The 141,801-nt window shown below is 45.3% G+C and overlaps 6 protein-coding genes and 2 long non-coding RNA genes across 19 annotated transcripts in view; 3 read left to right on the top strand and 5 right to left on the bottom strand.

Annotated features, from left to right (window-relative positions):
* Positions 1–71, top strand: part of LOC100704044 (olfactory receptor 52K1-like) — a 3,308-nt gene extending 3,237 nt beyond the window's left edge. The window contains exon 3 of the mRNA XM_019367198.2: positions 1–71. This exon is cut by the window's left edge and continues 902 nt beyond it. Coding sequence (XP_019222743.1) covers positions 1–71 — 71 coding nt within the window.
* Positions 72–23,764: 23,693 nt separating this feature from the next.
* LOC100704315 (olfactory receptor 52K1-like) lies at positions 23,765–26,046 on the top strand. Its single transcript, XM_019367463.2, has 2 exons — positions 23,765–24,010; positions 25,075–26,046. The coding sequence occupies exon 2, from the start codon at positions 25,111–25,113 to the stop codon at positions 26,044–26,046; it is 936 nt and encodes a 311-aa protein (XP_019223008.1). The 5' UTR covers positions 23,765–24,010; positions 25,075–25,110.
* A 29,997-nt stretch (positions 26,047–56,043) lies between these two features.
* or55e1 (odorant receptor, family 55, subfamily E, member 1) lies at positions 56,044–64,374 on the top strand. The gene is made up of 5 exons (XM_003459982.5): positions 56,044–56,065; positions 58,268–58,365; positions 58,458–58,613; positions 60,096–60,280; positions 62,123–64,374. Exon 5 carries the CDS (start codon positions 62,137–62,139, stop codon positions 63,130–63,132), a length of 996 nt encoding a protein of 331 aa, XP_003460030.1. The 5' UTR covers positions 56,044–56,065; positions 58,268–58,365; positions 58,458–58,613; positions 60,096–60,280; positions 62,123–62,136; the 3' UTR covers positions 63,133–64,374.
* On the bottom strand, positions 61,008–61,730 carry LOC112841724 (uncharacterized). Its single transcript, XR_003213687.1, has 2 exons — positions 61,521–61,730; positions 61,008–61,435 (listed from the first exon to the last, which is right to left on the bottom strand). It is a non-coding gene; the product is annotated as an uncharacterized LOC112841724 (long non-coding RNA).
* Positions 64,375–65,680: 1,306 nt separating the features above from the next.
* Positions 65,681–85,706, bottom strand: arrb1 (arrestin, beta 1). 4 transcript variants are annotated; one of them, XR_268412.4, is made up of 17 exons: positions 79,052–79,370; positions 74,906–74,936; positions 74,745–74,805; positions 74,598–74,642; positions 74,134–74,330; positions 72,956–73,015; positions 72,735–72,802; positions 72,420–72,555; positions 72,135–72,219; positions 71,971–72,043; positions 71,708–71,845; positions 71,547–71,630; positions 70,912–70,935; positions 70,718–70,788; positions 69,302–69,350; positions 67,114–67,787; positions 65,681–66,960 (listed from the first exon to the last, which is right to left on the bottom strand). XR_268412.4 is itself a non-coding variant. In XM_005465823.4 (16 exons), the coding sequence occupies exons 1-16, from the start codon at positions 85,482–85,484 to the stop codon at positions 67,676–67,678; spliced, it is 1,254 nt and encodes a 417-aa protein (XP_005465880.1). In that variant the 5' UTR covers positions 85,485–85,706; the 3' UTR covers positions 65,681–67,675. The 4 variants fall into 4 exon arrangements, 2 of the variants coding, with proteins under 2 accessions (XP_005465880.1, XP_005465879.1); XR_002056440.2 differs by having other exon boundaries at positions 65,681–67,299; positions 67,386–67,787; XM_005465823.4 differs by lacking the exon at positions 79,052–79,370 and adding an exon at positions 85,465–85,706 and having other exon boundaries at positions 65,681–67,787.
* Positions 85,707–89,135: 3,429 nt separating this feature from the next.
* atg16l2 (ATG16 autophagy related 16-like 2 (S. cerevisiae)) lies at positions 89,136–104,595 on the bottom strand. Of its 4 annotated transcripts, none has more exons than XR_002064597.2 (18): positions 104,172–104,595; positions 102,540–102,597; positions 102,126–102,201; positions 100,066–100,139; positions 99,282–99,533; positions 98,416–98,520; positions 97,477–97,566; positions 96,902–96,955; positions 96,710–96,815; positions 96,459–96,564; positions 96,301–96,371; positions 96,152–96,223; positions 95,822–95,942; positions 95,631–95,736; positions 94,983–95,135; positions 94,853–94,900; positions 90,640–90,844; positions 89,136–90,530 (listed from the first exon to the last, which is right to left on the bottom strand). XR_002064597.2 is itself a non-coding variant. In XM_019367742.2 (18 exons), the coding sequence occupies exons 1-18, from the start codon at positions 104,359–104,361 to the stop codon at positions 90,437–90,439; spliced, it is 1,827 nt and encodes a 608-aa protein (XP_019223287.1). In that variant the 5' UTR covers positions 104,362–104,595; the 3' UTR covers positions 89,136–90,436. The 4 variants fall into 4 exon arrangements, 3 of the variants coding, with proteins under 3 accessions (XP_019223287.1, XP_019223286.1, XP_005465882.1); XM_019367742.2 differs by having other exon boundaries at positions 90,743–90,844; positions 98,467–98,520; XM_019367741.2 differs by having other exon boundaries at positions 90,743–90,844; positions 104,172–104,594.
* Positions 104,596–105,409: 814 nt separating this feature from the next.
* Positions 105,410–128,308, bottom strand: wdr62 (WD repeat domain 62). 6 transcript variants are annotated; one of them, XM_019367744.2, is made up of 34 exons: positions 127,988–128,308; positions 127,337–127,428; positions 124,320–124,382; positions 124,165–124,222; positions 123,340–123,507; positions 122,671–122,808; positions 122,401–122,583; positions 121,899–122,059; positions 121,618–121,807; positions 118,914–119,045; positions 118,683–118,837; positions 118,515–118,606; positions 118,119–118,244; positions 117,951–118,021; positions 117,585–117,706; positions 116,903–116,978; positions 116,707–116,818; positions 116,556–116,619; positions 116,371–116,478; positions 116,194–116,288; positions 114,558–114,610; positions 114,241–114,465; positions 113,949–114,022; positions 113,713–113,870; positions 113,124–113,237; positions 112,938–113,049; positions 112,726–112,798; positions 112,315–112,414; positions 109,964–110,089; positions 109,395–109,674; positions 108,168–108,361; positions 107,193–107,282; positions 105,955–106,052; positions 105,410–105,757 (listed from the first exon to the last, which is right to left on the bottom strand). In XM_019367744.2, the coding sequence occupies exons 1-34, from the start codon at positions 128,090–128,092 to the stop codon at positions 105,533–105,535; spliced, it is 4,233 nt and encodes a 1,410-aa protein (XP_019223289.1). In that variant the 5' UTR covers positions 128,093–128,308; the 3' UTR covers positions 105,410–105,532. The 6 variants fall into 6 exon arrangements, with proteins under 6 accessions (XP_019223289.1, XP_019223290.1, XP_019223288.1 ...); XM_019367745.2 differs by having other exon boundaries at positions 113,949–114,024; positions 114,240–114,465; positions 121,618–121,804; XM_019367743.2 differs by having other exon boundaries at positions 112,318–112,414; positions 113,949–114,024; positions 114,240–114,465; positions 127,988–128,307.
* Positions 128,309–135,646: 7,338 nt separating this feature from the next.
* LOC109205052 (uncharacterized) overlaps positions 135,647–141,801 on the bottom strand; it is a 16,789-nt gene continuing 10,634 nt past the window's right edge. The window contains exons 2-3 of the long non-coding RNA XR_002064519.2: positions 136,383–136,448; positions 135,647–136,309 (exon numbers count right to left, since the gene is read on the bottom strand). This is a non-coding gene — a long non-coding RNA (uncharacterized LOC109205052). The remainder of the gene's footprint in view (positions 136,310–136,382; positions 136,449–141,801) is intronic.

Genomic DNA, 141,801 nt, shown 5'->3' with positions numbered 1-141,801 from the left:
TCAACCCGATCATCTACGGCATCAGAACTACCGAGATCCGACAGCACATCCTGAAAACACTGAAAATCTGAACTTTTGGTCAGCTGGTCAGTTTAACCTGGATGTGTTTCAGAGCGATTGGTATGAGCTTTAAAGTTAATCAAACAACTCGATTTTGCAATATGTGCATTTACATAGATGTTAAAGGATGAAAAACTGGAACTCCTAAACATTTTTTAAACATTTTCAAATGTATGTTTAAAATTACATTTCTTCAACTAAAAGATTGTGGCATCAACATATGAACCCATATTCGTAATTATTAATAGTAGCAAAAACCCAGACTTTAGGTGTTTACAGATATTCATTATTTACAGATATGCATAGTAACACATTCCATTTACCCCAAAGTGCCACTGCACCAAAAATTGTTCAGCAAAATGTACTTTCAATCAATATTATATACATACACAATGTCAACAATGTACATGTAATGTAGACGTAATAACGCTGTTTATTTTGGGATCAGCTACTACACAAATACACAAACACACACACACACACACACATGTAGACACATACATTTGTAAAAATTGTAAGAATAAATATTCTTTTAGACCGTTATGTAAAATGTTGATTTATAATTTATATGAGTATGCTTTCATATTTTGTAATAAAATATAACGTGCTACATATTTGTGTTTGATTTTACAAAAAATATATTTCCAAGGCTGATGCTGACAAAAAATGCCATATGGAAATTTACAATCAACATAAGACAACAGATGAATAAATAAGAAATAACTGTGAACTTTAAAAAAAAATGGACATGAATGTTCTTAGTAAATGCTCCTACTGTTCTGTACTGCATGACTCATTTTAGAGATACTGGCACACAGAATTATTTAGTACAGTTAAATAGTACACTGGTATTAAGTTTAGGATAACACCATCTATCCACAACGTTCATACACCTTTTTCAGGGTCAAATTCAAGCACTTTTTAAGCACTTTCAAGGTCCCTTTTCAAGCTTTCAGAGCACATTGCCAAAACAAGAATGTATGTTTCACTTCACATCACCTCAGTAAGACCATGTGAAAATTAAAACAAATCATCCTAGGCTGACTTAAACACCTTCGTTCCCCTTTTGATAAAACAGAAAAATGCACCACACAAAAATACTGCAAAGGAAAAGGTTGCCTTATATGCATGCCCACTTTAAAATTAAGATGTGCAAATGTGAACAAATCAACTTGTTAGAGATTTTCAATCTCCTGTTGAAAAAAAAACAACCCCACAAAATGAAATAAACTGCACCACATACCACAACCTAATACACAGGATTAGGATTCAACTTCATGTATGAATACAGGGTAACAGAATACAGTTTGCATCTAATATATACAGATGTGCTAATTAATTCAATTCAATTTAATTCAATTCAATTTTATTTATATAGTGCTAAATCACATCAACTGTCGCCTCAAGGAACTTTATATTGTAAGGTAGCCAGCTGTGGCACGCATGCCCAGGGTTGCCGAAGGGTTAACTGATGGCACGACCATAGCTGGATGGTGATTTTTCGTTTTTCTAGGCCAATGTTTTTTCTTTCTTTCTTTTTTCTTCTTGTTTTTGCATCGGTATAAACAGTGAAAGGTGGTGGATTCGCCAGATGATGGCTGATGTGTAAAAATAACTCAGTTGTTTGGTGGTGGCTATGGTGATGTTCTGGGAATCCATCCTACCTGGCAAACCATCCTACCCGTTGTTTCTGCGCATGCGCACAACACAAAATTCAGTGGCAAACCGTCCTACCTTTGTGAATATTCGCTAGAAAAATACTCTGACCGGTAAAATTCACTGCCAAACCGTCCTACCTTTGTGAATGTCACCTACAAGCATACTTAAACAGCTAAAATTTAGTGGCAAATCGTCCTACTTCTGTTCATCTGAGCTAGAAGCATGCTTTCATAGCTACATTTAAGTGGCAAATCATCCTACCTTTGTGAATAACAGCTAGACACATACTCTGACGGGTAAAATTAACTGCCTAACCATGCTACCTTTGTGAATGTTACCTACAAGCATACTTTAACGGATAAAATGAAGTGGCAAACCATCCTGCCTGTATGAATATGAGCTACAAACATACTCTGATGGGCAAAGTTAAGTGGCAAACCGTCATACCTACTTAAATTGGTGCTGGAATTACTCTGTGACAGCAGAAATGTGCATAAACTACTTACGGTAGGACGTTTTGCCAAAGTAGGATGCTTTGTCAGAACACCGGACTTCAGCTAGAATGAAAGAAAGACACAAAGCTGGAGTTATTCTTTACGCTGCACAGCTGCCTCTTCTTCTCTCATTCTCCCCCCTCCCTCTCCCGTTTCTACTTCAATCATAAAACTGATCAATGATCAGCTGATCGGCTTTTCTCTCTTGTTTGTTTGCAAAGTCGCCCACTTTGCGCCAGAAAGAGGAAACCAGCGGATGTCGCGCTAAACAACAGCAGCACGTTGAAGCTTGATCAGCTGTTGTTAGAATTTATTTAATATTAATTTCTAGTATCAGCTGATATTTGCTGGAGCCACAGCTGTAAAGCTGCTGGTCATGATATCGGTTTGGTTATCTGGTGAGAGGGAAACATGCAGATGAAACCAGGAGATGTCCTTACTGAATCATCAGAGCTGAACAGGTGATGGAGAAACAGGTTTACCTTTTAGGTGACATGAATGAGTTGAAGGGAAGTTATGAACTGTTTCTGAGAGACAAATAACACCAGGATCCTTTTCTGTGTAGCTGACAGCTGGTAACTGTGCAGGGGCGGGTCTAGCAAAGTGTTGCCAGGGGGCCAGGTAGGGGTGTTAACAGGGAAAGGGGGGCACAAAGAAATACTTTTCTTTATTATTCTCATTTAAAATGTCTCGCTTTTTTATTTTTAATTATCTGAATCTTACAACCAAAGTTTTTATCTGACAGAAAATGTATAGAAATCATACATATACCAACAAGACTGTACATCACTGTCACACCAGCGTTTGTTTTCATTCAAAGGCTCTATGGCTTTAATACCTGGTGGGCCGGTCTCTAGTCAAAATGCTCAGGCCAATTTTTTGTCCCAGTCCAGCCCTGGGCACGACATGCAGTGAATTAATCTGAGAAGGTGCATTAAAAGATAAATGGCCGGGCCAGCGGTGCACATCGCAAATTAGCTTGCATAGACACATTAGTTGTGCCGCTTCTTAATGACGGTATCTTAGCTAACAACCCCAACTACCAGATTCAACTTGTAATTGGCTAAAAATAACTTAGCCTACCGGTGAGAGGGACGTTGTTAGCTGGCAGCTTTTTCAAGGGATGTTGAAATTTTCACATTCTGACACTTCAAATGCTTCAGGAGCTGTCTGCTCAGCGCAGCATCAGCACCACGGAAATACATGGATACATCCGAAGATTTAAGACTGCTTTAATGCGCAGCTGGATTTGTCCCGCACTAACTGGCTGAGTTAATGCCAGTTAATGCGACATCGAAATGCAGCTGATTGAACTGAAAAGCTCAACTCTGTGGGGTCAAAGTTTGCAGAACGCAGCTGGAATCCACAGCTGTGCGTGTTCATGGAGCTGCATTTTCACCTGCTGGACATCACTACCTGACAAGTTTAACTGTCTTCAGAACATTGCAGAGGCCTTATTGACAGTATTTGGCTCTACATATCTGTGTGAGCAGATTTTCTCTCACATGAGTGTCCTCAGGTAGCCGTCTGAATGCTGGACACTCGGAGACCTGTGTCTCTGAGTGGGAGACCAGTGATCACATTAACATGTGTGTCCCTGTATTTAGAAACATGCCATATTGGCCCAGTTTATTTTTCTTATCATTGTTGTGAGGAGACCATAAATAGCTTTTGCATTTTCTGTTGTACAGTTCATTTGCTGTTATGGATAAAAAGAGTCTTTTTTGTTTCAAAATAGCTGATAACTATTCGCTGATAGCTGCCAACAAATATAATTCTATCAAGTTGTTCTATATAGTGTGTAACTGTTAATATAGAGCGTTATTAAATTTATTGCTAATGCAATCATATGGCACTCTGACTTCTGAGGAAATTTTAGACGGCACTCATCATCAGAAAGGTTGCCTAACCCTGCCTTATTGTAATACAGTTACTGTGTGTAGTTATACTTCATACATAATCTGCACTTATTTAAATCATACATGTGAATGCTGTCAGTAAATGATTGATTCCTATTTATTCTACTTCCTGTTGACTAGTTTTATGCAGTTTATGCAGTTTTATCTATGCAGATGACACGCAGCTCTATCTGTCCATGAAGCCAGGTAACACACACCAATTAGTTAAACTGCAGGAATGTCTTAAAGACATAAAGACCTGGATGGCCGCTAACTTTCTGCTTCTTAATTCAGATCAAACTGAGGTTATTGTACTCGGCCCTGAAAATCTTAGAAATATGGTATCTAGGCAAGGCAAGGCAAGGCAAGGCAAGTTTATTTATATAGCACAATTCAACAACAAGGTGATTCAAAGTGCTTTACAGAGACATTAAAAACAAAAACAAATAAAAAGCATGATCTAAAATTGATTAAGACAAACAAACAAACAAACAAACAACCAAAACAGTGTTTAAAATCAAAAATGAAAACAGTAGATAAAATCAGAACAGTAGATAAAATCAGAACAGTAGATAAAATCAGAGCAGTAGATAAAGTCAGTAGTTAAAATGTAAGTTTTGAAATTTAAGCTTAAAAGTGTGGATTTGGTGATTTATTCAAAAGCAGCTGAGAATAGGTGGGTCTTCAATCTGGATTTAAATAAACTGAGTGTGTCAGCTGATCTGAGGCTTTCTGGGAGTTTGTTCCAGAGATATGGAGCATAAAAGCTGAATGCAGCTTCTCCGTGTCTGGTTCTGACTCTGGGAACTGATAAGAAACCGGATCCAGATGACCTGAGGGATCTGGAAGGTTCATACTGGGTCAGGAGGTCACTGATGTATTTTGGTCCTAAACCATTCAGAGCTTTATAGACCAGCATCAGAACTTTAAAGTCTATCCTCTGACGGACAGGCAGCCAGTGTAAAGACCTCAGAGCTGGACTGATGTGGTCCACTTTTTTGGTCTTAGTGAGGACTCTAGCAGCAGAGTTCTGAATGAGCTGTAGTTGTCTGACTGATTTTTTAGGTAGACCTGTAAAGATGCTGTTACAGTAATCAAGCCTACTGAAGATGAATGCATGGACTAGTTTTTCCAGGTCCTGTTGAGACATCAGATCTTTTATCCTTGAAATATTCTTGAGGTGATAGTAAGCTGATTTTGTTATTGTCTTAATGTGTTTTTCTAAGTTTAGGTCTGCATCCATCACTACACCCAAATTTCTCGCCTGGTTTGTGGTTTTTAGGTGTATAGATTGAAGTTCTCTGGTGACCTGTAATCGTTTTTCTTTTGCACCAAAGACTATTACTTCAGTTTTATTTTTGTTTAGCTGAAGAAAATTGTGGCACAGCCAGTCATTAATTTCCTCAATGCATTTACCAAGAGCCTGTACAGGGCCTCGGTCTCCTGGTGACAATGTGATATATATCTGTGTGTCATCTGCATAGCTGTGATAGTTTATTTTGTTGTTCTTTATAATCTGTGCCAGTGGGAGCATGTAAATGTTAAACAGAAGGGGTCCCAAGATGGAACCTTGGGGAACTCCACATGTGATACTTGTCTGCTCAGATGTGAAGGTACCTATTGATACAAAGTATTTCCTGTTTTCTAAGTATGTTTTGAACCAGTTTAGTACAGTTCCTGAAAGACCTGCCCAGTTCTCCAGTCGTTTGAGTAATATGTTGTGGTCAACTGTATCAAATGCTGCACTGAGATCCAGTAGAACTAAGACTGAGATTTTTCCACTGTCTGTATTCAGACATATGTCATTAAACACTTTGGTCAGAGCGGTTTCAGTGCTGTGGTTCTGTCTAAAACCTGACTGGAAGGCATCATAGCAGTTATTCTGTGTTAAGAAGTAATTGAGCTGTTGAGAAACTGCTTTTTCAATGATCTTACTTAAAAATGGGAGGTTTGAGATCGGCCTGTAGTTGTTCATTTGTGTCTTGTCAAGATTGTCCTTTTTCAGTATAGGTTTTATTACAGCAGTTTTTAGTGGTTCTGGAAACACACCTGATATTAAAGAAAAGTTGACGATCTGTAACAGGTCTGACTCCAAAGTCTTTGTGACCTTTTTGAAAAAACTTGTTGGCAGGACATCTAAACAGCAAGAGGAGGAGTTCAGTTGACCTAAGATGTCCTCCAGGTCTTTGCTGTTAATAGGGTGAAACTGTTTGATGGTGTTTAAACAGTTTTTCGGTGGACACAGTACATTTCCTGGATCTGCTGTTGATGTATTAATTGCTTGTCTAATCTTTTGGATTTTTTCTGTGAAGAATTTGGCAAAGTCATTGCAGGCCATGGTCGAATGAAGTTCACCTGCCACTGAAACAGGAGGGTTTGTCAGCCTGTCAACTGTAGAGAATAAGACCCGAGCGTTATGACTGTTTTTGGTGATGATGTCAGAGAAGTAGGACCTCCTTGCACTCCTCAGTTGTAAATTATAATTGTGAAGTTTCTCTTTATAGATGTCATAATGAACCTGGAGGTTTGTTTTTCTCCATCTGCGCTCAGCTTTCCTACACTCTCTTTTTTCATTTTTCACCAGTGTGGAGTTTCTCCATGGAGACTTTTTCCTTCCAGAGATAACCTTCACCTTAATGGGAGCAATGGTGTCCATTACATTTAACATTTTAGCATTGAAGCTATTGACGAGGTCATTGACTGAACCTCTGGACAGGTCAGGTGTTAATGGGAAGACCTGGTTAAAGATCTCACTACTGTGTTCAGTTATACACCGTTTTGTGATCACTGCTGTTGATATATTTGTGTGGGCTGAGATTTTACTTTCAAAGAAAACACAGTAATGATCAGATAGGCCCACGTCAGATACAGTAACCTTTGAAGTGCTCAGGCCCTTGGAGATCAGTAGGTCAAGAGTGTGTCCTCTATTATGTGTGGCCTCTGTTACATGCTGAGTCAGCCCAAAGTTGCCCAGAGTGTTACTCAGGTCTTTAGTCCCTTTGTCCTGAGGGTTGTCCACATGGATATTAAAATCCCCAACAATAATTACACAGTCGAAATCAACACAGATCACAGACAGCAGTTCACTGAGGTCATTAAAAAAGTCTGTGCAGTATTTGGGAGGCCTGTAAACATTAAGAAACACAACTTTGGATGGGGCCTTCAGCTGTAATGCCACATATTCAAAAGACTGAAAACTTCCAGGAGATAGCTGCTTACATTGAAATGATTCATTAAATAAGACAGCAACCCCTCCTCCTCTCCTGCTCACCCTGGCCTCACTGATAAAACTGTAGTTAGGAGGGGTCGACTCGATGAGAACAGCTCCACTGTTACTTTGGTCCAACCAAGTTTCAGTTAAAAACATAAAATCAAGGCTGTGCTCAGTGATTAAATCATTAATTAAAAATGTTTTCCCAGCTAAAGATCTAACGTTTAATAAAGCCAACTTAAGTGTTTTAGAGGTATTATTTGCCCCCTCGTGTTTGGGAGCAGTCTGTGGCACACAAGGTATGTTTACTATATTTAAAGATCTATTAGAGTGCAGCTCTCTGTGTTTTGACCAGGCCACATGTCTCCTTCTGTCACCTAAAAGTACAGAAATTTTAAAACCTTCTAGTAAACAGGGTCCCAGCTTCTCCTGGGAAAAGTCACCACTGTCATAATCCTCGCAGCCCGGACCCTCCACACATCACACATCAGACTGCGGAGACAGAGCATGAAGGTGGTAAGGAGGAACTAAGGGGGGCGAGGCTGCGCAGTGTAACTTTGATTGCTCTGTTGAGGGCGGGGCTCGATGGCGAACCTTTGGCTGCTCTGGTGGGGGTTAATGGGGGACAAAAAGGGATTGGGCCGGGGGGTAGATCTGAGCCCAGCATTGACCCGCTCCATCATCTCCTCAGTGAATTTCAGGTGTGGGGAGGAGGGAGAAAGGGAGGGGAGGAGGGTGATGGCCTGTCAGGGGTTTGGGGGACTGGGGAAGGTCGTGGTCCCTGGTCCTGGTCGTTGGTGTTGTTGAGAGAGTTGGAGGCAAATAGGGACCCCTCTTCTTGCCTCGGATGTCTCTCCTTTCTGAGGCTCTTCCCGGGTGGGGGCAGATGGAGCTCCTCCTCAAGGTTTCTGCTGGGCTTTGTTTGTTCTTGGAGTACTGTTTGTTCCTCTTTATGAGATAACTCCTCGTTTATCTCAGCTTTGGCACCAAGCACAGATGGATGACGTATGGAATAAAACAGGTTGGAGGTGAACAGTTTCACCCCTGACTTGTTAAAATTAAATCCATTTGCTTTAAACAGATGCCTGCGTTCCCAAAAAATATTAAAGTTGTTGATAAAATGCACTGAGTGGTCAGTACATGCTGATATAAGCCATTTATTCAGTGCAAACAATCTGCTGAATCTCTCGTCTCCTCCTCTGACGGGCGGTACAGGTCCACTGATGAATACAGCTGCATTCAGAGAGTTTACAGTATTTAATAATCCAGTAAAGTCCCGTTTCAGAACCTCCGATTGTTGTTTGGACACATCGTTTGACCCTGTGTGCAGAACAATATTTGTCACAGTTGGATATTCATCTGCAATCTGAAGAATTCTCTCCTTCAGGTTGTTGACCATATCCTTAGGAAAGCAGAGGACTTTAGTGTTCTTACCGCACATCCTTTGTACATCCTTTACGGCAGAGTCACCCACAATTAGAGTTTCAGGCCTAGCCTTTAGCTTTCCCTGTGGCCTTTTACTTTTCAACAGATTTTCAGACCTTACTTCGCTACTTTTAGATGGATGGTTGTCCGATATAGATCCAGGGTCCTTTGATAGTGGAGCAAATCTGTTCTGCAGTTTCACATTCAGTTGTTTTGGAGGTTTGTTGTTAACCTTCCTATTCACGGTTGTCCAGTCCTGTTTCCTCCCGTATACAGGGGTAGAAGAGCTTCTCTGTCTCGTAGAAAGTGAAGGCCAGTCGGTTTCAGAGATTTCAGCTCACTGTGCTCTGCCTGTGATACGTCCTCCCCCTTCCAGGAGACATGATTTATGTCTTGGTTTTGCATCAGGACAGTCCAAGGGGGGATTTTCGCTTGATGATTTATAATAATGCACAGAGTCTACTTTCTTGGTCATGTTATCTGTGCTCCTTAGCTGTGTACTAGCTTGATCATCGCCATTGCTTTGAATCAAAGGCAAGGTTGTTTCATTTCCACACAGTCCATTTACCTCCACATTTACTTCTAAGCGATGAATTTTTGTCTCCAGTACTGCAATCTTCTGCAGGAGTTTGTGGTAGTCATCTGTGGAGAGGGAGGGCATCTTGTTGCTAGTTAGCCTAGCGGTTAGCACCTTTCCAGGCTATTGAGGCTGTTCGGAGTCCAGACGCTGTAATCAGGCTTCAGCTGTGTCTAGGCCACAGACACACGGAGCGCTGAGGATAAGGTAACTAAAAATGTTGCTGTTTCTGTTAAGAACACTTTAGTCCTAATGATCTATAAGTGTCCAGAAGCTCTCGCAGGTAAGCTCATACAGAAAAAAAAGGAAAAAATCAGCATAAAAATCAATAAAAATCAATAAAAGAAGCAAAGCATATGAAGAGCAAAGACAGGAAGCGTCCACACTCATAAAAGGGGGCGGTATTAAGAATCTAAGCAGATTCTTACTCTGGATGGCATTACCTTGGCCTCCAGTAATGCTGTGAGGAACCTTGGAGTCATTTTTGACCAGGACATGTCCTTCAATGCACATATTAAACAAATATGTAAGACTGCTTTCTTCCATTTGCGCAACATCTCTAAAATTAGAAATATCCTGTCTCAGAGTGACGCTGAAAAACTAGTTCATGCATTTATTACTTCCAGGCTGGACTACTGTAATTCTTTATTATCAGGATGTCCTAAAAACTCCCTGAAAAGCCTTCAGTTAATCCCAAATGCTGCAGCAAGAGTACTGACAGGGACTAGAAAGAGAGAGCATATTTCTCCTGTTTTGGCTTCCCTTCATTGGCTTCCTGTTAAATCCAGAATTGAATTCAAAATCCTGCTTCTCACATACAAGGTCTTAAATAATCAGGCCCCATCTTATCTTAATGACCTTGTAGTACCATATCACCCTATTAGAGCACTTCGCTCTCACACTGCAGGCCTACTTGTTGTTCCTAGAGTATTTAAAAGTAGAATGGGAGGCAGAGCCTTCAGTTTTCAGGCCCCTCTTCTGTGGAACCAGCTTCCAGTTTGGATTCGGGAGACAGACACTATCTCTACTTTCAAGATTAGGCTTCAAACTTTCCTTTTTGCTAAAGCATATAGTTAGGGCTGGACCAGGTGACCCTGAATCCTCCCTTAGTTATGCTGCAATAGACGTAGGCTGCCGGGGATTCCCATGATGCATTGAGTTTTTCCTTTCCAGTCACCTTTCTCACTCACTATGTGTTAATAGACCTCTCTGCATCGAATCAGACTTGTTATAAATCTCGAGCTCTCTTCCACAGCATGTCTTTATCCTGTCTTCCTTCTCTCATCCCAACTGGTCGCAGCAGATGGCCCCGCCCCTCCCTGAGCCTGGTTCTGCCGGAGGATTCTTCCTGTTAAAAGGGAGTTTTTCCTTCCCACTGTCGCCAAAGTGCTTGCTCATAGGGGGTCATATGATTGTTGGGTTTTTTTCTGTATCTATTATTGTACGATCTACTGTACAATATAAAGCACCTTGAGGCGACTGTTGTTGTGATTTGGCGCTACATAAATAAAATTGAATTGAATTGAATTGAATTGAATTGAATTGAATTGAATTGGCAGAGTGGGGAGGCAGAAAATCAAAGAAGAGGTCAGAGCATGGTGTAACGGAGAACTGGACTGCAGAGTGTGCAGAGTTTTGAGGCATTAAAGACTAAACTCACAACAGCACCAGTGCTTGCCTATACAGATTTCTCTCTGCCTTTTAGTCTAGAAGTGGATGCAAGTCATGGCGGCCTAGGGGCAGTGCTCTCCCAGGAGCAGGGAGGTAAGGTGAGGCCAATAGCCTATGCCAGTCGGGGTTTGAGGCCTACTGAGCGCAATATGCTAAATTATAGCTCAATGAAGCTGGAGTTTTTGGCACTTAAGTGGGCCATGACTGAGAAATTTAGAGAGTACTTGTTGGGCCACAAGTGTATTGTGTATACTGACAACAATCCTCTTAGTCACTTGTCTTCTGCTAAACTTGGGGCTATTGAACAGCGCTGGGCAGCTCAGCTCGCTTCGTTCGACTTCGAATTAAAGTACAGGTCAGGAAGGAGTAATAAGAATGCAGACGCTTTATCTCGCCAGCATCTGCCCAATCCTCAGGAAATTAAAGCCATAGTTCCTGGTACAGCCTTGCCTGAACGTCTTCAACAAGCCTTGCGGCTCGGACCTGCTGAGGTATCTCAAGCTGCCATTAGTTTTGCCCCATCTCACTACTCCTGATCTCCATGCCCTCCAACAGGTCGATCCGGTGATAAAGGAGATCCTGGTGTTCTGGAGACAGAAGCGGCGACCTAGCTTCGAGGAGCGGCAGCAGCTTGCTCCACCTGTTCTGGTGCTGCTATGACAATGGGATCGTCTGATTGAAAGGAATCGAGTTCTGTATCAGCAGATTCATCGCCCTGACGGTGCTGAGGTGGTACTTCAGCTTTTGCTGCCTAGTGCACTAATAGAGCAGGTGCTGACTCATGTTCATCAGGAGCACGGCCATCAAGGTGTGGAAAGGACCCTAGCACTTCTCCGCTCACAATGCTACTGGCCAGGTATGTCTGCTGAGGTAGCTCACTGGTGTCAGACATGTGAACGTTGCCAAGTTGCCAAAGACACCCAACCAAAGTTTCATGGGACATTTGTTGGCTTCTCGACCAAATGAAATCTTGGCCATTGATTACACCCTGCTTGAACCTTCCCAGAATGGGCTGGAGAGCGTCTTGGTAATGACTGTTGTTTTTAGCAAGTATACATTGGCTGTCCCCACTCGTGACCAATGTGCTGCTACAGTGGCCCAGGTTCTCGTAACTGAGTGGTTTTCAAAGTTTTGTGTACCTGCGCGTATTCATTCCGATCAAGGTCGTAACTTTGAAAGCTCCCTGATCCAGCAGCTCTGCAAGTTTTATGGTATTGAGAAGTCCTATACTACTCCTTATCATCCGTCTGGAAATGGTCAGTGCCAACGTTTTAATAGGACTTTGCACAATTTGTTGCGGACCCTGCCAGTATCTAGGAAAAGAGACTGGAATGCATGTTTGCCCCAGCTACTCTACTGTTAAGACACCACTCCTCATCAGGCTACCGGGAAACTCAATTCTTATTGATGTTTGGGCAAGAACCCAGGTTGCCAGTGGACTTTCTGTTGGGCGGAGTACCAGACCCCATCGGTGGAGATGTGCACAAGTGGATTCAGGAGCATAAAGCCCGGCTACAGATGGTACATGAAGGAGCCAAGGAACGACTGCAACTTGCTGCCGACCGCAGAAAGAGGAACCATGACAAAAATCTTAGAGAGGCACCACTGAACAACGGGCAGTTGGTGTTCCTGCGCGATTTGAGTGGAAGAGGGAGATGCAAAATCCAAGATCGATGGAAACCAGTGGTATATAGGATCCTGAAGGCACCTAAAGGAGGTGGGGCAGTATATACCATTGCACCTGCAGATGATCCTAGCAGAGTGAAACATGTTCATCGTACCTTGTTGAAGGCTGTGGTAATAGCGGCTACACCATCAAAATTGCCTGCTCGGAGCAGTGGCCCACTTGGCCCAGACGTATCATTCCCAGAACCAGAACATGATTCATCAAGTGACAGTGACCTGCTTTTCCTGAGCGTAGGAGCTCCTCAAGTAACTGTTTCACCATCTTATAGCCCAGTGGCAGTGATTCCAAGTAGCTCTGAGTTGTTGCTCCCACCAGAAGACCGGCCCTCAGCTGTTCCAGACACTTCTACAGTTAGTTCGAATGCAGCACCAACTCCATCGAGCTCTCTCCCTGTTCCATCTACGAGTTATAATACAAGTACGATGGTTGTGCGAAGAACTACCCGGTCCACAGCTGGCCAGCATTCAAACATCCATCATCTCCCAAGACCAACAGGGGAGGTGGTACAACAGGATGCAAACTCTATTTCTGAGCTTTAGGGTACATGCTGTCTCTGCATTTTTTAGGCCTTGGGATTAACCTGGGTGTCCTTGTAATCCATCGTTGGGGCGACGATGCAAGAAGGAGGGGTAGATTGTGGCAGGATGAATATTAAATGTGCTGGTTGATCCCACTTTTAGTCAGCCGCATTAGGGGACGCTAGTATAAATAGTGGCCATCTGAGCATCCCCGAATCGCGTACCTGTTATCTCCTTTCGGTCACCTGACTTTCCCTGGTGTTGCAGGTACGAGCTGCGTACATGTCGTTGTTGCCTCAGCCTGAATTTGCAGTACTTGTGTTGATTATGGTGTTCGTGTTACAGAGGTCACCCGCGGATTACCTTCCTGAAGCCTCCATCGTGGCTGGTATGTGTTTATTCGGTGCAGTGCGGACATTATTTCACTCAGTGGTAAACCAATGTTGTTTATAGGTCGTAGCTGTAGAAGCTTCCTATGAGCCACTCTGTTCATGACTCGCGTGACGCCGTTTAATTGGTACGTAACTCAGCTTTGTTACGATCTCTGCCTTTTATTGTCCTTTTATAGTAAACACTCATTATGTATTGCAGGAAGTGTGGGCCTTAGTGGGCGGCCAGTAGCTTTACAGCAGGGTCGCTACGGCTTTTCTACACTACGCTACGCTAACAGAAGAGGTGCTGCTTTGCCTTTCACCGTCTGTTTCCGTTTGCGAGGGTTTTTTCCCCTGCTGCTGCCGCCAGCCTCTTAAGAGTGGATGTCGGCGTGGACAGCGGCTACATACATGCCGGCTATGGGAGTCAGCTGGCGTGCATGTTGATTGACTTAATTATTAAATTAGAGTAGTCGGGCGTCTGCCCCAGATTTAAGGTTTTATTTAGTTTGTACAGTGGCTTGCAAAAGTATTCGGCATTACAGCCACAAACATGAATCAATGTTATTGGAATTCCAGGTGAAAGACCAATACAAAGTGGTGTACACGTGAGAAGTGGAACGAAAATCATACATGACTCCAAACATTTTTTACAAATAAATAACTGCAAAGTGGGGTGTGCGTAATTATTCAGCCCCCTGAGTCAATACTTTGTAGAACCACCTTTTGCTGCAATTCCAGCTGCCAGTCTTTTAGGGTATGTCTCTACCAGCTTTGCACATCTACAGACTGAAATTCTTGCCCATTCTTCTTTGCAAAACAGCTCCAGCTCAGTCAGATTAGATGGACAGCGTTTGTGAACAGCAGTTTTCAGATCTTGCCACAGATTCTCAATTGGATTTAGATCTGGACTTTGACTGGGCCATTCTAACACATGGATATGTTTTGTTTTAAACCGTTCCATTGTTGCCCTGGCTTTATGTTTAGGGTGGTTGTCCTGCTGGAAGGTGAACCTCCGCCCCAGTCTCAAGTCTTTTGCAGACTCCAAGAGGTTTTCTTCCAAGATTGCCCTGTATTTGGCTCCATCCATCTTCCCATCAACTCTGACCAGCTTCCCTGTCCCTGCTGAAGAGAAGCACCCCCAGAGCATGATGCTGCCACCAACATATTTGACAGTGGGGATGCAAACTGCAAACGGGACTTCTTATGGTTTTCTGTTAACAATGGCTTTCTTCTTGCCACTCTTCCATAAAGGCCAACTTTGTGCAGTGCACGACTAATAGTTGTCCTATGGACAGATTCCCCCACCTGAGCTGTAGATCTCTGCAGCTCGTCCAGAGTCACCATGGGCCTCTTGGCTGCATTTCTGATCAGCGCTCTCCTTGTTCGGCCTGTGAGTTTAGGTGGACGGCCTTGTCTTGGTAGGTTTACAGTTGTGCCATACTCCTTCCATTTCTGAATGATGGCTTGAACAGTGCTCCGTGGGATGTTCAAGGGTTGGGAAATCTTTTTTAGCCTAAGCCTGCTTTAAATTTCTCAATAACTTTATCCCTGACCTGTCTGGTGTGTACTTTGGACTTCATGGTGTTGTTGCTCCCAATATTCTCTTAGACAACCTCTGAGCCCATCACAGAGCAGCTGTATTTGTACTGACATTAGATTACACACAGGTGCACTCTATTTAGTCATTAGCACTCATCAGGCAATGTCTATGGGCAACTGACTGCACTCAGACCAAAGGGGGCTGAATAATTACGCACACCCCACTTTTCAGTTATTTATTTGTAAAAAATATTTGGAATCATGTATGATTTTCGTTCCACTTCTCACGTGTACACCACTTTGTATTGGTCTTTCACCTGGAATTCCAGTCAAATTGATTCATGTTTGTGGCTGTAATGTGACAAAATGTGGAAAAGTTCAAGGGGGCCAAATACTTTTGCAAGCCACTGTATCTCTGGCTCTCTGTTGTTTTGATTTGTAGTTTGTTTTTTTGTTACACCACTGGTAGGAGGCACTTTTTCTAGTTGCGGATCACCAGTGTGTTTCTGCAGTTGGGCTAACCCCAGCGTGTGCATATTAGTTTTTTGGGGGAATATATTATAATTTTCTTTGTTTCTTTTATTCAGATGCGGAGGGCCTGACGTGGAGGAGACTGGGGTGCCTTGGTGGTGGGATCCATTGAGTATTACACACCTGCGTTTTTAGTTTATTAGTGTGAGCGTGTGACAGTGTGCTGCAATTGTGTATTGGTGAGTTTTCTTTTCTTTTTGAATTGGTTTTGTGCGTGGCATCCCTGTCCCCCCACTGGTAAGCCTCGGCTCTGAATACTTTTTAGAATATTTGTATATTGATCCACCTGTTAATGCTTTTATATGCTGTTTTAAATAATTATTAATAAATTGTCAACCTGTTTTATCATTGAACCACATCTCTGTATTGAGTATAACGAACCTAAGTGCCTTCTTGGTGGTTATTATCATCTTGGTCCAGTATTCTCTGGGTGAAATTCCCAGGGTGGCGTTGTCTGTTAAATTGTGAAGAGTATTTATTCCATCCCCACCTCCTGCTGCCACACCTACATCACTGGACTCCGAGAGCCCTTTTTTTAATATCAGGGGTGTCACAAAACAGCCAGAGGCCGGGTACTGGAACCGAACCCAAGCACAGGGAACCCAGTGCAGAGGCAGAGAAAAAGGTTTTAACAGTGTTTATTATCGACACAAGGATTATGTTTACAGGAATGAATAACCCAGGTAAGACGGGCATGGGAACTTGGCTTGGGAGGGAGAATCAGAGAGACAGTACAGAGGAGGTAACTAGAGCTGGACTATTACAGTTTTTTCTGATTGTTTAAGCACATTTTTTGTAACTATTGGCTATTTTTGCAAAACTCTACACACAAATAAGAAAACCTGTCACCCAATTATCAAAACATTGTAGTTCTCTTGCAAAAGCGAACACAGCTAGATTAACTCTTCACACCTTCGTAAAAATGGTGTTTTCGTATCAAACAGTACACACAAGCCATCATCTACTAAGCACACAATGCGCCAACTACACACTGATGGTATGAATACAAAACACATCTGGCTTTTGCTTCTCTGTGCACAAGGTAGGCTATGTCAGTTTGAGCTCATACTTTTGTCATAGATCCGTAAGCATAGAGGGATCCAAACTTCAAGTACTGGTGTTTATTCACACACATCAAAACAAACACAAGTGTTTATTTCCAAGTATAGGATTATTTGCAATCGCCATATTGGCTGTATGGGTTTCTTGGTCTGCAGTGAACATGCTTCCTCTGCTCCCAGCATCTGGTCATCTAGCAATTCTGTAAAGTAACAATTTCAGTATTTTTACATCTATGGTATTGTTATGTTTCTCATTAGCATGGCAGTACTACAAATCTTAGTGCAAAGTGACTGTACTAACTGATTCTCATTTCAAAATGTCCTTATGATGTTTGCTACAGTGTAGCGGCTCAAGTTAGGCTGAACCCGTTGGCCAGCTTCCCTCAGGGTCACTCCATGGTTGATTACATGGTCCACTATTGTAGCTCTGATGTCATAAGCAATTCTATTTCTTACTCTTCTTACCCTTCATCTTCCCCCTCCTCGTCCTCCTCTCCCCCCTCCTCATCCTCCTCTCCCCCCTCCTCGTCCTCCTCTACCCCCTCCTCGCCTCCTCTTGCTCCTCCTTGTCCTTGTCGTCCTCTTCATTCTACTTCTTCACCTCCACGTCCTCTTCCTCGCCCTCCTCTACTTCTCACTCTTCCTGCTCCCTCCATTGTACTCCACACACACAGCTTACCTGTATTATAGTGCTTAGACTGATTGCAAAGTGAACTAATTATCTAAAAAAGTTTTCACATGTGAAAGTGTGCCAGACAGTTGGCAAAATAGTGTTAATGATAGCCATACATGTGTATAATTTTGCTAGGAGTGTGTTGGAAATTTGGTAATTGAGTGTAAGCAGTGAGTTGTGTTTACAGTTCTGCAAAGTGTGTGTTACAAAATGGCAAACTGAGTGCAAAGCAGTGTTTGTGCTTTTAGTTTTGCAAACTCAGTGAGTGGTTTTGCTATAAGTATTAATAGTTTTAGAAATTGTGCTATAAGAATCACAGTTAGGGTTTAAGCATTCAGAAAAAACTGTAAGTAGAAGTGCACTGGAAGAGAGAAGAGTGGAGTGCGCATGCTAGCCAGTAAGGAGTCCTTACTTTGCAAGTGGGAAACAGAAATGTTGAAGAAGAGGCGGCGGAGGTCCGAGTAAGTTTGGCAGTATGGAATGGCTGACCTGAGTTTCGTTGTTTCCGTGATAGTGAGATGGCAGGAGGGCAGGGAGGTGAGGCACAAGGAGATTTCTGGAGAGCAAGGAGGTGTACCAGAATCCAATGATTAGTTAGTTCAGAGCTGTGGAGTAACCGGAAGCAGCTGGAGCATAAAATAACAAGGTAAGTAACACACTTGAGAGAGAAAACATGAAACATGAGGCCTGGTTACCAAGTTAGAGTTGTTGACGAACTGGCGAGGAAGAATTGTCAGCAAGGAGCTTAAATCTCCACCCTAATTGCCTCAGTCAGCTCCAGGTGAGAGAGGCTGTTAGCCCTGCCCATGGGCAGATACCAGGACTCTTAGGCACCAAGTGGAATCTTACAGCCAATCACCCAGACCATGACAAGGGGACTGTAATCACACATCAACCAGTATGTGACATGCCCCACCAGAGACAATAAAACATTGGACTTAATGTATGCCAACACAAAAGAGGCATACAGTTCATCATCTCTCCCTCCCCTAGGAAGAGCTGATCACAACCTTATAAACCTGATGCCTCTGTACGAGCCCTTAGTGCGCAGGGAGCCACCAATCACCCACAACGTGCAGAGATGGTCAGAGGAGAGCGAGGAGGCTCTTAAGGACTGCTTTGAGTCTACTGTGTGGGAGGTGCTTTGTGACGACCATGGGGAGGATATCAACAGCCTTGTGACCTGCATTATGGGCTATATCAACTTCTGTGTAGATAACACTGTACCCACCTGTGCGGTGTTTCCCTAACAACAAACCCTGGAATACCCCAGAAATAAAAGCCGTCCTCAAGCAGAAGAGAAGGGCCTTCAAAGCCGGAGACAAGGGTGCATAGAGAGCTGAGAGGTCTAATCAGGAATGGGAAGGATAGCTACAGACAGAAGATGGAAAACCAGCTTCAGCAGCATAATGTTAGTGAAGTCAGGAGAGGCTTTAGAACCATCTCAGGCCACAAAGATCAGAACTCTCTGCCTGTGGAGGATGTGAGGTGGGCAAATGAACTGAATCACCTCTTTAATAGGTTTGATTCATGCAGGATGCAGTCTATAACATGGGCTCCAAACTCACCCACCCCCACTGCTGCTGTTCCACCTCTGACACCTCAGCCACTTCACACCTCCTCCACACACCCTGGTCACTACTTCCCACCCCCAACCACAGCATCCAGCCCACAACCAACACACGCCTCTAGCCTGTATCTCTCAACCATCCAGGTTAGGGGGGAACTGAGGAGGATCAGAACCAGGAAGGCAGCGGCTCCAGATGGCATCAGCTCAAGGGTCGTCAGGTCCTGTGCAGACCAACTTTGTGGGACGATGGAGCACATCCCCAACCTGAGCCTGAAGCTGGGGAGAGTTCCACAGCTCTGCAATACCTCATGTGTTGTACCAGTGCCAAAGGACCTCAACCGCTATAGGCCAGTGGCTCTGACATCCCACCTGATGAAGACACTGGAGTGGTTGGTCCTGGCTCAGCTTCAGTGCCTGGTGGGCTCATCACTGGACCCACTTCAGTTTGTCTACCAGCCTGGCATTGGAGCAGATGATGCCATCATCCACCTCCTACATCATTCCGTCTCTCACCAGGAGACCGCTGGGAGCACTGTGAGAATCATGTTCTTTGAGTATGTGAGGACTCAGGGCTGTGTGTCGGACAGGGTCGTCTGCAGTACGGGGGCCCCACAGGGAACGGTTCTGGCTCCGTTCCTCTTCACCATCTACACTGCAGACTTCTCCCACAACTCCACCCAGTGCTTCCTGCAGAAGTTCTCTGATGACTCTGCAATAGTCGGCCTCATCACTGATGGGGACGACAAGGAGTACAGAGGACTGACTCAAGACTTTGTGGACTGGTGCCAACAGAACTACCTCCAGATCAACACTAGTAAAATCAAATTTTCCAAATCAAAAACCCTGGATGAATAGCGAAGTGCAATCCCTCCTAAAAAGCCGCAACACTGCCTTCAAGTCAGGGGACAGGGCTGCGTATAGGGCGGCCAGGGCAGACCTGAGTAGAGGCATCAGGAAAGCTAAGGCTGCCTATAGGAGGAGGATTGAAGATCACTTTGCTGACAACGACCCCAGAAAAATGTGGCAGGGGATCAATCACATTACCAACTACAGAAGCAATAACCAGGCGACATCTAGGATTGATGCCTCACTGGCTGAGGATCTAAATCGTTTCTTCGCCCGCTTTGAGATGACCAGACCCTCAGCTGTCACACCACTTCCACCCGCCCCCAGCACCGGCACACTAACGCTTAGGGAGCATCAAGTGAGGTGTGTTCTAAGGTCAGTGAATCCCAGGAAGGCGGCAGGTCCTGATGGAATACATGGAAAGGTTCTCAGAGCATGTGCTGACGAACTGACCGGAGTCTTCACTAAAATCTTCAACCTTTCCTTGTCATTAAACACCGTCCCACCCTGCCTCAAAACCTCCACCATCATCCCCATCGCCAAGAAGACAGCTGTGGTCAGCCCAAATGATTACAGGCCTGTTGCACTTACGCCTGTAGTGATGAAGTACTTTGAGAGACTGGTCTGTCAGCACATCAGGGCCGGTCTGCCTCCCACTTTGGACCCCCACCAATTTGCCTACAGGACTAATCGATCCACCGAGGACGCTATCACCATAGCGCTCCACACTGCGCTGAGTCACCTGGAGTACAGAGGAAGTTATGTGAGAATGCTCTTTCTGGACTTCAGCTCAGCATTTAATCACATCATCCCGGAGATCCTGGTCCAGAAACTGTCTCACCTGGGACTCTCCACCCCCATCTGCCTCTGGATCAAGGACTTCCTGACAAACAGACCACAGTCTGTCAGACTCGGCCCCCACCTGTCCAGCACCATCACACTCAGCACTGGGTCTCCACAAGGATGTGTTCTGAGTCCCCTCCTGTTTACGCTCTACACATCCGACTGCTCCCCTACCCATCTCTCAAACACCATCATAAAGTTTGCGGACGACACCACTGTGGTTGGACTCATCTCAAGGGGGGATGAGTCGGACTACAGAGATGAGGTCAACAGACTGACTGAGTGGTGTTCAGTTAACAACCTCCACCTGAACACCACGAAAACTAAAGAACTCATCTTGGACTTCAGGAAGGGCAGAGCAGACCCGGCCCCACTTTACATTCACGGGAACCGTGTGGAGAGGGTACACTCCATGAGGTTTCTGGGCGTGCAGATCTCTGATGATCTCTCCTGGACTGCAAATACCACTGCGGTGGTAAAAAAGGCCCAGCAGCGTCTCCACTTTCTGAGAGTGCTCAGGAGGAACAACCTGGAGGAGACGCTGCTGGTGACATTCTACAGAGCCACCATAGAGAGCATCCTAACGTACGGCATAACAACATGGTATGCAGGGTGCTCAGCTGCAGACAGGAAAGCACTGCAGAGGGTCATCAACACAGCCCAGATCATCACTGGCTGCTCTCTGCCCAGCCTGGAGGTCATTGCAAACTCTCGGTACCTCAGCAGAGCTGGCAATATCATCAAGGACCATTCTCACCCCAGCAATCAAGTGTTTGAACTATTACCGTCAGGCCGACGGTACAGGTCACATAAAACCAGGACAAACAGATTCAGGGATAGCTTCTTTCCCAGAGCTATCACCGTTGTAAATAAGCACAAAAACGATTGAACCTGCTTAGCCACACCATACTGTCACTGTCATTATATTATGCTGCTATTCATACTGTCATACTGTCATTATATTAATGCTGCTATCCTGTAAATATCATGCTTACTTTTGTGAGTACTTACGTTTGTTTTATTGTACCTTTTATATTTTACATTTATATTTATTATTGCATTTTGCACCAAGGGAGTGGCACTCCAATTTCGTTGTACCCTGTACAATGACAATAAAGGCTATTCTATTCTAAAACCAAGGAGCTGGTGGTAGACTTCCACAGACACAACATCCTCCACTGCAACCACTAAACATCCAAGGTATAGAGATTGAGGCTGTAGATAGCTACAGGTACCTTGGTGTTCATCTGAACAATAAACTGGACTGGACTCATAACTCAGACGCCCTCTACAGGAAAGGGCAGAGCAGGCTGTACCTGCTGCGGAGACTCAGGTCGTTTGGAGTGGAGGGCCCACTCCTGAAGACCTTCTATGACTTTGTGGTGGCCTCAGCCATCTTTTACGGTGTTGTCTGCTGGGGCAGCAGCATCTCTGCTGGGGACAGGAAGAGACTGAACAGGCTGATCTGAAGGGCTAACACAAAGAGACAACCATTCGCACTCAGATTCACACCCACATTGACACTTATGGGCAATTTAGAATGACAAATTAACCTAAACCCACTAACTCCATGTCTTTGGACTGTGGGAGGAAGATGAAGTACCTGGAGAGAAACCCACACGCAACATGCAAATTCCACACAGAAAGGACCGTTTCAATATATTCATTTATTCTGTCTTTAGAGACTCGTTAGCCTAATATAGCTATTAGCTCCTAATCGAAAGAACATTAGCATAGCACTTTCCTGCTCAGTTTGTCAAAGCTGAATAATTTCTGGGTCTCTTTTAGCTCTACTCGTACTTTAATAAATGTAGCTTGTTTTAGGCAGGTCTCAAGGAATTGCAGACCTTGCTCTGTGTGTCCAAGGCCAAAACTCTAGTTACTGGTGACCCTATTCTTAGACATTTGAAGCTAGAGACGCCATGGACCATAGCTGATTATATTTCTGAGGCCCGAGCAAGTGACACTGAAGATAATTTGAAAATGCTGTCTAAGGATAAAGATAAATTTTGTTGGCAATAATGACACCTAGTAAAGTCACCCCAAAGTCAGTCCAAGCAAAAAGCCAAAACTGTATCTCAGAATCTACAGGCTCCAGTTAGCATGTTAAAGGTTATAGATCATGACAGTAAAATTAGAATCTTCTAGAATCTTCACCACAACATACTAGGACAGCTTCCGCATCACTGCAGATGCTGCACTGATCTGTCTGTTAATCTCTCCCCTTAACACCTAGAGATACTTAAACTCCTCCACTTGGGACACTAACTCTTCCCTGACCTGAAGCATTCACCCAAACCAAGGCCTCAGACTTGCAGGTGTTGATTCTCATTCCTGCTGCTTAACACTCAGCAGTAAACCACTTCACTGAGAGGTGGAGGCCACTACCTTATACAGCCAACAGAACCGCATGGTCTGCAACCAACAGAGATGTGATCCTGAAGAGATCCAAGGTGAAAACCTTCCACCACTTGGCTCCACCAGGAAATTCTGTCCATAAAAACAGTGAACAGAATCGGTGACAAACAGCAGGCAGTTTTGTAAAGAAGCTGGTGTCATTCAAAGCTTCTCACATCTAGACACAAGATGTAACAGATCTAACATGTTGCATAGCACAACTGTCAACAACACAGCTGAACGCATGTCATTGTTCCACCTACAGGGTTACTGTTGTAAACACTTGTATTTAAACTCCCACTGCAAACTGGAACAAGCACTGTTGGTGCCTGAAAGTAAACAGGAAGTAAAACTGAAAGTAAAGATCAAAACACAAAAGTCTACAAACAGGACACAAACTGCAGTGTACTGTTTGAACTTAGCATCAGTGCTTCAGCATTAGAGCATCAACACACTGATGCTCATACACACTGTATTGTTTACATTTTCACTTAGTGTGTCTGTTATTGTGTCCATGTGTTCTGTGATATTCAGTTGGTCACACCAACAGGGTTTCAAAGTGGTTGCGTCACACAGAGAGCATTAAAGTGCTGAGTCAGCTCAGCAGGGACAGGTGGATGGAGGAATGGATGGAGGTGGATCTGGGTTTGACACCATCAGCCTGCAATCAAGACACAGTCAGAAAGTAAAACCTGCTCATGTATTTCCATTCAGGGACAATTAGGTAACCTCTGACTCTTTATAAATAATGTTTCAGAAAGATCTTCATTCTTCTTTATATGCAGCAGAGAGTTCCCGTACTCTAATATTTCTACTGACTGTCCTCTCTAGAAAACTAAACCACTGAACCTGACTGAGGAACCGGCTGGTTTTTCACTGAACCCTGTGATTGATCTACGTGTGCTTTCAGTGTCGTCTTCAATGTGAACCCTGAGAACTCTGAGAGGACAGATGAGCTGCCTCGGCTTTGAGTGAGGTTTGTTTGCTGTGATCATTTGTGCTGCTCGTGTGTTTTTCACTAACAGGTGATGGTGAGCCGGTTCAAACTTTCCATGCAGTGGAAAGCACACCGTCTGGGTCTCCTGTTTATCAGATATTTGGTGCTTCCTAACTGTTGTTATTTGAATATTAAACATACTAAAGTTGACCTTTGAGTCAAAGGCGAGGTTGAAAAAGACCTACAAGAATGGTGAGAAGTGAAGAGGGGAGGGAGGGCTCCACTGACATGAAATAGCTGAGAGTCTGAACCGCAAGTAGAATTATAATGTGAAAAACACTGACTACAGAGTAAGGAAAGAGTGAGGTGGAAATCGTACAGCTGTGTAATGAAGCTTTTTCCTGCTTGATTTCATAAATCCTTTAACATTTGTAGGTTCAGCTTCCAATATTTATCTCATGGATAAAGTTTATGTACATAATTATGAATAAGAAAATAGTCCATGTGAAAATGGTGAAGGAGCTACTTGATTCAAGAAGTATCTGACACACAGAAACAGCTTTAACTTTTGTTCGTTGTAGATGGTCCTTGAGCCACATTCATGGATTTCAGAATTTTTTGGACGGTTTGACAAATATCAGTGGACACACACATAAAACATGGCACACCCTCTCTGTTTAGAAGACATCAATGTGTGTAAAGATGACTGTTGTATGTATCACACTTTCATGCAAGAGGCCTAAACAGTGACACTGGTGTTGCAGCAGTTTGTAGTTCATGGCAGCGTTGGGACTGTGGTTCCTCGGTTGTTTCTAAAGAGCTTAACGAACTTCCTCTTATCTGTGAGTGAGAGTTTCTACTTTCCCATTGCTCTGAGTATTGGTCAGTCTACTGTGTGCTGTTAAACAAATCCTTTTTAAGCTGCAAAGAGAAACTACAAGCTGTATTCTATAAAAAGTGGTTATCCTTCAGTTAGCCAACCCCAGAAGGTTGCAGTGTCAACAGAACACAGAGTCTGTGTCTGTGTCTCCATCTGTCTCTATTAATTCTTTCAATTTGTATTAAAACATTGTGAATTATTTCGATTTTCTGTCTCATTTCAGCCTGATCCAGCTAAAAACTACAAGGTTTAGGAGGAGATGGAGATGGAGGCAGTGAAGGAGAACATCTCCTCACACAAATATTTCTTCCTGGTTGGCTTTAGTGAACTCGGAGAGCTGAGGCCGTTCCTCTTCATCCCGTTCTCCGTCATGTTTGTTGTGTCACTGTTTGCTAACTCCCTGCTGGTGTACGTGATCGTTTCACAGAGAAGCCTCCACTCGCCGATGTACATCCTGATTGCCAGCATGGCATGCATTGACCTCAGCCTCCCTGTATTCTTTGTTCCCCACATGCTGCTGAGCTTCCTGTTTGACTGGAGGGGGATCTCTTTGGGTGCCTGCCTTGTTCAGATGTATTTCGTTCACTTGTTAGGAGCCTTTCAGTCCACTCTGCTGCTGTGGATGGCTCTGGATCGTTACTTTGCCATCTGCACACCACTCTACTATCAAGAACAAATGGCTTTTGAAAGATTTCTTAAATTTGTGATCCCACTTTTTATCAGAAATATGTTTGTTGTCTTGGTGGTGGTCAGTCTGGCTGGAAAATTGCCATTCTGTCTGAGAAATGTGATAAACCACTGCTTCTGTGAGCACATGGCCTTGGTGGAGTTGGCCTGTGGAAGCACCATCATTAACAGCCTGGTGGGGTTGATCTCAGTGATCTCTGTCCCTGTGACTGACTTCTTCCTCATCACTGCCTCTTACACAGTCATATTCAGCTCTGTGTTGAGCTCAGGAAAGTCAAGTGCCAAAGCTCTTCACACCTGTGTTACACACATCGTAGTCATGACTGTTAGTCTGACCATCGTACTCACAGCTTTCCTGTCATATCGAATAAGGAACGGCATCCCTTCAGCCATTAGGATTTTCTTCAGCATTATGTACCTGTTCTTTCCAAGCTGTTTCAACCCGATCATCTACGGCATCAGAACTACCGAGATCCGACAGCACATCCTCAATACACTGAAAATCTGACCTATATTTTTTTCAGAGCAAATATACATATTTCATCAACTTAGAAATGTATGTAAAGTTTCTTTATATTTATTAAACACATACTTGGAATCATGTAATAAAATATGATCCCTTATATTGTAGTATACATATTTGTAGTTCATTTTATTTTGTATGGTATGTATTTGACAATCAGATACTGAGAAGAACATTACCATGTAGATATTAACTATGACTATAATATAACAGGTGAATAAATCAGAAAAAAAAAAACGGTTTAAAGAAATGCCATGTGTCTGCATGCCTGATTTTAGAGACGCTGGCACTCAGAATGGTGTAGTACAGCGATACAGTCACTAGGTGTCAGTGTGCTGCCATCACATCTGCTATGTATCCTCCACCACTCAGATAAAACGTTACACTCAAGCAGTGTATCTACTCTGGTCAAATAAATCCCCACTTTGTACTGATGTCCAAAATTTTTCCCTTTTTATTTTCTCTCACAATCATGAAGCACCGTGAAAACTTGAACTATAAAAAGTAATTTTAATAGTACATATGACATCCATCTCAGACATATATATCTTTTAACAAAGTGCACAAGAGCTCAAAAAAATTAACCAGCATAATTTCACTGTGTACACCTTGTCGAGGAGCAGTAGAAAAGTTGTTTTATCGTTCTGTCGTAACTCTCGTGCTCACAACTTCTGGTTCCTGTGACTCATGGAGGAGGAGACTACTCCACAATCATCATCATCATTCCTTTGTAAGAAAAAAATGTATCATTGGACTCGTAAATTATCTTTTTCCACTATAAGTGTACACAAACATGAACACTAAATAAAAAGAAAAATCTGAAATCAATGTGACGATCATACTGGCTTCTGGTATTGTCTGTTGTTCTGGCAACCCACTCAATCACATTTTAGCGTCAGCTTCACTTAGTTTCTCCACCTTTCTGAGAGATATTTAGAAGATCAGGACATCCATCAGGTCTCAGAAGTCAGATCTCAGAAAAGAGCCATTAGGTTTAAGTTCTCAGGAAAAAAAGCCATCAGGTCTAAGGTCTCAGAAAAAATGCCAGTTCTCGGGTCTCAGAAAAAAAATGTCATGTCTCTAGTCTCAGAAAAAAGGCTTGAGGTCTCAGGTCTCAGAAGTAAGCCGTCAGGTCTCAGAAAAAAAAATGCAGTCAGGTCTCAGAGCACAAGCTATTACACAGAGAGAAGCTTCCTGCAGGTGGTGCTGTTTTCAGGTCCCAGCCAAATAGGTTTCCAATTATGTCATCAACGTGTGAAAGTGAAAGAACAAAGAATTCTGCCACAGCATTTGAATGTTTTTTGTTGCTTTTTTTGGTTTTTTTGTCATTTCAGTCCACACTCCACACCAGTTGGTGGCGGTAATCCACCATTTTGCTGTTTACCAACAGCCAATAAACAATATAAAGGAGAAGAATTATACCACAGTTCAGGCTCATAACGACACAAGGCAAGTTTAACTTCCCTTTTCCCTTTTGTCAGTACTTTTGCCATAGTTGTGTTATATTAAGTTGCGGTTAGGTTGTGAAAGTTACACAATGCATATCAGAGAAGGAAAGCTATTTTTGTATGATAAACTAAATCAAAGTGGCACTATTTTTGTCTGGCTAATTCATTCTAACTAGCGACAGTGGTGGTGAAGCGTGATGTAAATTTAAACTGGTTAGTAACCATTTTGTAAACGTCTCAGCAAATGGACATTGCCACTGTTGAGATATTTTTTTTGTCCCAGTATGTTGTTTTTTTGTTGTTGTTGTTTTGTTGTTGAGTATCTGACTTCAGTTGGTTTCTATGACACTTCCAAAAAACGTTTTTTTAAAAAGAGCATTAAAAAGAAACAACAAAAGTACAACTTATTTAGTAACTACTTTTCACCTCTTCCATATCAAAGAAGTGTATTTATTTGCTACACATAATATTTTCTTTGTGTGCTCTGAATAGATGCTGCTTTTAGTGTATTTACCACCTAAAATGGTTTGATAATTCACTTGTTAGTTACTTATGTTCATTGTAAGAGGTGGGTGATCAATTAGACTGTGGTTGTTACACTTAACCCTTTCAAGATATAATGATAATAACGTTGCACAACAAGGGCTTAAAACAAAGGGAAATCAGCAGTGCACTGAATTCATATGGGCATAAAATAAGGCAAGTCTGCATTTCAAAAGCATGCGTTATATGAGATACAGTTGCCATGGAAAATCTCTAAAATTACAAAAGATGCAGTTTGTCGTTAATATAATGTAAGTCTGTGTTGTGTTTTTACAGTGAGAGGCATCTGAGGAGAGTTTTGAAACTTCTAGGGTTGAAGCAAAGATGCCCCAAACGACCTTTTACTGAAATCCACAAAGCTGTGGAGGTAAACTTAAAAACATCAGTGGAAAAAATAGACATTTTTCTATTGTAGAAACAATTAATGTTATTGTCTCCGATGCAAGTGGTCTTCAGAGGAGAAAATTCCCCATTGGAATAACATCAGCCGTAGTCCAAATGACACCTGGCACATTAATGATATTCATTTTATCTTATCAATTCACTAGCAGGGACCACATCCTTGGTAACGATGGGTGATGAGGGATGAGGAAGTGTGAATAGTGCTGCGGTTTGGGGAAGGCCTTGAAGGGGACTGGCGATGGCTGTCGGGCCGGGCAGATCCCCCAAGAAGGCATCCCCTACAGGAGGGGAGACTGGGCATTACGTAGGTCTTGGAGATTGTTGTGAATGTATAACAGGTAGGCTTGTGATGACCATCGACCCAGGAGCTTGATTAAGTGGTCGGGGATTTCTTTGCGGGAGGCAGAAGTTGCGGCGCCGATGCGGAAGGAATGGCCAGAGAAGAGATTTGGAGGAATCCTGGAGGACGAGAGCACTTGACGAAAGTTTGAGAGAAACCATGTCCTGGTTGGGGCGTGGCCAGATTCGGTGATGAACAGAGGATCTGAAGGTAAGGCGTGCTGAGATTTTCTGAGGTCGAGGTAATGGGTTTGTGATTCGAAGGGACTTAAAGGTGAGTTTCTTTTGAAGTAGTATATAGGCGTGGGGCCGCCCGATTGATTGGTTTTGCTTCGTTTGAGGGAGAAAATGAGGCAGTCTTCGGAGACTGGGTGGATGTCACTCAAGCACGGGTGAAGATCCGGATGGGATTTCAAAGAAAGAGGTGAACTCGGAACAGCGTAAGAAGCCGAAGAAGGCGAGCAGGAACATGGCTTCGAGTGTGCGTGCCAGTAAGTAGTCGCTATACTTCAGCCAGAGGGTAGAGATGCAGCGATGTAGAAGATCTGAAGTTAGGGGTAAACGGTGTAGGGTCGTGGCAGGTGACTGACGCTGGAGACCTTTGATAAGTAGTGATATCTGGGATGACGTAATGGTTGGGCATGGTGAACCTGTGAGCAGTTTGGCAAAGAAATTGATGCCGCTGAGGTATGTCTTTGTGGTGGGAATTTTGATGCTCAGGAACCACAAGGAATGAGATATGAAGCTGGAAACTGTTGCGATGTCGAATGACGTGAAGGGCAAGTTGAAGTTATGATGGAATGAACAGAACGTGTTCCAAGCGGTCCAATAGGAGGACAATGTGCTTGCTGCAAGGCTATTTATAATCGCTTCTTGGGAGATGCTGATGAGTTCTGCGATGCTGGGGTTTAGATCTTGAGCGTCGTGGCTGAAAATGGAGGAACTGGGGTCGGAGCTGCCTCTGCGTGCGGCACCAAGGCTCTGAATGTCTGGAGGGAGAGACGAGACAGGGAGTCAGCAATGGAATTGAAGTGGCCTGGAATGTGTTCTGCTCTGATTAGGAACTGATGGGTGACTGATAGCCACGTGAGCCGCTGCATGAAGGGCATGATGGAAGGGGAATTGCTTCGGCCTTTGTTGATAATGTCGACTACGGCGAAGTTGTCAGACCGAATGAGGATGGATTTTTTTGACCATTCGTGGCCGCACAGTAAGGGTGCGATGACTACCGGATAGATTTCGTAAACGGCTGATGAAGGCAGGAACCGATCGTGGATATATTTACGGAACTCGGGAGGCCAAGCTGAAGAGAACCACCTTCGGCCGTAATAGCCCCCAAAGCCGGCAGAAGGGGCGGCATCTGTGAAGAGCTGAACGTCATCGGGGTGGGACAGCTGATCGTTGTAGAAGAAGGTGATGCCATTCCAGTTAACAAGCAGAACTTGCCAGAGACTCAGTTCGGCCCTGGAAGAGCTATCCAGCGTGATGGGGTCAAGGAGTGACGGTTTAGATGCAGCAAGTGAAAGCAAGTGTGAGATAAAGGAGCGGCCTTGAGGGATTATGTGTAGAGTTTAAAAGTTTAAGTGTCCCAACAGGGAGAGCAGCTGTCGTTTGGAGCAAGTGGGAGCGAGGAGATAGTTTTGGAGGAGAAGGGTGATGCGATTGAGCTTTTCGATGGGCAGGGAGGCCTGGAAAACGTTCAGCGTCGAGGGTTATCCCGAGGAACTCCAGGGATGTTGAAGGTCCCTCTGTTTTCTCTTCCGACAAAGGAACGCCGAGTTCGGAGAAGACAGACCTGAGAGTGGATAACCCGTGAGCTGGTGGTGACGTGGGAGGGGAGATGACTAGCAAGTCGTCGAGGAGGTGAACCAAAAAAGGCAGCTTATGGTCGTTAGAGAGGATCCAACATAGAGCTTCGGAGAGTGAATCGAAGAGCTTGGGGCTGCTTTTGCAACCGAAGGTCAGTCGGACGGCGAAATAATAGGCATCCCTCCACTTGACTCCGAACAGGTGCCAGAAGTCGGGGTGAATCAGCAAGACCTTAAAGGCACTTGTGATGTCGGCTTTAGAAAGCCATGCGCCTCTGGCGGCGAGTTTAATAAGAGAAATGGCATGGTTCACTGTTGAGTATTTGAGAGAGTAGTCGTCACTGGGAATGAGGCTACTTGTGCTTGGAGTGGCTGAGGACCTAGCATCCCGGTGCTGAGGTTACCTGTAGTGTTTAGCAGAGGAGGAAAAGGTGGCTGAAAACCTGGCATCCCAGTGCCGAGGTTGGTGGCAGGGTTTAGCAATGGAGGAATATGTGGCTGAGGGCCTGGCAACTCGGTGCCGAGAGAGTTTGTTGGGGCGAGCTGCGAAGGGGGGATTGGGGCACGCAGAACTGGCAACCCTGGACGAGTGTCACGCTGAGTGGGAGGAGCAGCCAAGGAGGGAGCATGCGGAGTGGTGGCGAGCTGCGGCTGTAGCTGGCTGGGTGAGGCTGAAAGGAGTGAGGAAGCGTTCTTAATGGAGACGCTAGCTTCATTTGTGCCCGGAAGAGGATTAACTCTGTTCGGCGAATGAGAGCGGGGGCGCTGAGATGTTGAGAAGAAACAGAATAATTGCAGCCTTGTTATCGGATCGACGAAAGCGGATGCCTCTCTCTTTCAGAACACGTTGGAGACGGGCGACTGCAGTCGGAGATCTTCGTGGGCAGAGAATCTTCGGGAGACCTCACCGGAGCGTGGGAACGGCAGCGCGACCTCGGAGTTGAACGCTGAGATCGATTGTGTTCCGGGAAGCTCTGCGGGGCCGGAGACGCCCCTCCGGGTGATCCGGAGTGGAGCTCTGCCGAGAACTTTTACTGGGAGAGGATTGTCCTCTAAGAGCAGATCAGAGGTGGTAGCTTTGCGGGGAAGGGGAGCGACCGGAGCCACTGTATTATTGAATGGAGCGGAGAGAGGAGTTCCGGGAAATGCGAATGGCAGACCTGACGGCTGCGCGGCGAGGATGGCTGCTGGAAGGCGCGCCAGACGGGCAGGCTGTAATAGGGCACTCCGCGGCAGCTCCACTAGGGAGATCAGTTTGCAGATCCCAAACTGACCGGGGAAAATCAGGTGGAGAAGGAGTGAGGTCTTGGTCCAATGGGCTGAGTGACAAGGAATCCATGGTAATGGGCCGAAGGGTGAGTAGGAATCAAGCTCTTAGAATTGCGAGGCGTCTGACGACGAGGGGTGTTTGCATGAAAATGAGAACAGCAGGTATTGGAGAAGGGGTTTTTTATAGCCTGAGGCCGGAGGGGGCGTGAAGGAGGAGTGGTCCCGCTCCTGAAATAAGCTTTAGATGGTACTTCTTTTGAAACATTTGTAATTTGTATTTGTTGTTTCATATAGGTGTCACGGGGTGGAAATGGACAAGTTACTGTGAGTTTTTAGTGCATGTTTTGCTGTGTTTTATTTTAATATTGTACAGTGTTTTATTTTTATGAGTTTTGCTGCATGTTTTATTGTATTTATTGGTGACTTGTCCGGAAAGAGTCCGCCCCTCCCTGATTATGAACCATATACACCTGCGAAGTTCCCGGAGGCCAATAAGAGGGCCTACCAGCCGACAAACGAAAAGGCCTGAGAGAGAAGCAGCAGTGATGGCGATCTAGAAGTGGCAGCTGACGGCCGCAAGCGGCGGTGGCGGCGCCGGAGTTGGCATCAGTGCGAGGCTGGGAGAGCTTGGCGTGAAGCGAGCCAGGAGGATACAGCGCCGATACGCAAGGACGCAGGGCGAGGTGTCCGACTGCTTCAGCAACTGGAGGCCAGATTTCGCGTCTGCGGAAACTAGAGGCGGCGAGGCGGGCCGGTGCCGATTGGCAATTACAAAGAAGCAGCGGGCAGAGTTAAGAGCTCTGCCCACTCGGGCGCACCGGGGCGCAGAACGCGAAGAAGGAGACGAGGACGCCGCCGGGTTTCCCTCCTGCACCGCTTCACTGGATTTTTAAATTTTTAGTGACTTCTATACCGTGGCGATCGTCACTGGACTTTTAATCTTGTGTTATTCATGTTTATGGTGTGTTCTCCCCTGGCCAGGGCTGTTTTAATCTATTTTACATTTTTTTTTACTGTTTAAATGTAATAAATTATATTTTATCTTTATGGTTTTTAGCCTTCTTAGAGTCCCTGGGGGGGGTGCTGGAAGGTGCCCCACCTGGAGACTCTGTTGTCCTACTGGGAGACTTCAATGCTCACGTGGGTAACAACAGCGAGACCTGGAGGGGCGTGATTGGGAGGAACGGCCTCCCTGATCTGAACCCGAGTGGTGTTTTGTTATTGGACTTCTGTGCAAATCACAGTTTGGCCATAACGAACACCTTGTTCGAACATAAGAGTGTCCATAAGTGCACGTGGCACCAGGATGCTCTAGGCCGCAGGTCGATGATCGATTTTGTAATCGTATCATCAGACCTGCGACCATATGTTCTGGACACTCGGGTAAAGAGAGGGGCTGAGCTGTCAACTGATCACCACCTGGTGGTGAGTTGGATCAGGTGGCGGGGGAGGACACTGGACAGACCCGGTGCACCTAAACGCGTAGTGAGGGTGTGCTGGGAACGTCTAGCAGAGGCCCCCAGTCCGCGAGATCTTCAACGCACACCTCCGGCAGAGCTTCAACAACATTCCGAGGGAGACTGGGGACATTGAGTCCGAATGGACCATGTTCAGCGTCTCCATTGCCGAAGCTGCTGCATTGAGCTGCGGCCGCAGGGTGGTTGGTGCCTGCCGTGGTGGTAATCCCCGAACCACATGGTGGACACCAGAGGTGAAGGGAGCCACCAGGCTGAAGAAGGAGTCCTATCGGGCTTGGTTAGCCTGTGGGACTCCAGAGGCAGCTGACAGGTATCGACAGGCCAAGCGGAATGCGGCTCGGGCAGTGGCTGAAGCAAAAACTCGGGTGTGGGAGGAGTTCGGAGAGGCCATGGAAAAAGACTTTCGGACTGCCTCGAAGAGATTCTGGCAAACCGTCAGGCGTCTCAGGAGGGGAAAGCGGTGCTCTACCTGCACTGTGTATAGTGCTGGCGGTGCGCTGCTGACGTCGACTGAGAAAATTGTCAGACGGTGGAAGGAATACTTCGAGGACATCCTTAATCCCACTGACACGTCTTCCGAGGAGGAAGCAGAGTCTGGGGATGAGGGGAATGACCCGCCAATTTCTGGGGTCGAGGTCACTGAGGCAGTTAAACAACTCCTCGGTGGCAGAGCCCCTGGTGTTGATGAGGTCCGCCCCGAGTTCCTGAAGGCTCTGGACGTTGTAGGGCTGTCCTGGTTGACACGCCTCTACAATGTTGCGTGGAGATCAGGGGCAGTACCCCTGGACTGGCAGACCGGGGTGGTGGTCCCCATCTTTAAGAAGGGAGACCGGAGGGTGTGTTCCAACTACAGGGGGATCACACTCCTCAGCCTCCCTGGGAAAGTCTATGCCAGGGTGCTGGAAAGGAGAGTTCGTCCGTTAGTCGAACCTCGGATACAGGAGGAACAATGCGGTTTTCATCCTGGTCGCGGAACACTGGACCAGCTCTTTATCCTCTCGAGGATACTTGAGGGTGCATGGGAGTTTGCCCAACCAGTCTACATGTGTTTTGTGGACTTGGAGAAGGCATTCGACCGTGTCCCTCGGGGTGTCCTGTGGGAGGTGTTGCGGGAGTATGGGGTGTCTGGCCCACTGCTACGGGCCATTCGATCCCTATACAACCGTTGTAAGAGTTTGGTTCGCATTGCCGGCAATGAGTCGGACTCGTTTCCGGTGGGTGATGGGCTCCGCCAGGGCTGCCCTTTATCACCGATTCTGTTCATAATTTTTATGGACAGGATTTCTAGGCGCAGCCAAGTGGCGGAGGGCTTTCACTTCGGTGGCCTCAGAATCTCATCTCTGCTTTTTGCGGATGATGTGGTTCTGATGGCTTCATCGGGTGGGGGCCTCCAGCTCGCACTGGAACGGTTCGCAGCCGAGTGTGAAGCAGCGGGAATGAGGATCAGCACCTCCAAATCTGAGGCCATGGGTGGAATGCCCACTCCGGGTCGGGGATGAGTTCCTGCCCCAAGTGGAGGAGTTTAAGTATCTCGGGGTCTTGTTCGCGAGTGATGGGAGAAGGGAGCCGGAGATCGACAGACGGATTGGTGCTGCGGCTGCAGTGATGCGGACGCTGCACCGGTCCGTCGTGGTGAAGAGGGAGCTGAGTGTAAAAGCGAAGCTCTCAATTTACCGGTCGATCTATGTCCCATCCCTCACCTATGGCCACGAGCTGTGGGTAGTGACCGAAAGAACGAGATCGCGGATACAAGCGGCAGAAATGAGCTTCCTCCGAAGGGTGGCTGGCCTCTCCCTTAGAGATAGGGTGAGAAGTTCGGCCATCCGGGAGGGGCTCAGAGTAGAGCTGCTGCTCCTCCACATCGAAAGGAGCCAGTTGAGGTGGTTCGGGCATCTGACAAGGATGCCCCCTGGGCGCCTCCTGGGTGAGGTGTTCCGGGCATGTCCCACCGGGAGGAGGCCCCGGGGCAGACCCAGGACGCGCTGGAGAGATTATATCTCTCGGCTGGCCTGGGAACGCCTTGGTGTTCCCCCGGATGAGCTGGAGGAGGTGGCTGGGGAGAGGGAGGTCTGGGCTCCTCTGCTTAGGCTGCTGCCCCCGCGACCCGACTTCGGATAAAGCGGATGAGGATGGATGGATGGTTTTTAAATTTTTTGTGCATTCCCTTGGCTGCCCCACTGCTCTGTCCGTTTTAGGAGGGTTTCTCTCTTTTTAATATCTGTGCAAAGAAACGCCTTCCCTCCCTCCGTTACATAGGCAATGATAAACTGAAGTTCTCTGGAATGTGGATACATTTGGGGATTGATGGGTAGGTCTGAATATGGCATTTACTGCTAAGTGATAGTATAAAGCTGCTTTAAGATAATGTTGTGAGTTAAACTGAGGCAAAAAACTAGACAAAGTGCCAAAACATGATTCAATCATATTGTAACACTTTTACCACCGGCTCGTGTAATAAAACCCACCTTATGCCTTCAGGTGAAGTCTTAACCCTGGTTAAACATTCTGTGATAAAAGATACATCTCGAAAAGTAAATATCAGTCTAGGGTATCGTATGATTCTCGCATCTAAATAATCAGTTGGAGGCTACGGGAAATACACTTGGCCTGTAAACGCTTATGTATCTGAATACTTAAATGATAAAACACCATGCAATAAAACCAACACAAGATCTCAGTTTTAGAAAATGTATTAAACATTTGCAGGAAATTCACATTCAAACCCTTTTTTTTTTTAATGAAGGAGAACGAATATAGAAAATAAAATAGAACCCCGGGGGATAGGCTTTAGTCTTTCTTTTCTCAAACTGTCTAATTTTATTTTGAGTGCACTCTTAGTCTGTTTTTGTTGGCGCGCTTTAGTTGGAGCTCTTTTTAATAACGATACCTCCGTGTATCCGTGAAGTCTTGGCCACATCCGATGAATCACTCGCTTGTTGCGGTAGCAACCGTCTCCGCTCGCAGCAGCGAGCAACGAATCTCCGGTTCCCTCGGTAGTAGCGAATCGTCCTCCGTCAACGACTCTCTCCCGAGACGACTCTCAAAACTCCTTCTGTCCGTTCAGGCGGTATCTCCTTCAGCAAGGACCATGGCGTTAGCCTAGCTCCGGCTAGCTAACGTAACCAAACTTGCACAAATGGATACGGAAAGTCCAACTCAAACGCTCCGAATAGTTACCGGAAAGTCCACAGTCTGTTGCTTTGTTGTTGCTGAACAACCTCAACATTGGCGACGGACGCAGTCCCGGAGTCTTTGCTCTGCCTACGCCATTTGCACATTACTCCTTTTTTCCTCTCTTGTTCTCGAGTCTTCTCCCAGAAGTGAAAAAAACTCAAGGTCATGAACTCACGTAACGCAGCGTAAGAAAACAATTTTTAAACCTCTTCTCTTTTTAAAGACATTCACATTCCATGAAATTATGTTTCAAAGTAACTGATTTTAAACACAACTATTTATGCATTTTCATACATTTATTTATATCAAATATTTATGCAAATTTTAGCTTCACCATGAACTGTAATTTTATCTTTAACTTATTCCCATGAAAAAACAAACAAATACCACTGATATTTATCAGTGTATTACACTCTCCCCCCACCAAATAAAAGCATGCCCTCATGACTTTGTACCTTGAAAACATAAACCATTATGGCACAACTGGTGAGTAAAACACACAACTAAGCAAAGATGGGTGTGCCTATCCACTTGTAAATACAAGAGACATATTTCACTGTAGGGGCTGCTACAACACTGGGATGACCTGGTTCATCATAAGTTAACCTTAAAGGAGCCCTCCTTAACCTCTGAGGTCTGGTCTTAATGTCAAAGTCAGGATTAGTCTCAGAGTTAAGTTCAGTGTCTTCTTCTTGCAAGAGAATGTCTTCAGTCAGTGTTTTGTCTTTGTCAATCTCTTCGTGATTCTCGCAAGTCTCTGGTAGTTCAGTTTCGGTTGTCTCAGTAGACTCAAATTCATTTACACTGTCCATTTCAGGTTCCTCCACACATTCCTGTGTTACTCCCAGCTCAACTGTTTTTGGTTGTTCAGTCAAGTCGCTTAAGGAAATATCCAAATCCAGACTGAATGGTTCCAGAGTATCATCATCCATGTTGTTTCTGAAAGGTTCAACAGTTAAATCATACCAAAGTCCATAGTCCTCATCCTCTGAGTCAATGTACTCTTTTTCAGCTTGATCACTGGGTGTAACTCCTTCTCTTTCAGAGTCTTTATCTGGCGTTTTCTGTGATAGTGTCTTTTCCTTTTCAGGCTTGTTTGTGCGTTCTTTCTGTTTTCTCCGTCGAAGAACTCTCCTTGTAGGTGTAAGATCCGTATGGGATTCAGGATCTAGACATATCCTCTTCCCAAGAGGCAGTAGGTGATTTCGATGGAGGATCTTGATTGGTCCATCACCATCTTCAGGTTTCAACCGGAACACTGGTAGGTTCGGCATCTTGCTTTCCACAACATATGGTTTTGACGCCCAGCGATCGGCCAGTTTATGCTTTCCTTGTGTCAGGAATAGAAATATTGTCCTGCTATTAGTTGCTGCTATTTTTATAATCATCATTAACATTTCAGTGTTAATAGTGATGTTGCTTTCCTAGATGCATTCAGATGTTCAAACATATTGGTATCATATTAGTCTTTATTACAGGTCCAGTAAAAAACCACTTTAAACTGTTGAGTTGAATCTATCACCCGAAGTGCTTTTGAATTTATAATTTTAATGTTTATGCAGACTGCAGGGTGAAAGAGTAACTCTGTGCTAAAAGAAGACAGGAAGTTATATGTCTTTGAAGTTACATGTTTTTGCAGGAAGTGAAACCAAAACCAGAGTTTTGATGATGCTATTATCATCTTTTATGCATTTATACGTCTGATTAAGCTTTGATTAAGTTTTAAGTAGTTGTAGTAGATTGAAATATTTGTTTTATACATTTTACATAGAAGTTAAGATCATCACAACACAGGATGGCCTTAGCCTGGTTGCCTAAGTGAGGTCAACTAAGGTGCAGAGAGCAGATGCACACTCTGTGCACGCGCAGAGACATACACACACACTGTTAGGGTGTAGGTGAGAGTTGACTGATGAAGCAGTAGATGCACGATGCGAGAGCTGAGCTGGCTTACGGGAAACCACCGGAAAGAAGATGGAAGCCAGTGTACTTTTAATTGTGCCTTAAGTTGTCGAATAGAACATTTGTGGTTTTGAAGCTGATGTATGTGATGACGCAATGAGGGGGCGTCACTAAATATACTCTGATGCATATAAAACTGTATTTTGATGTTAGGAGGATGAGATTGTGGGGCTGTCTGCTTACGGAGTCCGCTCATTCTCCCACGCGTGTCATTTCATTAAAATCATCGTCTTTACCCTTTGGACCAGTGTGGTTACTTGCATTCCTCCTGTGTTTCCTTCCCTATATTTTTGAACCTTAACATTTGGGGGCTCGTCCGAGGGGGGAAGTGAGACAGGATGGAGAAAGGTCCGAGGCGTCAGGCGCTCAGGCATTGGTCAGTGGTCTAAGTGAGTGACAAGCCGGCATATAACAAAAGGTAGGCACCACCTGTTGATCTTATGAACCAAAGTGTGTCAAATTGGGCTGTGTAAATTGAAAGTCTACTCTCTGAAACTACTGGTAGATGTCTGCTTTGATTTTGGTGAAAAGTTGAAGGTTGAAGTAATGATAATGAAATGGAAGTTTATAAGTGACAGTACTGAGTTAATGAGAATAAAGGAATGAAGAGAGTTAAGGCAGTTGGACTGCCAAGCAGTTGGACTGCTAAGTGAACTTAGAATGATAGGGAATTTGGTCATTGTGTGGGGTGAAGCCCCGTTGGTCATTTGATCTACGTGTGATGGTCAGTTCGTGGGTTCAAGTCCCTTATGTCCACAACGGGAGATCTGCCTCAATCTTAATCCTGATCCGGGTGTAGATTGTTGTTTCAAATTATTATAAATTTTTCTAGGACGACAGCGGCGTCTGTTAAGAAGCGCATTTTCTCGGAGGTAACGCTCCCTCCTGGATAAAGACGTTTATCCTTGACCTAGCGGCGACTAATGGGATAGTACGGCACGACAAGCTGGGGAAAACTGGGGAATTTCCAAAATTGCTAGAGGTTCAAGTCCTCTATTTTTGCGCTTATTGGGTATGCTGGCAAATTATGTTAGGTTTAGAAATCTGGACAGGACAGTCTGGGACTGCCCTGGTGAATTGAGCACAAAAAGTCTGGGACTGATCGGTTGGAGCCGTTATGTTATATTTTTCGAAATTTGTAGGAGCGACAAGGCCTAAAAAATCTGTGCAGTTGTAATTAAAGACGTCTGTAATATAAAATATGAGATCTATGAGTAAGATCAGTCTCTGTGTCAGTAATGCACAGCCGGATGTGCACTGATGGTGTGTGTAAATGCAAATGAGCAGCGGTGATGCGCAGAGAGGGTGGTTTCAGTTTCGAAGAGGATTGAGCTTTTTGCTAAATGCCTGTATATAAGAGGTTGGTTTTGCTTATTATGAGAGTATGAATACAGTTTGAATATATTAGTGTGGATGTATAGAAAATGATTAGAAAATGACTGAATTTCGATAGATGTATATTTCGTGAGCCATAAATGTTGGTGTGTTTTATTTTTCAGTTATGTGTGTGTGGGGAGAAGCGGGGTGTGAGGACGATGAGAGGTTTCAGTTTTCTTTTTCTTTTTTCTTTTGACTTGCTCTTTCTGATCATGGAAGGCATGTCCAAAATACTCGTATGAAAGCGTATTTTGTGTGATTTTAACTGTGTGAAGGCTGTCAGTATTTGATTTGAGTGACTCTGCATGATTTGTCTGAGTGAGTGGAAAATGGAAGTTTGAGAGAGAAAAGGCAGTGTGTGAGACGATTTATGGCGTCTGAAAGAGGTTAGAACATTTAAAAAGTGTGTATGAAATAAAGGAGTGTGAAATATATTTCGTTTGTGATGAAAAGTAGGATGTTTTAAAGTTTGAAAGTGCTTTTAATTCAAGAAATCCATGAGAGATGTTATGACAGGTTGAGTTTATTTTTTCTGATTGAAAACACATAAGTATATACACTTGGGAAGCCCAGTTAAGAGATTATTGGGTGACTGATGCTATAAAACTGACCTAAAGAATGGTCCTGTGCGTGGAGAAGTGTTAGTTGTTCTGATGTTTGAAAGAGCTCTATTTAAAAGTGTGTGTGAGAGGAAGGTGTGTGTGTGTGACTGATGATGTCAGGGGAGCACCCAGAGAAATAGACAGAGTTAAATTCTAAGAAGATGAAGCGAATGCATGTTTTAAGAAAAAGTAATAAAGTAATAAAATTATATTAATTACAGGGTTTAGAAAAGAGACAGACCGAGAGAAATAAATACAGGAACTAACAATTACATTAATGAATTGAAAATGCACGTACACAAACTGTTACATGTGAAATTATTGTTGGAAAGTTTAATAAAGAAAGCAGTTTACACTCCTTTAATTTCCAGAACCAGTGTGTCCCCTAGACCTGATAACACTCTTGCCCAGTTGGCCCCTGTAGTAGGCGGGCATGGAAGGCTGGACAGCCCATGACGGGTAAGATCCCACCTCGAAACCCTGGGACAACCTAAGGCAAGGCGCAGTCACGATTGCTTGAACCTAAGTCCCGGAGTGACCTTGGAGTCACTGGAGGAGACGGGATTTAACAGGTAAGGCCACTGGGCACAGGCGGAGGGGGAATGTCATTAACAATGACCAGTGATGAACCAGAGAGAGAAAATACACCCTGTCAAAGGAGTTTGAAACACTGCAAAAGAAACATTTATAAAAATCACACATACAAACAGAAAATGCACTAACCTTACAGAGATAAGCTCATGAAGAGTAATGCATAGATAGTGATTAAAACTTGGCTAAGAACACAAACATATGTAATTAAATCAGCCTGTTAAGTTCATAAGGGTTAAAATGGTGTGAATGTTGAAGAAAATACACTTAAAACACACTTGGATAAAATAGAGTTGTTGTGGAATAACTCAAACGAAGCTGTATGACAAGGGAGTGAGTTATGGAAAAAAACCAAAAAAAAACAAAAGAGGAGTGATTACTTAGGAGTGCTCTTGCACTGATTTATCAAAGTAAGTGATTAGTATAGAAAGAAAATGAAAATAATTCAATAATGTGATAAGGTTTAAACATGTATTCCTCTTGTTAAGTTGGCTGTTGAGCTGTGGGTTTATGCAAATTAGCTGGAGCAGAGACACTTCCTGTGTGCGTGTGAGTCGGAGGCTTTCAGTTCAGTTCAAGAGAGAGCGGTGGCTGTTGAAGAGTATTGGGAGAAATATATAATGGTAAAGTGAGGAAGGGTGACATTGTGCAAACGGTCTTTGATCTTTTGACGAGGTTTTCGGTGTGTTGAACGGGTGAAATTTAAGATTGTTTCAGATTTTGGAGGCTGTTGTTTTATTTCCAGAGAGGGTGTTTGATTAAGACATGGATATGTCTGAGAGAGGCCCCAAAAATTTTTTGTAGTAGTAAGTGCACTCAGGAAAAAACCTGTCAGGTGATTTTGTTTGGTACTTTGATGAGCTAATAATCAGCTCTTTTTTCATTTTTGTTCTAAGCAGGCCTGGAAGACAGTGAACGGACGGCGTTGACAAAATTACCAAGTACGAAAATCAGGTGGGCATTACAGAATTATAATTGATTACAATCAGAGACTGAGTGGCGGCGAGTCCCTGTCTAAAAAATGATTGCAGCGAGTCAATCCAGTCAAAAGTATAGCGAATTATTTTCCTAAAAAGGAAAACGAAATAAAACAAATGATTGAGCTCATTTTGCTGATGTGGAGCATCTGATGACGTGCGCAGAAGGCTGCAGATCAGCAAAAAATATCATGTGTGAATGCATGTGAGTGAATGCGAGTGATGGGACCAAGAGGGGAAATAAATGAAAGGACAAGTGGGAGACTTAAATCTGGGGATGCTGATTTTGGGTTGCTGATGTATGTTTGGAGAAAATTTCTTTTTACTGGGGTTAGATTATGGGATTACATTATATTGTTGGGAGAATGCAAAATGCTAAAAGGGAAACATTGTTTGATGAGACTCAAGTTACCATTAACTGAGGTAACTCATGAGTAATAACTGTTTTGTTTAAGGTTATTTTTGTCATGACACAGACTGGATCATAAAGGGGGAGAGTGAAGTACAGGTTTTGTTTCCAGGAAGTTCCAAGGATCCAGAGTTCGATGGAGCAACGAGTTGGAGAAGATTTGACATGATGATAAAATTGATTTTGTTCCTTAGACACAGGTTTTCAGGGCTGGAGCAGAATACCGGAGAGGAGAATTGCTGAGCTGTTCTGAGAAATGAAATGACTAACCTTTTTTCCTTGTAATTTGTTAAGCTTGGGTGAAGCATTTTGAATTTTTTGCCACATGAGATGTGTCAAAAAAAAGAGAGGGATTTAAGATTTAATTTGTTTAATTTGAAATGGGTTTTAGTATGATTTTATAACGAGTAGGGTTGTTTGATAATCTAGATATAGTAAAACTGAGGATTTGTTAAAAGAAAGGATTAAAATGAACTGAATTAGGTTTAGAAGATAAAATGCGGTGTTCATAAGAAGTTGTACACCAAATTTAGAGGGAAATTGTGGGAATAAAGGATATGCTTTGGGGAAAATAGTGAACATTTTATGAGTAGAAAATGTGGGATTTCTGTTTGATTTTTAGGATAAGTTGTCACAGTGACATAATGTTAGAATGTTGTTATAATGTAGGCTTTAGAAACAGATAGTAAATAGATTTATTTCTAGGGTAGAGGAGAGCTTTTATGAGGATGTTAAAAGTCTCGCTGACTTAAATGAATAATATTGGAGATTATATATGTAGAAATGATTTTTTCATACACATTGCATTTTTGTGCCTTTAACGGAGTTGTGGCTCAGAGAGTCGTCTCTTGAGGGGCACAGACTTTTGGTTAACGTCATGATTAGCCAATCTACTGTGAGAATGACCTGAGTTATTGAAGGATTGCACACGCTTACAGACGTATAGAGTTCATCCACACAGGACAGTATTGGTTTGAGGCCTAGGGCCTGAAGTTCATTTAGCTTTTAACTGAATTTGAGTTGGCCCTGTAACAAGTGACAGACAAGAGGAACCGAATAGGAGTTTTGCTTGTAACTAAACTGTGTGACAGGTAAAATATTGAGATAACACATGCAGCTCCAAAATGAGTCTTATTATATAAAATGCAGCTACAGAATAACGAACGCTTGTCGAAGTGACCGAGGTTTCTTTTTTGCTTTAAACCAGGTCCAAAGGGGGGAAAAGCTTATGTATTTTGGTTAAAACTGATAAAATATAATGACTGATAAAATATAATTAGAATGTATCATTACATTAAGAGCAGCAAAAAGGAAATAAAATGATATATTAAAACAGGTTATAACACAGGAAATGTGAGTTCTAAAATACAGTTAGAGTTCAGCTTTTAGCTATGATGAAATTTATTTATACTTAGTTGATTAAAATGGTTGTTTTTCTTTGATGCTTTAGTAGAATAAGCTGATATAATGATTTTCTTGATACATTTTCTTGTGATAGGTGACTTTAGGTGAGAGGAACTTGCAGCAGCGACAGTTATGTGCACAGGATGCTGATAATCAGATAAGGAACCAACAGGAAGCCTGCAGAGACGTGCAAGCAGTGCTTTGAGAGTTTTACAAATGCTGAGTACGGTTGAATGAGATATAAAAATAAAAGTCAAAAAACCAAATACAAAATTAGGTTCATGTTTTGAGTAATATTAGCTGGAATCAGGTTTGAATAAAGTAGGGAGAAAGTGTTTTCTATCCTTTACAGGAGGAGATTTCCACGAGAGAGGGACCAAGGAAGAACCTAACTTTACCCATGGAGTGTTCTTAGGGGGAGCTGGCATTTCTAGAGAGGGTCAGAGTAATGTTATAAGTGTGTGGTGACCCTTTTTAAGGGTCACCAAGAGAGGGAGTGTCAGGAATAGAAATATTGTCCTGCTATTAGTTGCTGCTATTTTTATAATCATCATTAACATTTCAGTGTTAATAGTGATGTTGCTTTCCTAGATGCATTCAGATGTTCAAACATATTGGTATCATATTAGTCTTTATTACAGGTCCAGTAAAAAACCACTTTAAACTGTTGAGTTGAATCTATCACCCGAAGTGCTTTTGAATTTATAATTTTAATGTTTATGCAGACTGCAGGGTGAAAGAGTAACTCTGTGCTAAAAGAAGACAGGAAGTTATATGTCTTTGAAGTTACATGTTTTTGCAGGAAGTGAAACCAAAACCAGAGTTTTGATGATGCTATTATCATCTTTTATGCATTTATACGTCTGATTAAGCTTTGATTAAGTTTTAAGTAGTTGTAGTAGATTGAAATATTTGTTTTATACATTTTACATAGAAGTTAAGATCATCACAACACAGGATGGCCTTAGCCTGGTTGCCTAAGTGAGGTCAACTAAGGTGCAGAGAGCAGATGCACACTCTGTGCACGCGCAGAGACACACACACACACTGTTAGGGTGTAGGTGAGAGTTGACTGATGAAGCAGTAGATGCACGATGCGAGAGCTGAGCTGGCTTACGGGAAACCACCGGAAAGAAGATGGAAGCCAGTGTACTTTTAATTGTGCCTTAAGTTGTCGAATAGAACATTTGTGGTTTTGAAGCTGATGTATGTGATGACGCAATGAGGGGGCGTCACTAAATATACTCTGATGCATATAAAACTGTATTTTGATGTTAGGAGGATGAGATTGTGGGGCTGTCTGCTTACGGAGTCCGCTCATTCCCCCACGCGTGTCATTTCATTAAAATCATCGTCTTTACCCTTTGGACCAGTGTGGTTACTTGCATTCCTCCTGTGTTTCCTTCCCTATATTTTTGAACCTTAACACTTGTAAGCCGAGGTTTCGTAGCAAGACTCTGTCTCCAGGTAACAACTGTGTGAACCTGATTCTTTTGTCATACCTCTGCTTATTGTTATCATTTTGCTCTGCAGCAACGGACTCTGCTAGTTCATAGGCAGCCTTTAACTCCTTCCTCATGTCAGAAACGTACTTGAGGTAAGTTTTCTGTTGTGTGCCATCACTGGAAGTCTCAAAACATAGATCCACAGGTAATCTGGCTTCACGCCCAAACATAAGAAAATAGGGAGAGAATCCTGTAGCTTCATTAGAATAGAATAGAATAGAATAGAATTCAACTTTATTGTCATTGCACATGTCACAGGTACAGGGCAACGAAATGCAGTTTGCATCCATCCAGAAAGTGCTTTAGTCGTGATATAGATATATTACAATATAAATTAGCAATAATAGAGATGTGTAAGTATATTACAGAAATGGGTCTATTATGGTATGTTATAATGTACACAGTGTGAAGTATGTTATGAATATTCTATAACTATAAGTATGTACAGGCTATGAACAGGATATAAATATGAAATAAAAACTATACAGAAATCTGAGATATACAGTTATACAGAATGTGAACTATGTAAGTTATAAACAGTTGTAGGATTAAAAATTATCGTATGTACAGAATGATTATCTACACAGAACTATACAGTAGTGGTAAAGTGCTAGTGGTTGTGGGTGTGTGTATGTTCAGTCCATGAGTTTAACGTGGGTCAGATGTCAGGAGGCAGAGTTCAGGAGTCTGACAGCTGTGGGGAAGAAGCTGTTCCGGTACCTGGTGGTCTTAGTCCGGAGGCTCCTGTAGCGCCTCCCAGAGGGCAGGAGGGTGAAGAGTCTATGTGATGGGTGACTGGGGTCTCTGATGATTTTCCCAGCCCTTTTCAGACACCGCTTCCTGTAGATGTCCTTTATGGCAAGAAGTGGTGCTCCGGCGATGCGCTGGGCAGTTTTCACGACCCTCTGCAACGCCTTCCGGTCCGAGGCAGAGCAGTTCCCGTACCAGACTGTTATACAGTTGGTCAGGATGCTCTCGATGGTGCAGCGATAGAAGTTCACCAGGATGCCTGAGGACAGGTGGTTCTTCCTCAGAGTCCTCAAGAAGAAGAGGCGCTGGTGAGCCTTCTTGACCAGCTTGGAGCAGTTGGTCGTCCAGGTGAGATCCTCGGAGATGTGGACTCCCAGGAACTTCAAGGTTCAAGGTTCAAGGTTCTTTATTTGTCACATGCATAGTTATACAAGTATAACACACAGTGAAATGTATCCTGACACGATCCTCGACATGTGCAAAACATGGGGGGGGGGGGGTAGAGGGATAACATTATAAATATATATATATAGTATATACATTGGGTGAATGTGCAGTAGAAGCAGCAGCAGGTGAATTCTGTACATTAATATGAATAGACATCTGACTATTTTACAGAATGGACACTATAAACATATTTAAAGTTAAAGGAAGTTAAAGGAATTGAGTGTCTGGAGGAGAGTCTCAGTCAATTATAGATGATGTGAGATGGCGTGTGTGTGTGTGTGTGTGGGGGGGGGGGTGTTGGTTTAGGGCCCGGATGGCTTGAGGATAGAAGCTCCTCTTGAGTCTCTCTGTCCTTGCCCGGATGATGCGGAACCTTCTACCAGATTGTAGAAGTTAGAACAGTTTGCTGCCAGGATGGGACGGGTCCTTCAGTATCTGCATTGCTCTAGTCCGGCATCTCCTGGTGTAGGTGTCCTGAAGTGGGGGGAGAGCAATCCTGCAGCAGCGTTCTGCTGTACGGATCACTCTCTGGAGAGCTTTTTGGTCCTTCACACAGCTGTTCCCGAACCACGCTGTCATGTTCTGTGTGAGGATACTCTCCACAGCGCCTGTATAGAAGATCCTGAGGATCTTTGGAGAGACCCTGAACTTCCTTAGTTGTCGGAGGTGATACAGGCGCTGCCTAGCCTTCTTGGTCTGGACCTGAATGTGGGCAGCCCATGTCAGGTCTGAGGAGATGTGGACACCAAGATATTTGAAGGACTGCACCCTCTCCACTGGAGCTCCATTGATGAAAATGGGTTTGTAGTCTCTGTGCTGACTCCTTCTGAAGTCCACCACCATGATGCCAAATTCTTCACTTCGTCCATGTAGGCCGCCTCATCGCTGTTGGAGATGGCACCCAACACCACTGTGTCGTCAGCAAACTTCACAATGGTGTTGGAGCCGTGGGTGGCCACACAGTCCGAAGTGTAGAGGGAGTAGAGCAGTGGCGAGAGGACACACCCCTGTGGTGCTCCTGTGTTGATGGTGATGCTGTCGGAGACACACCCACCCACCCTCACCACCTGAGTTCTGCCGGTGAGGAAGTCCAACACCCATTGATTGATTGATTGAATCTTTATTTTGAACATGTTAAAAAAGTACAACAACATAGAATTCAAAGAGACAAATAAACAAAGCAAAACAAAAGGAAAACGAGCAACCACAACTACAAATAACTTTCATGTTCAAAAAGGAGCAGGAAGAAGCATAAGCTTATTTAATCCCACCCCTTTTCCACTATGTAGTAATGAATAGACTACAGAAATACCTCCTTGCAATTACATTATATGTTATGTGTATTTTTTTTTTTTATTAATTTATATATAGATATATATATATATATATATATATATATATATATATATATATACATATATATCTATGTTTCTATCTATCCATACCTACGTATATACACATACACACATATACACATTTTCAATAACCCCAGTAACACCTCAAAGGATACACAACCTACAGATATATATACCCATACCAACATACCCGTGCACCCGCGCACACATGAAAATATTGGACAAGAACACCCTATCAACTCTCTACCTCCTCCCTGTACCCTGTAAAAACCATATCCTTAAACCGCTTTTTAAACTGCGCCATGCTCGGACATTGCTTCATATCTTTACTTAGTCTGTTCCACAGCTTCACTCCACACACAGAGATGCAAAAACTTTTTAATGTTGTGCGGATATAAGGATGTTTTAAAATTAATTCCCCCCTCAAATTGTATCCCCGTTCCCTTTTAGAAAACAGTTTTAGAATATTGTCAGGAAGCAGGTTATTTATTGCTTTATACATAATTTGTGCAGTGAGAAAATGAACCAGATCTGTGAATTTTAGAATTTTTGATTTTAAGAATAGTGGATTTGTATGATCTCTGTAACCAGTTTTATGGATTATCCTTATGGCCCTTTTTTGTAATATAAAGATTGATGATAGCGAACATTGGTAAGTATTGCCCCAAACCTCTGCACCGTAATGCAAATACGGTGCAATCAGGGAACAATAGAGAATGTGGAGTGATTTGTGGTCCAGAATGTGTTTTACTTTACTCAAGATTGAAACACTTCTTGAAATTTTGTTATGTATATGATTTATATGAGACTTCCAGTTTAATTTATCATCTATAATCACACCAAGAAACTTATGTTCAAGTACTCTTTCAATTTCCACACCATCTATATGAATCTGCGCTTGTGCATTTCTAAGGGAATTCCCAAATAAGATTATTTTAGTTTTACTTAGATTTAGAGATAGTTTGTTCCTGTTAAACCATTTTTTAATTTTGCACATTTCTGAAGTAACTGTATCCAGCAGTTCCTTTAGATTCCCCCCAGAACAAAAAATATTTGTGTCATCTGCAAATAATACTAGTTTTAATATATCAGATGCCTTACAAATATCATTTATATAAATAATAAATAATTTTGGACCCAGTACAGAGCCTTGTGGAACACCACAAGCAATGTCCAAGCATGATGAGGAATGGACACCCAGCTTCACAAATTGTTTCCTATCACTTAAATAATTTTTCACCCAGTGCAGTACAACCCCCCTGATCCCGTACCGTTCTAGTTTATGAATTAATATGTCATGATTGATTGTGTCGAATGCTTTCTTGAGATCCAGAAATAGTCCAGCTGCATACTGTTTCTGATCTATAGCATTTGTAATCTCCTCAATTGATTCGATTAATGCCAGAGATGTTGATCTTTTTGATCTGAATCCATACTGACTGTCAGAGAGTAATTTATATTTATCTAAGAATTTGTCTAATCGTTTATTAAACAGGTTTTCTAGGATTTTGGAGAATTGTGGTAGTAAAGAAACCGGCCTGTAATTTGTGAAGTGGTGTCTATCCCCAGTTTTATACAGCGGCACAACTTTAGCTATTTTCATTTTGTTTGGAACTTTTCCAGTCTGAAATGATAAGTTGCAAATATATGTTAGAGGTCCTACAATTCCTTCAATGACCTTCTTGATGATTATCATGTCAATATCATTACAATCAGTAGATGTTTTATATTTACACATGTGTACAGTGTCAATTATTTCTTTTTCCTCCACTGCTGTGAGGAACATTGAGTTAGGGTTCCTATCAATCAGGCTTTCACTACAGTCTACTGATGGCAGTGACTCAGGAATTTGTTCTGCCAGATTTGGTCCAATATTTACAAAATAATGATTAAGGCTGTTGACCACATCAGCACTGTTTTCCATAATATTGCCGTTGTCAATAAAATATTGAGGATAACTTTGTTGTCCAGAATTATTTTTAATGATACCGTTTAAAACATCCCATATTCCCTTCATATTATGTTTATTGTTGTTCAATGTTTTACTATAATACTCCTTTCTACATACACGTATAATATTGGTCAACTTATTTTTGTATTTTTTATATTTATTTTCAGCATCTTTTGTTCTTTGTTTTAGGAATTCCCTATAGAGTGTATTTTTCTTTTTACATGCATTTTGTAAACCCTTAGTGATCCATGGTCTATCTGAATATTTGTGCTTTCTGTTGTATTTTATTGTTGGACAGTTTTTATCGTACAATTCCATGAATATTTTTAAGAATATGCCATATGCAATATCAATATCAGTTTCTTTGTACACATTGTCCCAGTCCTGATTTAATAGATCGTTCTTAAGTGCATTCATAGTTTCTTCTGTCCTTACACGTCTGTATCTCAGTTGTTCCTCATGCTGATTTCTCTTATAATTAGTGTTATAAACTGCAAAAACTGGTAGGTGATCACTGATGTCATTAATTAATAATCCGCTCACGATGTTGTTTTCCATATTGTTGGTGAAAATATTGTCAAGTAAGGTGGCACAATGTGGTGTAATTCTGCTAGGCCTGGTTATTTTAGGATGTAAACTCAAACTGTACATAGTGTTTAGAAATTCGTTGGTCATTTTATGCTTTTTCGGATTCAACAGGTCAATATTAAAATCACCACAGATGAACATAACTTTTTGATTAGTTTTAGAGAATATTTCTTCTATGAAGTCATTAAATACTTGAATACTAGAGCCAGGTGTTCTATATATACAGCTAATTATTACATTTTTCTCTTTTTCCTTATAAATTTCAATTGTTATACATTCTAATAAATTATCAATTGCAGTTGTCATACTTTCCACCACCTTGTAATTTAGGTTTTTATCCACATACACAGCCACTCCCCCTCCACTTTTGTTCCTTCTATTTACAAAATTCACTTCATATCCCTCCAGTCCAAAGTCCATTCCTTTCTCAGCATTGATCCATGTTTCAGAAATGGCAATAATTCCAAATGGATTTGTCAACTCATTTAGATATTCCTTTATATTGTTGAAGCTGGCATACAGACTTCTGCTATTAAAATGGATTATTGATAATTTATTTTCCGTGTTGATGGTGTGTTTAAACTGTTCATCAGTGAAGTAGCAGCAGTTATTGCTGATATTGTAGAAGAAATTATTTTCCGGGTCTATATCCTTTTCTAAGTCTAGAGCATTATGGTCTGTGTATCGAAATGTTCTCAGTTCCAGATTATCATAAACAGAATTCCAATGAGTTATATTGATATTGTTGCCGGATGCAGATGAAGTTCTTTTAGACTGTGCCATGTGTTGTGTTGTGTGTCACGTCACGTGTGTATTCATACCTCCAGTGTAAGTTGAACCTCAGTATTTGTCCAGCTCCTCCATATTTCTGATGACCAACACTTTGGCTTGTTCCGGTGTTCCATTGAGTTTAATGAATACTTTACAGTTGGTGGTCCATGTATTTTGAATTTTTCCCTGTTTCTTCAAGTAACGTGCTTTCCTGGCAATGTCCGCATTTCTTTTTGTCAGATGTTCATTCATGAAGACATCGGATCCTTTCAGTTTCTTCCCTTGTTTTAACAGTGCTGTTTTGTGTTTTCTGTTTGCAAATCTCACAATGATGGCTGGTTTGTCACTGTCATTTTTTCGGGGTAGAGGATGGCAAGCCTCAATGTTGTTATAATCCACTTCCACACCTTTGGACCGTAGAAAGGTAACCACTTGAAGCTCCGTGGAGTTGACATCTTCCTCTCCTGGCCCTCCTACATTGTCAGCGGCGACCGCCCGGGCGTATGACCGGGGTTTGATGCGAAGCCCCGTGATGATGACATCGTTTATCCGGGTGTACTGCTCCAAATGCACACAGACGGCTGTTGAGTCCCAGGTCCCTCAGCTTTGTGAACAGTCTGCTGGGCACTATTGTGTTAAATGCTGAACTGTAATCCACAAACAGCATTCTCACATAGTTACCCTGTTTCTTGTCCACGAACTTGAAGCTGCTCACACGCTCCACAGCCGTCCCCTTAATGTGGATGGGTGGATGTGGGTCAGCATTCCTCCTGTAGTCCACGATGAGCTCCTTAGTCTTCTCGGTGTTAAGCAGCAGGTTGTGCAATTATAAGCATGAACCAAATGAACAATGTGCTGACTCCATTTTTTCTTTTTGTTCGGTTCCAGAGTCCCTAACATGTCCAACAATGTCCTATTAAACCTCTCGGGTTGGGGGTCTCCTTGAGGATGATAGGGCGTCGTTCTTGATTTTTTCACTCCAAGCGAACTCAAAACTTCATGGACAAGACGACTTTCAAAATCTCTGCCCTGATCACTGTGCATCCTCTGTGGCAATCCATAATGAACAAAATACTTCTCCAGCAACACTTTTGCAACTGTAGAGGCCTTCTGGTCTTTTGTTGGAAAAGCTTGAGCATAGCGAGTGTAGTGATCAGTAATGACCAGAACATTTTCTGTGTTGCTCGAATCAGGCTCAATGGACAGAAAGTCCATACAAACGAGGTCAAATGGTCCATCACTTTGCAAATGCGACAAAGGTGCAACTCTCTTGGGTAGTCTTTCTTTTTATGCACCTCTCACAAGACTTGCAATACTCTTCAATCTCTGACTTCATCCGAGGCCAGTAAAACCGATCTTTAATCAGGCCGTATGTCTTGTCGAGGCCCAAATGACCTGAGTCATCGTGCAGTGATTTCAGTACGGTGGTTCTGTACTTTTCTGGTAGTACCAGCTGAGAACAGCATGATTTACCTGGAGGAGTTACAATGCGATACATCACTCCTTTCTGCATCTTTAACCTGTCCCACTCTCTCAACAGCAAAGAGCAAGTTGGATGCTTGGTCTTGTCAACTTGGTTGCTATTGCCATTACTCAGAGCTGACCACACTTGTCCTATGCCAGGATCTTCCCGCTGAGCGGTTGACAACTCAGTAAGACTCAGAAAGGGCATATTTTTAACACTCAAAGAAGCCAGATTGCAATAAGCTTGTGGGATAGCTTGTGGAGAAGTGCCCAAAGGGTCAATGTCTCTTCCAGAGTGTGGATTTCTGTGCTTTATCACCACAGACAGTTGACACATGGCTCTCACGCCTGCTGCAGGAATGTCGTTCCACTCTGACTTGTGTATTGAACTCGGATGTGGGCGGCGAGAGAGAGCGTCGGCATCAATGTTTTGGACTCCTGATCTGTACTTGAGACTGAAGTCATATGTAGATAGGGCAGCAAGCCAACGGTGACCCGTCGCGTCTAGCTTGGCAGACGTTAGCACATATGTCAGAGGGTTGTTGTCTGTCCTCACCTCAAACTTGGTCCCATACAGATAATCATGCAGTCTGTCCACTACCGCCCACTTCAGCGCCAAAAATTCCAATTTATGGGCTGGGTAATTCTTCTCTGAAGGAGTCAAACTCCGACTGACGAAAGCCACAGGTCTCAATCCTTCACCTTGATCCTGGTACAACACTCCTCCTAGCCCTTCCCGGCTAGCGTCTACATGTAGCACATAAGGTAGCTGAGGATTCGCAAAAGCCAACACAGGAGCTTGGGTAAGTCGTCGCTTCAGCTCCTCGAAGGCTGCTTCACATTCTTCACTCCATCGACCACCAAAAGGCTCTGAGGGGTTAAGGTAAGTGCTATCCTGCTTTTCCTTTGCTTTCTTCTTTGCAGCTGGGGGGTAACCGGACAACAGTTGGTTCAATGGGTGAGCTACCTTAGAATAATCCTTCACGAAGCGCCTGTAGTACCCACAGAATCCAAGAAATGACCGTAATGCAGTCACAGTGTTGGGTCTCGGCCATGTGGTTACAGCTTCAGTCTTCTTTGGATCGGTAGATACCCCATCTTGAGATATAATGTGTCCAACATAAGTTACCGATGGCTGACAAAACTGGCATTTATCCAGTGACAACTTCAGTCCCTCGTCTCTTAAACGGTCAAGCACCTTTAGCAACCTGGTCTCATGCTCCTCAAGCGTTGCTCCAAACACAATGAGATCATCGAGATAAACCAATACCTCAAGCAAGTTCATGTCTCCAACAGTCTGTTCCATTACCCGCTGAAACGTAGCAGGAGCCCCTGTCACTCCCTGTGGCATTCTTTCAAATTGGAAGAATCCAGCCGGGCAAATGAATGCTGTCTTGTCCTTGTCGGAGTCTGCCATAGGCACTTGATAATATCCACTCCGAAGATCAAGCACACTAAACCACTTGCTTCCACTGAGACAGGCCAAAGCATCTTCAATTCTTGGCACCGTGTATTGGTCTGGGACAGTGCGGCGGTTTAGAGTCCGGAAATCCACACACATCCTTATTTTCCCATTCTTCTTCCTCACGACCACAATGGGTGAGGCATAAGGACTGCGTGACTCTGTAACAACACCAGCGTTTTTTAGCTGCAATAGATGCTGTCTCAATGCCTCCACGTCTGCAGGCGGCAGCCGGCGAGACCTCTCACGAAATGGTTTGTCCTCTGTGGTTTTGATAGTGTGCTGGGTGCTCTTACTGCATCCTACATCAAACTCATGCAGAGAGAAAACCTCACTCCGTTCCATCATTTTTGTCACCAATCTTTCCTTCCACTCCTTAGGAACTGGTGAGTCTCCAAAGTTGAAAGAAGAGGAGCTCAACTTCCCAGGTGACTCAACTTCAGACTCTTCCTTTCCAGGTGGAGATGACACAACGTCGACTGGAAACAGATGAGCTATTGGCGTCCCTCTGGTCAAGGTAATTTCCCGTGCTGACATGTTTCTGACTAGAACAGTGATTCTTTTAGCCGTCACACCAGTGGAGGTCTGCAACTCTGGTCTCACCAGGAGTCCATCGGGAAACCGTGACTCATTCGCAGGGTCATCAGGTGAGTCTACAAGGATTGTCTGAATGCTCAGCACTCCCTGAAACTTTGGTGCCCCAGTCACTTTGGCGACTCCCCCAGGCCGTATGGTGACAGGTTTGGTTTGAGTGAACCACACAGTTCCTCTCTGGTTATTGTCAGTATCAGGTGGTAGAACTGAGATCTCACTGAAAACTTTTCTGAAGACTGGGTGAATGTGCATGGATCTCACAAAGTTTTCTCCTCCCTTTTCCCTGCAGTGGCTAAGCAATCGCCTCACAGTGGGTGTGTTTGTGCCAACAAGCAGGGAAGCTTCACCTCTCACAACTGGGTCGGGACATACCAACACAAGTGCATCAATGGTCTCACTCACGCCTACGTCTGCTTCCAAAAACTCCAGCCTAAGTGACAAATAGCCATCATAAGGGTACTCGGCAGAACTAAGACCCCATATCGCCAAAGTGTCGATAGACGTCAATGGCAGGTGTGTCAAATATCTGTCGTAGAAGGATCTGTACAGCAGAGTTACTTGAGAACCAGAATCGAGTATGGCTTTAGAGTAGATGCCTTCAATCTGTACTGACACTACAGAGCTAGGGCCCACTAAGCCTGCAGGTACAGTGTCGTTCACTTTTCCATCTAAGTTGCTGCACTTGGTGGAACGTTTTACAACCACCGGGATGCCAGGCCGTTCCTCTACTGGATCCCGCGGTAGTTTCCCGATTTCTTTGTCAGTTTAATGAGGCGGTTATTGACTTTCAGTAGGTTTTCTTCACCCTCACATTCTCTCTTAAAATGTCCATCCTCCCCACATCTATAGCAAAATATTCCAGGTTTATCCTCTTGATAGCCAGACCTTTGTGGGGTAGCATTTTTTTTGTAAGGTGTCTTGGCAGGGATTTCTAGTTGTGGAATCTGGGTGTCTGGATGTGATGCAACTGTAGCAGCTTTAAGACTAAGCATCTCAGCTTTCATGACACTTATCTCTTTTTTCAGCTTTGCTACTTCAGGATCGACTTCTTGTTCAGGTGCCGACTTGGAAACAGGAGTTACAGACTGTGACATTACTGGGTTCTTAAGATCGTTTCTGCTTTGGAGCATATCCTCTTCCTCCCTTACTTCTTTTAGCAACTCACTGAAAGAAGGAGGTTCTCGCAGCTTGTGAGTCATACGAAGACAAAGTGCAATCATGTCTTGTTGCAGTGCTCCTCTCACAACCTGCTCCATCCGTAATCGATTCATGTCAGACAGTGCCACGCCTCCTTTTCTGAAAATACAGTGCAGCAGTTTATCCAGCCTCAACAGGTAAGTAGACAGTTTTTCGCCAACATTTTGGTATGTATGTCTAAATTTCACCAGAAGATCAGATGCACTCTCAGTTGTTCCAAAAGCTGTCTCCAAAACTTGCATGTAGTCATATGAAGTTGCAGTGGGCTTCTGCACTCTTAGGAATCTTACAATGTCAGCAGCTGGACCTTTCAGACTTTCCACTATCCTCTGTTTCTTTATATTGTCACTGCACTGCCACTCTTCTAGCAGATGTGTTGTCTGCTCTGCCCAGGCATCATACTCTTCCTCCCCATTGGGCGTAGGTTTCACACCAGAGAACATGCGCAGCTTACGATAGCTCTGAGAATCAACAGATGTGGTGTTACATTTATCCACTAAGGAACTGATGGCATGTATCAGAGCAGTGTTCACGTCAAGGGGTGAAGGCTGAAGTAAGCCACCAACATCAGTAAGAGTTTTACCTTCAGTCTTCAGGAATAACATTAGCTTAAATTGAAACCCGTCATTATCTGCAGGAGCAGTGAGCACATGAGCTGGCCATGGACCAGCCTCCCCAGGAAGTCCAACAACACCAGGTAAGGTTTGATTAGTCAAGTCAGTTGAAGTCTTGATCAGTACAAACTGTGTCTTAGAAGCTACGTCAAGACAACGGTCAACTATCTCGGATTTCCCAAATACTTTGACCTGACTCAAAGCTGATAGCAGAACTGCATCTGTGACATCTGGGTCCACATCACTCAAGACAACTGCATGTCCATAAACTAACTGCTTCTTTTTGCACCAGGCTTCAATTTCAACGGCTTCCATTTTTCTTTTTTTTAGCTCAAACAGTAAGAGATCTCACAACAAATGTAACCACACTTGACAATTCCCTGTTATTAGCAATGAAAATAATTACCTTAGCAATCTCAAAAAAAATTAATTCCCTCTCTTTGTTGAATAAAGGAAAACCAGGTCAGTCATAACAAAAATACATATATCCCGGACGAGCCCCCAAAAATGTAACACTTTTACCACCGGCTCGTGTAATAAAACCCACCTTATGCCTTCAGGTGAAGTCTTAACCCTAGTTAAACATTCTGTGATAAAAGATACATCTCGAAAAGTAAATATCAGTCTAGGGTATCGTATGATTCTCGCATCTAAATAATCAGTTGGAGGCTACGGGAAATACACTTGGCCTGTAAACGCTTATGTATCTGAATACTTAAATGATAAAACACCATGCAATAAAACCAACACAAGATCTCAGTTTTAGAAAATGTATTAAACATTTGCAGGAAATTCACATTCAAACCCTTTTTTTTTTTTAATGAAGGAGAACGAATATAGAAAATAAAATAGAACCCCGGGGGATAGGCTTTAGTCTTTCTTTTCTCAAACTGTCTAATTGTATTTTGAGTGCACTCTTAGTCTGTTTTTGTTGGCGCGCTTTAGTTGGAGCTCTTTTTAATAACGATACCTCCGTGTATCCGTGAAGTCTTGGCCGCATCCGATGAATCACTCGCTTCTTGCGGTAGCAACCGTCTCCGCTCGCAGCAGCGAGCAACGAATCTCCGGTTCCCTCGGTAGTAGCGAATCGTCCTCCGTCAACGACTCTCTCCCGAGACGACTCTCAAAACTCCTTCTGTCCGTTCAGGCGGTATCTCCTTCAGCAAGGACCGTGGCGTTAGCCTAGCTCCGGCTAGCTAACGTAACCAAACTTGCCTCGTGTTCACAAAGCACAAATGGATACGGAAAGTCCAACTCAAACGCTCCGAATAGTTACCGGAAAGTCCACAGTCTGTTGTTTTGTTGTTGCTGAACAACCTCAACATTGGCGACGGACGCAGTCCCGGAGTCTTTGCTCTGCCTACGCCATTTTCACATTACTCCTTTTCTCCTCTCTTGTTCTCGAGTCTTCTCCCGGAAGTGAAAAAAACTCAAGGTCATGAACTCACGTAACGTAGCGTAAGAAAATAATTTTTAAACCTCTTCTCTTTTTAAAAACATTCACATTCCATGAAATTATGTTTCAAAGTAACTGATTTTAAACACAACTATTTATGCATTTTCATACATTTATTTATATCAGATATTTATGCAAATTTTAGCTTCACCATGAACTGTAATTTTATCTTTAACTTATTCCCATGAAAAAACAAACAAATACCACTGATATTTATCAGAGTATTACAATATATATGTGTGGCCGCTTTTCTGTTTCTGTCTTTTCAGATTTTCCAGGAAGGTTCTTTGGCTAAAGGTGGGCACTTCCAACCACAAGCAAAGCTTTATGGAAAGATACTTCTATGAGACTGTTCAAGAACAGGGTGGTATGCACTGCACTAAAAAAAAAGGGGGGGGGGTGCGTTAAAAAGATTACATTTTGGTAATAACATTTTTTGTCATCACTAATTGTCATCAGTTTGTGCCTTTAGGCTGTCCTCAGATGATTCGGAGGGACAGAGGAAAGGAGAACCTTGTTGCAGGTGGCATTTCACATGCAAGATCTATAGAGAGAAGGCATGGAGGTGCTTCAGAATGGGGACATCAGTGCACAACCACGTCTGTATTTAAGCTGGTAAATGTCTATTTCTAAACTAACACTCTGACAACAAAACTGACAATGTCATGTATCTGCTGTTTGGAGAGCTGAATGTTTCAACAAAGCGGACATGGATTAAAAAATGGCTGACAACATTTGAGTAAGGGCAAATGTTTCATCCGTAAAACATATTAACAAAGAAAAACCATCATAATATAGAATTGATTTTCTCTGCTGCAGGATCAATAGTCTGGTCCAATCTGTTACCTTAAATTGTTGACATCACTCAGTGTATATGCAAAACAACTTTGCTTAACACCTAGTAACTTTAAGGAATTAAATGGTTTGACTTCTTAACGTATCTTGCAAAACTTAATAAATGTACTACTACAAAAGCAAGAAGACTGAGTGAATCATATAAATTCTAAGGAAATATATTTTTCTTATTAAGCAAATCCAAACTGTCATGTTGAAGTGATGTTAATTGTCTCTGTAACTTTGAGCTACGGTACTAAGATGTAAAAAATATAACCAAAAACAGCAGTGAACTTTAATATTCTCATTAATTTCACTAAACATAAGATGGCTTAGACGGCTTTTTTCCTGAGACCTGAGGATGTCCTAAAATGTACACCGTAGTATCAGATCAGATTACATCAAATATTGCATGTTGTTGTTTTAGTTTCTGGTAGAAAAATGTATTGATTTTTCAATGCATGCTAACATGTAAATCATTGTTTTGTTTTTTGTCTTGATAAAATCATCTTAACGCCATCAAACTCTACCCAAACTGTCTTCGGCCTTGTATTATGCTCATATGTCAACTTATTTGTTTTTCTGATCTTTGGTCTCTGCATGATCACATGAAGTTCAGGCCGGTGTTGATTAGATCTGCAGCTCTGAGAGTCCCAGCAGTGTGACAGAAAGGGCCAATTAAGCAGCCCCGATAATTAATCCCTGCGTTCTTCTCAAAGGAAGCCAAATTCTGTTGTACTGACCTCGGGACCAATTAGCTTCAAAAGGAAAATGGGAACAAATACACGGATGAAATACCTGAAGGAAGGAGCAGCAGACAAATTAGATTTCACGGTTCAAACCTCAGAGGAAACATCTGCGCTCCCCTGAATTCAATATCAGAGCAGGGAATAATATCACGCCGCAGCTTTTCATCGTAGGAGGAAAGATATAATCTTTTATATAATATTTATTTTCTTTCTGAAGAACATGTAAGTATTTATTTATTTTTGCACACGCTAGCAAACATAAAACATGATTAGGAAGCACTTAAAGTTAACTCAGTGTTTATCACACGAGAAGATCAGAATATGTATAGTAGTGAGACATTCTGCCATCTTCATCAAGGATGTAAAACAGACATTATGCTGGAGTTTAAAGAAAAAACTGAACCTGGTATTCGGTGAAAAGCATGTCAGAAGCGCGTTTGCGCAAAAATCACCAAATTCAGAGTCACGTAAACCGTCAGGTTGTCCCACGTGTCTCTGCTCGTTGTCCTAACAGACCCACAGCCTGACAAACCTCCAGAGACCGATGGGCTCAGGGACCTTTACACCACCACAAGCTGCTTTGAGCTAATCACAGCAGTGCTGTGTTTGAGGTCAGCGTTTCAGTGGGACATGAGCATTTGGCTATAAGATGACCTGAGAAAAGACTGAGTTTTTCCTGACGTTAAACCAGCGCTGCAGGTAAGAAAAGTCTCGTTTTCTCTTTCTTCTCGCTTTTGTTTGCTTCTTAAAAACAGTGTTTTGATTTAAAAAATATTTTAGTTAGAGTCCAAACACTGAGACAGTTCTCAAAGTACTCAGAGTACTCTCAATCAGTTACTTAAAAACAGAAACTAGTTTAATTTGAGGTGAAAATCTGAGTGTTTACTCTGAAATCCACACAGAATATGTAACATAGAGATGTGACAAAGAATTATTTTTATTTGCCTGATTTTCCCGTTTCTGCTGGATCCTGAAGTAAGACACATGAACCCTGCTGGTTTATCTGTAGTGACATACCTGAGTGATGGAAAACCATTAAACTTCCTTGGTTCATCTTTTAGAAATGATCAGCAGCAGAAGTTTAAAGACTTTCAGAGACTAATTATTCTGCAGGGACGACAGCAGCATAATAATCCAGATTACTTGGATGGCTTGATAGAAGTAGAAAATATGTATTCTCCATAAAGGTAACTGTCACCTTAAGGCTTTGTTGAAAAACTAACAGCTGCTAATTTCAGGGAAAAAAGGTTGAAACAGTATGATGTAGTTAATGAACTGTGAGGAAAAATATTACAATTAATATCACACAAAATTCAAATTATACATGTTTCCTGTTGCCCCACACATCTATGTACAGAAACACAGAATGCAACAATGTGCAAATCTCAGAAACCCATATTTTATTCTATTTACGTGATGGCAGCGACACGTCTGTAAAAGTAGGACAGGTCCATGTTTGCTCTGTAACATCAGTCTGTGATGGACTGATGGAGGATTCCAGCTGCTCAGCAGTCCTGGCTCTGCTTCGTCCTCATGTTGCTTTCATGATGCTCCAGATGTTGTCAGCTGGTCAGAGGTCTGGACTGCAGGCAGGCCGGTTCAGCGGCTGGACTCTGCTCCTCCTCCTCTTCAGTCTGAGGACCTCCATGTTTGGATGGGTCTGACCTCAGATCTGTTTTAAGGAGCTTTGGTCCAGAGGATGTGGTGCTGTTTCTCCATTGTGGTCACACGTGGCTTCTTCTCTGTGTGATGGAGCAGTAACCTGCACGCCGAGGTGCTCGCTGGTTTCTTGAAGTGTTCCTGAGCCCGTGCACTGATGTTTTAATGTACAGGTCACAGTTATCGGCCTCGTCCCTGTGCATGATGAGACGTTCAAAGACAATTTCGAACGGAAGAACATTATTCTGAAATTGCAGTTTTTTGCAGACCTGTCACTGACCTGTTGCCAATAATTATCAAATGTTCCTCTTGCTGTTTCTTACTTTTCTGGCCTTTCGTTGCCTCATCCTAACTTCTCTGAGACGTGTTGCTGCCATCAGAGCAGATATCAGGTATATGTCCTCTGTCTTCTATTGTGAGTAAAATACGAGTTTATGAGATTTAAAATCCTTGTATTCCGTTTACATTTTATACAGCGTTTCCAAAAGTTCCAGATGAACCAATGAACTAACTACTTAGGTCAAAATCACTTTTTTTGGTCATCATTTACCAGAAAACCTGTTTAAAAGAAAAAATAGTGCACTGTTTTACAGCTACGGTTACAGCACCGCGCTCAAATTCAGTCAACGTAAGCACAGCCGATTCTTTCACACATGTCGGTAAAGGCAGGCTCCACGGTGAGGTTCCCACCGCCAGTTTAAATTGTAATGCTTACTGCATGTACATTGCAATCTTTTCAGCAGCCTTAAAAATTTCATTGAGTATGGAAGAAGTGGAAAATTTTAGCAGGCGAGAACTACATTTGGATAAGAGAGCCGTAAGTCCCCGTGTCCATTCGGCGACGGTGGTGCTGACTGTTTCTGTGTGGCCGTCTCTGTGCAGGTGAAGCCAGAGCCATGTTGGAGGCACCGCTGAGCAGAAACTTCTCCCACAGCACATTTGTGTTACGAGGGTTTCCCTCGCTGCAGAAACACCGCCGGCTGCTGGCGCTGCCATTTAGCGCCTCCTACCTGTTGGTGCTGCTCGGAAACTCGCTGCTGGTGTACGTCATCCGCAGCGTGGAGAGTCTGCACAGCCCCATGTACCTCCTCATTTGCACGCTCTGCTTTGTTGACATGCTGGTTGTGACAACCATCATCCCCAACATGCTCCTTGGCTTTTTGTTCAACTGGAATGAGATTTCATTGGTCGGCTGCTTGACTCAAATGTTCTTCACTCATTTCATGTCCTCAGTGGAGTCAACCCTGTTGCTGGCAATGGCGCTGGACCGCTACGTCGCCATCTGCCGGCCACTGCACTACAATGAAATAATTAACTCCTCCATGCTGGTGAGGCTAGTGCTCTTCACGCTGGTGCGCAGCGTCTCCATCATGGCGACGCTCGTAGGTTTGGCAGGTTCTCTGCAGTTCTGTGGTTCCAACGTAATCCAGCACTGCTACTGCGACCACATGGCGCTGGTCAGCCTGGCATGTGACAGCACAAGCAGGAGCGGTGCAGCTGGCCTTGCTGTCATCATCTGCTTTGTAGGACTTGACATACCAATTATTTTCTTCTCTTATATGAAGATACTGAGCGTGGTCTTGCGATCAGCGGCAGCCGGTGAAGACCGCAGGAAAGCTTTTCACACCTGCAGCACTCACCTCATTGTTATGATGTGTTTTTACCTGGTGGGCAGCATCACCTTCCTCTCTCACAACCTGAACATCGCCATACCAACAGACATCAACAATTCCATGGGACTCATGTACATCCTTTTCCCAGCAACAATCAACCCTATCATCTACGGAGTACGAACCAAAGAAATCCGTAATGGCTTTCTGAGAATTTTCAAAAACAGAGCGAAGAAAATAATGACTGTGAAGGTTTCATCTGCTGGAAAAGGAAAATCATAAAGCCCCTCTTCTGTGGGGTTCGGTTTATATGAACTTTTTGAACCTTTTTTATACAAACATACTTTTTTTCTACAACTAATACCTGTAGTTTCTCTGAAGTGGAAACAGAACCTTGGAACCATCCCAGAGTTTCAGATTATAGATGGCAGCTTTGAAACTGGGTCCTGCTCATTTGCACCAAATTTTTGCTTCTTGGAGTTCCTGGGCGCTGGAAAGTCTGGGAAATCTGTTGTCCAGGTGGGGTATCTCAGTTTTTAATGTGGGCAATAATAGTGGTGGGGAGGTAGGGCTTCCTGGAGCCCAAGTGTTGTTCTGTTACTGGACTTCTGTGCTGTTGGTCTATAATGAACACTGGTTAATTTTGTCTTTTTTTACTACATGCAATGGCCAACTCACCTGTGGATTAAGGAGGATGTCAGACAGCCATGAAAAATAAAATTGTGCTGGGAGGATCTGGGATGGGCCGTAGAGTGGAGATCTTTATCTCCTGCAGAACTTTTGCAGCATTATTCTGATGGGGGCCGGGGACATCGAGTCTGAATGGACCACATTCAACACCGCCACTGCTGATGTGACTGAATGAGGCTATGGCTGTAAAGTGTTTAGGGCACGTCATGGCAGAGGCCCACCAGTAAACACTGGAAGTAAAGGGAAATGTGATGATGTAGGAGTACACCTATCAGGGATAAAGGGCTTATGGGACAGTTGGCATGTTTAGGCAGAGTACGACTGTGACATGAAAAAAGAGTGGGAGGTTTTCAGGGATGCCTACTGAGTGAAGTATTTTGGTCTCTCAGCTGGAGGAGGTGATGCTCTGGGTAGCTTTGCTTAGACTGCTGCTCTTGTGACCCAAGCGCAGATATGCAGCAGAAAAATCAAACTGTGACTGCAATGTATACGTCAGTCTGAAAACTTCCTGCAAGACATTTTGTCTGAAGTCTAACTGTTGGTGAATGCTCGGGATTCAGACATGCTGTCAAAGGCGTTTGCAGTTTGGTGAATCTCTATAAAGCTATTCTAAAAGGCAGCTCTACAAGGAACGCATTCATTCTTATTTCCTTAAAAAACATGAGCATGAGTACCGTATTTTCAGCACTATAAGTTGCACTTAAAATGCTTTAATTGTCTCAAAAATCGACAGTGCGCCTTATGTATGAATTCTGGTTGTGCTCACTGACCTTGAACTGATTTTATGTGGCACACGGCGCTCAAAAATCTGTCAAAAATGTTTTAGAACGACTTTGCTAAGCTACAAAGCCGCACCGCTTGATGGATTGTCGGAGTCTTACGGCTGCCGTAGTCAGGAGCCTCACGGAGTAATCTGGGTCCTAAACTCCGTCTTCTTCAGGTCCCAAAGTCAAACAAACACTGCGGCATCACTGAGAGTTACAAACTGTCTAAATTCTTTCATCTTTAATAAATTGATCAGCGTTGCTGCTTTAACAGGTGTAACAATTAAGTTTAACATCCAGGCATCCATGAAAACAGGATTTATTACATTTAATGGAGTTAGAAGTTAGCAGGAAGTTAGCTCGCTAGCTTCCACCTAAACATGATATGTCTCTCAACAGGTGATCCGGAAGATTTTTTTTTCATTTAAGCGCCCTTTCTCACTGTCCCTCTTCCCCTCTGTTTTTCTTTTCCTTCATCTTTCTTTCTCCCTTTCCTATCCCCCAGCCATGTCTGTCCCGTCTGTAACAACTGAAAATAAAATAAAATAAATAACAACACAAAAGGTCAATGAAATGGACCAATACAGCAAGGTCGTGATGGTCCACTTGATAAAGTAAATCTGTTGGGTATCTTTGTTGGCCTTCAGAAAACAATTCTGACGGCTAAAGAACTAAACGGGACAGGCAAAAAAAACCAAACAAAACATGTAGATATAGCATGTTCTGACTGCGAGATTTCTGAAACATTCAAACATACAGCTCTGCTATCACTTCCAACATAAATGAAGACAGGAAACTAAACAGCAGTGACGTTTGTAGGGTTACTGAAGTTGGGCTAGCTGCTATATAATGATGTGCTACGTGATCACTAGCTAACAGCTATGTTAGCATAGCATAAACACAGTGAAGCTGGAGGATGAACGCTAACTTTTTTCCACTCTATAAAAGTTAACGTGAGGGTTCCCGATGGTTAGGGACAAATGCAATTGCATGGCAGGATGCTGTAAACGGACCAAACTTCAGTCAGGAGAACAACTGAGATAATCCATCCACAATACGAGGTTAGTCATTAATATACTGCAACAACATGGGAATAGAGCAGCTGTGATAGAATACAGCATTAATGAATCAATGGTACAGAAGTGGAGGAAGAATGAGTTGAGTAAAGTTTGACTTATCTGACTGTTTTGTTTCGCTTAATGTGCCTTATGGTCCAAAAAATATGGTAGCCTTTATCTGCTCACCCTTTTTCCAGCATCCTCCTCTGTTGCACCAACCCTCTGCATGTCCTCCTTCACTACATCCATGAACCTCCTCTGAGCGCCTCGTCAGTTGAAAAGTTAGTTTTTGTTTAGTTTCATGAATCCAGACAAACGGGGACATAAACGTCCTTTTATTAAAGATCCAGTGAAATATACAAGCTTCCCTCGCGCCCCGCCAAAATGAACAATCAGACACAGCTGATGTTTTCTGTTTTTTTCTTAAACTGTATGTTACAATGAAAAAACTGGTTTCAGTCAGACTTTCAAGAAAGCAGTGACACATCTTCCCCCTCACACAGGATGTTTGAGACTGTTTTACTTTGAGTCATCAGACTTTTCAAAATAAAGGTTTACAGAATTTCTTTACCTGCTCACATCACCTGATACGACATATGGATGACACCCGTGGTTATTCAAACTTCACATCCCTGCCGATTCTTTTACAAATCATTGATGAATTTCCATGTGGATTCTCTTTCTTCAGCGCAGCCACTAGTTTTACTTTGTTTCTGTAAAATCAGCCGGCCAGTCTAAGGAGCCAGTCCAATAGGCCGAGAGACCGGACAACGACGCCCTGGCAACCTCTGGTCATTGTTCACCAGCCAACTGTGAGTGGTTGATGTAAAAGAAGGGCGCTACGCCACAAACCTCTCTGTGACTGCCTCCATCACCTGTAGTTTGCATATACGATGTTGACTCATCTGCAGACCAGAAAGACAGGGCGGTCGCCCTCAAAGTAAAAGTTGCATCTTCCATGCAAACTTCAGGCAACTGAGGCAATCTGCGACAGGCCAGAACAACCACGAGGAGGCTTTTGTTGCAGCACCATATTTCACCTAGCAACAGCCACAACCACTCACCACCCAGTCACCAGCAGTCAGTGGTTGCTAGGAGGCCTGTGTGCTGACCTCTGACCCCAACCCTGTTGTATCAGATTTTATTCAGTGAATAAAATAATATTTTCCATGTTGCTTTCGGTCTCTGAGTTTCAGTTCATTTTCAGCTTTAAACTTTATTAAATTTAAGGTAAGTGAAGATTTACCGGGTGATGAAACGTTTCAGATATTTCAGTAGAAATTGAACATTTTATGAGCTTCAGAATTAGCCTGTCACACTAACGTGATTCATAATTATCAGAATTTTGTTTGAGGAAACAAAATATATATCTCTACAGTCATAAAAGCATTCACGACGATCAGGCCACAGATCGAACGGTTGCTCTTTAAATTTCTGCCAGTTTCAGTTCAACAGAGGTAAAAGTAACAAACACTTAAAGCATGCCAATTTTATTTGTCTGACATGTGTATCATATTAAAGCGCAGTGTTTACTTTAAGGCAACATGAAGCCGTGCTGATTTTAATAGAAACGAAGCCAATGGACGACCAGCGACTGCCTGAAAGGAAGAAAATCGTTCTGATGATGACTTGGCAAATTATCAGCATGAAAACATGAAACTGTATGCTATTTAAAATAAGTTGATTATTCATGACATTAATAAATCATGCAAACTGGGCCACCGGTTTCTGTTAAATGGTCAGTGGCTCACTCTGACAGTTTGAGGTCCTCTTGGCGGGCGGGGAGGCCCAGCAGATCACTTCGGTGCCGTTTCCCATCTGCTCTGCAGCTTCAGAGACACCGACTACAGATGGTTACTCAGCAAAATCCTCCGTCGGCTGAAGTTTGGCTCCAGTGGCGGACGTTTCAAGATCAACCGAGGTTGGCAGTGTTGTTTCTAAAGACAGAACTTTAAACTAATCTCAACACAACTTTACATCTGTTTGGTCCCTAATGGAAACACTTAGAACAAAGAGATATTACAGGCATGCTACCAGCTGTCGTTAGGAGCTGCTGGGTCGGCGTTCCAGACGACTCCGTCGGAGCAAAGAGCTGCTCCGATGTCTAGGCTGCAGTATTCTAGTTTTTTTTTTTTGTTTGGTTTTTTTAAACACCTCAGCGGGACTCAGAGAGGACAGACATGAACGAGCACACAAACACGGCACCACCGAGTGTTTAAAGGGTGTCCAGACTGTGGTTTGACCTAAAGGTGACCTCCATTAGCTCCACACTACATACAGCAGCGAAACAACAGCCGCAGCGGCTCCTCCCCTCTATCTGTCCTCCAATTTGGGCGAGTCCACTGGCTCCTCGTCTTCGTCCTTGTCGTCTTTTGCGCCGATCAGCCGCTGGCGGGCGAAGTCTTCAAAGATGATGTCATCGTCGCTGAGGGAGGGAGAGTTTACGGAAGTTAAATCAGAGACGTTAACTTGGTTATATGACTTTTGGTTTGAAATAAGTAATATGGCATTTATTAAATGTTTGTTTCGTATCCGTGGATACCGGCGTTGGGAGCGGTATTTTTCTGTAACACGTCGCCGCACAACATCTTAGTTGCAATTAGTCGATATTTTACTGGTTAGCAACAAAAAGTTCTCAAACACTTTTGTGAATTCAACTTTCGTTTATGGACGTAATCACACCGAGACTCGTTTACAACGCATTTTTCGCTAAAATCAGCTGATATGAGATGGTGCCTGGTCCTGCCCAGTCGTGTTTCGAGAGTCTCTGCCTGGGACGGCTTTGTGTTCAGGTTGGTGGGCGAAGCAGCCTCAGACTGATAACTGCAGTTTGTGCCAGAGCGCAGTAACAGGTCCGGGCCTTCTCCAAATTTCATAAACATTTGTGAATATAATGAACATGAAATAAAAAGTGAAAATAAAAATGATCCAAACTCCAAACATATAAAATGAGTCCTGTGAATTTTTTTCAAACTATGTTTACATATTTTTATTTTCAAACTTGGTCTTTCGACCCACTTTTATACGACAGAGCCACATTAAACAAGACTAAAGTGGAAATGAAGGTTTTCTTCTGCTCTGACAGCGACACAAGTGTATAAATCATCCAGTCTCTTTACTGTGACCATCGATATCCTCGCATCTGTCCGTTTCATTTTGTACCAACGCGCCCATCTCCCCAGTGTCTTCATCACCACGCTGTGTTTACGAGCTGAAAGAGCAGAGGATACAGCAGCCGCGCCACTTTTAAAACAACAACTTTAACCGATGTAAGAAAGCTAACGGGCCATGACCCGGCCCTGCCGTTTAACGATGAGTTTAATAATTACAGACGAAGCTGAAGACGAGGTGGAGACGGCAGAAGACGAGTGTTTCACCGCTTTTACGTCTTCTTCTCCCTGTACAGATGTCTGAGGTAACAAAGACAGGAAGTGGAAGTGGAAATATTCGTTGGGCTGCACGGAAAGAAGAAATAAAAACACCCAAAAGCTCCATATTTTTAGGCTTTGGGAGTCGTGCAGAAACAAGTCGGAGTGGATCCTCTCCGCTTCAAACACCGAGTGAAGCTCAGTGAAGAAGAAGAGGCGGCCTCACTGTTCTGTATTTCATCTTTGCAGCTGGAGTCATTTCCTTTGTTGTTGCGTACGCATGAAATGATAATGAGTAAACTGCAGCGTCGGCTCACAGCGCTTGCGTTTGGCTCTGCTGGCAGCAGAACGAGTTTCCAGTTTAAAGCCCATTTCCTGCAGCTCCCACAGCAGCAGGCATTAAGACGCATTAAGACTGAAACTCTGGAGACGAGTCCATCACCGTTAATGCTGCAGCGGGCACAGAGGAAACCTGTCTGCTGTGAGGGTTATTGATGAGCCCCTAAACCAGAGCAGAGCCAATCAGAGTGAGGAGGAGAGGCCGCGGTGAGACGGGAAGACGGCTGCTTACTTTGTGTCAAACTCGATGAGGTTCGTGTCGACCGGAGCCTCGTCTGCAGCTGCGGAGGAGAGAGAGATCACAGTTACACACCTGTGCCGAGAGGAAAACTCTTGGTGCACACCGACTCGTTTAAAATCCACACACACACTCAGTCTGAGCCTGACACCGGTCGGGACGCGCCGACCTGTCAGACAGCCCCGTGGAGCTCCTGTGTGAGGAGCCGGCGCTCCGGCTTTGCGTCTGGAGCTCAGGTTTCCAGCTTTTCTCTGAGGGAGACCTGATGACTCCGAACAGCTCAGCTCTGGGTCTGTTCTCCACAACTAACCGCAAACAAGGAGGAAGAACTGCATCAGAGCCGTAAACACGGATTTACGTGGGTCTCCAGATGATTGGCGGAGCAGGAAGACCGAGACTGTGGGTAGGAGGGGGAGGAGCCAGATTAAAGACTCCAAATCCCAGTATCACACCAGTGCATTCAGTTACTAATAAAATATGCCTCTGACAGACGCCAGCTTCACTTAGTGCAGGAGTCACATGACACGCTGACCTCTGATGTGAGCGTGGATGGAGCCTGCAGCAGAGAGAGAGCCGTCCTCTTCCAGGTGGGTACACCTGGACAGGTGGCCAGTCTGACACAGGGCTAACACAGAGAGACAGACAACCACTCACACTCATACCTGTGGGCGGCAGCTATCTAACATAGTTATCTGTGGGAGGAAGCCAGAGTACCCGGAGAGAACCCACATAGACACGGGGAGAAAGGTCCCGCCCACACGCTGGACTCAAACTCAGGACCTTGCTGCTATGAGGCAACAGTGCTAACCACTGTTCCACCGTGCTGCCCGCAGAGAAAGATGAAAACCATGGCTCTGTGATCAGTCAGATCCAGCTAATGCAAAGAAAGCCCGGCTTTGTTAAACCTGACTCAGAGGATGTGCTGTGTCTGCTGGGCTGAACCTCCACATGTCTCCTGCATCTTTGCGACTGTCTGATCATCTCCGTATTTGCATTCGTCTTCTAAGCGTGTGTCCTGGTCACCGCTGCAGACCCTGCAGTTCTGCGTCGTCACCTCCCACTAGTGTCTCTATTTTACAGCCCTAACAGCTGCCATGTTGCTTTTGTAGAGCCTGCAGTGAGCGCTTTTAGAGGAGAAGAAGAAGAGTGCCGATTTGTCAGCTGACTCCCCGGGAAAGAGATCAGCCTTAAATACCTGAAGATGAATCCACAGCAGTATATTATCAGTATATGGGCATCATGAATACATTACACTGAACATCAAATATTAATATGCATCATTACAAATGTCTGCTTTCGAGGTCAGATGACGCTCTGACCCTTTAAACCTGCAGCTGATAAAACCATGCGTTACATCATCCTTTAACTTCCTGTGTCTGTGAACCTCAGCAGGAACAGGAAGTGTCTCACCTTCCCTGTAGAACGACTCCTCTAAAGGCTTTGGGTGCATTAACGTGAAGGGCAGCTCGACCGAGACGTCACTGAAACACAGATCATTGGTAACAACACCGACAATGCACAACTACTAAAAGCATTTATGAGCACGTCAGCACCGAGGTGTTCAATCTCAGTGTTTTCATCAATGCGAGAACATGAAAGGTTACCTCGCTGCCAGATCTCCAAGGAGCCTGAAATCAATAAAAAGAAAGAGTTTCAGCTTCAATACAAGAGCACAGAGGATTTATGATGAGTGCATCCCAACGCTGTGGACATTTTTACATAACGAAATACCGATGCAGATTTTTTTTATGGTCCATGCACAGTTTAATAGATTATCTCCAATTTGGAAATGGGAACTTCTGCCCTCTGTGGAAATCGTTTTTATCTAGTTGTGAAGCAGCAGAGAGGCCTGAACAGCAACGACTCGAGCTGAGCACCAAACACTGACGATTCTGCAGCTTTTTTAATCTTTTGGGCACCAGGTTAGCTCAGTGTGTTGATCGAGCGACCACATGATACACGGCATGAATAATAAGGCTGAAAAAGGTCATAAATAAATAAATCACATTTCTGTTTGTCACGAGCTGAGGGGTCTGATTCGTGGACGATATAACGTCAAGCTGAAACGCCACAGTCACATTCAAGGTCTGTGGGATGTCTGTGTATTCCACAGAGAGCAGAGCGTCACGCGACAGCGTGCAAAACAAAGATTAACGTCTGAGCTCAAGTTCAGCAGGCCACCAAAGGACTGCATTCAAATGAATTTTAACATGTAAAGCTCCTCTCGCACGATACTGACCCGCCACGAGACACAACCAGCTTCACTTTGACTTTGTAGGACACGATGATGCCGAGAATCTCCTTATTGGCTCCATCTCTTAACCTGCACAGCAGACAAAATATTCACACGTCACTCTGCTCGGCTGGCAGTGAAGGCGGCGTGAAGGTGGCCGGACTCACAGCGTGCTGGAGGCCAGGTTGGTGTCCTCGTGCTTCAGTTTTCCGTCCAGAGCGAGACCTCGTTTCTCGCGATTGTTGGCCAGAAACGGAGTGAGGGTGAAAACTTTGCAGAAAGTCGAACTGGGAGCCACAACGTCACTGAGGAGAGGGAAATACGGAAGCTTCAGCTGATTTCACATTAGAGAGCTCATCAGCAGCCTCACAGTTTATTGCTTACTCCAACTTTTGATTCCTTAGTGTCAAATTTCATGGATGAAACTCACTCTGACTCCTCGGTGGCCACCGGACATTTGTACTGAGCCGTGTTGAACAGGCAGATGTCGGCGTACTGTCGCACTGTGGACACAAATATCAAATATCTGCGTTTAGGAGGACATGGAGATGTGGAGACGTGGAGGCACACACAGGAAGCAGCGCCCTGATTTACCTGAGATCTTCATCTTCTTCACAGTCTTGTTGGTGTTGTTGGTGACATGAACGTTGACGCTGATTGGCTCGCCATGGTAATAGATCTGAGACACAACAGACAGATGACCTCACGGCTCACGACAACCTTTATAACACTCACCTGGTTAAATCGTATTAAGGCTTAAAATTTGCGTTATTAGGGGCGTGGCCTCCCTGCCGGCAGGTGGATGGTGACACCTGGACCTCTGCACCATGTTTGTGCTGATGGTGGTTGAACTGAGTGTATCTGTCCCTCAGGTGTTACCTCCTTGTCCAGCGAGGCCTCCAGGTGCAGCGGTTTGTCCGACATCAGGAACTGTCTGGTGGTTTCTGCCGTCGGCTGAGGGCCGGGTTTCTCTGGAGCGTACTGAACCTTCCTGATCACCAGACGCACAGAGTTCCTGCAGCAACACAACATAGCTCAGACATTTCTTTCAGAGTGGATGCGTCCCAAATCATTCTAAGTCAGTGAGGTGTTCACTGGTACGTGTGTGTGTGTGGGCACGAGCGCTTTCAGTTTCATTCATAATTCACGTCTTTGTTGTGCCGCTCGACCGGACTGCGGCTAACTCACATTTACCTTTTGTGGATCTTTTCTTCAACGTTTTCGGCACAGAAAGCTTTCACCTCAAAGTCGACTCCGCAGGCCTGAGGACACACCACAGCGAGACACGTCTTCAGATTCATTTAAATCCAGACACGTTTCCACCTGTGAAAGGAACTTCAAACCCAGAAGGTCTGCACGGCGGCACGAATCGAGCACAAAGCAAAAGAAAATGACAGCGGACGTCGTGGCTTTACCTTCCCGGTGTCCTCCGGTCCTGGCTGCAGGGTGACGGAGCACGGCAGGTTCAGAGGAATCTGAAAAGATGTGAAATATTCAAAACATCTGAAACATTTATGGCACAGGGCAGAGAGTGAGGATACTGCTGGTTTCCGCTCTGCCGTCGCTTCTCTTTGTTTTTCTGCATTTTCTGTTTTTGAACTCCGAGACCAAAAAGTTCCTCCTCTGGGTTTGTGAGACGAGAACATCTGTGAGGACGGGAAGCCCCCCCACGCTGGACACATGACTCACTGAGGCTTGATGGATGATGTTACATGATAAAGCATCATGCATGAGGCAGCTTTTTTGCTGTTTTTTTTTTCCAAACTAATTGAATCATTTATTTATTCATATCTCAACGAACAGCTTCATCTGCCATTATTTTCCATTAATGGATACATTTCCATTAAGTCCAGGATCCTGTTTAGATGGATCTTTGTCAAATTTCCATGTAATTTCTCACAAATTGTTCAGAATGATGCAAAGATGAATTAAGACTTCAAACATGGAGCCTGTCAGCTCGGCACCAATAACGCTGGAGTCGGTGCAGCACGCCGACGAAAAAAAAAAAAAGATCATTAGAAAAGTCTTAATATTAACGAGCTCCTTGGAAAGGCCACGGCACAAACATGTTCCACCTGACAACCACTGCCTGTTGGTGAAACATGTGAAGGCACGTGTCTGTTCACGCATGTTTTTACTGTCAGTTGCATGAAATCGGTATCAGTCTGGTCCAACAGTGATGACTGTGGCTGCAGGCAGGGTGTCGTGATCGCCTGTAGTTTGTATGGAAGACGCCGACTTGTCTGCAAACTCGCCATGGACTCTCCGAGCTGTAGTAATTGTTGCAGTAGTTGGAGTAATTGTAGTAGTTGCAAATTTGCCTTCAAAATAAAAGCCTTTTGAAATGTGTTGGCTGCAGCGGGAAGTTTCACCATGGCTCGGGGAGTCAATGGGGTGTTTGCAAACTGCGAGAAACCATGGCAACCAGCATCATCCTTGTAATGGAAAACACCCAGCGACAGCCAGCAACCTCAGCACCAACCGGTCGGGGAATAATCATCTCCCCTAGCGACCGGAGGCTGCCAGGAGGCTGGTGTGCCTGGATCCAGCCCCTCTGTGGAGGAATAAAAGCTAATGAACGATGCCTCCATACCTCGAAGGTGAACGGGTAGGCGTGTTCTCCCAGTTTTTTAATCAGACGTTCCTGAAGACGAGTCAGAGTCTTCTTCTCTTCGGTCATCGGAGGAAACGCCTGGATGTTTGTCACAAACAGGTCCTTCCGGAACGTCAACCCAAGGACGTCCAAATCCTCGCGACCATAACGGAACGCACACGTCAGAGTCACGAACACTGATGAGGCAAGAACAAAGACAATCAGTGATGGATTTACTGAAGCTGATTAACAGAAAACCGAAACATGTTGCACATTAATGTGAGACGCTCTCTTCCTGCTCGTTTTCAACATCACTCATAGTTTTTACGTGAGCCCAAAGTGAAGCAGCGTGCTCTGATGACACCAGCCAGTGAGGTTTCTGGGTAATCGCTCACATCCACAGCTGCAGTGATTTCTCTGAGCAGCAGCTCAGCTTTCAGCTTTCCCGCACTCAGGCTTCTCACCTTTCCTCTCCTTCAGGTACTCCGGGTCGATCAGAACGACGCCGTCTGCAAGGAGAAAACAAGAAAATGCTTTTGCTTCAAAAATCAACTTAAATTTAAATGTGAGTGAAGCTCCGGGATCGAACCACCGACTGAACAAGATCTCACCGACGGGCTCCACCCGATCCACGTGGTCCACGAAGTCTCTCTTCCCCAGGTAGACGGTGAGCTGAGGGAGGAAGAGCTGCTGTTAATCAGCCTGAAAGTGTCGCTGCTGTTTCGGGCATCAGCAAACTCTCACACCTGCACTGTGCTAAAGGAGGACTCACCTTTCCATTGGGGCTGGCTTTCTTAAACACTCTGCAGACAGAGAGAAGAGCACAGGTCACACTGTTTGTGTTTATCATACTTTTAAATAAAACTGTCCAAGAAAAGTCTGGAAACAGTGAAACAGAGCGCGCCACACTTCAGGAATAACGTTTAAATTGTTTGAATTTCTTCTGTTTTAGCAGCAGAAGTGATTTCTCACATGACCCCTGCCTGTAAAATGCTCCTGGAAGTATTAAAACTGCCCAGAAAACTCAGACTACCCAAGCTGAGCGAGTCCAGGTGTGCTGCCAGATGTTGGTGTTGATGTATTTTGGGCTTCGTGAAGCTCGTGTTGCTCCTAACCCCGCAGATGTGCTCCAGTCCTGAGCTGCGTTCACTGCTGCTGGTCCTCCGAAGGCCAGTGTTGGGGAGTAACAGAATACATGTGCCGGCATTACGTTACCGTTTAAAAAGGTGCTATCCAGAATACAGTTACTTTGTTGAAATAAAGGGATTACACAGCGGTCACTTCCTGTGTCATATGTTACGCTGTCCCCTCTCTATTTTTGGTAATTCCACGCCGGTGGAAACCCAAACAAAACACGCATTAAGAGGCTCTAATGCCTGTGTCTCACTCTCACGGCCCATGTCACCTCTACTGCAGCCGCATAAGAACGTGACGAAATATTTTTGAAAATTATTATTCAAAAAATAATTTAATATGAAATCAATAGGCAGAGTGTTACAGGCTTAGCCCTAAAGAATGTAGACATTTTAAAAGTAACCTTCCCAACACTGTCTGACACGTTGCTGGACTCCGGTTTCCATCTCTTTTCTTTTTCTGACTGAGTGAAACTGAAGGTGGCAGGAGGCGTCCTGCCTGCACCCGGCAGAGCCTCGGGAAGGCCCCGGTCTCCACACAGGACCCAAACATCACAAACATCATCTTCATTATGAGAACCCCAAAATGTTGATTCTGTTCATGTGGACGCAGCATTTTCAGCAGAGACTCAAACCTCAGTCACAGTGACACTACCCACTGAATGAACAGTGGCAGTCCAAACGTACTGTTTATAAGGTTGGAAACCTGAAAACATCCAGATGAACAGAATCAACCTTTTGGGATTTCCTTACCTGGATGACTGAGCATGCATCATCATATTCATTATTAGAAGCTACTTTGCGCCTGTTTTGTGTATCGTGTCAGAGCAGAGCGATGATGAGCACCAGGCTGTGACCAGCAGAGCTCTCATCGTGTCCACAGCTGTGCAGATTTTTGCGCTGAGAGCGAAGCAAGAAGAAAATCTGAACATGTTGAGAGAGTAAGTCTGGCTTCAGCCGGGCTGTGAGTGTCGGAGCGCTCACCGGATGGTGTCTGATGTTTGCTGGGACTCTGCACAGTCACATATTACAGAGGGTGTGCCGTCAGCAGCTTCCTCTCTGCATCTCTGTCTAATGCTGCCCGACAGCATGACCCCCCTCTCCTCCCCCCACGTTAATGTTGTCATAAATTAGCTGCTGTGGCTCCATTAGCTTTCAGCTTCCTCCTGAGTGGCTCTTCATCAATCAGCAGCATCGGGACGCCGTTTTTAGCCGGAAACCGGAGGGACTCCTGGGAGCTGCCCACTGCACGATCACCTGCTCACCACACTCTCTGCAATTAGGCCAATTAAACTTTAACACGGAGCAGCTCTGCCATCTGAAATCACAAATCAGGCTGAGCGGCTGGAGGTAAAACACCGGCTCCGTGACGGCGACAGCAGAGACGTTTATCAACCTAGGTTGCTTAAACTTGATCTCTTCTTGATTTTTAATCACAGCTGAGCGAACGTGTCGGCTTCAGACGGCCGCAGGGACAAAACACGACATCCTCACAAGCCGCTGTGCTAAACACTGGACATATAAATGCTGGTGTTTGTGTGAAATGAGAGAAAAGATGCTGAAAGCTTCGGTAACAGGAAGTGAGCGTCTGAGAGAGTGTAAACACGATTAAAGATTCATTGAAAGAGAGCAGAGCTGAATCTTCAGAGCCGAGGATGCGGTTAGAGCTTCATCGCACAGACGTGAATCAGTGCAGGGTTACAGCACGAGAGGGGCTCACATTTCATCTGAACACGAGTAACGACTTTATCACATCAAAGACGCCAAGACAGCTCAGAGACAACCGAGAAGTCAGAGCAAATATTATTACATTTTTCCTCTTTTCGCTCTCAGGGTCCAAAGCTGCTGCCACACAGTGAAGCACCTGGACAGGTACATCTGTTTAGAACCACCACTGAACCGAACAACAAGCTGAAATCAAAGACGTCACGTGTGGCAAAACACCTGATGTGGGTTCTGACGTCTTCCTGCTCTTTCCTGTTTTCACGCCACTGCTCAGGTTCACCCAAAGTGACGCCAGTCCCTCTGAGGCTCGTTCACACCTGAATAAACACACTTCCTGTGTAAGAGAGTGATGTGCGTGACTGCACACCCCAAACGCTCTGATGCATCATCATTGCTCCTTGTTGTTGGTTTTATTGTTGTTATCACTCAAACTGATGTTTGTTTTTAATCAATAATCCTGAATATTGATGAATATTGACGCGTACAGAGACATTTCTGTCACAATAAAAAACATGGATCCTTCAATGCAACCGTCTGTTGGAAGAACTTTCACAGATTCATTTGCTATTTTTCTGTATCAGGAATAAGTTTGGTACCTTTGAGATTTTCTCACACTTCTTGGTTCGCTCGAGGTTTGTGCAGGTGAAGCAGCAGCGCCGCTGATCGATCGGCCGCTCTGACACAGGGGGAACGCTAACTGCCCGATCGATGCCTGATTGTTGTGTCAGCTCTGCAGCAGCAGACGGCCGATGATTGAAGACTCCCTCGATACCCAAACTGCAGCAAAGACTCAAACCGGCATTTCTCGCCTCCTCAGATGTACGACCGCCGGGTTTCTCTAACTGGAGTGTGACCACCGAGCTGCACCTTCGTTCTGGCCCTCGACCGGCTCAGGATTAAAGTCGGACCTGGTTCTGCTGGGCTCAGGAACATGAATGAAAACCACCAGCATGAACACGTGAAGATCAGCCTCGGCCACGCACAGGAACAAGATCCAGAAAGTCCGTCGCCTCCTCTGAGCCTGAGCCGGTTTCAGATTATATCCGGAGATCACAGATGTCTCTGGGCTGCAGAGGGGAGGGACGTCCCGCGTTTATCAGTGCTTACCTCATGGCACCGGAAACACGGGAATCCAACAGAAACATCTGGCAGCCATTACAAACATCTGGAGCTTCAAACAGTTGTGAGCACAGTGTGAAAATTTAACCCACTGTGGGGAAATAAAGAGACATTTTCAGTGTCCTGACTCACACACCTGAACGATTGTGGAAATCAGTCACCGAAGACGTTTCACCAAGAACCGAAGAGGAACCAGCAGTGCGGTAACATTTTAAAGCTGCTTTGGTCTCATTTAGTCAAAATCAACCCAGACCATCTGGAGCTTTCCCACAGACACCACGGAGGAGCAGCGTTTACACGAGCAGCCAGTTCAAACAGAAACCCTTTATTACATTTTCTATTAAACATGAAACTCTGTGAAAAGCAGGCTGGAACCTGCAGCTCTCAGAGTCCCGTTACTTTCTCAGGTGATTTATTGTTTGTTCCATGTGTTAAAAACTGGGAAAAGCTCCTGGAGGCTCCGTGAATCAGCTGACTCCTCAGGTCCTCCTGCCAACTTTAGCTTTGACTTTAAAATCCCCGTAATTACTTTTAGGGCCTGGCATAGCCTGACTGCAGCATTAATCAATGAGCTGCTGATCACACTTACTGCTGACAGCTTTATTGCTACAGCACCTTCTAACATTGAGCGAAATCTAAATGCTTTATATAAAACTAAATGAGCAGATATAAAATAAAGACGATGCTGAAATCCAGCCCGTTGTTTGTTTTTTAAAGCCGGTCCTCACTGCAGTTAAAGTACTAATACCACGAAAATACACCAACCAAAAGTAAAAGAGGAAATATCCGGTAAGAGTCAAGCTGAAGGAACGCAGTGGTCACTCAAACAACCACAGGATGCAGAAGAGCATCTCTGAGGCCACAGCAGCAGCAGCAGAAGACCACACCGCTGCTGCTCAGCTCAGCACAGGAAACTCAGGCTAACGTTCACACAGACTCACAAAGCTGGACCACAGAAGGTGGAAAAACACGTCCTGGTCTGATGAGCGTCGATTTGCATCTGCGTTCAGCTGCTGCAGGTGTGACCGTCTCAGCGCTCAGATCTCCTCACACAGGCTTCCTGAACGATCCGTTCGATGCACTCAGAGCAGGGACGGGAGATTCTCATCACGGATGCAGACGGAAAATCTGCAGCAGCTGTGTGCTGATGTCACATTGATGTCATAATCATGTGGACCAAAATCCCCGAACAGAACGTGTCAGAGCAGGTACAGCAGAGCTCTGCGTGGAACAGCACCTTTTCATTTCCTCCCTCCTGATGTGTACAGCGGTCGTATGTGAATATTAAACGAGTCACAAACAAACCTGAGAGCGTGACGTGGCTCAGTCCTGTCCACTTATGCTCCACACAAACACTCAAACAGATTCTGGGACTGACGCTGCTTCCTGTGAAAAACTCCTCAGAGAGTCTCCAGAGCTGCTCTGTATGTCTGACTGATCAGCAGAGCTCGTTAATATTCTCCCGACGCGACTCATTCAGATCATTGAGCCCGAAAACACAGAAACCCACTCAGACACAAGACGACGGCAACCGCAGCGCAGAAACGCTCCGCCGCCACATTCACCATCAGAATGAACACGGCAACACGTTTCTGCACGTCTCCTTTATTAGAGCTTCGTTTTACTGCGAGTCACAAACTGAGAGAAAAGGACGTGTGTGTGTGTGTGTGTGTGTGCGTGTGCGCGCCTGTGTCAGATGACCAACAGTCAGAGAGGCAGAGGCTGAGCGTCCATCAGCAGCCGCTGTGTCGCTACGTCCTCCGTACTCAGAAAGGACTTCATGTCACAGGACGGTGACCCTTTAACGTCTCAGCCAATCCGGGCTCTGATGGCGGGTGCAGAAGTCTAAGCAGATCTTTAAGGTGGTTTAGAGGAGGACTGCTCTGAAGTGCAGGCAGATATACGCAAGCAGCTGTTTGAAGAAGACACCTGATCTCAGCCCAGACTCTCTCAGACAAATATTAAGAGATATATGCAAAAAACCACGCAGCTATGTTATACCAGCAACTGACTAAAGATGTGCAGGAACCAAAGCCGCTCCTCATCAATAAGCCAAAAAGTCCCTGTTGCATCTGAGCGTGCTCAGTTTGGCCTGAAATACAGTACAGTGCAAAGGTTTTAGGCAGGTGTGAAAAAATGCTGTAAACAAAGAATGGTTTCAGAAATATAAATGATTGTTTATTGGCCCCAGATGTATTCTGCCTTTGGGGTCAACGACCCCAAACACAAAGCCAAAGTCATTAAGAACTATCTTCAGCATGAAGAAGAACAACAAGTACTGGAAGTGATGGTACGGCTCCCACAGAGCCCTGATCTCAACATCATGGAGTGTGTCTGGGATTACAAGAAGAGACAGAAGGATGTGAGGAAGCTGACATCCACAGAAGATCTTTGCTTAGTTCTCTGAGACGTTTGGAACAACCTACCAGCCGAGTTCCTTCAAAAACTGTGTGCAAGTGGACCTAGAAGAAGGCAAAGGGTGCTCACACCAAATACTGATTTCTCTTTTGTTTATTCACTGCATTTTGTTGATGGATGAGAATAAATGATAAATGAAAACTTTTATTTTGTTTACAGCATTTTTCTTCACCTCCCTAAAACCTTTGCACAGTGCTGTAGATTAAAGAGGTGGTGCTGCCAGTGCATCATGGCAGCTCTGTCACTGAGGACACACCTGCAGGGTGAGTAGCACTGATGAGTTACAGGATGCACACTGTCCACATCCATGAAAAAAGACAAATAAGACACATAAGACGAAAGAGTGCTGCCGTCTCAGACCAGCTAAAGAAATGTGTCATCACGTCACAAGACCCTAACAGTTCCAAAAACACCCCAAAGCTAAGCTTAGCCAGCAAGTCCACAAGGAGACCCGAGGCAATCATGCGGCGCTTACACAGCTGATGGATAAAAGACCAGGACTCCATCCCTGTGGGACGCTGGCATCGATCATGAAGGGGGCAAAAAGTACCAGAACCAACATCAGAACCTGAATGATGATGTCATACCCCACCAGCTGTAAGATGAGCTAAAGAACCTCATCCAGGACTCCCGACCTCCACCCTCGGTCTGAGGAGAAACCTGCTGTTGGTACTTGCCTGGTTTCAACAGCATCACGGTAGCTAACAGGCTCAGGTGTATTACAGTACTACTCACCTGGTTTGAAGTTCTGAAGACATTCTGGCTATGAGCTAATATTTTAGAGTGGATAGGGTAACGGGTTGTTTTCAGTCTGTTATGAAAGCCTGTGTGAAAGCTTCACTGTGGTTATGTCACACCGTGATCGTGACATGCAGCAGTGATAAACCTGCACGCCACTTTCAGGTGCGTCTGCTCGTCATCGCCATTAAATGATTAACGTTTTCATCACACGCGGTTATATTTCATCCTGATGGGTTTTATAGCCAGCACTCAACTTTAACTGGACAGCTTTGCTGCGAGGAATGTGGCACGCGTGCAGGGTATTTTCCCGGCGCTGTGCTTGTGTATATGTGTTTAATTCACCTGCCAGTAGGGGGCAGAATGAGGAGTCTGTGCTACATTAGCACCAGTTTTGCAGAAGCAGTGTGGAGCAGTGGGGGAAATCACTGCACCTGCAGCGTGCTCGGTTCGTCTATTTCATCTGGTGAAGTGTTTCTGCGACACTGCTGAGGTCTGCGGGGTGGAGCGCACTCAGCTGGAAGATTTCTTCCTGCTGCTCACATAAAGCAGGAAACGGAGGCTTTGGGCCGACTTTCTGCTGCTGTCTATGCTACGAGGGTCGCCGCAGCTTTAACCTCAGACTGTGAGCAGCTTGGAAGCAGCTGAAGCTTCCTTTATTACCTCCTTTAGTAAAGGATGCATCAGAGTTTCCTTTATGAAAGGAAAGGAGATGATGGCATCCCACAATTCACAGCAACGACCCATCAGACCTTAAAGGAAAACAAACAGGCCATCATGTGACTTACTGCTGAGTTTTCCACCCGATGACGGCCATCTTTGAGCGACCACAGGTGAGCTCTCATCGTGTTACTGTGTGCACACCGTCTGTACACAGCAACCAATGAGAGCACAGCAGGTATCTGAGAGGAGCTTTTTGTAGTCCATCCGCAGGACTTTGTAGTTTCACCGCAGCAGAGCCTGCAAGCCACAGCTGATTCTCAGAGTGCCGCAGTCCTCCTCTTCAAGTCCTCGTAAACAGTCCTTCACATCTTTACTTCCCTTCCACTGAGGTCAAGGAAATGTGATTAGAGAAGATGCAGGAGGTCATTTTTTCACTATTTAACCACAAATCAAGACTCATCTGCTTTCTGCAACAAGAACTGAAGCCGCTGAACGTTTGCACTGGTCTGTGGAAACTCAGGGAGGTTCAGTTGGTTCCTGCAAGCGTGAAGCACCATGCTTCACATTTAAATTCAGTCCAAATGGGTACAGGAGCCAGTCTGTGCACCACGGTGGATTTTAAACACAGCCCCATTTTCAGGCGCACAGACTAACAAAGTTTCCAACTTTTATGATATTTTCATTGGGTGAAAGTGTTTTGCAGTCAACAGCAGGACACTGCCACATGCCACACTTCCTCATTCAGCTGCTTGCTGTTTGTGGGTCTCTGCCTTCAGCTTTAGTATTTAAGAGCAAACAAGTTCAACACTTAACCTGCTTAAATTCTCGTGGAATAACGAGGGAACAGGCCTCGCTTGCTGATCAAAGTGCTCCTTCATCAACCGTCCAAGTACGTTTGGAGAACTGTGTATAAACCCTACACAGGAACAAAATAAGAAACACGTGTGTCCTGAGTGCAACACTAAAGCCTCTGACCGGTCCTCACCGTGTACCGCCACGAGGAGCCTTCACACACGTCACTGTCTGCATTGGTGCTCGTACTTGTGAAACAGCCTCAGGGCATCAAGGGTGGTGATTTGGGAAAGCCAAGTATCCCAGAATGCATTTCACACAAAACAGCAAGCAGCAGTGGCAACAGCAGCAAAGCTGGAACCTGGAGTAAACTTTCAGAATGCTACTGTTGTTGTGCCACAAAAGTCAGTTTTAAGATATTTTGGGGGAGAATTTAGTTGTTTAGGCTTCATATGTGTGGGACTCATCACAGGTTTGAGTCGACTGATCAAAATATTACCAAACTGAAAACTCCAGGGATGTTTTTTCACCCTTTTCTTGGACGTCTCTGCGTCTCTGGGTCTGACGCACATATTGCTGCATCTCGACCTGATCGCACACCTGAAGAATGTCCTGACATATTTTAAGCCGCACACTTTGTCATTGTTTGTCTCTTGTAAGCGTTGGAGAGACGATGACTCAGTAGTCATTCCTGTTATAGTTCTCTGAAGTGCGTCACCAGGGGCGTACGCATAGTTGGTCTCTGCAGATTGGTCAGGCAGGCGTGAAGACATCCACACCAATCATCAGCTCACCATCTCATGAAGAAATTTACATCACTAGCAGATTCGCAGACACGGAAAATGTCTTGACAAGCACACATCCACATGGTGGTCCTTCCATGAAGCTACACCATTAGTATGCATGAGCTGCCTCGTTGGGGACGACTTCCCCGTGTTATGGTGTCATTGGTGGGACCCAGTCTCATTGCCCCATCTAGGAAAGGGGCTCGTCAGTGAGAGCCTAGTTTTTGAGCCTTTACCCTCGTATGAGTCCTCCATCGCCACAGGCTTTCAGCACACTGGTGGAGGATTATGGATCGGAACACCAGCTGGTCAAATTGTCTCTAGTCTCCAAAATATTTAATTTGGTCAAAGTCCCAGCAAAGTCCTGACACTGAGGAACCCTGAGTTCTCAGTCTGATACTGGGAATGCAAATGTGTGATTCTTCATCGATAAGCATCATCTGTGGGACAAATAAGCTGATGTTTTGATCCAGCTTCCTGTTAGTAGGCTCTTTCATGCTTCGCCTAACCTGAGATTGTGAAGTTCCTCTGGTGGATGTAACAAGGAGTCAAAGAGCAAGTCAGCTGACACCGACTATAATGGACTGACAAAGCTCTGGATTTTAAACCCAAACCTGCGGTTCCTCTGACGTCCAGCAGAGGCAGCAGTGAGTCCACCTCACAGACGTTACAGCGAAGAGAACCTGTTTCCAGCCTGATACACAAACTGTTCGGTCTCTGTGGATCATTTCTGCTTCATAACACTTGTACGTTCCGGGAGTCTTTTAATAACGCAGCTGGATTAAAGTTTGTATTATTAGGGGCGTGGCCTCTCTGACTAACAGGTGGATGGTGACACAGGCGGCTGTAGCTGCTAGCTGGCTGCTAGAGTTCACCTAAGCTAACTCGAGTCCCTGCACTGGACCTCCAGACGGTTGCTGTCGGAGCCTTTTGGAGCATTTTTAATGGCATTATCTGACCAATAACATGGCTGCTGTGAGGATGTTGATTCGATGTTACTGATCAGCAGGTGTTCATTAAAGCTGGTGGAGAGGTGAAACATGGGCTCAGAACCCCTGAAACCTCTTAGCACAGATCCAGAACTTGTCCTAGATCCCAGTAAATCAGTCACGAGCTCCAGCAGCCGATGCACCTGCACGCTCTCCTGACAGAAACATGAGGTGTGCTTTCTGTGGTGATACTGGAGCAATAACAGGTGTGTTAGGAGGCTGCAGGTGTGCTGGTTTATCAGCAGGAGAGAGCTGTTCACATCCTGTTTGGACTTTTGTATTTCAGTCTTTGGGTTTGGGCCGTTTCTTTCAGGAGAAGTTTGTCATTTTGATTGTGACCGTCACAAAGATGCACAGAGAGCGCCGGCCTGTCTGAACATGGTCACACCCTGACGTGTACCTGTTATCGCCACAGTCTAGGATCAAATATTTCAACTAATAAAAACTCAAAACAGCCTCTTCTGATTTGGCCTCCTGACACAAAGTTAAACATTTTCCTGTTTTTTCTCTGAATGTTTTAGTTTTGCAGCTCTGTGACTGCATTTCTCTGTCGTGCACTCAGAGTAACAGCGGCTGTAAAACACGAGCTCGCCTTTAAACCCTCTACATGACGCGTGAACGCATCAGAGCGACACACGCTTATTCTTACAGACTTTTACTACAGTATCACTACAAGTACTGGTAGTGATATTTTTCTCTGGGAATCTTGTTTCTTTCACAAAGATGGGTTTCCCTCCATGTTTCCTGTGTGTCTGACTGTCAAAATAAAAGACAGAAAAGCCACAGGCAAACACAGCAAACCTGTCAGTGCCATCGAGACGTCACACTCCTCGAGGTTCGGACATAATGTTATGTAACATTACAGCAACACACACACACACACACACACACACATCTCCTCCTAACGGATCGATCTGTGTGACACACATTTATCAGGGTGCATTACTGCACGCACCCATTAAATCTTACCTTGTTCCTTTATCTCCCATCCCGACGATGTCGACAGCAGCCGGACGGAGAGATGATGGAGGAGGATGGAGGGATGCCGTCACCGTGGAAACTGAGGGCAGGATATCTCTCTCTCTCTCGCTCTTTCTCTCTCAGGAAGCCGTTGTCATGCCATCAGAGTCTCCTCAGCAGGAGGAAAAACCTCCATCTGAGCTGCGACTGAACGAAGGACTGACTGAATCCACCACCCCGCCCCTCCTCCTCCTCTTTAACTCGCCTCCTCCTCCTTCCTTCCTTCCTCTCAGCGCCTGGCATGCTCTCCCCTCTCTCTTCTGTCAGACTCATTAGCAGTAAAACGTGTTAAACCAGGAGACACCCAGAGGACAGATTATATTTCTGTCTGACAGGAGCATCACACTGACAGCTGGACTCTGACCTCCACCCTCCTTCCATCTGTCCTTCATTAAATAAATATTTCTTTCCTCTACATTTGGACACTTTTCCAGGCTTGAATCTTTACAGCCCGAGGAGGGAAGCCGACCAGAGAGCAAAGAAAGTCACTGTCGTTCTAATTGCTTGCTATGAACATTCACTGCCAGCTGCGCATCACTGCGTTTAAATTCAGCTGTTTGCTTAATCCAACCCTCAGTACGGATTCTTAAACATGTTTACATCTCGTCATCAGTGACTCCTTACAACCAGTCGCCCCCTGCTGGACATTGAGTGCAGGTGTTTAGGCAGTGTTGTGCTCGGGTTCAGTCACATCAGTGTGAAGCAGTTCAGGTTTATCTCTCATCATGCTTTATAGATGTATGGGTACGCACCACAAGCCCCTGCGTGAGGCCCACTGTTTTTATTTGTTCACATTAATGTGGCCATCCGTCTTTAAGTAGATGAGCGCTGTTTTTCGACACTTTATATTTGCGTTCTGCAGTTCCCCCATCTGCCTCCACCCTGCCGCTCTTGGCTCGCGAGTGATGGAAGTTTTTAGTTTGTCCAGAATGGGAAGGGCATCTGTTTCAGGGGCCTCGGGATTTCATGGATCCAGCTTTCCTTGGGGTGGTTCACAACTGAGAGCATAAGCAAAGCTGTTGAATTAGCCATTGGTCGACATCCTTAGCCTCACCTGTGACTAAAGCTATGGGTACTCAGACCTAGTTTCAAAGAGCAGAGTTAACCCCAAGGTAGTATTCAACACCGTTAGTAGTATTGTTGCCCCTGCTCCACCTGCTGTCCCAATTTCATCGATTGAAGATTGTGAAAACTTTCTTTCTTTGTTGAAAAAGTCAGCAATGTGAGGAACAATATCTCTCCTTCTGTGCCTCTGTTGTCAGCTCCAACTCAACCTGGGCCTGTTATTTTAGAAAGGTTTTTACCTCTGTCCTTACCTGAGCTGGTCAAATTAGTTAATTCGATGAAAGCGTCCTCCTGCTCTCTTGATATTTTACCTGGATCTTTGTTTAAAAATGTCTTTCAGTCTATCGGTCCCTGTGTGCTTACAATTATCAATAGTTCATTGGTTTCTGGTCAGGTCCTGGTTATTGTAAGAATGCTGTCATTCACCCACTGTTAAAAAAAAACCCAAGCTTCTCTGCTTAGCACTTATAGACCAATTTCAAAACTACCATTTATCACTAAGGTTTAAGAAAACGTTGTTGCTAAGCAGCTGATAGCTGTTCTGGATGAATACAGCATTCTGGATAAATTCCAGTCTGTCTTTCGTAGAGTTCATGCTCCTGAAACTGCACTTTTTAGAGTCTCCAGTGACATCCTGATGAATTATGATGCAGGAGAATGCTCTGTCCTGCTGATGTTGGACCTGACCTCTGCCTTTGATACTATGGACCATCACATTCTGCTAGATAGGCTGAGACACTGGGTGGGTATATCAGGGTCTGCTGTGGACTGGTTCGAATCTTATTTGTATGAACGATCCTTCTCTGTGGCTCCCTCTAAGTACAGTTCCTCTTCTACTTCTCTTGCCTATGTTGTGCCACAAGGTTCTGTGTTGGGACCCTTATTGTTCTTGTTGTATTTACTCTCTCTTCAGCGCTTATTGAGCACTTTTAAGGACATTTCTTATCACTGCTATGCAGATGATATTCAGTTGTATATCTCCTTGAAGCCCCAAGATGTTTCCAAGCTACAGTTTTTGCACAGGTGCATAGACTCCATTAGAGGTCGGATGGCTGATAACTTTCTTCAACTTTATGAGGAGAAAACTGAAGTCCTTGTTTGTGCTCCCATTAAATCTTTTGCCTAGGGTTTTGGAAAATTTAGGTCCTCTTGCTTCATCTATCAACCTTGGTGTAACTTTTGACTCAGCCCTGACTTTGAGTCCCGTTGTGTCATGCTCTGAACTGGCATGACATGCTTTTGTTTCATCCCGTTTGGACTATTGTAATTCTTTGTTCATGTGTTTATGTAATGCCTCCTTGGAATCTTTGCAGGGTGCTCAGAACGCTGCTGCAAAGCTTCTGACCAAGTCCTCCAAGTACTCCTATGTCACACCCCTGCTGATCCAGCTGCACTGGCTCCTTATTAAATTCAGAGTCCACTTTAAGATTATGACTCTGACATTCAGGGCTCTGCATGGACAAGCACATCAGAGATCTTTTACATCCATACATTCCCAGCAGGTCACTGAGGTCATGTGATTCGGGCTTGCTGATTGTCCAGCACACGAGGCTGAAAACAAAGGAGACAAAGCTTTTGTAACTGTGGCCCCCAGACTGTGGAACTCTCTCCCATTGAGTTTGAGATCTGTGGACTCAGTGGTCTCTTTTAAAAAAAACAGCTTTAAACTCATCTTTTTAAACTTGCTTTTGGTTGATTTTGTCTTTATGTTTTAGCCTCTGTGATTTTTATCTTGAAAGGTGCTATATAAATAAAATTTTACTTACTTTTATATTACTCTGTTCAGGTGAAGACCCTACAATAATACAGAGAAAACCTAAAAAAAATCAGATAGACCACAAAGAGCAAGCACTCGGTCACAGTGGGAAGGAAAAAACCTCCAGCAGAACCAGGCTCAGGATCATCTACTGTGACCAGCTGGCTGTGAGGGGAGGAAGACAGGTACAAGCTGCAGAAATGAGCTTCATCTGAAGATGGCTGTGCTTAGAGAGGCTGAGGAGCGCAGTCGTTAGGGAGAGTCTCAATAGAGCCGTTAGTCCTCAAAACGGTGGTTCAGCATCTGACCAGGATGCCTGCTCGATCCCTCATAGATGAGCTTTTTCATGTCAAACAGACGGGGCGGATGACAGAGGAGTGATAGATGGAGTTTCAGCTGAAAACACCTGATTCGCTCTGTAAGATGACGGCAGCAGAAACATGAAGTACATCAGACTTGACTGACTCATCTGTTGTTGCCATGACTGATAGAAACCATCCACCTGGTCAAAATGAGAGGCTTCTGTGACAACCAGCGGAGAAAGTGGAGGAAAACGGAAGCTTGCTAACACTCGACGCGGCGTGTAGGTCAGCGCTCGGTCAGTCTGGAGGCACCAGCTGCTTTCGGTTTCCTAATCAATGACCTCAGTGTGAAGCAGCCTGCAGCGCCGAAGCTCCTCATCAGCATCATCATCATCACCTTGTCTTTTTAAACTCAGTGACATGACTTCAGACTGTGGTGAAAAAATGAACAAAGCCTTCAAGCAGAAAGGAATGAGGAGACGACAGGACGAAGGACAGATGGTTAGAGACCAGCGTTTATTAGAGCTGAGAGCAGAAACGTTACCAACATATTAAAAACATTGACAGAACGTTAGGAGAACGACATCTGAGACAAAGACACACCTGAGTGCTACTGTTACCTGAGCGGCAGCCTCTCGCTGCAGATACACAAACGCAGGACAACACAGGTGGACACGTTCTGCTCATTTCCAAATCCTCCAGAGCAGCTTCGCATCACTTACAGTACAAAATAATCACTCAGTGAATCCACGGCTGAGAGCAGAAAGACTGGAAACACTCCCACCGATCCCAGAACGGCTGGTTTAAATTCAGGACTCAGGAGCTCCCACAGAGGAGCAAACATTCGCGGGCCTGAATGAAGCGGTGACCGTTGAAAGCTTCTTCTCAGGGGTTCAAAGGTTAAGGCAGTCTGAGGGTGGTGCTCATAGATCTGAACGCTCCCTGAATCCCTGAATGTTAGCACCACCCTTTACAAACACCTTAGTGGAAACAGCTTGTTTTCTACAGTTTCTACAGTGATCCACAAAACGCACAATTTTAATAACAATTTAAAGGAAAACGGAGAAGTTTGCCTCAGTGCAGTCCTCTGAAATGCAGTTTTAGCCCCTCCCCCTTCAAAGACAACTTTTTTCTGATTGGCTGCCAGCAGGTGGGTGGAGCTTCAGTGTCGAGCTGCGGCCCCACTCTGAATGCAAAAGCGAGGACATGAATCTGAGGTGACTGAAAACATCAGTTTAAAACAGTTTCAGATCTTTTATTAATATATGTCAATTTAAGACTTTCTCAGCACCCAAAACAAGCTGAGACAAGGCGGGAAAAACTTTACAATCTAAAACGGGACCGTTAGAAGCGTGTGAGTTAGTAATCTGTCTGTAATTACAAAAACAAAAACGTTCTACTCATTCCAGGTAAAAAAAAAAAAAAAAGTTAGCTTGGTTTCAGTCCGTGACCACAGCGCACGCCGCAGGCTGACATGTGCACACGTGACCGACGAGCCGTTCGGCCTCGCTTCATTTTGGCGTCGTCCACTGTAAAATGGTTCAAGCGTTGCAGGAACGTTTCCCTTTGTTCACACAGGTTTTACACAGAAAAAGCTTAAAGCTGGTAGAAGGTCCGTGTTCTCCTCCCTCGTTAATATTCTTCAGGGTTATCATAGATCACAACAACGTAAGGTCACTTCCCTTTGGTCCAACCAACAAACAGCTTAAAAAAGACTTTTGTCAAACAGCCATCTGTCCAATCAAGGCTGGATGTGTGACGCGTCTCCACGACAACGTGACCTCGTTGTGGGTTTGCCTCACATGTCACTCCAGAGGACGGCTCGCTTGCTCTTGTCCACGCTGACGAAGTATTCGCCAGACAGAGACCAAGACACGGCGCTGATGGACGAGCTGAAAGAGAGCAGGCTGTTAAAGGGACAATCGAAACTTCCTCTGTGGTTAAACACATGCGGAGTCTCTCAAGAGACTAGTTCAACATTAAGAGTAAAGCTGAACTAACAGCATTTGGAGTCCCACAGGGAGCTGAGCTGGAGCCTCTGATCTTTAGGACCCTGCACTGGCAGTGACTGTGCTTATCACCTGACTCAGGTCTTCGGTGTTACCTGTGTTTGTCGGGTAGGCGGGTCTCCAACTTGCCCGTCGAGACGTTCCAAATGTAAACGGCACCATCTGCAGAGCCGGCCGCCAAATAGCAGCAGTCTGGACTGAAAAGAGAGAACATCTGGGTGAAACAGCTGTTCCGACCTGAAACTTCCTGCTGCTGTGAGCAAACAGCTCCATGATTCTCTCCATCTGCAGAGCCACGAACTCCCAGCTCGGACACTGAAGAGGGATTTACACTTGTCTCTTCATTACGCTGCAACCACAAACCCTCTGAGCCCTTCGCTGTGACCTGATGTGCAACGCCCCACAAATGCAACACAGCACTGATGCTGTCCGCAACAACCAATTGGCCAGTTCAACACAATCGTTTTCCCACATGCAAACTGGCAGAGGTGGGACCAAGTCATTGTTTTGCAAGTCTCAAGTAAGTCCCAAGTCTTTATCCTCAAGTCACAAGTCAAGTCTCAAGTAAAGTCAAGCAAGTCAGAGTCAAGTCGCAAGTCAAGACAGACAACTTTCAAGTCAAGTCCCAAGTCCGAAACTTTGAATTTCAAGTCCTTTCAAGTCTTTTTTTTAACCCTCTGGGGTCCCGGGTATAATTGGCCGTTCTTGACTACTTTTGATTTTACTTCTATATTTCACCTTTAAAATATGTTTTTCTTGCCTTGTTTGGTATCATTATTTACAGCACAACCTCAAATATCTGAAATTTGAGTTATTTTTTTCATTTTGGTATACTATATTAGCACAGTTGATCTAAATTCAGACAAAAAATTCAGAATCCGAGTAGAAAAAAGTTATATTTTTTTTACATGTTTAACGAATCATTTTCATAACTTGAAATGCAAATAGAAATTGTACATTTCTAAAAATGATGCACAAGTTTTGCAAACAACAAAGTTATATGGTACTATTTACCTAAAAATGCAGCCAAGGCCTCAGGCGTTTTTTATATAACCATTTAAATCTATTTACAGAACAATCAGGTGTGCTGCATCAAATAAGAAGGCACACAAATTATTTGTGCCAGTCCAAAACATGTAGTTTGTGTTCAGTATAAGACAGAGGAGAACAGCACAGGCCTAAACCCTGCAGGTCTGACAACTGGAGGTGCAACAGTCCAGTTTTCTATGTGGAGACAGCGTTTACACTGGAATCTGCCTTTGACAGCTTTTTTAGATCAAATATGAAATTCAGCAGTCTAACCGACACACAATACAAAACAATAACTACACAACAAACTAACTATAGCCTCCAAACACGCTAAACGTCACTAATGTCTCACATATGAAAACTCTCTCTCTCTCTTTCTTTCGCTCGCCCGCTTTCCGTCGCGGGTGTCACTCCTAAAAACTTCCCCTTCTCCCTAAACAACCAAATGTCACATGTTGCCTTATCATTTTTTTGATTGGCTGACATGGTAAACTCTAACACCAATAGGGAAGGGGTGTTTTTCTTTTTCTTTTTTCACTCGCAAGTGGAGAGCGTATGCTAGGCTGTCTGTAGAAAACGCCGTTTTTGTCTAGCATCCCTGTTGAGAATAACCTTTGCAAATAAACAACAGCTAATAATATAAGATCAAAGTATTTTATTTGATGTATTGACATAAATGACAGAAGAAAAAGGCCATGTATAGCAGGACTACTCAATTACACACTAAGGTGGGCCAGATTTTCTAACCAAAAAAAATTTCCCTGGCTCAGACATGCAAAAGTTAAACACGACCATACACTAATTGCAAATTAAACACAGTGATTTTGAATTGTGATGTGATGGTAAAATAAATATTTGTCAGTCTAAACTGGGTTAAATCTACGGGGTTAATGATGGGGAGGAGACGGAGAGAGACTGAGTACAGCTACAGAACCCACTTTCTGAAACGGACCCTGCTCACCATTCACCGACAATTCTGAGCTAACAAGTTGCATGTTATTCTTGGATGCGCTTGCAGGACCGGATTTAAAATAGCATGACAAACATATCATACCTGTTAAAGCCAAACAGTATCATCAACGTAGCCCGAAGAACATTTGCTAATAAGATGAAGTTAGCTAAGTCAGCTGTCTCATCGTAGCAAAAAAAAAAAAAAAAAAAAAGCACCACCTACCGTTCTTTATGCAACTTCAAATGTCGGACAAAGTTGGAAGTTGTTCCATCTCCGTCTGTGATTCTCTTCTTGCATGTTTTGCATATTGCATTTCGCTTTTTGTTGACTACTTCGTAGTTTATGTACCGGAAAGAAATTACTCTTGGGAGCATTTTTGGCTCGAGCGTTTTTGTTCTTGTTTTTTTCAAATCTGGTTAATTTGATTGGCTGTGCTACAGCCCACGCTCACATACATACGGAGTGTGGTAAGAATGAATGAATGAATAAAGTGAATTAATGGTCCGCACTTTTTATATAATATGTATGTTAAATTTTAGATTTGGGTAAAATATCAAGTCTTTTCAAGTAAACAGGTTCAAGTCCAATTCAAGTCCCAAGTCACTGGTGTAAAAGTCCAAGTCAAGTCACAAGTCTTACAACCTTTTTTCAAGTCAAGTCTAAAGTCATAAAATTAATGACTCGAGTCTGACTCGAGTCCAAGTCATGTGACTCGAGTCCACACCTCTGCAAACTGGTTCTTAGACTGGAGGACAGCTGGAAGAGAGTTCAGAGAGACGCCAGCACCAACTAGTGTTTTGGCAGAGCAGCACAGGTAAAATGCAGTTATATCATTGGTCCAGTCACAAACATAACCTGTTTGTACAAGCTCAATAATAAAAGAGCTCCATATAAATATTAATATTTTATTTTGAAGTTAAGAACTTTATTTTGAAAGAGAGAGCTGCTTTTATCGAGAACGTCGAGGGCTGCTCTTAGTCGGCGTTCACTAAAGATTTCGAGGCGTCGGTGAAAGTTGCGACCGCGCTGCCGCTGATACTCAGCACGTGCGTTTTATACTGCTTCACCTTCTACAAAATGAAGAAATACATTCTGACATTTCTGCTTTGACGCAGATGTGCTTGTGGCCTCATGCAGATTAGAACGCTGTCAGGGGTTTCCCGCCGTGTGGACAGCTGAGTCTGAAGAATTTAGAGACACTGTCAGTCTGGCTGCCGAGAAGCTGAACGCGAGACGACGAGAACAAACAAATGTAGGAATCGCAGGTACGAATCCAACAGCAGATGAGGCTCAGCATAGTGTAGGCAGAGCAGCTGTGCGTGTTGGACTCACATGTGTAGTGATTCTGTCAGGGAGTCGAACAGGCGCAAAGCATCCCTGCTCTGCTGTCGTCATGGAAACAGCAGAAAATGAACCAATCCCCCGATCTCATCTCATCTCTCCCCATCTCCAGCTCGCCCTATTTTTATCTCTCTGGCCCAGAAACAGTCCTCTCCATCTGACGATTAAACTCGTGATAATCGATCAGGGCACCGAGCCAAACTCTGCTGGCAGCTCCGCCTCCCTGCTTCCACCCGGACACCGAGGACAGGACGGCTTACAGGCACGTGTCGGGCCGACCTGCAGCCGCTCCGAGGATGTGATGTTAAAGATTTACAGTAAACAGAGAAACCCAACAAAATGATTCAAACACAAAGACACAAGGAAGGACTGACACTGCACTCAACAGCAAACAGCAGCCTGCAGTTTCAGACGTCCAGCAGAGGCGGCAGTGAGTCAGACTCTACAGCAGAAATGTTTACAGCCTTTTCCTTTAATAACCCGCCTGTTTATGTTGTATTAAGAGTGAAAGTTTGCATTAGGGGCGTGGCCTCTGACTGACAGGTGGAGGGTGACACACCTAAGTTACCTGGAGCCCCTGAACTCGACCTCTGGACCGTGATTATCCAAAAGCTTCATCTGTTATTCTGACACAAAGCGAGACGTCCCGCAGTCACATGTTCATTTTTCATCGACAGAGGATCTGCACCAAACCAGTGATGGTCACGTCTTCTCTGTCATTCAGCAGTATCCTTCACTCTCATTGGTAGTTGCTTCGGTCACTCAACTCAAAGTAAGCCTTTTCCAAACTCAGGGCCGCCCGCCCACTAAGCACAGCTAACAGTTTTTTGCTACACTGACCCTTGTAGTGCTTGATTCTGATGTCACTGATCATGTGACTCACCTGATGACGGCTTTGGTGCTGTCGCTGCCACATTTGAACCCGTCGGCTCTGAGACACAAACAGACAGACAAATGTCAGACGGATGGACAAGAAGTTCGTTTCGGCAGAGCATCGCCTCGTCCTGACGTACCTGAAGGTTACGCGCTCATTGCTCCACCTCCTCAGGTCGAACAGCTGGAGACAGTCATCACGGCAACAGCTGAGCAGCTGGCGATGGTCAGAGCTGAGGTCCAACGAGGTGACTTTTCCCTGAGCAGGAAGCACCTGAACGCAGCTCGCCGCCCTGAACGTAAAGAAAAGCGTTTGATGTAAGAACGGCTTTAAACACGCCTTCATGTCTGACCAGCAGGTGGCGCCAGAGGTCACGAGAGCAGGTGCAAGCATCGGGGCTCGTCCCCGATTAACAACTTTTACGCTGGACCGATGATCAGAAACAGAAAACTGGAGTCGATAAAAAGGTAAAAATGACATCATCCAGTTTCTGACCAATCACGCCCAGTGAGAGCTGATGTTGACGTGTAAATGGTGGTCAGAGCTGTCAATCACCTGCTGCTTCAGACATTGCAGGACACTTGAGGACACTGAGGGGAGTCTGTGAGTTAAGCTGTTGCTAAGTAACAGAGGGAGACGGGGTGTCACCGTGGAAACGGCTGGGAGGAGTAAACGAGAGGGTCGGGTGTCTGAATGAAAGGAATCAGATTCTAATGATTCTACTGAAGCGGAGGCGTGGATCAGAATCAGGTGGTGCACAGGTGTGGTGTGGCGGCGACGGACCAACCTGGAGTCCCACACTCTGATCTGCCCGTCGTAGTGTCCGCTGATGATGCAGTTCTCAGAGCACACCAGGTCACTGCAGTACTTCGCCACGTTACGCGACTGCAGACCTGCAGGGACACAGTCCGCCTTAAATACACTCCAACTGCAGGGCCGCCATGAGCCAATCAGCAGCAAGCACACACGGTTACTCACAGGCAGCTCGCCGCAGGTCCCATAGTCTGATGGAGCCATCGGCACTTCCTGTCACCACCTGATGGAGGATGCTGCTGAACCTTGCCGCCGTCACCTTCCTGCTGTGACCTGTAAGAGTCACCTGAGACACACACACACACACACACACACACACACACACACACAGTTACATTCCAGATCTGCAGAAAACACAATTTCAAAATAAAAGCTTTTTTTAAACTCATGATTGTAAATTAAAAATCACAGTTTTTTGTGCTCATGTTTAGAATTTATATGTTGATGATGTTTCACGTGATTAATCAGACACACCGGGCAGTGAGTCACCTTTACCTTTGGAACGGAGTCGCCCAGCTGCCACAGCATGGCCGCCTTGCTGTAGGACGCGGCGAGGATCCTGAAGCCCTAAAAACACAAACGCCCACACGAGTGAGAAATACCTCAGTGCTCCATTTACAGGTGAGCTCAGGTGACTTCCTCACCATGGGGTCGAACTCGATGCAGGTGATGCCCTCCGTGCTGCCGTCCAGGGTCCCTCTGTGAGTCAGCAAACCTGATGACATCAGCAGTGAGGTCACAACCCGTCCTTTAAATCAGCGATAATAAAGAAAAACAATGAGTGGACCTCAGGTGGGTTTACCTGCTCTGACCTCCCACAGTTTGATCACTTTGTCCGTCCCCCCCGTGGCCAGAAGGTCCGAGCTGGAGCTGAACCGCACGGCGTTGATGTCTTGCTCATGGGCATCCTGAAAAAACCAAATAGAGGAAACATTACAGCGTCGTGTAAACGTCCTACTCCATGTGAACCAGGCCGGAGGTCAGCAGAGAGGCATGCTGGGTAATGAGAACAGAGGAGTTCTTTGTGTGTGTGTGTGTGTGTGCGGGCGCTACCAGGACTTGCAGAGCTCTGGCCGGGACTCGGGCTGACACACAGATTCTTACAGGAGAGACGAGATCTTCCTCCTGACTGCAGACCGAGTGGCCCCGCCTCTTTCTGCTTATGTCACACACAGGGTCATTCATTCATTCGCTGAGCAGCTGAATGAATGAACCAAACAAAACATAATGGAGGTCGCAACTCACTCGAACAGCTCTTTAATGGAGGTCAGGATCCTCGGAGACGTCACCGACGCCGACCTGAGAGAAGAAACAGTTTATCATCTCATTTAAAGAGGCTGGAGTTACGTTAGTAACCAACCTGCTGAGCAAATATGCATAACATTAACATTAATAATAGAAACAATTACAATGATCTCAATAAAAAGTCACAATGGTTTTTATTATTTCAACTCTAAGAGAGAAAATACAATAAAACAGAAAATTAATAAATGACCTCCTGCTCAAATTTAATTTCATGATTTTATTTTGAAAAAGCTCCTGAGATCTGAAGAGGCAGACGAGGTCGTTCCCTCAGCTGACATCAGACCCGCTAACTCATCCACTTCATTCTTATCTCTCCATTTCTACATGATTGCTTTGTTGTCTGTTGTTTGTATGTTGCTATGACAACTCAATTTCCCTCCAGGATTAATGACTTTTATGTGTAAATGCTCCTGAGGTCGTCAGTGGGTTACTTTTGAAAACTACTACCAAATCGCTAATAGATCATCAATGAGTATTTAATAAATGGATAATAAAACAAAGCCGTGATTGATGACCTCACGAGTCGCATAGGTTTTCGTTCCATGGATGCGTCACGTTTCTCATTCTTTGGAGACGTCGATCTGGAGCTCGGAGCACTTGATGAGCTGAAACACAAACATATTTTATTCTGACAGTGACAGGAAGTAACAAAATAGTCTATTACCGTAAATCCCCAACTACAGAGCGCACCTGATTAAAAGCCGCATGCTCTAATTGTAGAAAGAAAATCAATTCTGTACTTGTACAGGAATATTACACGTGAGGATTTTTAACGTTTAATTTAATCCGTAAGGTAACATAAACGTTATGGTAACATACAAAAATACATACTGCAAATGCTTTTTTTCCTTGAACAGCGCCTGTAACACGGCTAGCTTTAAGTATACGTACGTATCGGTAACACACAAATTACGTTGCTTATGGTTTTTTTACGGAACAGTGCACAAACAACATTACAACGTCTCTTAACAACCGATAAAAATATATACCGTATATATACTACTTATCATTTTGATTGGTCTACTGTTACCAGGCAAAATGTTTTTGGCCGCATGAAAAAAAATATGCATTAGCCGCACGTCAGTATAAGCCGCAGTGTTCACAGTGTGGGGGAAAAGTAGCGGCTTATGACCCGAAAACTACGGTAATCAACCTTTAGAAGCTTTTAATATCCAATAAACTGACTTCTTTGAAAAAGTTTCAGCACAACAAAAATGACAGTAAGCCTCCTGAATGTGATCAAAAATAAAGAAATTATTCAGAATATTATCGTCTCAAAATCTTTAATATTTCAAAACATTCTTGAAATTAAAATTATACATTTTTTCCTTAAAATCTGTCAACTTCTTAAAAACATTTATCAATACTTAAAAATATATTTTAAAATTCTGTTTCAGTGTAAATGTTCTGAAACGATTTATCAAACCCGTGTCGTGCATTTCATTTATTCTTACTTAGAGAAACCTGAAGAGGGCGATGTAGAGCTCAGGGGATGGACAGCTGACCTGTCTAAGTTGACCTTCGACCTGGCTGCGGCCTGCAGGGTTGCCTCTCGAGCTCTGAAACAAACAAACAAGAAGATCTGAGTGCAGATCCACACTGACCCTCCTGCAGGTACACTGATATACACACACACACACACACACACACACACACACACACTTTATATATATATATGTATATATATATATATATATAAATAAAAACACTATATAGTTATATATATATAACTATACATATATATAGTCACTTATTGACAAATACCTGAATAAGAAAGAAGAACATGTGCAAAAAGGGTGTAGCTGTTGCAGTATACAGTGTGTGAGGTGGAGGAGTTGTACAGGGAGATGGCCACAGGCAGGAATGATGTCCTGTGTTGTTCAGTGGTGCATTATGGGCAATCTCAGTCTCTCACTGAGCGTGCTCCTGTGACTGATCAGCATGTCATGGAGTGGGTGGGAGGAATTTTCCAACATTACCTTTATCTTGGACAACATCCGCCTCTCCGACACCACCTTAAGAGAGTCCAGCTCCCCACAACATTACTGGCCTTGCGGATCAGTTGATTGAGTCTGTTGGCGTCAGCAACCCTGAATCTACTCGCCCAGCATGCAACAGCATAGAGGATCGCACTGGCCACAACAGACTCGTAGAAAATGTTGAAGGACCTCAGTCGCCTCAAAAAATAGAGACGACTCAGGCCCTTCCTGTAAAGTGTAGCAGTGTTTTTAACCCAGTCCAGTTTATTGTCAATGTATACTCCGAGGTATTTATAGTTCAGGTACACTGATGAGCAGATGTGTGAGGTGCGTTCAGGTACCTGGAGCGGCGTTCGTTGTGGCTGTTCATGCGAGCTGCGGCCTGGTTTTTCCGCTTCATCACCTTGGCCAGCAGTTCTTCCCCTCTGACCGTCTCCTGCCGTAGTTTCGCCTCTGCTGCTCTCTGCCGCTCCAGGAGGGCGTCGTACTCCACCTTCAGCGCCGTGTTCTGCCCTTGAACCTGCTCCACCTGTGCCCGCAGCTCCTGATGAGCATCAGACACTCGCGACAGGCAACGGCGCTCCTGCAGCAGCCTGAAGGTGGAGGAAAGAGGAGGTCACACCAGTATGATGTGTAATGGAGCTGCTCACACAAACACTGGAGGCAGCAGAGGGCGCTGTGCAGCTACTAAAACACCTGAGACCCAATATGTCAAAGAGGAATATCAATTTTTTAGAAGTTTACAAGATTTGAAGAACACATTTAAAATAAACACATAAAATAATAAAGAGGTTTGCTGTGTTTTGACAAAAAAGGACAAAAGACATTTAAATGTTTGAATATTTGATTAAAGAATCTGATTTTTTCTTTTATTAAAAATAATTTCAGACGGTTCAGATATTTGAATTATTGTCAGACGGCGCAGCGCCCCCCGGTGGACGAGCAGCAGAGTCTGATCTGAGGTGCAGTTTGAGCTCAGCTGTGAGTCCAGATTTCTACTCAGCGAACGAACAAGAAAAACTAGAAAGAGGCTCCTCCTCCTGCTCTGTAACCTCAGCCTGAACTCACCTGCAGCAGGTTTTTACACCTGACAGGTGAGCTGACAGCCTCAGGTGTGTTACTCACCTGGCATGCTGCTCCTCCAGAACGCTGTCTTTGATTTTAATCTGCTGCTGCAGCTCCACCACCTGATAGGCCAACTGGAGGCACAGAGAAGGAGGGAGAGGTCAGAGGTTACTCGTGGTTGTGACTTTTACCTGGGTGAGGTTAACGTCACGCTGTCACATGTCTGATTCTGATCTGATGACCTCACACAGCGCTTAAACCCTGCTGAAGAACAAAACATTCTGAGGACAGCATCTACACACGATTTATTACGAGTCGTATAATTTTCAAAAAGCCTCCTGAGCACACAAATGTCTCAAACGACACTAACATCCCTCTGCTCACTTACAGAAAGTACTTGTTTGTAATTCTGCATAGCTGAGCCTCTGCTCTGTGTGCTTATGAAGCCAGAGCAGGACCAACACCAGTTCTGACCCGTCCACGCAGGACAAGCGACGTTTCCGGTTCATCCCACATGAACTCGTCTCTTCCTGGTCTCAGAGCGTTTGTTGTGGATCGTCAGCCTGCAGGCCGAAGCTCGTGGAGCAGCTCAGAGTGAAGTGGTCTGACCGCCCTCAGGCTGCCTGTTCCTCTCACTTTTATCACACTGATCACATCTGCTCGTCGGCTTTATCACAAGAGGAAGAAGTGGCTGCTGTTGCTCGGTTACAGTCTGCTGTGTTTTATCACATTGGCCACAAAGAAAAACACGAGCTGACCCGCCAGGAACGAGCTGAAAGAGCTCTGAGCGTGACCACAGAAACAGGTGAACAGCTGTTCATAACAACAACACCACCTGCCGCTGCTCATGAGCAGAACATGAATCTTCATCGAATCCACCGGTGACAAGAACTGAAACCCCCGATCGGCAGATCTGTTAATATAGGTTCCTGCTGTGAAGCCTGCAGAGCCTTTCTGCTAAGTGCTCAGTGACATCCAATCAAAATGGGGCTCCCCCTTCTCGGACAGTCTGTTAGTACAGTAACCTCACAGCAGCACAAACACAGTCCAGAGCTCCAGCTACAGACACCTGTGTCACCATCCACATGCCAGTCAAACAGGCCACGCCCCTTTATTCCATAATATGATTTAAACAGTTACAGAAATAAATAACTCATGTGAGAACAGCGTCCGACCATCTGAAAGCTCCGTGACTCCACAAATCCTCTTCATTGTTCTGATGCACGCGATAAAACACGTTGGATTTGTAGGGGGTTAAAATTGTGGTCATAAATATTTTGTACTTGTAAATCAAATGTGTATTTGTGTACCGAGTTTTGCAACCTTGTGAACCAAAATATGTGAAAATGTTATGTTTGTGCATCTACAGATGAGAATTTGTGTGTGTGTGTGTGTGTGTGTGTGTGTGTGTGTGTAAAAAATATTTACACGAGTTACAAATTTTTTTGTTAAGGTCTGGCAAAAAAAAAGCACCCCTTTGACAGCCAAACCCATCTGTTCTCTGATTGGATTGTTAAATTTGTGATTGACATGACATTGACCAATCAGCTGAAAGGAAGAAAAGTCGGGTCAAAATTTGTACTTGTAAGAAGAAATCCACACACAGCCGGGGAACCTGAGCGCAGAGTTTACACGTAGTTTTTTGCTTTGTACATGTAAGCAGACCTTAACAAAAAAATTTGTAACTCATGTAAATATTTTTTACACACACACACACACACACACACACACACACGCACACACACACACACAAATTCTCATCTGTAGATGCACAAATATATAATTTTCACATATTTTGGTTTACAAGGTTACAAAACTTAGTACACAAATACACATTTGATTTACAAGTACAAAATATTTATGACCACAATTTGAGCCCACAGAGTTGAGGCTGTGAACACGTCTGTGGGGACTACCTCACTGCTGCCTCTGCTGGACGTCAGAGGAACTGCAGTTTCCAGGTTGGAAAAATGATACACGAGTGCCCAAAAACATGCGTTCTACCTGAAGGCCACCAGATGACCTCTGACCTCTGCGAGCACTTTACGGGCTGAGTCACCCTAAACCTGGCCGTAACTGATCATGTGATCACTCTGAAATGGGGGCAGGTTTGCTCTGACCTCTCCCGTCGTCTTCTTCAGCTGGATGCTCTGCTGCAGCAGGGACGAGAGCGGGGCGCTGCCTGCAGGGGGACGCCTGCACACACAAAACAAACACAGCCTCAGCACACACAAAGACACACACTCGTTTTCATATCTTAGTGAGGACAACTCACTCATCCCAGCCACTTACCCTCACATTCAAAATGAATGCCTGACCATGACCATGACCTAACTGTGACCCTGACACTAAAACCACAATGTGAGTCTCAAACACGTCTTCAAACTCGTGGGGACGAGCACTTTGTCCTCATAAGTGACTGTTGGTCCCCACAAGTATAGTAGCGTGCCAATTTTCTGTCCTCGCAAAGATGTCTGAACATGTACACACACACACACACACACACACACACACAGTGAGTTCAGGTGAGTTACCTGGCGGAGCTGCTCAGCAGTCCTTTGGTCAGACTGGTTTTCTCCAGCAGCTGAGTGTCTGCAGACAGAAAGGGGGGTCAAAGGAGGCGGAGCAGGAACCAGGTGCTCCGGGTTTGTACCTGATGAGCACCTGACTGACAGCTAGGACCAAAAAACCACAACAACGAGTTTTCACTGAGATATTTTTACTCTATTATGACTTAATATTATTATGTTTCCCAGCTTTCATTGACTAAAGCCAAACTCCATTCAAAATCTGTCGTGTTTAACACTTTTTTTCATTCTGCGTATGCGGCCTGATGATAAACCAGCAGCAGGCTGGTTATCTGTCACACATGACTCACTGTGCAGAGGAAGTGAGGCGACGTGTGGTTTAATTGTGCCGACTACTTCCTGTCCCTGAATGTCAGCAAACTATGAAAGGAGGGTGGATGTCGGCGAGGTTCAAAACACTCAGCAGAGGGGTTAATGATCTACTCACCACAATAAAAATAAAACCAGACTCCATTCAAAAAATTTTACAGGAGGGTGAACTGGATTATACTGGATGTCTGACTGGTGGGACAGGTTGGATGACTCTCATCAAACTTCTGCCCGTCACAAATTTCATTTTTAGTTTCAGAGCTGCTATAACTGAAAAATATAAATATATAAAACATCAGAGTAACTGAGAGTCTGTGATTTCTAACAGAACCAAAGTGTAGTTGTTGTGATCAACAAGCCCTGAATCTCAGCCTGGTTTTAAGAAAGTGTTAAAAATGCTGAATACTGATGAATGGCAACTGCAGGTTTGGAGATGTTTACCTCCGTCTTTGTAATTAGCTTCAATGTTGAAAATGAGCGTGTTGTGGAGGTATGTGGGATTTAACTCCAGTTTTTTATGACTTCCATAATCGTTCTCAGACTGAACAGAGCTGAATGAAGAATCCCGAGTAAAAACAAAAACCCCTTTAAAGCTGATTTTGCTTTAAAAATACTGTACGCTGTTCTTGCAGCACTACTTTGTTTATGAACATTAATTTATGTCCTCAGGTGTGTTCTGATTGGCTTTGCGGTGTTTTACCTCAGTCCCAGGTTTGGGGTTATCTGCATTCACTTATCACTGGCAGTCGGAAAATGAAGCTGCTCATTATTGCAAGTTAGACTCGCAGTATATGTTACCATGGCGATGAGTAGAGGTTAGCCCTGAAGTTACTTGGATGAGATGGAATCCTGTTTCCCCACAAAGGGCAGCTCTAAACCAAACTCCATTAAAAAAAACAACATTTTTTTGCCCCCAAGTAAAGCAGCTCCTTCTGTGACGTTTCCTGAGTACAGTGTTAAACAGGCTGATTAGTAACGACGGTAAAAGGACGTTAGTTCTGGTTTAAGCATATTTATTTTTGCTGCCCTTTAATGAAAACCTGTTGGTTCCCCAATACAAAGCCCTGATTTCTCTGAACCAAACCTCACTCAGAAACCATCAATGTCTTTCTTCGTGCAGTAATTTCTCAACGTCAGCCTGTAAAACCTCACTGTAACTCTGAACACTATATTATTGGGTTTTTAAATGGAGTTCGGCCCGGTGACTGCTGCTCTCAGACCCCCTGTGATGGCTTTAAAGGGGATAAAATTTGTACTTGGTCGGCGTACAGAAGCGGATCAGATCCTGGAACATGGCGTGCTGGCTCAGGTCTCGGTGCTTCAGCTCTCGGATGATGTGTCCCTTCCATGACTCCGCGGACCTCCCGCCGGCTCCCGGCGCCGGAGGCCGGCTGTCCCGCGGGGACACTCCGGCAGGATCCGTCACGACTCCGCGGGCGTTGGCTGTCACAGCGGCCATGATGCCGGCAGCCCGGAGAGCTTCATGCCGCGGGCAGAGGCTCACACAGCGGCCTGAAGTTCCAGGCAGCCCCGCTCTGAAACCCCGGCTCCTCTCACCGCCGTCATGTTGGTTACTCCTGCTGTTGTTTACGTTTCTTCTTCTGTGGTTTGTTTTGTTGTTGTCGTTAACTTTTGGGGCTTTTCTCACTCTGCTGGGGCGGGGCGGAGGCGCGGGCCCGTCGCTGTGGCTCTCGGCCAATCACCGCCCGCTCTGCTCTTAAGGAACTACAAACATGCCCTACCGGTGTGTTTGTAGTTCCTTCCCTCTCGCCCTCTCGAAATGACGTCAGCTTTTAAAGTTTTACGTCACTGCAGCCAGCTCCTGCTCTGTGACTTCAGTCCCACCTGGGGCTGCACGTGCAGAACGGAAGTTCAGGTATGAGGTGCGAGATCAGGTAGAGTCTAATGCAGTGGCCCGGTGGATTGGGCTCACATCAACTATGCTGGTTCACTTAACCACACTGACTGAATCCAGAGAACTGACAGATGAGCTCCGGCCTCAGCACCAGGAGCGCTCTGGTCTGTGGCTCCTCCTGGAACCGATCCAGGTACAGATGTTAAGGTGTGCCCCTGTACAACAGTTAAATGGGTAAACAGCTGTGGACACGGCAGAAGCAACATAAAAGACAGGAAAGCTTCAAAAAGAAGAAACGCCGGTTTAGTTCTGACAAGCGGCCCCGTGGCGTGGCTTGATCGCCACAGGGTTCACGATTCAAACTCAATGCTGTACTTCACCTGCACTCTGAGGTCACTGGGATGCTCCTCGCACCTCCCTGTCCCACTTCCTGCCTACTCTGAGTGATTCTAAGGTTTTCTGCGGCGCCGAGGTGTCCGGGCTGCATGGCCCCCGTACCTCGCTCTCACGGTTTTTTGATGTGATGTCATCAATCTTCACATCCTTTTGCTTTCATGTTTATTTCTGACCGTCATGTGTGATCTGACACATCATTAGCCCTGTTTTAAAAAGTTCTGTATGAATAAAGTTGGATTGAAACAGTGACCACAGCTAAAGTAAAAACAGCGTTTATTAGGAAACATGAAGTATTTACAGACACTGACTGTGATTCACACTCAGACACACAGACATAAGGTGCACGCAGTTTAATACTGATTTAAAATCCACCATTGGCTCACACACGCTTCATTTTCTCCTCCACCATCTGCAGCAGCCGCTCAGAATACGTCTCCAGCAGAGACGCCGTCCTGCTGTCCTCCAGCTGACCGCAGGGGGCGCCACCGCCGCCGCCCGACTCCCGCAGCACCTCCTGCATGTCAGAGCGAACTACGTCAAACGCCTCCAGCATCGCCGACGACACCTGGAGACATTGCCGTGAGCCAGAGAGCGTCGCGCCCAGCTGCAACACAAAAAACAAAGAAAACATGAGGCGGACACTAACAGACAAACACAAACACATGTGTGACGCTTTAAATTTCATTTTCTTTCAATGATTCAGAAAAACGACAAAAGAAGAAGAAAAAATGTGATGATTTAAAGAAAAGAGACTATTTTACGTCAACATTGATATCCTAATAAAAATGTGTGAAGAAAAACCTTCTGGTAAAGATGGACGGCTCGTCTCGCTGTCTCCCTCAGCTCGGCGGCGACCTGCAGACACTGCACGCTCACCGACTCTTCGTCTCCTCCCGAACCTGCACACAAACGTCTGTTCTTACAGCCTGAAGCAGAAACATGGCGCCAATGTTAGAATAGGCTGTATTCTTTCTAACAGCCAGCAGGGGGCGATGTAACGGACAGTTCTGAGAGAAAATGTCGACGAGTTTGTGGCTCAGTAACTAATTTCAGAATTTTAGTTGTGCATTTTGTCAGAAATTTGTGGAACAGAAATTATCCAAGTCTATTTCTATTCTTTATAAAACAAGAGATGCTTTGAATAAGAACTGCCTTTATTTATTGTATATTTCCCTTTGTTTGCCTTATATGACCTATTGTGCAGAAATTTGGGGGAACACATACAAAACATATTTGGATTCAATATTTAAATTGCAAAAAAGAGCTATTAGAATAATAAATAAAGTTGGATATAGGGAGTCCACCAACCAGTTTTTTGTAGGATCATCTATGTTAAAATTCATGGACATTATATATTCTAAAACTTTAGAAATGATATTTCGAGTGATGAAAAAGAATGTTCCAATTTGTATTTTAAGTATGTTTCAACTAAGAGGTGGAAAATACGATTTGAGGGGGTCTTATGTGTTTGAAATACCTAAAGTGAGAACCAATGTTAAGTATAGATGTGTGTCAGTTTGGGGAGTGAGATTATGGACTGGACTTAATGATGAACTGAAGATGTGTTTTTCTTTGTCATTTTTCAGGAAGATTTTAAAAATTTGTATCATACAGGGTTATAGAAATTTGGTTTGATGAATAATTTTGTGTTGATTTAATTTATTGATTTATCATTGATTTCTTTTCAAACTGTTATGTAACTTATTTATCAATGCTATTTATTTTCTTGGTTAAGGATTTGATTATTCCTATGGGGGTAAGTGATAGGATAATTATAAGCCACAAGGCTTCAGCCTATTTCATTTCAAAGAATTATCCGGGGCATGCTCATTGGCTAACGGTCTGTCAATCACAAAGTGTTAGTCAATGAGTATTTGGTTTCACAGTAAGGCCCGCCTCCCGACATGGCAAAAGGGCAGTGTCTCGAAATCAGCAGAAGAGATCACGGCAGCTACGGCCTCTGTGGACCTGAAGAGGGCGCTACGCAGCGATCCAAGCAGCAGCAGCATCACCACAACTTTACCGAAAAATACCTTTACCTGTGTGAATGGGGCAGAGCCTCTCTTCTAGAGGGGAGGAGGATGAGGTGGGTGGAGCAGAGAGCAGCGAATCAGCTGATAGAGAAACATCTGGAAATGAGACCAAAAAAAATGTGATCAGAGCAGCAGGCGTCTGAGGTCAGAGGTCATTTAAAACAAATGAGTTATATAAAATTATAATGACAATTATTTTAGGAGAAAAGATAAAAGGGTAAAAATGTTGCTGTAAATCTTACAATATCAGAAAGAAAATATATATCAGAAGTTTCCATCCAGGACCATAAATGTGAGCCTGGAATGACTGTAGAGTATACAGCTTTAAATGTATTTACATACAGTCAGACCAATGAATGGTGCTTAAGTATTTTAACTGGACAAAGTTAAGGCTAAAACTGGTGCAGCTTATAAAGGATTTGTGTGACGGCACTCCTGGGACTGACCAATACTCAGAACAGTGAGAAAGTCCAGGGAACATCGTAAAGGTCTAAGAAGGACAACTGCAGATTTGTACAAGTTAGGAAGGTCTTTAGGAGTCGTTTCTGAACAGCTGCAGACTCCAGGACATTTGTATGCAAGTTATTCTGATGTTTCAACACTTTGGATCTTCTTCCAGATGTTGGCAAACTGTCACCCTCCAATGAGAGGAAACTGGGTAGGATGTTCAGGGACAAGCCTGCAGACAGGGGACACCCAGTTTTACATCATCATGGACTGAGAGGATGCTGACCCAGAAACAAGCCCCTGCTCTAACATCAACACCTGCAAGCTCGACTGAAATTTGCAGCTGCCCACATGGATGAGTCAGATACTTCTGGAGAAAAGACTGATGGTCAAAGAACGCGTTCATACCAGGAAAGTAACCATTTTAAATTCATTCTGCCAAGAGGAGCAGTTACAGTTACACCAGAAGCTTCTTGATGTCTGCATCTGTTTGAGGTGCAGCTAACTGTGTGCGTGCGTGCGTGCGTGCGTTACCTGGATCAGCTGTCGTTCTCGTCTCCGACGGTCTTCGATCTTCCTCCTTCATGGAGGCAGGGCACGGAATGACCTCACAGGTGGTGGGTGTTGCCACAGGGGTCTGGATTAGAGTCTCCTCTGTGCTGCTGACACTACACCTGTCGACTATGAGCTGTGACATCACCTGAGTGGGCATGGTCCAAACCTGCAGGCTTACAGAGGGTTTGCCGAGGTCGATAATTTGCATTTTTACCATAAAGAAACCAAATAAACAACAAAACAGAGAGTGAGAGCATGAATGTCTGTGACATCTATTCCAGATGTTGAACGTCTACTCTCACTGAACAGATGCATACACTCTCCAGACACTTTATTAGGTACAGCCTGCTAGGATGCAGCTGGACTCCTTTTTTTCTTCAGAGCTGCTTTAATTCTTTGGGGTTCTGCAAACAAGCTGCTGGAAGCATTCCTGAGATTTTGGTCCGCGTGACATCACCACATGGCTGCTGCAGATTTGTGTTTTGAGTCGTGGAGCGGTGACCTGCTGAAGACGGCGCACTGTGATCATAAAGACAGCAGCAGCACGCCACCAGCAGCCTGACCCGCTGACTCTACCATCTCACTGCTGCAGCAGAAACGAGGCAGACCAGTGTCGCCGAGGGTCATTAACACCACCCAAAACATCACTGGCTGCCCTCTCACACCCCTCGAGGCCATCGCCATCCTCCTGTCTCAGGAACACCAGGGCCATCACAGGTGAGCACTTATACCCCGCCCACCACCTGTTTGACCCTCTGCCCTCTGATCAGTGCCTCAGGTCAGTCAGGTCCCACACCTCCAGACTCACTAACAGCTTCTTCGCCCCACACCCCACCTACCCACCTGAGCCATGGTCTGTGTGACCTTCATCACTCAGGCCATGTGTGCCTTTCTCCTATGTCTGAATACATCTCACCTGTGTTTCACTGTACTTGTACAACACCAATAAAGGACTATTCTAGTCTATTCCAGCTGTTGAACAGCAGCTTCCACAGCTGTTTTATGGACTTCTATAAGTCTTTATTCATGTGGTAATAAGTGTGAAATAAAGTGATTTTAGAGCTCGTGTCCTGTGAGTCCTCCCCTCTGCTTTAATGTGTACATGTGTGAGAAATGAGTCACCCTAAGCCAGGACTACATCAGTTGATGGAAAACGTTCAGTAAAGACAGGAAAGCCCAGCTGGTGTGTGGGGGACCGGGGGGTACCTGCTGGTCTGGTCCTGGTGGTTGTCAGGTTTGCTGTCCTGTCTAGCAGAGAGCAGGGTGGAGGCTGGAGGCTGGCAGTCTGCTGGAGAGGGGAGGTTCTCTTTGTTCTCCTCCAGCGTGGGTGTGGAGGAGGGCACGGAGGTGGAACCCAGAGGGTCCCGGCTCAGTTTGGCCCTGGAGCTGGCTGTGGTTCCCAGGTATCTGAGCTGAAGAGCCGACGGCTGGTCCGCCGCCTCCTCGCTGCAGCTGTTTTGGGCCTTGATGGTCCTGGAGGTCATGTCTGATTGGTTAGAAGATAGCAGAATGTAAGCAAGCTTCAATCAGAGCACGAAGTTGTGTCCCTGAGCGCCGTTCAGATAAGATCGTTTCACAAACGGTCGCTCGATTCTGTGAAGATTATTGATGAGGACAGTTACAGCCAGGCTTCAGATACAACCTCATGTGAACACACCGTCTGTGACCTTTGACCCCTAAACATTCTCACCACCACAACCATGATTTGCTGCACAAAGAAAAGCTGGAAGACGCCACACAAACACCCGGGTGCCCACAGCAGCGTGCAGACACACCTCCTAACGTCTTTCTGCACAGGACGACCAGCGCGGTGTTTCTTCTGCGGGGTGTGCTGCGGTGCTGGGGCTGATGGGAAATTGGGCAGGAAGCTCTTCTACGGAGGGCGGATTGTCGGCAGCTTGCTGTGAGCACACAAACACACGGTTTTGATTTTGTGAGGTGTGCGGAGTCCTTCAGGGAGACGTCCTGGAGCCTCTCTCGCTTCTCTTACTGCTATTTTTTAACTGTTACAGCACAGGAAGTGTTGGAGGTGCGGTTTTTAGGCGTGCGAGTGAGCTTCCTCTGCTTAACCACAAGTGTGTTAACTTTTATCAAATAAATGAGAGAAGAAAGAGACATGACGAAGCTCCGGCACGGCGCTGCAGTGAGTGCGCCTGAAACACTGAACGTGACGCCGCTCAGCTCCAGCCGAGCTCTCCATCCTTACGGTCAGTTTTAGGTCCACACGTACCCGGGTATTTTTGAAAACGCAGATTTTTCTATGCGTTTGCACCTTTCGTCCACACGTAAACGGCGTTTTCAGTCACTGAAAACGGAGAATTTTAAAAACGCCTGCCAGGGTGGAGATTCTTGAAAACTCCGTTTTTGCATTTACGTGTGGACGAGGAAAACAGAGTCAAAGGTGTGCGCCTTTTTTGACGCCACACTGTGCGCCACGTTATTGTTTCGGTGAAATGAATTTCTACGATGGTGGACAAAATACTGTTAATTTTACTCTCTGAAGTGTTTAAATGCTTACATACACACACAGTTACTGTCCCTCCACACAGGACTCTTTTCTGCTTCTATGCGCCATCTTTGTTTACTCTGTCCCACCTAGACTTCTGATTGGCCAACATTTCTACCCGGTTAGGAATATATCGCCACCTGCTGCTTTGGCATGTTCCTAGCAGCGTTTCCCTTCATTTTTTCGTTTACGTGTGGACGGGATTATTTTTTTTAAAAACAAAAACGGAAAATCTCGGTTTTCAAAAATACCCGTGTACGTGTGGACGTAGCCTTAATCTTGATTACTAACGTGATTAAACATCATCCGTGATTATTTCCAGCTTTACCTCCAGATCAGACCGCGGCCTCTGGTCAGCCAAAGTGGGCAGTGTTGGTCCTAAAAATGCCGTTTACACTCATTTTCAGCTAACTTTGCTTTTAATTCACATGAAATATTTTAATTTTTGAAACAAAACTGATTTTAAAAGTGTTATTCTGAACTCTAAACAAGTTTAGATTAAACACAAAATAAAAAGAGCTTTGCAGCATCAAAAGTCGAACCATCACATCCAGCTCATTTCATTTTCAGACTGGAGACTAAAATGTAATCTGTAATAAACCTCTGCCTGCCTTCGACACCGTTCCACCTCTCTGCACAGCCCTGTGTGTGCGTCTGCAGGACCATCCTCACTAAAGCAGAGCAAAGAGGAAGCGTCAGAGAATATCAGCAGCAAACGTGCACACGTTATCTGATGTACACTCACATCCTGCTCAACCACAAACCTCCGAGTCGGACGAGCTGAGACTCTAAACCTCGTCTGAGAACGCCGTAGCACAAGCCTTCAGAGGGGCTTTGGGCGATATGAGAAAGTGGCAACAGTGCTTTTAGAAATAAAAACAAAACACGCCTCTTTCTATTAAACTGTAGATGAACTCAGGTCATGACCTGCACTGTACCAAATTACCACCAGAGGGCAGTCTCTCCTGGGAGCTCAGCTCCATCATCACTTTTCTGTTTTTATTCTTTAGTTCAGCAGAACTGAAACTTTATTTGAACTTTTATGCAGATGTGTCAGCTGTTGTCTGTTCTACTCTTTGGTCATCACTTTCTTCCAACAAGAAATTTAACTTTATATTATCCAAATCAAAACTAATAAACCTGAAAATTTGGTCTTAAGATTTGACAAAATCCGTATTTAAGTTTAACTAGAAAAGTAAGATGAATTTATGTTTTTGATTTCTTCCATTTTTCAGCTGAAAACGATCAAAATCAGACTCGGTGAGTGTGATAATGTCAGGAGTCCATATCTGTTGTTGGTCCCTGTCAGGTTATTTTACCAAATTTCATAAAGTTCAGTAAAACAACTGTATGAATGATTCAGGTCCGAGTTCTCCATCCACTGCTCTTTAATTGGCCGTCGCCATGGTGAACCCTGTCATTACTCACAGCTGTTAGTTTGTTGAAGCCGCTTCCTGAAACATGGCGACTGCGAGGACCAATCAGCTGTTTGGGAACAAAATGAGGAGCGTGTGCCGTCGTCATCTCTGACAGACGTTTTTAGTCATCGAGCCAGAAACACAGAATGTGACTGAGCTGCTGTGACAGCTGACATTTCTCATGCTTTCACAGGAAACTCACCTCCTCCTCTTTCTCCTGCTCCTGCTGCTCCTCCTCCTCCTCTGTTCTCTCCCTGAGTCAGCCCGGCTGAGGAGACGTCACTGCTCGACTCCGAGTTCACCTGAAAAACAAGTTTCCTCTTTAACGTTACAAACCTCGGACGTGGCCACTCTCAGGCACACCCCGACAGGTCAGAGGTCGTGTCCACAGCTCATGCCATGTTCCGGTAGCATCAAGTTGGAGGTGGGGCTCTGGAAACGCCCACATGCATGTAAACTAACTATCGACTGTCCCGTGTCATTATTTGTTGCCTGAAAATGCTGTAAAAATCAATTTGTTTTGTAACTGATTGAAATCCAAGACAAGCGCGGAGCGGAGGCGCCACCCCTCATGTGGACACGCCCCTTGCATTACAGGCTTGTGTGTGTTTACCGATGTGGTGCTGATGTTGCTCTCCTCAGAGATCCTGGTTGGGACGGAAACGGGTGGCGGAGCTCGGCTCGCCCTGAAACAGCAGCAGAGACAAGATGGACACGAAGTCACGTAGGAGTCAAAAGTGACGGAGGTGAGTGTCGTGTTACAACCAGTAAGTGACCCTGCAGGTCAAGGGTCACGGCTTCACTGAGGATTGTGGGTAAGCTGACCTGATTCTGTCCTGGAAGCGGGACAGGAAGCGCGTGGAGATGCTGAGTCGGGGGTTCAGGAAGTGCTTTTCATCTGGAGGCTGCAGAGTCTTCAGGTCTGTGTCAAACTTCTCTGGAAGGTCAAAGGTCATGTTAGCAGCTCAGTAACCGTCAGAGGATGGCGATGATGAAGATATTGGTCTTTACCTTCGCTCAGACCGGAGGCCAGAGTCTCAAAGTGGTTCTTCAGAGAGTTTCTGTCCTCGTCGTCCTCCAAACCCAAACTGCCCACTGAGCTGCCCTGACTCAGGGAGTCGGTGTCTGAAACAGAAAGGGCGGAGCTCGCGATGACATCAGTGATGACACATGGTGGGAAACAGAGGAAGGAGCGCCTCTTATCACTTATTTTGAGTTCTGATTGTCCTGTTAACTTGCTGTAACAGATTGGATGCTTTTATTCTGAAAATATGACAAAACTAATCATTTTAAAGCATCCTTCTAAATTCTATAACTGATGACTTTACCTCAGTGGGTTCCTTTATTGTGAAAACCCCTCGATCGTAGGTTTAAACATGTTTAACACTTTCTAACCAAGTGAAGGATTTTATCATTTAAACCTGACACTTAATTCCTCCACATTCCTAGGCCTGAGGGACTTTTATTTTGAAAAGCATCCAAGGATTCCTTAATCTGATATTGTTCTGTGGGCTTTTATTTTGACACTGACCCCTGGAGGAGTGAGGCTCTGTTTTGAGCTTCCTGTAAAGTTTTGGTTTTTTTAAGGTTAAACTCTGACCCGGGTCGTGCTGCTGCTCCAGACTTCCTGCTGATCCCTCAGAACAGGCGGAATCCGGACTCAGCTGAGTGCGCCATACAGGCTCCTCCCCTTGACCTCTGACCTCCAGCTGGCTCAGTGACTGCTGTGGAACGGAAACACCCTCCACCTCAAACTCGCTGAAGACAAACATTGGAGCGTTTCAGAAACAGACTTCATGAAAAGATCATCATCATCATCATCATCACCACCCTCACCTTTCAGGGGTGGCTGTGGTGTTGCTAGGATACAGGATGAAGGTGTTCTGCTCTCTGCCTGCTGTCTGCAGCACCTGAACATCACAGTCAGTCAGACTCCGCCCACATTTCAGCCACCACACCCTCATTAACCAATTACTCAAACTTCAAGCTTTGGCCATCTTGACATGAAGAAGCCACGCCCACCAGCATCAAAGGTGGTCATTGTTGCGATTTACAGTCCCAAAAAAAAAAAAAAAAAAAAAAAAAAAATCAATATTAATATTCATTGATCCAGCAGCCTGTTCCTTACCTCCTCCTCCTCCTCCTCCAGCAGACACTCCAGACTCTGAGGGTGGAAATCCTCCTCCTCTTCCTCCTCCTCATCGTCATCCTCCTCCTCCCCCTGGCTCTTGTTGGGACTTGGAGAGAAGTTGGAGCAGAAGGTCAAAGGGTTCATCTGCTCCGCCCACCGACTGCGCACTTGACGAGGCTCGCTCTCCGACTGGATGGTGGAGGAGGCTCCACCCTGTCCTTGCTGAACACACACAGACACAGACAGTCTATTGGGTGGTCGATCATCATCTGTGAGCAGATTGATGAGCTGAGGGTTAGAGGGCGGAGACTGACCAGCTTCTTGAACCACAGGGGGAGCTTCCCGTTGGTCTGAAGCAGCGGAGCGTCTGAAACAAACAAGTTCGATCAGGACAGAAAAGACTCATAGTTTTGGTTCTGGATCACGGCTGATTCACAGAAACACTGGAACTTTAGCACAAATGCTTCCTCCGGGCTGGCAGGGCTCAGTCTAAGGTCTGAAGCTGTGAATCACCACAGTGAAGCTGAGCTTAGGAAGCCAAACTCCTGTCTGAGCCTGAGGGAGCACTTTCAGCTCCTGAAACAGACCTGCAGCTTTCAGCGAGTAACTGAGCACACTCACAGATATGACTCACAGCAGGAAGTAGCAAGCCGGTGCACATGTCATCAGGAATCGCCTGACCGATGTGGGATCTGCACCTTGTGCAAACAGTCCAATCTTTGGACCGTCTCAGGTTTTACGTCACTTCGGTTTCACTTTCAGACCCGACCTGAGGAGAGGCAGCAGAGATGCTGAGGCAGCCTATAAGGGGAGGACTGAGGCCCACTACAGTGGCAACCATACACAGCAGGTGTGAAAGGGTCTGCACCCACTTGAAGGCCAGCAACAGCACGACGTTAGAGGCTGTGCTTGCAGAGTAGCAGAACTGTTTGTCCACCTCAAAGCGTGTGAAGCTGCACCTGGAACACCGGAGTGCAGCAGCTCTGCTCACCTGGTGCAGGAGCGTGAGGCGAGCAGAGCCTCTTGAACAACATCATCATTATCATCATGCCTCCATTGTTACAGCGCTCCACACTAACATCTCCCAACAAGAAGAACAGGGGCGTAGTGCTAGGCTGCTCTTCGTCGGCTTCAGCACGATGCTCCTGCACTGACAGTAAAACTGCAGGATGCGGCTTCCTCTCACCACCTGCTGCTGGACCAGAGACTTTGTGTCCGTGCACAGAAAGTCAGAGTGGGTCCCCATCTTTCCACAGCCTCTAGCCTTGGTCAGCTCTCCACAGGGCTGTGTGCCAAGCCCTCTACTGTAATCGTCACACACACACACACCTGTCAGTACAACGACATCGGCGTGGTGGGGCTCATCTCCAGTCCCAAAGAGACGGCATACAGGGAAGAGGTCTGAAGGTGGTGGTGTGGTGTGCAGACATCCTGGTGCTTAACAGCTCCAACACCAAAGAGCTGATCGCTGATTTCAGGAGGAGGAAGTCCGACCTGCAACTCATCTGCATCAACGGAGAGTGCGTGGGGAGGGTGCCCAGCTGCAACTTCCTGTGTGTGCACATGGACGCAGACTTCCAGTGAAGGTCCAACACAGAGGTTTCTTGTGCGTGGTCCACCATGGCCCACAAAATTATTGGAATCTCCCGTTTGTCCCTGAAGAACCGCTGTAACAGCTGCCGTCTCCAAAGGGCACGACACGCAGCAGCGAGGGCGAGGAGATGTATTTGTACGTCCTGCAGAGGGCTGCTGCCCTGTGCAGGAGCCTCAGGAGCAGCTTCCACAGCAGCAGCACAGACTGTATTTATTCTATGCTGTGTGTGCGATACATGTGTGTGCGCTTTAGCACTGATGTGTGTCAGAACCACAGCTTCACTGTAAACACAACAAAGAGTAAAGCTGTTTGTTTTGCTGGACTGGAGAAACCGCGCTCAGTTAACTCGTCCTCACCAGGACACGGGTCCAGCCTGCAGGGAGTCCTCCGCTCCTCCTCCTCCTCCATCTGAGGCAGCTGAGAGGAGGGCACCGTGATGAAGGTCTCCCTCCTGAAAAACGCCATAAAGCAGAACGGGAATTAAACCTGACATTTTCTGCACCTTCTGCAGCGTCCAATTGCATCTCGCTTACCTGATGTTTGGCTTTTTGTGGTTTTCAGGTGCAGCGGTCAGCCTGACACCCCGCCTCTTCCTCATGGTGCTGGTCATCTGAGCGTCCAGCCGCCACACAAACACACAGCTACACAAAGCAAAGAGTCAGTCAAAGCTTTCCTGCACATCAGTCTGAGCAGCGTGTCATCCGGCCGCTGAGCTCACCTGTCTCCTGACACCGTGATCAGGTGTCTGCAGTCCTGACTGAACCTGATGCAGGTGACCAGCTCTGAGGAGACAACGCAGCAGAGACACGCTTAGCTGACAATTTAAAACTCCTCAAAGAAACAAGCGTGAAGCTCGGGGATTCGCTCACCTGAATGGCCGAAGAGCGTGGCGACGCACTCTCCTGACTCGTAGTCAAAGATGGTGATGTTTTTGTCGGAGCAGCTGGTGGCGAAGAAGGAGCCTGATGGATCCATCTGAACCTGCAGCTCCGATTGAGACAGATCATTTCAGCTGCTTCCACGAGAGACACCGATAACCCGCAATCATTAACCCCACCCCCTCACCTTCAACAGGGCCCCCTCATCGCTGGACGAGCCTTTCAGACACTTCTTCAATTTTCCTGTTTCCACGTTGTAGACCCTGAGACACACACACACACACACACACACACACACACACACACACTTTTGAACCCGTGGCTTCATGCGCACTACAGCGGTGTTCAGGATGGTACCGAGACAACATCCCGCACAGTAACAACACACGTCAGCCTCTGATGATGTTCAACAAACGCCAACAAAACACAAAGATCTGCTGCTTCAGCACCAGAGCCAAACACACACCGTCGAGTGCGACCAAGATTAGAGACGAGCGCCCGATGATGACAACGAGTTCCACCGAGCGCCGCTGGTTACACCCTGTGTGACGGGATGGAAAAGCTGCTGTTTGAAAGCTCGACTGAAGTTACAACATCCCTGACAGGAAGCTGCAGCAAGCCTCTGCTTCTGTAGACTTGACAGCTGGACTCGCAGCGATAAAACACGCCGTTTTTATTCTAACGTCAGAAAGGTCATGCTGCCAATCTTCGAAATACCAGATTACTTCCCTGCAATAAGAACACACACCGGGATTTTCCAGGGAGAGAAACCTTGAAGGAGGAATCAGAATCATCTTTACTTGGCTTTATCAGCTGATATCCGCCCACATGACTAGCGGATAGCTGTGACTACGCTCAGAATTTCTCACCTGACATTTCGGTCCTGACAGGCGACGGCGACGTGCGTCCGGCTCGAGTCCAGGTCCATGTCGTACAGAGTCGTTTTCTCCACCACGTGATGACTCCTGGAGAACTGCAGGCCCTCCGAAGTCTGGACCACAACGAGTCGTCCCGGAGCAGGGAATCATGGGAAACAGACGGTGTCACCAATCAGCAGGTGAACAAAAGCAGTCAGGAGTTTAACCGAAAAATTTGACTTTTCAGAAAACACCAGAAACAGAACAGGGGGGACAAACGAAGCTCAGAACACAAAATCAACCAAGACTAAGAAAGACTTCGATGAATCGACCAATCAGAAAGTGGATCATCTGCACACGTGCACGAGGAAGTCTCACCTGCTCAGCTGTCTGGAAGTAGATGCTCTTGTCGGCTCCACAGCTCACGAGTCGAACCTCCGGGCTCTCACCTACAGCACAGGTAACAAAGTGATATCGCCGTGAGAACACCGGTGCACAGCTGCGTATGGGATGAAGGGTGGTGTCCTGTGGGCAGAACTGCAGTACCTGTGAACTTGACGGCAGTGATGGAGGCCGAGTGGTCGTTCAGGGTCTGCTCCAGGCTGTAGTTCCTCTCCAGGTCGAAGACGTGGATGAGTCGGTCTCTGCTGGCCGACGCCAACAGCTTCACACCTGAAACGCCACAAATCGCATCACTCAGGACTCAGGAGCCGCGCCACCCCCACAGAACCACACCCAGCCAGCCGGGCTGAGGGTCTCTGATGGGCGGAGTCAAAGACAAATGCGCCGAGGTTTAGATTACTCTGAGGTGCTGCTGATCTGCAGCTTCACATCCTCGCCGACTGACGCTTTTCTGAAGCCTTCAAATTTAAACGTTAGCTTAAAAGCAGACCGAGAACGATGGCGTGTAGAACACTCGCCGCGTGTCCCAGGACGTCCTACCTGTGGAGATCGGGGAGAACTCCAGACACAGCACCTCCGAGTCGTGAGCCTCGATCTTCACCAGCTCGTCCAGGAACTGCAGCCCGAAGACCCTGAACACAGAGACGGAAACGAGTCAGCCGACCTCGTCCGCATCCGCCAAGCTAACCGAGTGCGCTCGGGTCTCACCGCAGGTTTCCGCAGCGGTCTCCGGCCGCCAGGTGCCGTCCGTCCGGGCTGATGCAGAGCACTTTGATCCCCGCCTTCCCGTCACCCCCCGCTGCCTCCCCCTCTGCCTGCAGGTGCTGCGTGTTCTCTCCCACGTACAAGATCCTCAGCAGGTCCTGGGTGCAGACAGGAAGTCATCAGAGACGGACAAACAAAGAGTGTACTTTGGCTTTGTTACTGCGTCAGGCTCACATTGCTGTAGAGGTTTGTGTGTGCGCCGGGGGGGTCGGCGTGCCACAGTCTGATGGTGTTATCGGACGAGCAGGTGAGGAAGGACGATGGAGGCAGGCAGGCCTGCGCCGGCTCCGGCAGCTCCGGGTACACCTGAACAAAGTACAACGAGACCCAGACTACTTCAAACTGCTCTCAGCTAAACCACCAGTACCTCTGGGATTAAAGTAATCCTCAGGAACACTTCTGATACTATGGTGATATTTCTCTTAGTACTGGAAGTATCTGTGGTGGTACAGTGTTGTTCCTGGTATTATTTTATAGAACATAAAAATATTATACCGTATTTTCAGCACTATAAGGCGCACTTAAAATGCTTTAACTGTCTCAAAAATCGACAGTGCGCCTTATGTATGAATGAGCTACGAAGCCGCACCGCTTGATGGATTGTCGGAGCATTACGGCTACCGTAGTCAGGAGCCTCTCGGAAGTCCGTACCGTAGTCGGTCTCGGAGTCATCTGGGTCCTAAACTCCGTCAGTTTCAGGTCCCAAAGTCAAACAAACACTGCGGCATCACTGAGAGTTACAAACTGTCTAAATTCTTTCATCTTTAATAAAATGATCAGCGTTGCTGCTTTACCAGGTGTAACAATTAAGTTTAACATCCAGGCATCCATGAAAACAGGATTTATGAAGTTTAACAGAGTTAGAAGTTAGCAGGAAGTTAGCTCGCTAGCTTCCACCTAAACATGATATAGCATGTTCTGACAGAGATTTCTGAAACATTCAAACGTACAGCTCTGCTATCACTTCCAACATAAATGAAGACAGAAAACTAAACAGCAGTGACGTTTGTAGGTAGAGCTGGGCGATAAAACGATAACGATATGTATTGCGAAATTAATTTTTCTATCGAGAAAAAGTTAACTATTGCGATAGACCTCATCTCTCTTGTCCTCTTATAAAAAAAGAAAGGAAAAAAAGAACAGTCAATCCAAATTAAGTAGCGCAGAGCCGAACCAATCACAGCTGCAGCGTCATGTCACGTGACTTGTTACGTACAGCACAAGTGCCAAGGCGCACATGTGTATTTGTTTTTGCAGCCGTGCAGCCCGGGTAATGGAGGAAATGAGATGCCGACTAGAGAAAAATCAACCGAGAGCGTGAGCGAAGGTTACCGAAGAAAAAACAGATGATGGTTCCAATGCCGGAGAGCTTGTCGAACGGAAGGGCCACAGAAGTTCCGTAGTGTGAAGGTATTTCGGCTATTTCAAGTCTGACAAAAAACAGAGTAGCGCGCACTGTAAATTGTGCCGAAAGCAAGTCTGGAAATACAATAAAGCGGTGCATGCTCAGTCTCTGACTGAAAGCGCTGATTCGTCATTCGGCTTTTGTCAGACTAAAGTCACTGTTAAAACTGTTTGAAAAGCTAAGCTATACAACAAGGAGAGATTGAGAATTTCCTTTTAGTTCTCAGTTTATTTGATATTGACAAAAGTTAGTCAATTTTGTCTGTTCTTCTGTAAAACAAACTAAGATTTATTTTTAGAATTAATATTTTGTTTCTAAGTGGAATTGACAATTTAGTCTGTTTTGTTTGTTCTGTTTTGAAACTTAAACGCTTTAGCGGCTGCCTTTTGTGTAGTTTGCAATATTTGCCTTTATTTATCTGAAACTGAAGTCTCATGTTCCTTAAGTACATCTACCCTGTTGAACTTATTATGGGAAATAAATATTTTAATTAAAACAAGCTGCTAATTATTTCACATTTTACTTGTGAGCAACGGCACATTTAAATCTTACAAATATAGTTATTTGGCTTATATCGTGATATATATCGTTATCGCCTGAAATGAAAAAAACATCGTGATATGAAAAAATCTTATATCGCCCAGCTCTACTTGTAGGGTTACTGAAGTTGGGCTAGCTGGTATATAATGATGTGCTACGTGATCGCTAGCGACACAGCTATGTTAGCATAACATAAACACAGTGAAGCTGGAGGATGAATGCTAACTTTTTTCCACTCGATAAAAGTTAACGTGAGGGTTCCCGATGGTTAGGGACAAATGCAATCGCATGGCAGGATGCTGTAAACGGACCAAACTTCAGTCAGGAGAACAACTGAGATAATCCATCCACAATACCAGGTTAGTCATTAATATACTGCAGCAACATGGGAATAGAGCAGCTGTGATAGAATACAGCATTAATGAATCAATGATACAGAAGTGGAGGAAGCAAGAAGAATGAGTTGAATAAAGTTTGATTTATCTGACTGTTTTGTTTCGCTTAATGCGCCTTATAATCCAAAAAAATACGGTAATAACTGTGGTATTTATGGCTTTCCTGACAGTATTTTAGCAGTATGTGCAGTAATGTTCTGGTTTGATTTCCATCCATCATAGTATTCTGGAAACATTCATGTATTTCTGGCTCTCCCAGCAGTATTTGTAGCACTTCTGGCTGTACAGGCAGTACACTTCTTAGTAGTTTCAGGAGTATTATTTCATATACTGAAGGAACATAACTAGCAGTTTTTTGCCTCTCATTGGAGTATTGTTGGGCCTACTTGCAGTATTTACACAACAGCTTCTATAGTATTTCTGGCTCTGTGAATAGTACTTGCAGCAGTATCCCTGCGTTTCTGGGTAGTAATTATGGGAACATTTCTAGCAGTACTTCGTGCAGTATTTCTTGTAGTACTTGTGGTGTTACACCGACCTCGACGCTCCACACACAGCCGCTGTGGTACAGGGCGGAGTACAGCTTCCTGGCGTTCTTCACGTCCTTGACGTCCCACACATACAGGCTGTGGTCGTTGTACACGCAGGTCAGGTGTCTGGCAGCGGGGTCAAAGGTCAGAGCCAGCGTGTCTGGGTACCGAGAACCTGGGCTGGCAGGTAGCAGGCTTCTGTGGAACAGAGTGAGCAATGAGGAGAGTTCTGCTGTAGTAACTGTACACGTTTGGAGCACGTTTTGGGCTTCGTTTGCAGTATTTGTACCCGTGCTGCCCGCTCTGAGCGAGGTCAACTCCCAGGCGGTGCGGCCGGTGCAGCGTGGTGACATACTGCAGGTTGGACGGGCCGAACACTCGGATGACGCCGTCAGCGCAGCCGCAATAAACGAAACTCTCACTGACCGCCAGACAGCTCGCCGACGATGTCTGTGAAGGAGAAGAGCGGCTCAGAGAGGAGCGTCCGGGCGCCGTCACACCTCGGTCAGCTTCAGTCATGTATAAATATCAAATATACCCGCCTTTTAACTGTGACTTAGGACCGCGCTTCAAAGCTGTCGTCTCTGAGAACGCTTCCTGTCACATGACTCACAGTTCTTCACTTATTTTAATCACGATGTTTCTGATTCCTCATGTTTACTCATTAGACATAAATAGTAGCACTGAAAGTACATTTGGTAGTATTTTGTAATACAAATTGTGCCTACAGGTGCGCTGTCTAATCACACAGGTGCGCATATTCAAGTGAGATGTGGGCGGAGCTTGCCGACCTTCAGGTTGACCCAGGCCTCCAGGTGTCGGCTGCTGTTGAACAGACACAGCAGGCCGGAGCTGGTGATGCAGTAGGTGTTGGACGCCGTGCGGCCCCGCCCGCACGCCAACCCGCAGAACACGCTGTTCTTGTGGTCACCTAGCAACCCCGAACGGCCAATCAAAGGCACCGTGCTGTTCACCTGTGCGGAAGGAGAAATCAGGTGAGCAGTGACTTCAGATGAAGGCGAGAGCGGCCGTGATCGGCCGATGGGACGTCAGGCGGGTACCCGTCGTTCTTTGGAGGCGTCCAGGTACCAGAACTTGACATGGCGGTTTCCCGCTGTGACGAAGTAGCTGCTGTCCTGGGAGAAGGAGACGGCAAACACTCGGCTCGACACTTTGTTGGAGGCGATGATGGAACCTTTCTGAAAAGCAAGAGAATGGCGGCCGTCACAAACGTTCCTCAGATTTACTCACCTCACACGCCCACACTGACGTCCCGCTTTGATTAAAACTTCATTATTTCTCAGGTGTAGCTGGTTTTATTGGGCTTGTGTTTAATGTTCTGGCTGCTGTGACACATGAACATGCTCTGATCCTGTCAGCTGAGCAGGAGCGCTGCTGTCCCACAAAACAGATATTACAGATACTGCAGTATTCACACAAACAGTCTGATCTGTAATTTACATGTGATGATTCTGATGGATCAGCTGACCCACGGCAGGCAGAGGCGTCCTGTGATGAAGTCAGGCACACGGCTGCTCAACAGGAAACCCATCTCTCCTGCTTCATAAGTCTGAGCATCGCCGCCTTCATCATCGGGGTTTTTACTGAGGAGGCCGAATTTTTACACCCTGCTGTGACACACGCGCACACCTCGACTCTGCCCTCTGGTGGCTGGTTTAGTTCATGACCAGGTGAGCAGTGTGTGTGTGTGTGTGTGTGTGTTTTCTCACCTTCCAGTCCCACACGCTCACAGTCATGTCATGCTGGTAACCCACAGAGACGATGTAGGAGCTGTTGGAGGAGAACGCCACGCAGGAAATGCCGTACTTGTGACACTGAACCTCAGCCACCTGACCTCCATCCAGCTCCCAGACCCGCACGCAGGGCATGTGACCGCTCTGAGAGAGAAGGACAGGTAACAGGTGTGACACGTGTTTGTGCCTGACAGATAACCTTCTGTGAGGAGGAGGCTCATTTCTTTGCTTCCTGCTTTGAATAAACAGCTCGTGGAGCTCGAACGTTTAATCATGTGACAGAGACCAAACGCACGATGCTCAAAACATCAACCGACTGCACAAAAATGTCTCTGGCGGGAGTCCTCGGATTCAGGAGGAACGCCCCAGTGTTGCAGCTCTTTGTCCACCAGAGGACGCAAGTACCGGCCTGACGAGTCTACGTGTGCTCGTGTTTTGTGCATCAGCCGGCTGATTCTCCAGCTAGCGCCCGTGGGCCGTCTCCGATTACTTTTACGGACAGACTAAAGGTGCAGCAAAGGGTGGAGGGTGTGTGGCTCCGCCTTTCACAGCACACGTGGCTCTGTTGGCTTCATCAAGTGTGAGAATTAGACAGAAAAGGGCGGAGGTGCCCCTCCAGGCTGGGAACAGCTCCTGTACATCGGAACCAGGACGCCCAGGGCCCGCTCCTGTCAGGCGGTCCCAGGACACGCATCTCCGTGAACACCGGGAGCTTCACCGGCTCCACGCCTGAGTTACCTGCACGGCGTCTTCATGTTAGGGGGACGTAGGACGGGCAGAGGCAGGTGTGTAGGTTCTTACCTCACCGGTGACCAGGTGCTTCCCATCGTGAGAGAAGGCCAACGCACTGAAGGGTTTCCTGAAACACACAACACAGGTCAACACTTCTGTCCTGAGCAACACGCCCAAAGATCACTTGACCCTGAGGGTCCACCCCGAGCTCAGGGTCAGCGTACCTGGAGGCGCTGATGATGTGACTCTGTTTGTTCTTCTTCGGGTGAAGCAGCACGACGACACACCTGCAACACACAAACAGGTTCACTGGGGTGAAGGACACCATCTGCTGCCAGCGCCATCGCCCAGGTCACGTGATGAACTCCACGAGTTTCACCACAAACAGCAAAACTGTCGTTAGAGCAGGGCGATATGACCAAAAATATTTATCACGATATACATTTGAAAATTTGCGATAACGATATAATTGACACGAGACAAAATACTTTACAACTCCACAACTTTATTAGAGAAAAAAAAAAAAATCAATGTATTTTCACTTAAACAAGCAGCTGTTTTTTATGTGCATTAAAGTTATATAAAAATTAACAGTGTAAATGCAAATTCCTCGCTGACAGTTTAACCAAAAGGCATTTCCAGTGGAAACTGGCCGACATATCCTCAGCATAACCATGTATAATATCCACAAAACTTAAAAAGAGGTTATACACACACAGTACGGTAATATTATGTTGAAGCACAGTACGTATCACTCCGCCAGGCTCCTGCCTGCGATAGCCGTAATGCTCCGACAATCCATCAAGCGGTGCGGCTTCGTAGCTTAGCAAAGTTGTACTAAAATGTTTGACAGATTTTCGAGCGCCGTGTGTCACATAAAATCGTTTCAAGGTCAGTAAACACAACCAGAGTTCATACATAAGGCACACGGGATTATAAGGGGCACTGACGATTTTCAGAAAAATCAAAGGATTGATTTTAAGTGATCCGTATTTTCCAAACAACACGGTAATAACGACGCCCGCTAGCATGCTCTAACATAAATAGTGCTTTGTTGTGTATCTGACGGACGAAAGCTAAACCAGTTCCACACCACTGAAGTTGCAGCATTTTTACAAACCAATTCTGGTTCATCTGTTTCATTTAACAATCTGCTTTCGCCCTTCTCATTCTGCGTCGCCGCCATGTGCGTATGAAAACAAAGGCACTGCGCATGCGCGTTTTACCCACATTCTATTGCGATATTTCATTTTCCTATCGTTGCCCAACATTATACCGGTATTACCGTGAACGGTATGATATGGCCCAGCCCTAACTATCGTAAAGACATTTTTAAAATGGGCCATTTCATGGACTTAGTTAGCAACACGCTACAGCAACCACAGCTAGTCACGCTCATCCCACCGAGGCAGATGTGAAGCAGGAACGCAGTGACAGAGGAGGAGAAAACAAACGCAGGCCGATCGGCGCCACCGGCCGACAGCGAGTACAGTTCCATCCTCCTTTTCTGTCTCACACAGTTTGAGTCGTGCAGTCCTGGAGGGTCAAACACTGAAGCAACTAAACACCACAAATACAAATAAAGTCGACTCAGTGAATAGACCCACACTTTATACAAGACACGACGTCAGAGTCCCCATTGGTGTATCTGTTAGTATTTTGACCCTTTAACAGCCTTAAATTTGAAGTCAGAAGTCAACCAGAGACTCAAGAGGATGCACCTTTGATACAAGGACAGTTACAAACAGGTGTAGTTTCATCAGTTTACAGACTTTTAGACCTGTCTGAGCTCTGACTGCTTCGTGCTCCTTCTATTCTGTTGGGGGCGGATCGCTGTGGACGCGTCTGCTGGTTTCAGCTAACGTGTGTGTTACAAGAAGAGAACAACCATGGAAGCAGTAAGTGTTCCTGCACATTTATCAGGTCAGCTGGAATACAGCCCCGGTTCTCCCGGTTCCCCGTTTAATCAGCCCGATTCGTGTTTGTAAAAAGTGGAAGTGCTTTCAAACCGCTGCAGAAAAGAAGAAATAAAGTTGGTCCAAAGAATCAATACTTCCTATTGATTACCCAGGAAAGATCAATGCTTTAGCTCAGATATAGTAAGCACACGCTGGACTATTGAATGAAAACACCATCACGCTGACTTTGGCCCACGTGGCACAACGTGTGACATCAGCATACCTGCAGAGAGCTCGTTACCCGTCTGCCACACTCAAGATCTTACTTCACTTAAAATGTGTGATTTCAGATCAGAGGGCAGCGGAGCGTCAGTGAAGAAACAACCAGACTAATCTTTGATACCGATCTGAAGTCAGCTCTATGATAAACCTGAAGTTATCTGCATAAGTTAACTGTGAGTTTACAGTCTGATGAAGGCAGGTCACCATGGTAACTGATGCCACATACCTAACATGGCCCGGGCCGGGGGCATGTTAGGTATGCGTGTGAGCTAACACAAGTCTGTTAGCACACACAGTCCACGTCTCTGATTGGCCACCTGCTGCCGACACGCTCAGAGCCAGACTGATAAACCACCTTTACGTGACTGCCGATGCCAGGAAAGAACAGAACAATATCCTGGATATGCTGAACCTGCTCCGACGTGCAGTATCCGAGTGTTACAGCCATCCATGTTTCATGTGGACAGTTGCAATGAACAATAAGTTACTGAACCTGAGATAAATCAGCACCAGCACCCACACCCACACGTGCTACACAGAAAGGAAGTTCAAGGATCACAGCAGGTTTCCCTTTAACTTCTTTATTCTCCACCTGTCTGTGTGAAAACTTGCAGGTCAGAGGTTTAAGGACGCCAACGAGCTCTGCTGCTGCTCGCTGTGTGTCAGAGACAAAGCGGCTCCACCAGAAACGCCACCAGCATCGTCCTGACGTCTGCTGTGGCTGACTGAGACTGCTCACACCGAATCTGTGATCGGTGTGACAAAGACTGTGGGTACTGTAACAGCCTCTTTGTTTCAGTGACCTCAGAGGTTTTTTTCCATCTCTCAATAGGCTGCTGACAGCAGCAAAAACTGCTCATTACTGAGGTTGGCTTCACAGGTGGAAACCTCACTGGCCTGAACCGTCCAGCAGCTCAGCCATCAACCTGCCCAACATACTCTCCATCAGTCATGTTAAACCCAACCCAAAACCTGGGGTTAAACCCTGAAGTTTACTCCCGAAACCCCGAATCCTGTTTTACAGCACAGAGCTCTGGTGGCTTAAAGGAGGCGGGACTTACCCTGCAGGGTAGGCAATGATTCCTGTGTTGGGGTCAGATGTCAAACCACTGCTGCTGGCTGTGCTGATACCCAAGACTTTCTCCAAACAGACCTGAAACAATAACACACCACACAAGTCCATTTAAAAATCTCATGATTTAACCGTGCACACAGGTCGTTTCCACTGACATAAGCAGAGGCCTCCAGCTCACACAGAACAACAGTGCACACTAAAAATACAGAGACAGCTAAAACCAGAGTCATCTAAGTGAAACTTGTTTTTCAGCAGATGAAAACTGATCTCAGGAACATTAGCAATCAGCTGCTGTGGGATTAGAGCACGCTGTTTACATGAATCTGTGCCTAAAATAAACTTTTAAGAGAGTTTGTGTTCACTCTCCTTCAGCATGGAGTCTGTGTGAGGAGGAGACCGCCTCTTCCTCGGTCTGTTGTCTAAACTTTAGCCTGTGGCTGTAGCTGCTGTAACTTCGCAGCGATTTAAACTCCGCATGTTCAAACTTTTCACTTCCGTAATAATAAACAGGGTCTTAGCCTCCAGACCTCTCGGGTGCTGTTGATACTGGCTGTAAGCTAAACCGAGCTCCTCGCTAAAACTCTCACAGCTAACGGGACTGTGAGGCTAGCAGTTAGCCTGTTAGCTGAGTCTGTACCCGGCTGCTGGAAATCCTCTTCCCCTGGCTCTGTCTGCTCTTCCTCCCGGCTGGTTGCTTCCTCTTCGCGGGGTTGGCCGAACCGCAGTCCGCTCCCTCTGCCATGACAGCAGAGGTACTTGACACTTTAACAAAGTTAATAGAAATACTCGGGCTGATATCAGTCTAAACACCGCAGCGTGGGTCCATAAACGTCCCACAAAGAAAGTTTCTCCGCGGGTGATGAACTGCTGACAGCCGCCTGCGTCGTATAAACTGTGGCTACAGGAAACCTGACACTTTTGTCTGCGGCGGGACTCCGGTTTAAACCAAGCCCCGCCCACAAAACAGAGAACCAGCCAATGGACAGCGGAGGCGTTGAAATCCTGCCTAACGTCGCCAAACGAGCCAATCAACAATCCGTACCGTCGCTATCATTATTATTATTAGTATTATTAACATAGCAATAACAATAGTGACTAGAATAAAATAGAAATATCCTTTACTGTCCCTCATTGGGGAAATTCACATGTTCCAGCAGTGACAGGCAGCTGGAGCACGACGGTTCACACAAAAGTAAAGAATCTAAAATAAAAAACAACAAATAAGAAATAAGAGAATGCAGAGGGCAACTTTACAACATAAGAAGAAAAAAGGAATACTGTACAGTTATTAAAAATAGCATAGACTCAAAGAAATGTGCAGCTGATTAGGATCATTCTTTAAAAGATGTCAAAAAGTTGCTGTGAAAAATGTGCTTAAAAACATCAACAATGACAGAGTGCTTACAGAAAATGGAGAAACTGTGCAAATAACAGCAGGATGTTTGTTGGGAGCAGTGATGGTTATAAAGTCTAACGGCTGCTGGGAGGAACGGCCTGCCATAACGCTCCTTTGTCCCATGGACGCAGCAGTCTGTGACTGAAGGAGCTCTCCAGTTCTGCCACAGCTTCGTGCGTAGGGGTGGAGACACCGTCCAAGCGTTCTTTTCTCTCCTACCACCTGCACTGGGTCGAGGGGGCATCCTAGCCAGTGTTGGTCAAGTTACTTGAAAAAAGTAATTCATAACTAATTATTGATTACTTCTCCAAAAAGTAATCCCATTACTTTACTGATTACTTATTTTCAAAATTAGTTACTTAGTTACTTTTCAAAAACATGATACACAACCTGAATACGTAATAAAGCAACAGACCTTTCAGCCCAATTCTACTTCTTCTGCATAATCCATCATATAAAACTACGGAGCACCTCTGATGACATGGTCCAAAAAATAAATAAATTGTGGCCACAAAATACTACTTCGTGGGCACGAAATGCTAATTTGTGGGCACGAAAGACTTGATCGATAACCGTGATCCTTCCCAGGCACTTGCAGTTGGTTGACAATAAAATCTATCGCGGCGTCCAGGTCGTACTTATGTCTGTAAAGCAACTGGGCTCTCAATATTGTGGCATGCAGAGGAATCTCAACAAAGAAGCTCACAGAGAGATTGAGCTTGCAGTTCAACCCCAAACTGGTAGGGGGAGCTCTTTATTAAAACACACACACGTACCACACCGTGCTACAGAGGGTCAACAACCACAAGCCTGAACTCACTCATGGCACCACATTCTTTCACCAACAATAACTGTCACTGAAATCACACTGCAGCATAAACACAACATTCAAGGTAACAGTTAAAAGTAATGTAAACATAAGCAATAAAACAAGAACATGAAAACAGCAGCACATGTCCCAAGGCATGATGGGAGAGAACCAGCCGCTCCCCAACACGCCACACAGCCCCCACCTGAGTGGTTAGCTGTCCCCAGCAACCGGCACGTCCATAGCAAAGTCTCTGAGGTGTTGGGGAAGGCGACGGCGTCGTTGAGGACGTTCCGTGGGTCCCCCAGCCGCCTCTGAGGCCAGGTTGGGGGCCTGCAGTTGAAGCTGGGACCCTGGCTCCTCCCTGGGTGGACTCAAGGGCTGATAGGGTGCCAGGCGATCACGATGGAGTACGACCACCCTGTTCCGTTTGACCAGCCGCACCCTGTAGACCACATCGGACAGCCTCTCGAGAACAGTGCAGGGTCCAACCCACTGGCTCATCAGTTTGGGGGAAAGCCCTTTCTTCCTCTCTGGGCTGTAGACCCACACATGCTGACCTGGCAAGAGTCCTTCACCCTTGCAGCGGGTATCATAAGCTCGCTTCTGCCGGGAGCCTGCATCTCGGAGAGCCTGCCTGGTCAACTGGTGCACCTCCCGTAGCCGGGCGAGGAGGTTGTGGAGGTAGCCCAACCCGGGGTCCCCGCACACTTCCGGCTCGGGGGGGGACCCAAACACCAAGTCCACTGGGGTCCGAAGCTCATGACCGAACATCAAGGCCGCCGGAGTGCACTTAGTAGATTTCTGGACTGCAGAACGGTAGGCCATTAGGACCAGGGGAAGGTGTTGATCCCAGTCACGCTGCTGGCGGGAGGTCAGGATAGCAAGCTGGGTGGCCAGGGTGTGGTTGAAGCGTTCCACCAACCCATCGCTTTGGGGGTGCAGTGGCGTCGTCCGGGTCTTCCTGATACCCAGCCGCTGACAGACCTCCTTGAACACCGCAGCCTCAAAATTCCGGCCCTGGTCGCTGTGCAGTTCCTCTGGTACCCCGAACCGGCAGAACATCTCGTTGACCAGACGCTCAGCAGTGGTAACAGCACTCTGGTCAGGGACTGCATAGGCCTCAGGCCACTTAGTGAAGTAGTCCATGGCAACCAGGACATAGCGGTTCCCCTGGTCCGTGGTGGGGAAGGGCCCCAGGATGTCCACACCAACCCGCTCCATGGGAGCCCCCACCTGATACTGCTGCAAGGGGGCATGAGAGCGTTGGGAAGGCCCTTTCTGAGCCGTGCAGGCATCGCACCGATGGACATGGAGCTCTACGTCCTGGCGACACCCGGGCCAGTAGAACCGAGACCGAAGTCGCCGCAGAGTCTTGGTAACTCCAAAGTGTCCTGCCCCCGCCACACCATGGACCAGCTGGAGGACCCTGGACCGCAACTGTTGAGGTACCAAGAGCTGGAAGACCTCACGGTGACCCCCGGGAGCCTGCCAGCGCCGATAGAGGAGGCCGTTTCGGCTTGTGAGGTTGGCCCATTGGGAGTAGAGAGCCTTGGTCTCGAGGTCCAGTGCAGATACTTCTGGCCATGATGGTCTCTGACCGGCCCCAATCCAACACTGAACCCGGGAAAGGGCAGGGTCTTGGTTCTGGTCGTGTTGCAGCCGTTGGGGATCCATGGCCTCCAGACCCTCGGTATCCCCTGCGGTGGACTGGACCTGAAGACTGCTACAATGCCCACCCGGAACAGAGTCATTCTCATGGCCGCCCTGTGGCGACGCGATCACTGAAGTCATGCCCTCCCGGTCCTCCAAGCGTTGGCAGTACCTGCACTGTTTTTCCTCACAAGGGCGTCGGGAGAGGGCGTCTGCATTGGTGTGGAGACGTCCCGCCCGGTGACGAACCTCAAAGTGGTAATCTTGCAACGTCTCCAACCACCGGGCTAGCTGTCCCTCCAGTTCTTTAAAGCTGAGCAGCCAAGTGAGGGACGCATGGTCTGTGCGCAGGAGGAACTTCTTCCCGTAGAGGTAGGGTCTGAAATGGCGGAGACCCAGGATGATGGCCAGCAGCTCTCGACGGGTGACACAATAGTTCCTCTCCGGTCTGCTGAGGGAACGGCTGTAGTAGGAGATGACCCGCTCCCCCTCAGGGCCTTCCTGCGACAGTACAGCCCCCACACCCGTGTTGCTGGCATCGGTGTCCACGACAAAAGGAAGCTGCAGGTCTGGGTAGGCTAGCACCGGTGCCTCAACCAGTGCAGATCGGAGCCGATCAAATGCCACGGCACAGTCCTCACTCCAGTGGAACTCCCGGCCCTTCTGTGTGAGCTGGTGCAGGGGGCTTGCAATGGTAGCAAAGTCCTTGACGAAACGCCGGTAGTATGATGCCAGGCCAAGGAAGCTCCGCAACTCAGCAGTGTTGCCCGGAATGGGCCAGTCCTTCACAGCAGCCACCTTTGCAGGGTCAGTGGAAACCCCTGCTCCGCTGACAACGTGACCCAAGAAGGTCGTCTCCTTTCGGAAGAGGTGGCACTTTTTGGGGTGGAGACGAAGGCCAGCCTGGCGGATAGCATGGAAGACCGCAGTCAGGTTAGCCAAGGCTTTCTCGAAGTCTGTCGCGTGGACGAGGAGGTCATCCAGGTAGACCACACAGCGGTCGCGGGGAATGTCAGCCAGAACCCTCTCCATTAGGCGCTCGAATGTGGCTGGGGCATTGCAGAGGCCGAAGGGCATCACCTTAAACTGCCACAGTCCCTGGCCAATGGAGAAAGCAGTCTTTGGGCGGGCCTCTGGCGTCAGCTCCACCTGCCAGTAGCCACTGCGCAAATCGAGGGAGCTGAACCAGCAGGACCCAGCAATGTCGTCGAGGGCATCATCAATCCGGGGCAATGAGTAGGAGTCCTTGCGTGTGATGCTGTTGAGTAGACGATAGTCGACACAAAACCGCCAGGTACCATCCTTTTTCCGAACCAGTACGGCTGGGGCTGCCCAGGGGCTGTTTGAGGGTTCTATGATGCCTGCCTCTGCCATTTCCTTGATCTTCTGCTCTGCTGCGGCACGCTTGGCAAGGGGAAGGCGACGAGGGCGGAGGCGGATGGGCCGTGCATCCCCAGTGTCAATGTCATGTTGTACCAGGCTGGTTTGCATGCAGTCCTCATCCTTGGCTGCAAAGATGTCGGCAAACAAGTCGAGTATCTCCCGCAGCTGCCGTTGCTGATCAGCCTGGAGACCCTCGCAGCTCCTCTGGTATAGGTCCTCGACAGCTAGCTTGGTCTCTGTGGACAGTTGCTGTACTGCTAGCGAAGGAGAGGCCCCTTCCGCCGCCAGCAGTGACAGGTCCTCAGGCTTCCTGACGCTGGCTGAAAAAGTGGAGGCAGGCAGCGGGACTTCCTTGGTGGTGTGGAGCTTCACAGCCTCCGTGCCCAGGTAAAGGATTGCTCGGGACACGTCCACTGTGGCCTCCCATTTGGCTAACAGGTCCAGACCGATGATGCATTGGTCCTGGATGCTGGCTAGCCAGAACTTGTGGTCAACAGTGCAGTTAGCAACAGTCACCGAGAGGGATCTTTCCCCCTTAACCTTGGCACGCTCCCCCGTGACTGTGGTGATGTGGAGCTGAGTAGGCTGCCAACCCTGCGGTCTTGGGCCGTCAGTACCAGGGAGGACTCCGGCCTGTACCAAGGAAAGCGTGGATCCAGTGTCTATCAGGGCTCTACAGGTGGTGCCGGCAAGGTCACAGTCCAGATACAGTCCCCGTGCCTGGCCGAGCCGGCCAACCCGCAAGTGTGATTCGGAGGACAGAGTGGTGGCAGGGGGCAGTTCCTCCGTTGTGCCACCCCGCCTTAGTTTAACGGCAGCTGGGGTGCCAGGCTTTGTGGGCTTGGTGCTGGACAGTAGCGTGCGATGTGGCCTGGTTCTCCGCACCGATGGCAGTTACCCCTGGATTGGCCTCCTGCTCGTCTATTCCCTCGCTGAGATCGCCAGGGTGGTGTGTTGGTGGTTTGGCGGGCCTCTTCCTCCTGGTCGCTCCTTTCGTAGTCTGTTTGGCGCACTTGGTGACTTATGCCAGGGCTGCGTGCACCTGGGCTGAGCACATGCTCCACTCTTTCGGCCTCAGTTAGAGCTGCCACCAGGGTTTCTGGTGCATGCAGACGGATGTGCTCTTGTAGTCATTTTGGCTGGAGACCCCGGACAAAAGCCTGGAGAGCAAGCTCTTCTTGTGCTGCAGCATCAAAAGCAGGGTACCCTCTACGTGCATAAAGACGTAGGTCGGCAGCATAGGCACCCAGACTCTCCTCTTGTCTCCGTGGGCGGCTAGCAAGTTTATCTCGGGCATCATCTGCATGTGTACGGAGGCCAAACCTGCTCTGCATTGCTCTGGCAACAGCAGGCCAACTTAAACGCTCTTCTGGCTGAAGGTCTGTGAGGATCTGCAGTGCCCTGCCTTCCAGGGCGAGGGCGACTTGGACAGCTGTCTCCTCTGTTGACCATCCATTTAGCTGAGCAGCCAGCTGTACCTGGATAAGGTAGGTCTCTGGAGGTGCTTCCCCATTATAGCGTGGCAGCTTCATGCTCCCCCGGACAGGAGCCCCTGATGGCAGCGGCGGCTGCACTGGATCCTGGAGACAGTTGGCGTTGTCCCCCTCGGCTGCCAGCAGTGAGGGTGTGCTGCTCCCAGGCATCACCATGAGTGGAGGCTGGCTGGCTGCTCGTGGTCTTGGAGCCTGCAGCATGTCTTGGTGGCCCCGACAGCTTCCCAGTGGGCGGGGCTGTGAGGTTCCATCTGGTAAGCCCCACAGATCTTCCACTGCCTGGCTTGCTGCTGCCCGGGGCTCTCCCTGCTTCTTCGGTCTGGCTCCATTCACTGCTTCCAGGCGAGTGATAAGCTCCTCAATCTTCCTCAGCTCCTCTTCCAGAATAGTGGCCATGCTCTTGGAATCCCACTTCTGACACCAATGTGGCATGCAGAAGAATCTCAACAAAGAAGCTCACAGAGAGATTGAGCTTGCAGTTCAACCCCAAACTGGTAGGGGGAGCTCTTTATTAAAACACACATGTACCACACCGTGCTACAGAGGGTCAACAGCCACAAGCCTGAACTCACTCATGGCACCACATTCTTTCACCAACAATAACTGTCACTGAAATCACACTGCAGCATAAACACAACACTCAAGGTAACAGTTAAAAGTAATGTAAACATAAGCAATAAAACAAGAACATGAAAACAGCAGCACATGTCCCAAGGCATGATGGGAGAGAACCAGCCGCTCCCCCAACACGCCACAATATCCTGTTTAAATGTCTCTCCGTAATAATGGTTCCTTGCATTGCCAGGCTTTTCAAAATGTATTTGTAGCTCATTCCCAGCCTAAAATAAAACTCAATCATACTGTCTCTGTCCATGGTGTATAGGTTTAGCCTACTCTTATGCTTATGTCTCTACGCAGTTGTGCAGGAGTTGTATCAATATGTGCGCACGTTATCTATTTCGCTGCCACAAATGCGTAATTCGTTGCCACGTTATACCCAATTCGTGCCCACAAATTAGCATTTCGTGGGTACGTTATACTATTTCCAGGGCACAAAGTAGTATTTTGTGGCCACAATTTATTTATTTTTTGGACCATGTCATCAGAGGGGCTCCGTAAAAACTGAATCAAATGGAAAGCCTCTTTTTAAAACTTGTTTTATTAGTTTTAATCTTTTAACTCTATGTACATTGCATCAAGCAAAAATTAAATTATTGTATTGACTGGAAGAAATGTGTTTAACATTTAAACCTATTTCCTACATATTCCAGCATATAAAATAAAACATTGTTTTGTGTTTACACTCTTTCAAATAGATGCAAGTAAAACACAGCAAAAATAAATAAAATCAAGGATTCAGCAGCTCTGAGTCCTGTCGCTCTTAAATCTGTTGTCACCTGTTTAGCAGGAGTGGGGCGGGTGGAGGTTTGCCCACAGTGGTCATTGTCAGTGGGGGGATCCGGGGGTTTCTCTGTGAATGTCACATTCCCGTGGCAGCGTGCTCGCTGCTCGCTCAGAGTTGAAGTTTAATTTTTCACTGTAGAAAGAAGTTTTCTTCCCACGCAGAGTGAACAGCAGACACTGATGTTTTTGTCACTTTTTACAGAATCAAACTCAAAGTAATGTGATTACTTCCACACTTTAAATGCTGCATGGTCGTACTCTCTCCATATTATCCATCGTTGATCTTCACACCTCTGTTACCACGGACGTCGCACGCTTATACGTCATTGCCATGAGACACTCTCACAAACAAAAGCACAACACTTTAGTAACACAGTAACGCAGCATGCTTACGGGAAAGCATAGGTAATCTAATTACATTTTGCAATAGTAATCCCTTACAGTACTCGTGACTTGAAAAAAGTAATCAGATTACGCATTACTGCCCATCTCCTATCCTAGCACAGACCTGGCCTTCCTGATGAGCTGATCCTCTCAGCTGTAGATAAGCTGCTGCTCCAACAGACAGCACCATTGATAAGGTTTCTTAAAGGGGCCCAGGCGCAGTCCAGGTTTTCCTCAGGCAAAAGACAGTGCGTTTATTTACAGTGAACAAAACACCAAGTGGACATATACAACGTGCAGGGGAAGAGGGGTCCGGGTCTCCCGGGTCCGTGGGGGAAACAGGGGTCGGGGAAAAGTGCTCCACAACTTTCTGTACAGAATCCGACTCCTCTCCACTGCCGCTCCTCTTGTTGTCCATTAAACAGGTTCAGGGAAAATCTACACACACACAAAGGTCCGATTAGAAGAATAGTCACAAAACTCACAGATTCAGATTTGTGGGTTGACTGACGCTGATAGCTCAACGATCCAGCGAAGACTAGTGCAGATCCGCCATCTTAAATAGTGCTGCAATCAGCTGGGATCGGCGACCGGTGTGGTGATGAGAGCAGGTGTGTGGGCCAGCGGCGGGAGCCCGCAATGAGCATCGCCGCAGCGAAAGAGAGAGAGCGAGAGAGGGAGAGGGAGGAGGGAGGAAGTGAAAACAAAAACAAACATGTTGCCTAACAGAGAGTCGACCAGCGAGACACGGGGAGCATGACAACCATAGAGTCAAAAAAGGACCTCCACCTGCAGGTGAAAGATCTCCTTCTCCTCAGCAGGTGGAGTCTGATCTGACCCTTCCTGCTATCATGGCTGGAGTCATATGCTGGCCTAAAAGGGTCAGCTCTTCAGTGGTTTCGCTCCTACTTAACAGGAAGGACGTTCTAAGTCAACATGGGCCCTCACAGCTCTAAAATAATCCCTGTTAAATATGGCGTACCTCAAGGCTCTATTTTGGGTCCTGCCTTGTTTGCACTGTACATGTGGTCTATTTTCTCATGGTACAACCTTTCATTCCACTGTTTTGCAGATGACTTGCAGATGTATCTGCCTTTAATAGAAGGGACAGAATCACTTCAGCTGTTATTAAGCTGCCTGGATGACGATAAACAGTGGATGGCTTTAAATGTTTCAAAATTAAATGAAAATAAAACAGAAGTTGAGATACTGTTGTTAAGATAGAGGTCTCAGAAACTCATGTAGCAAATATGATACAAAGGGCATCATTGGATTAATATTAGATCTGCACAAGCATTTGAAATCGTTATTAAAGACACATTTTTATGGTCTGGCTTTTAGCACACGTAAACATTTTGGTTTTAACAGCCTTAGTTGTTGTTTTAGGTTTTTTTTTTTTATTGACTTATTTGTTTTTCTATATTTTACTTCATCATTGTTGTTTTACTTATTTTAGTGGGATTTTACATTGTTAAGAACTTTGTGCAGCATGGACTGTTTGGAAATGTGCTTATAAATAAACGTGACCTAAACAGCATCAGTGTTGAGACTCAAGTCCAGTTTATAGAGAGACTCCAGTAAAACTTCTCAGAGGACCAAGAAGAGCGTGACCGAATCACCACAGAGAACCAGGAGCCTTCATCTGCTGATTGAACATAATGTTTGATGAACAGTGGTGGTGTTACTGCTGCTGTGATACTCTGATTTTTATTTAGAGGTTAGAAAGTGATTCTCATGCCAGCTCAGCTCGCTGTGTTGGCCCACATGCAGTATGGCTGAGTTTGAGTCCGAGCCCAAAGATGAAGTGAATGAGTCTCAGCATCATCAGCTAAAGTTCAGCTAACTCTGACCATGAGCACGGCCACTGTGCACCAGCCACACACGGTTCCTTACTTCAAATGTTCTTCACACAAACAGACTGAACAAACTCATCAGGAAGGCCAAGTGTGTTGTTGGTGTGAGCGAGCCTTATCCTACTAAACTGTATTTTCATGCAACACTTGAATAACACAAATTTGTATATTTTAGTTTGTTTTTGCAGAACATTTCACAAAATAAAAATACACAATTTATCAAAACACGTTATATTCAAATCCACCTTGTGATTACCTTGAGGCAACTGTTGTTGTGATTTGGCGCTATATAAATAAAATTGAATTGAATTGATTAAAATTATTCCATGTGATTTTAAATGAGCATCCTTCCCTTTAACTCCAAGCTCTCTTCTTCCTCTCCTGTCCTTCTTTATGTCTTTTTCCATCTCTGAGTTAACAGAATGAGTGTATGTTTTTATTGTACATCATTATAATAATAATAATAATAATAATAATAATAATACATTTTATTTATAGGCGCCTTTCAGACCCTCAAGGTCACCTTACAGTAGCACGTAAACAATACCATAAAAAACATTTAAAAAAATGTATATATAGCAAACATGGTAGATAGAATTTAGACATAAACAGTCATAAAAGTATAAAAGCAAATATAAAATATATAAAAACTGAGCAAGGTAAAAATGGCCTAAGACAGATCAGGTGTATGCAACAGATGGGTTTTGAGTAGTGATTTAAAAGAGGTGAGACAGTGTGTGGTCCGTAGAGCAAGTGGAAGTGCATCCAAAGTCTCGGGGCAGAACAACTAAAGGCTCTGAGTCCCACGGTAGTCAGGCGAGCAGGTGGAACTGACAGAAGGGAAGCTGAAGAAGAGCGGAGTGTTTATTATTATTTTTGTTATTGCCCCCCCAAAAAAGTCCAGGGAGGTAGCCAATCAGGTCAGCTGTTAGCACTGATTAGGTCTATTGCCCTGTTGTAAAAACTGTCCATGAGTCTATTTGTCCGTGACCTCAGCAGCCTGAACCTCCTGCCAGACGGCAGCAGCTTAAACACCCGGTGTCCTGGGTGTGTACAGTCCCGTAGGATGCTGCGTGCCCTCTTGAGACAGCGAGTGCTGTACAGGTCCTTCAGCGAGGGAGGAGGATGTCCAGTGATTTTTTGGGCCATATTAATGACCCTCTGAAGTGCCTTTCTGTGTGCTGTGGTGCAGCTGGAGAACCACACACAGATCCAATATGTCAGCACGCTTTCAATGGAGCAGCGGTAGAAGACGGTCAGCAGCTCCTTCCTCGGGTCCATTTTTCTGAGGATTCTCAGAAAGTGGAGACGCTGTTGAGCCTTCTTCAAAACTGCAGAGGTGTTTGACAAAGGCCATTGCTGGTCTGTGTCTATGTGCACACCCAGGAACTTGAATCTTCCTGGGTGTGCACATAGACACTTGATCTTGCCCTAATGATGTTGTGCCGACAAGTTTCTCAAAAAAGATTTTTAAGGTTGTCGGTTCTGACATTTTAGCGACTTTTAATAGCAGTCTTAGTTCTGGAGTGGTGCCAGCCTGTTTTAAACATGCTGTCATGCAGCCTGTACTCAAGAAACCTAACCTAGACTCCTCTGTCCTTGCAATTTGTAGACCTATTTCTAAGCTCCCCTTTATGTCAAAAATATTAGAAAAGATTGTGTTTGATCAGTTGCAAACCTTTCTAAATTGTCACAATATCCTAGAGAGGTTTCAGTCGGGATTTAAAGCCTTTCACACTACCAAAACTGCATTCTTAAAAGTTATTAACAATCTTTTATTAGCCACTGACTCAGGTGACTCGGCTGTGCTTTTGCTCTTAGACTTGACCGCTGCCTTTGATACTGTCGATCACAGCATCTTAATCTCCCGACTGGAGCACTGCGGTGTCAAAGGCACCCCATTGGACTGGTTCAGGTCATACCTCTCTGATAGGACTTTTTCTGTGAGCCTCGGAGATTTTATCTCTTCTTCAGCTCCCTTTACTTGCCCGGTCACCTCTGTGAACCGGTCGAGGCTGGTTCACAGAGGTGACCGGGCGTTTGCGGTTGTGGCGCCGAAAATGTGGAATGATTTACCTCTCCACATTCGAAAGGCCCCGACCGTCAGTCTTGTCAAATCCCATCTTAAAACACATTTTTACTCATTGGCTTTCAACACCACATGAGAGTTACCTATCTATCCATCTAGTCATCTGTTACCGGGTATTTGTTATTGATGTTATTTGTTACAGTGTTGTTGTTTTTTTATCTTTGTACAGCACTTTGGCCAACATTTTGTTACTGTTAAATGTGCTATATAAATAAAGTAAAGCAGATTAAAAGTTGAAGCTGGACACCCTTTCAATGCAGTCCCCGTGATGCTGACAGGCTGCAGCTCAGACTTCCTCCAGCTCTTTTGTCTTGGTGATACTGAGGTCCAGGGTGTTGTCTGCACACCAATCTGACAGCCTCTGTCTGTAAAGTACAGTCTGTAAAATTTGTCCTTTAATTTTTTGAGCAATCTATAAATAAGTTTACCTAAACCTGCTTCCTGGGCTGTCTGGATCATTACATCTTGCTGTAAAATGTCATGGCTTTTTGAAATTCAGCTTTTAATCAAAAAAAGTTGAGAAAGTGGATTTTTACTGCTTTTCACTTTTCCTAACATGCTAATTTCAGGGTTCAGACATTAAGATCTGGAGAGAAAAGTTACATAATTTGGGGGCCAAAACAGCAGCAGCTCGATCGCTGGTCTCAACACAGGGACACCAAGGAGTGAGTGGCCAGTCGATCTCAGAGACGTTGGGGTATGTATATATACAAGGTCTGCCAGATAAATGGGAGACAGGACATTTAAAACTTTATAAGCAAGACTTGTAAAATAAAGAGGCAACCAGTGTAAAGAGGCAAAAACAGGGGTAAGGTACTAATGTTTGTGTCACGTCAGCAGAAGAGAAGCATCCTGGACTATTGATGCAACAGGACCCAAGTCATGGAGATGGACAGTCCCATTTTATATTCATTGAAACGTTCACTGAAAACCCTCTCTTGTCTGATCATTTCCTGATAACATTTAAAATTACAATAATTGATTACACAGCAGTGGCTTTAACTAACTATTTAACTATTCCTTTAATGTTAACTAGTAACGTTAACTAGTAATGACTTCATGAACTTCTTCACAAATAAAATTTTTATCATTAGAGAAAAAATTACCAATAATCATCCCACAGATGTAATATTATCTACAGCTACTTTTAGTACCATCGATGTTAAGTTAGACTCTTTTTCTCCAATTGATCTTTCTGAGTTAACTTCAATAATTAATTCCTCCAAACTATCAACGTGTCTTTTAGACCCCATTCCTACAAAACTGCTCAAAGAAGTCCTGCCATTAATTAATGCTTCAATCTTAAATATGATCAACCTATCTCTAATAATCGGCTATGTACCACAGGCCTTCAAGCTGGCTGTAGTTAAACCTTTACTTAAAAAGCATCTCTAGACCCAGCAGTCTTAGCTAATTATAGGCCAATCTCCAACCTTCCTTTCATATCAAAAATCCTTGAAAGAGTAGTTGTCAAACAGCTAACAGATCATCTGCAGAGGAATGGCTTATTTGAAGAGTTTCAGTCAGGTTTCAGAGCTCATCACAGCACAGAAACAGCTTTAGTGAAGGTTACAAATGATCTTCTTATGGCCTCATTTCTCATTTCTTTATTTATTTCACACATGGTTCAATAGTGTTTCTTTTCCTACATACAAAACCTCCTTCCCATTAATATAACTCTGCACCCATGGGTGAAAAGGAGCAGGAAGAAGAATAAATTCTTGTTAGCACCTGCCCCCTATCTGCAATCCAAATACTCTTACAAGAGGGCGCCAATACCCCCCAAAAAACCCTCTAACATGTATCTTTATGTAACAATGCAAAACTAAACAACAAATCAATATAATCAGCAATATACAGCATTAAATGGCAATGAAAATTTTTTTCTTCCACATTTAGCCCTAATTACTTTCATGTTCTTCATATTGATTTATCCTTTTAAGTATGTAACACATTTTAAAACGGTGCATGTTTGTACAACTCTTGAG

Source organism: Oreochromis niloticus, linkage group LG14 (assembly GCF_001858045.2).
Source record: "Oreochromis niloticus isolate F11D_XX linkage group LG14, O_niloticus_UMD_NMBU, whole genome shotgun sequence".
NCBI lineage: Eukaryota > Metazoa > Chordata > Actinopteri > Cichliformes > Cichlidae > Oreochromis > Oreochromis niloticus.
This window is presented reverse-complemented; position numbering and strand designations above follow the sequence as displayed.

What these genes read in the sequence shown, in the direction of transcription:
- atg16l2 (XM_019367741.2), bottom strand. Translation starts at nt 104,361, where the DNA reads ATGGCCGCTGTGACAGCCAACGCCCGCGGAGTCGTGACGGATCCTGCC. An exon ending in TGAAGAAGACGACGGGAGAG is followed by an intron (nt 100,140 to 102,125) that starts GTCAGAGCAAAC and finishes CTGTGCCTCCAG; the next exon opens with TTGGCCTATCAGGTGGTGGA. An exon ending in ACTGTGGGAGGTCAGAGCAG is followed by an intron (nt 96,372 to 96,458) that starts GTAAACCCACCT and finishes TGATGTCATCAG; the next exon opens with GTTTGCTGACTCACAGAGGG.
- LOC100704315 (XM_019367463.2), top strand. Translation starts at nt 25,111, where the DNA reads ATGGAGATGGAGGCAGTGAAGGAGAACATCTCCTCACACAAATATTTC.
- arrb1 (XM_005465822.4), bottom strand. Translation starts at nt 79,110, where the DNA reads ATGCAAATCGACGCTCATCAGACCAGGACGTGTTTTTCCACCTTCTGT. An exon ending in GAAGAAAAGATCCACAAAAG is followed by an intron (nt 72,556 to 72,734) that starts GTAAATGTGAGT and finishes GTGTTGCTGCAG; the next exon opens with GAACTCTGTGCGTCTGGTGA. An exon ending in CTGGTTGTGTCTCGTGGCGG is followed by an intron (nt 70,936 to 71,546) that starts GTCAGTATCGTG and finishes TATTGATTTCAG; the next exon opens with GCTCCTTGGAGATCTGGCAG.
- or55e1 (XM_003459982.5), top strand. Translation starts at nt 62,137, where the DNA reads ATGTTGGAGGCACCGCTGAGCAGAAACTTCTCCCACAGCACATTTGTG.
- wdr62 (XM_019367744.2), bottom strand. Translation starts at nt 128,092, where the DNA reads ATGGCAGAGGGAGCGGACTGCGGTTCGGCCAACCCCGCGAAGAGGAAG. An exon ending in CCCTGTGGTTCAAGAAGCTG is followed by an intron (nt 114,466 to 114,557) that starts GTCAGTCTCCGC and finishes GTGTGTGTTCAG; the next exon opens with CAAGGACAGGGTGGAGCCTC. An exon ending in GTGCAGAAAGACGTTAGGAG is followed by an intron (nt 109,675 to 109,963) that starts GTGTGTCTGCAC and finishes CTAACCAATCAG; the next exon opens with ACATGACCTCCAGGACCATC.